This window comes from Vanellus vanellus, assembly GCF_965231255.1.
Source record: "Vanellus vanellus genome assembly, chromosome: 7".
Lineage (NCBI taxonomy): Eukaryota > Metazoa > Chordata > Aves > Charadriiformes > Charadriidae > Vanellus > Vanellus vanellus.
The window spans coordinates 14,035,387-14,157,282 of NC_138912.1; the positions used below are offsets into that span (position 1 = coordinate 14,035,387).

Consider the following 121,896-nt stretch of genomic DNA (forward strand, 5'->3'; position numbering starts at 1 on the left):
CACTAGAAAGAGGTATTTACCTGTGCCTTCAACAAGCAGGGACTTCAGAGGCTGTGGTATTAAAACCAAACACTTGCATATTGAACCTCTCTTCAGTTATGCTACTGAACACTTCTGATTTTGGTAATGGACTAACTCCAGAACAGAGTAGAGACTTGAACCTACCACTCTTATCCCAGCTGGTAGTCAAACCATTTGCCCATGTCTGCAGCAGATGAACCAATCAACCTACACGGAATGGTGAATGATCTGCTAAGCTTTTTACGATTGAAGCATTTCTTTATCACTTGAGTCAAACCAAACCACCTTTTGGAAACCATCCTAAGTCAGCAAGACTGCAGCAGCATCTAATAAGAGTTAATACTTAGAGCTTAAGAACTACCAAAAAAAAAAAAAAAAAAAGACAAAAAGTAAAAACAGTAAAAAAAAAAGTGGCTTTCGAAAGTAATGGGATCAAAAATAGATAATGCACCCCAACTTCCTAATTACTCTGACTTTCTAACTTTTGAACCTGTTAGAATTCCTAATTTCAAGCTTCTCTGTGGATCTGTGATTTGTTTTATTTGGCAAAAATATGATAATAAAAAAAAAGCCCAAACACTTATATAACCAACCGATTCTGAGTGCTTTATGACTCACAGCTAGATAGTAAGAAGCCATAGCACACAACCTATGAAAGAGGATTTTTTTTTGAAATTGTCCAAAATGAGCAAAACACTGAGTTAAATGTACTGCTGTTTTAAAGGCTCTGTAACAAACAGCACTAGGACAATATGTGTTTATGGCTTTATTTTGTGGTTAAGATTATGCAATATTCAAGGTGTTTAAATAGCTAGAAATACAATTTTTACTAACAGGGCAGATCTGTAAATTCTGTTATTTGAAGCAGAGAGTAGAAAAAGATTTCCCCCCCTCACTTTCTGGCAAATGACTTACAAGTTGAAGCAACTCTGGAGGGGAACCAGAAAAAAAGGAAGCTCATAATGTAGACCTTCCAGACCCAAGTCTGAACTGTGTTGTGAATGCTTTCCTGTCACTAGAGTCATTTTGAAAATTATTTGACTCACTAAAAAAATGGAGTACAACACCATCATTCAGCCCTAAGCACACTGCAATAAGAGGTTTTTAAGCATCTCATCTCTCCCATTTTAACATATTTGCTCTCATTAGTAAGGTGTACATCATGCCACCCTTTGTCACTGGTCCAGCATAATCACTTATTGTTTCTACCAAAGAAGGGAACAGCAGATGTTTCTGCTCTGGTGGTAAAAATTCCAGATGTTACATGAACGCTCTTGGGTCTTATACATATAAATACCTAGCTAATAGGTCATATGCTGGTGGATAGTACTTATGAATATATCAAATAGCGCAGGGGGTCATAGGTCCAATAAAAATTATTGTTGTTCTGTATTTGTATTGTTTCCTTCATTTAACTCTGCATCAGTTCTACTGCAAATGCTCACCTCTTAATATCCACCTTTATCTGTTCCTGCTGCTAAACCAGTGGCACCAGTCTTCACCTAAGACCGGCCAAGCTTGTAAATACACCTTCTTTGGGAAAGAAATTTTCACAGAAAGCCAGGAGAGGCCCGACCATAGACACCGTGAGGGAAAGAGACAAATGAGAACTGATGAAGTCTTTTGATTCCCAGAGTTATCTGACCAGGCAGCTCTGCTCTGGAGAAACAAGTAGTATCAGAGGCATCAAACTGTATAGTAAATACATCCTTTGATACAGCATGTTAAGAAGGAGAGGGGAAGACAGCATTCAAAGAAAAGCTGTAACAGGCCAGCATTAGTTTACCAGCGTTTGTATTGGTTCCCAATAATGAGTAGAGATGTTTCACAGTAGCTCAAAGCTCACTGTGAAGGATAAAGCAATTTCTAGGATAGATTTTAAAGGATCCGATGCTGCTTTCACTTACTTGGTCTGTAACTTTGGGGCCTTTCCATACTTAAAACAAGTTTATCGGAAATAAGGCCACGCAGAAAAATTATAGGGAAAACTATACATACACACATTCAAGGGAATAACAACATAGAAAAAGGGAGGGGGTGCTGCCCTTCACGGCAGCCGTGCTTGCTTGAAGCTCAGAGGCAGAAGAAATGACAGTCCCTATTCCAGATCTCTTGCTCTAGAGAAAGTGGGGAGGAGTTTACGATCCAAAGGGAAGCAAGTGGATGAGTCTTTTCCAGGCAAACAGCAGAAATACCACCTTTCTTGGAGGATTTTGGTTACTCAAAACAGTACAGCAGGACACAGAGTCTAAGTTCTTTGTGATGGTGACAAGTCTCTGTTTTAAAAGGTGAAGAAAACCATAGGAAGTAAGCGGGCATTTTAGATTTTATTCCAATAAGGAGAAACTCTTAAGGACTGAAAGGTTGAAGGCAATGCAGGTGGAACTGATCATGAGACAGCAGAAGAAGGGAAAGGAGGCTGGGATAATGAGGACAATGGACTTAAAAAAAAAAAAAAAAGAAGGAACAAAAAACCCAGCCGACTTCAACACATTCAGAACTGTGAGGCATAGCCTCTTGGGAAGATAATCTAAGGTAGAGAGGAACACAGGAGATCTGGTAGTGCTGAAAGGGACTGTATCAAAAGCACAATAGCAGTCTATCCCAGTACAGAGGAAAGATAGTGAACATAGCTTGAAACCAATATGGTTACATTCGGAGCACTTTAAAGACCAAACAATCAAAAAGCAACTGTATAGAAAGTGGGAACAAGGACAGGCAACTAAGGAAAAGTATAAAGAAATAGCATAAGCATGCAGGGATAAATCAGAAAGGCTAAGGCATAAGATGAATTACAACTAACAAGGACATAAATGCAACAAAGAAGGCTCTATAAATACATTAAAAGTAAGAGGAGAGCAAAGAAAAGCATAAGCCCATCAGTTAATGGAGAAGAACAAATCTGATGATGCTGAGAATGCAATATTACCTCTGCCACAGCCTCCAGAAAAAAAGGTTAGTTGTGACCCAATACTTAACACAATTAATTCTAATAAGGAGATGAGAGAGCTGGCCAGCATAGGGAACAAGTCAAAGACTGTTTAGATGAGTTTGGGCTTGCTTGCCCACAGATATAAAAACGCAGTAAATTCAGGTGTGAATTTACCCCTGTGACCCCACACCAGCCCACACCTTCTTTTAAAGTGATACACATCTGTATTCACAGAATACTTGGGAGGGGTGTTGTATTGTTCCAGAAGGTGGTTGGTATCTGACCTTTACAAGGAGGTGGTGGTGACAGATCCAGGATAACTCTGGAACTAAGAGAAGGAATATATTCCCAAAGGTAAATTTCAGCTCTTTTAAGAAATAAGGTTGGGGGGGTGTTGTTTTTTGTTTGTTTGTTTGTTTTATTTGACCAATTCCTTTAATCTGTTCAGCTCAGAAGTTCACAAAGGACCTAGGTCAGGGCCCTCAGCTACCAGATCTTGTGCAAATGGGCAATGTCAGCTTTGGTCTGCCATCTTCCATGGAGGCTGGCCCTGGAAAAAAATAAAAGCAAGAGTTCCTACAGTCAGAAACAACCCCTTGGTGTTATGGGATGTGTTACCCAACAGTTTGTACCTGCTCATTCAAGGTACAGCAACCTCTTCTGCTCCAAGACACTGTCATCTCTCTCCTGGCTGACCAGGATTTGTCCCTGCCTACTGTCCTCCATAAGGCACAGACCAGATGAAGTGTGTGTTCTCAGGACACCAAGTTTTAACTGTCCTCTATTAATAACACAGATTCTTCTTTCTGCAACACAAAGTGACTCTGCAGCATTTTCTGGTAAGGGAAATTATATCTTGGCATCTGTTCTTTTCACTGCCAGAACCAGATTGCTCATCTTATTATATCTTACAAAATTGCTCAAGACCTGCAAGGAGAAAATTGATTTTCAATATGGCCTTTTTTTTGTTTTAATAGGCACACTTAAGATCATGAAAAGCACCGTGCCAGTTCCAAACATACCACAGCTCTTTTGCAGGGACAGCCATCGTAAGGGCATTAGGAAATAAAACTGAGGAGCTTCAAAACATAACATTCCAACACTGATTGATACCAAGACCGGCTTGATCAAGAAGCTCCATGCGATACTGTCCCATTTCAACTCAGCTGGGAACAAGTCTACCACTTAACCCTGGATGGTGAGTGACCACAGCAGAGAGCATCCTCATATCACAAAAAGTGGAAGACATTTCACAGCTATTCCCTTCTCCTGCAATCTCTCCATTTACAGGTGGACTAACTCCCAAAGCTGGGATTTCTGGTACTGAGCCAACACAGTACCAGAGACACTAAAGAACAGTCTTCACACTTTTTAAAACATAGCGTAATGTCATAGATTCAAAAGAGGAAGCACCCTGACAGCTAGGATTAATATTCCTATTCACTATCACCCATGTTAAGGGGTGATAGGACCACACAGCCAGGAAGAGCTGTATATCTGCATTTAACTGTGTGCTCTACTAAACAGAAGTTATTGTAAATCAATAGAGAAGATCACTCCTGAACTTTTATCCTGTTGCCACACCTTGCCAGCAAGGCAAAACTGACAACTGCCTGCTGGGTTATACATGGCTTTTCTAAGCCTCACACTATGAATCAACAACAGAAATAAAACTGTAAGAGGTAAGGATCTGTGGAAAACAGCACATCCTTGCAGGTAATGTGCCTTCTACAAAAAGTTCACAGAGAAAGTGAATGTCTCCATTCCTAGGAGTCATTTGAATTTCTTTACAGGGCAGTCCAGCTGTTGTGTTTGCCAAACGTCAGTCAGAGAATAGGTATTATTAATAAATAGCTATTACCCATATGGTACTCGTACCATTTACTGGCATCTCATGTACTATTGCCCCTACAGCACAAACCTACGCAGGCTGAATACACAGCCTACAGTTGGCTATGCCCCAGAAGCATTTCCAAGAGGCAGCACCTGCACACAGACCCAGGAGCTGTAGACAAGCTCAGAACAGAGTCCTGCTCCAGAATACAATGATCAGCCTTCAGCTGCTGCTGAGAGCACCAAAATACAAAAGCCAGGAGAAGGAAAATGATCTGAATTCTGAGTTAAACTGTCCCACCCCTCTTAGGCTTACAGTTCTGATTTAGTCTCTTTACATGTCCCCTTTCCCCATTTGTGCTCAGTCAGGCCTTAGCAGAATCCATAAGGGCGAATCACAAACCTAGTACAAGCTTCTAAAAGAAAACATTAACCCCAAAATTGATATATTCCCATCACTGAGGAACTGACTGCAACAGACCTGCCTAGAGATACTCTTTCTGTTACCCCCCTGCACCCCCACTCCAGCACCTACATTCAGCTCAGTGACACCCGTGATTAAAAAGTGTTGCACCCTCGTTGTTGTACAGCAGCTGAGCACAGAGTTTTCCTCCCTGTGCTCAAGTATCACAGCGACAGCACAGAGGATGGTTTCACCTCCAAAGATCGGGGAAGGAACAACTAGAACAACCTCAGTAAAGCAGATGGGTCAGGGCGAGAAGCGCTTTAGCCTATGGAGATGTAGTCTCTATTCAACAGGCACATCGTGCAGCTTAGCCAGTTAATGTTACTGTGCTTGTTTGATACATAAATCATGCATTAGCACTTTTGTTCTCTGTCCGCAGGGCACACATAACTAACCGACACGGTGCACAATTTGCTTTGGCTCAGTAGCAGAGCTGCTATTCTAAGGGCATTCATTAAGTGGAAGTGGCCAAGGGAAACAGACACAGCACAGTGGATATTTCCCTTCTAATTGCCAATGAATATCTGTTGAGAGCCTTCCTACGTTTTTCCTCAGTTTTAGCAGCTGGAGAAAGGACTGCTTACGGACGCTGAATAACTGGGTGTTCAGAACCTTTCCAGATTTAAAGAAGCTTTTTTCATTCCTCATGGGGACCTCTTTTCTTCAATTTCCCTCCCACTTATTTGAAAATAACAAGGACTGGGATTGCTGCCCGCAGCCAGGGCTGTGTACCATTCCCCTCCAAGCAACTCTGGTCCATTATTTTTTTTTTCAGAAGACATTGTTATTTTTCTAATCTTCCAGCATTTGATATTAGCAGATCACTCATTCACCAGTTTCATATTACTCCATCAATGGTCTTCACTGGCTAAAATCCCCTTCTCTCAAAGGACTCCAAGACCTGCACTAGTCTTCACAAGTGCAACCACATTCCTTCCCATAATACATAAATCCTGCTTTGCACTGAACAAGCTAGGGATGCAGTCTGCAGAGATCTCCTTTAAGCATAAAGTCTGTGCTCGATGTGCCAATGAACCTAAGTTTAGCCTGAACTATAGACAGAAGAACAGTGGTCCTACTCCACTGCTGTTTCCTTCTGGTAATTTTACAACTGGGTAATACTGAACAGAACACGTAAGCACTGAAATAATGAAAGTTAAAACACAAGGGGAGTCACAGGAGCTGCAGCTTCAAGTGACATTTGTCAAGGTTGTGCTGGCCAAGTTAAAGGCAGTAAATGTAGTGTGCAAAGAAGCTTCACCGAACAGAAACCTGTAGGCAGTTTGAGAAGAGAAGCCACTGAAAATAAGGTAAGACAAAGACTGGGGCTGAGCCGAGTTCAGGCACACAGAAAATACTGGGACCGATTCCAACCAAGGCTCAGCCTATCTAACCCCACCCAAGGCTACAGGGACTGATGATGCTCAGCACTTCACAGGGACCGGGTCTGAAGACTGAAAAGAAATCATGAAATCCAGAGATCACTTCTGTCAGTTAAGGAAGTTTTCATGGGACCCCCACCATTTAAATCAGAAAAAAACCCAACCCTACAGTGATTAAAATTGTTTTAAAAAGTCAACTATTTGATTGCAGGAGGGTAATCTGGAACCAGTCTTTGAGTCTGAATTAAGATCGATCATATATATTTTATTTCCTTCTTCAAATGCAAATGCACGTCTAATGTATTTAAAGTTTCATCTATTGCCAGGCTGCTTTACCAGCAGATGTACAAAGGGAAAGGGATGAGAAGGAAACTACAGCAAGGCAGCTTTCTCAGCACTTGAAATCCTGAGTATAGCAGCACAGTAGATCACCTCTTTCTGTACCGTTTAGGATATGTGGAAAGGAGGGGAAAACAGTCAAGGAGAATGGGAAGAAAAAAAGGATGCCCTTTGTCATTACTGGGATGAAATGACACACGTACAAGACTCAGCTGTATTTGTGTCTTGCTATGTTTACCTCCAACCAACTCGACATTCTCTCAGTACAGGGCACATTCTGGTTTCTTGAGTATCTTCAGCATCCTGAAGTTTCCGCCAATCCATAGAAAGTATTTTCCAGGTACCAAAAATACCAAAAGACAGCCATCGTGCCCCTTCCTCTTTCCCAGACCATGTGCCCTGTGTTCCTCGGTGGGGCATTTGGGAAGTAAAGCAGCACAGGAAACTCAGTAGATGGAAAGTATGTGGGGAGGGAAGAAGGAGGATCACAAAGCTTTCCGTCTGTTTTGCATCACCAGATAGCCCAACACCATGAGATCTGATGTGAAAACAATCTGTCTGCCTATTTGTGCCTTAAAAAAGCCCCGAGGAGCATACAGAAAGAGCAGTTTGGCACAACCCAGCCAATAGATGTAGGAGTGACAATGAATTACCATAGCTTTGTAAGAATAGCTTTCTTCGGGACAGGTCTCAGAAGAATATCCTACCTGAGAGAGAAACAACTCAAGGCATCACAGGGAAAGCGGAAAGCAAGTTTCAGTTTGGGACCCTCCGAGACCCATACTCATTCTATCTGCTACAACACCAAAGCTTTCTCATGGCCAAGAGGTCTGGAAGATCAAATCACTGGAAGTAAATGAGTATTTTCAGTATCACTACTCCTTTCAACTAGTCTTTTTCCTAATGACTAGAAGCTGCTGCTTACAGAACAGTAGGCATGAGAGATGGAAGGAAACCAAAGGACCAATTAGGTCATTAATCCATCAAGTTGACAGAATATTAGTCCTTAGAGCATATTTCTTACTGTTTACTTTTCAAACAACCTCAGCAATGGAGTCTATCACTTCCCTTGAGGAAAGTACACACAGCTTGTTAAAGATCTCTCACCAGGACAATTTCAATTCTTTCCAGCCTAGAGTTTCCCCTCCTTTCCTTAATTTTATGTTACTGCTCTCAGCATCCTTTTGTGGCCTGCTTTGTAGGCCATTCCTCAGCATGCATTCTGCATGCGTGCATGCATCCTTCCTTATCCTCTCGCCATGTTAACTACAATCAATTTTCACCCTTTCCTAATGCCCTTTAGATTTGGGGAAAAGCAGTAACTCCTGGGATATTTTTTCCCTGAACTTCCCTCCCACTTTTCTCTGTGTTCTGCTGTCCCACTCTATTTGAAAAGCTTAAACTGGCACACTGATCTGCTGAAAGAAATAGGACAAAAAGACACCACAGACTATGGAATGATATCAATTGCACCAAATTCCTTCCAGAGCGGAAAATATAGCACAGACATATTTCTTCTCTGGTGGAGCTGTAGGATGGGCGATTTGCTGGCTGTTCACTACTCCATGAGTAAAAGCCGTCCTTTGAATGCACCTTTACCTGCCTAGCAGAAGGATCAGGCTAACCTCTGTTACAGAGAAAAAAAGTAAGCATGAGCACAGAAAACACACTTCCAGGAAATGACATTCCATATTCACACCATTACTACATCCAGCCACAGCAGAGGGTTGGATCTCAAAGCACCACTCCTGTCTCTGGGTCAAGTCTCAACCTCCCCATGTGCTGAAATGGAGAGCAGCTGCAGTAATTGCTTGTAGGATAGCTGATGGCAGTCAGGGTCTGGGCTGCCCTACGCTAGGTGCCAAAAAGCACAGCCAAAGATGGCTACACACTGGAGGAACTGACGGAAACAGAGTCCCTTCCAATCTGAGGGCTGGAGAGGAACTGAAGAGAGGGATCACACACCACAAAGCCCCAAAATGGAATAAACAGTTTGTACAAGATGTTTTTGCTTAAGTGGAATATAAAGACTAATCTCAGTGCGGCATCTAACGGAGTTGCCATGTGCAATTATAGGCAGAGGAGTGCCACAGACAACACAGCACAGCCGCTGGACATCCCCAGGCAGAGATTCCTAAGGTAGCCAGCTCTTCTCAAGGCAATTGCCTGCTGACTTGCCCAAGTAGAAACACTGCAAAACACACTACAAATTACTGCAAAACGCACAACAAATTACTTCAGCCTTACTGAAGCCAGAAGCTTGTGCAGATTTATACCTAATGAAGTTCTGGTCAGGAGAACACAGTCACACAGCTTATTCCCACAACCCCATTGACTTCAGAGAGATTGGTGTGCACCAGTCAGGGCACATCTGGGCAAGGAAGAGCAGGATAACAGACTCATGCTGTTGTGTCTGTCCACTGCACACCACTTTGTTCAACTAGAAGGGAAAAGAAGACAGAGGCACATTTCATGTGACAGGAGAGCCACAGGCTACCAGGAAACTCCAGGGGTGCTTCAGCCTCAGGTAGTGACCGAGCTTTCTACAGCTGCCTCGTTCTCTGCTCCTAGTTAAACAGGAGTGTGGGATCATGAGTAACAGAAATCTGCTCCTGACTACGCCAGTTCTGTTTCTTCCTCCAGCGGATGGAAGAGTTCTCAGTAATACATTTTTACACCACACCATCATAATCTCTCTTGACTTTCAATGGCTCTGAGCTACAATCACACACCTTGAAGAGCTGAGCTGTTTGCATGCCTGATAAACTCAACTTTAAACTGATTATTGAAATATCCAAGCTGTTAATGCAATGACTGCCAGCTGAAGCCTCACTTTCTTCACTGCTTAATCTTCACTTACAGTGTCAGAATTCATTTGTTCTTTCCCACTGCGCTCCCTTTTCCCAATTGTGCGTTGCCACGTCCCCGCACACACCCCTCTTCCCACCCTCGCTGAGCACGCTGTTTACAGGATTTCTAGAAATGGATAATTTAAGGGAGAGCTTACTTGTTTCAAGCAATAAACCAAAGCAAGCAAAAGGAACAACTCAATTACTGTTTACCTGAGGACAATACTAAAGCATCTTAGGTACCTTTGTGTGCAGCAGAAGGCGAATTTCCTGTTTAATTCTTCTTTGCATTCTCTTCTGGATTCCTAAGCAATAGTAAGTAGTAATCAACTCTCTACTCTGTCAGAACCAATTGCATTTTAGAAGCAAGCTGTCCCAAAAAAAGTTTAAGTAGAAAGCATAAATATCAAGATGCAGCTACCGTGCCCAGCAAGAGGGATGGAGCTTTTTCACCACGTCACTACCATCTATGGCTTCAAGCAGCACGTGGGCTTACCTGAGCTGTGAGCCCAGCATCTGAGCGAGACATCCCCACACCTCTGCCATGCTGGACAAGCCCTTCCTCCAAGCTGCCTCCAGCTCCTTTCGTTCTCAGCCCAACCAAGAAACAAGAGGGAAAAGTAACTCGGAGCTGGCAGCTGAGAAGCATCCTCCACCACATTGCTAACCCCTTGCTCCTCCTCCACGTTACAAATTTGAAGGATCTTTTCTTTTGCAGCCGTTTCCGCCCTCTCCCAAGGGCCAGGGAAGCTAGGGCAGACAGCTGCGGCCTTTCTGCAGAAAAGGGCATTTGCTGCTTGCTTGTCAGCTGAGGGACAGTGTCCAGCCCCCTGAGCAGGCAGATAGCATCTCCTCTGTGTGACATTTGCACAGTGCTTTGGAACGCAGCTATGTAAATGTAAGACAATCGGGGGACATTGTTCAAATCCTGTAAACCTATCTGAAGCCAAGAGGGTAATGCCAGTTTATACCATCCAAGTATCTAAGTCTGTGTAATTAACAATTAGAGATGAAGCACAGGGGCTGTAAGCAATAAGGCCAGGTTTACTCAGGTCTATGGCCAGCACGTAAGCAATTTTACTGTGCACAGTAAAAAACAGTGAAAAGCAGTGCACAGTGAAAAGCAAAATTCTGTAAGTAGTTTTACTGAAAAGCAAAATTCTCTCCGAAGAAAGCAAAATTCAAACCAGTTGAAGGAACTATCCGACACCACATTTGTCATTGCAATGGCTGGAAAACTATCCAACCCGTAGAACAGCATGTATGATCTTTGCAGGTGGGTCAGAAAAGGCCTAAGGCTCAAAACAGCAGGTACAGTAGAGGTCAAACAGCACTATGGTGCAGGCACTGAGGCCAGCAGAAGCTGTGAGCACACATGGGTTTGAGGACACCACTTGGCAAAGTGGTGTTTTCTACTTTTCTTCCACTGAAGCCATGGGAACATTAACACTGCATCGCACACACCCCCTTCCCTGCCCCATTTAAGCCCCAGTTAAAAGAGTTGGCAGAGGTGACTTCCCCAACCCTCATGTGCAACACAATCAGATGGTTAGAAACACTCTGACTGCTGAATTCTTACTATTTATCTTCCTATACTTTTCCCTGACAGATGAGAGCTTCTTTCACACATTTCCTCTTATGCAACACAATCCCCTGGCCTAAGACATTTTCCTTTATTAATAAATATGGCAACAATACCCTGAAAGTCACAGGTAAAAAGTGCTGGTGCTCCACAGAGCAATGCATGTGAAATATTCCAGTACTTTTGTCCAGGGCTTTCCATGCAGCTCCCTGTTTAATGAGTCCATCACCAGGTTTAATGACCTGCCAGAGCTTTAGAAACACTCTGCCCTCCTCATCAATGATTCACACACAGTCTTAAAACTGTGCACAGATTAAAGAGGCTGCTGCTCCCCCACCTCGCTTCAACCCAAAGCGGTTTTAAATATTTCATCTCACCACAGAATTCTTCTGTACACATCCCAAAGGCGCTCTGAGAAGCTCTTGCTGGGAGTTCGGCTGTACCTGGCAGAGGGCCTGCTGGCACCACGAGAAAGCTGTCACTGCCAGGCCTGCCCACATCCTTTATTTACTTTCTTTAATGAGTCCTGCATGACCCTGGCTGTCAAAAGTGGGAACAGGGGTTTCTGAGGTAGTTAGTGCTTTCTATTTATGGAAAAGCAGATGGATTGCACGGACAGAACAAAGAAGTACCTGATCCACAATTACTGGGGTCAGCAGGAGCCTTCTTTCAGCTTCAAGGGAAATACAGTCATGACCCTCTTTTCCTGCTAGCTCTGGGGGAATTTAAAGGGGACCAAAAACGCAGAAATGTAGGCAGGATTTTGCACTTCCTAGATGAGCACAAGGATGACCAGTCTTCTAGGTTATGCAGAACAACCCTGATGTGAGAGATCTCATGGTCCAGACAGCCACAGACTTCCCTCCCTGCACAAAGTAAAACTGTGCCCCGTTATATAGTCCTCATGAACACATTTTTGGTCCCTGGGGAAGGAGAGCAAAGTTGCCCAGGGGAAAGGCAAAAAGACCTAGAGCTGCTCCTCAGCTTTGCCACCAATGGCAGGATGCTGCCAATACTAGTCTCAGCCACCGCTTTGCCAACTCCCAGATGGGAATGCTACCAGTAGAGCTCACTGCCCGAGGCATTTTGGGATTTACAGATCCCTGGTAGAGTACAAGCTATTACATTACTAGGAAGAGCCATATTGATGTGATACTGTGGCCATGCATGCCACATGCTTCTAGCAGGCAGAGGTCTGCCCAACATGCTGGATTTTGTTCCAGGTGCAATTTCTCCACAATTTCTCTAGGCAGATTCCTGCAGGTTAATGTTGTTTCTCCAAGTATTCATTTATATATACCTGGTACCTTAGGATTATATGCCAAATACAGAGATCATTATAAAGATCAGGAAACATAATAGTGAGACAATCACTTAAGCACATCAGCATATACCTTCTCACCTTTTTTTTTTTTTTTTTTTACTTTCCTCTTACCCTGCTTTCATCAGCAGTGCACAACAGCTTGCCTGCTGGCACTCATGTAGTGTCCCCCTGCTGTTTAGACTGTTGATAGGTCACTAATTTAACAGGAAATCCATTTTTCAGCAATTTGGCTGGCTCCGCAAAGAGACGAATAACATTCTCTAGATAAATAATTTGTAATTTTTGATTGGCAAATCATTTATGCACTTTTTTTTTTTTTAAAGTTAGTCAATCAGCTCTGAACACAGAAAGAGAAGGACAAATCCAGGGAAACAGACATGCAGACACATAAATGCACACAGGCACAGACATAATTTCCTTTGTAACAAGGGAACAGAAGGAAGAGGCAGGGAGCATGTTGCAGCCACTTGAACACCCGTGCCCATATCTTTGCTTTCCTTTACAGAGGAGTCAGTTTGGTTTCACAGCCTGTAGGAAGTGGCAACCAGCCTGCATTTCCCTAGTGTTTCACAAAGGGAATTTATTGGCAGTGGAAGGTGCCTGCTTAAAGCACGAGGAATCAATCCCTGTCCTCACAACAGGGGTACAGGACCACCTTTGTCCATGCTGCCCATCCACCCTGACCAATGGGGACAACCTCAATTTCCACATCCATTCAACCTCAGGAGTGTTTGGAAAGGAGACCTTCAACACAAGGAGTTGACTTGAGACCATATAGATCACAGAAAGGCTTTGAACCACAGTGAATTTTGCTCCTGAATGCATGAGATCCAGCAGCACAGGGCCACAAGATCTATCTGCTCAACACAACCAGACAGTTCATTTTCTCAATTTTTTTTTCATTTTTATCTATCTCTGAATTGATAGGAAAAGGGAAGGTCTCAAAAACTTTCCATTTTTCACCCACCTGAGTATTAATGAGAGTCTAAAAACCTGAGAACCCAAATTCCCAGTCCCTCTGTCAGTCCATCTCCCCTGGTTTCTGGATCTCCAGCAGTCCAGCCGTTACCCGCTAGGTGGTCCATGGCTAACAGCCACACTCAGTCTCCACATGCCTGTGGTCACTCATGACACAGGAAACGTTCCTCAGCAGATCATCCCAGGGCCCTCTGGAGAATTTCTGACCTTTGGATTTTCATTAAAACCAACTTAAATGTTTAGGGCCTCCATGGTGCAGAACAGCTTGCACCCGTACAGATCCCTTTGCAGCACCCACCCATGGTCAGAATTGTGGGTGAGGGACCAGACAATCCCCCTCCACTGTGAGTGATATTACAGCTGGTAGCATTTGGTCACATGATTTCCTTGTCCTCATTTCTTCTCTCATCCCATAAAGGGAAATGAGGGCCAAAATCCTCAACAGGTGAAGTGGATCACATCAGTCCACAGCAGATACAGCCAAATAATTACAATTTTTGTTTGTTGGTGTACTCAGAAAATGAAGCCTTGGCTTTTCCTTTGTATTTCAGGTTTTCCTATATGAGGAAAGAGCGATGAGCTCTGTGGGCCTGCAAAGGGTAGCCCTGCCTGAGAGAGAAGACAAAGATCCCTTTATTTAGTGCAAAACTAAACAAACGTGAGCAATAAAGTACTGCAGAAAATGAGCAGGTAAGTACTTGCATTTTATCTTCAGTCGATATCTTTTCAGCATGGCTGATCACTGAAATCTGATTTTGTGTTGTACTGCAAATCCATACCCCCTGGGATGTTTGCATCCCTCTTGCTGAGCGTTAGCTCTCACTTCATTTGTCCACACAATCTCTACACAGCTGTCATCTCGACATCCAAGCAAGCTTAAACAAAAACATAATCTCTCCATAAAGCACACTTCTGTACTCAAATAGCTGTTGCTCTCAGGTGTCCCATTCCATGAAATCCATCACCAAACCACTTTGCCTTCCTCTGTGAAGGAAGGATGTTCAGGGAAGAGAGCTCCATAGTGCATCACAGGCTCGATTAACTGGGGCTCATTACCTCTCCCTAGCTCACTCTAACCTTTTCTGGGGGTGAGAGCGCCATGGCATGGGTCATTGGCCAGAGTCACTGCAGCAGCCATGGAAGGATTTGTTGTACATCCTCACTGTACAAAAAAGCCATCACACTAGGATGTGGCAAGAGGGAGCTTTCAGCTACAGGGCTGTATGATGAACGACCAGACCCTGAGGAAGATGCAGGAACCGAATGATAAGGCAATAAAGAAGCTATTGCAATAATGTCGATTTACTCTTTCTTTCATATCCCTTCCCTGTCTGGTGACTCAAGGCATTACAGAAAAGTGAAATGATCAATGCAGTTCAGCTGCTGTTCAAGCTGAATCCAGAAAACATTGTGTTTTCCCATTACCCTCTGTTAGCTCCAGGTATCTACTATGATCCGTGCTGGGTGAATAACTACACTTCTGTATATCCCCTGTTCAGAAATCCCTTGCAGTTTAACCACAGCAGCAAAACGTTACACCAAAGGAAAAGATGCAGGTACTAAGGCTGTTTCCAAGCCACCTTCCACTTAGCTGACTCCAATACAGCTCAGCTGGAGACCCATCACCATGGTCCTCCCTAGGGATTCTCACTGGAGTAACGGAGCTAAAGCCTGGGTAGCACACTAAACAACCTGTGGCATCAGGGCTCCTAAAGCAAAGAGACGTCAGGTGTCCACAGTGTTACTAAAAACCTTATGCACTCAGACAGTTTGAGTCATATGAAAATCATGCTTGACAAACCATGAGGTTGAGCATCTCTATCCCTAACAGAAGCAGGGTGACCTTTAAAAAGTGTGATTAGGGTTGAATTTATCCCAGGTTATATAAAATCATCACAGTATTCTCAAAGATGTGAAACATGGGTATGAGAGGGCAATTATGTTAGTCAATTACATTGAGGAGTTAAGGTTAGTGGAACCAAACCCAAGCGGGTGTGAACCATCGCAGTTCCATTGGAGAGAACAGTTACATTACTTACTCCAGATGAAAACCTTTCTCAGTAAGTTGAACGGAACAAGGAAGGCCTATAAGCGGGAATCAAACTTATAAAACACTAAAACACTGTTTTCTGTCCTTAAAGTAAATGCCTCTCCCACACTGGATTTCAAATCTGAGGGCCACATAAGGTGAAAAGCAAAGCCTACTATTTGCTGACTTACAACAAAAAGGATGCAGCCTGATGTCAGATGTAATCCACTTGCTGCCTAAGGAAGCACAGCTCATAGATTGATGGGCCCAGCCTCCCAGTCACCTCAGCCCACCATTTCAGTCCTTTCTCTGGATGCAAAGCCAGCTCCAAGCCCTGCAGCACAGGTACAGGATTTCAGAGCCCTGGGGTCCATCCTTGCTCCTACTATAGTCACTCCTCAGCAAGGTTTTTAGGCTGTGTCTTGACCAGTCAGCCTTCAGGACTACTTTGCACTTACACCAATGAAGATCTGTGGAAAAAAACATCCTTGGTTGAGGTCCAAGGACTGGACACCATAACACTGGGTGCTTCCCTCCTGGCCACCCCTCTCTCATCTTCCTGCTCTGCCTCTCTTCATTGCATTGCTGGAAACCCCCTGCCCTGAAGTGTCTGCCACAGGGAATCAGGGTCAAGACCAGACCTGCAACTCCTTATTCCCAATACCCAGGTCTGCCATATTCTGCTTCCTCCTGCAGCCCAGGAGGAGGAAACTTCTGGAAACCAACACTGCAGGCAGCTTGACGCACTGCATGATGTGGTACAGATGGGGCAACGCCAGCAGACAGAGGTGCTCTGCCACATTAAGTCGTCTGGGGTGTAGGGTGGGGGGAACAGACAAACTTTTGAACACGTTAACCCTTGTCACATCACTCCACCTACAAAAGGCATATACTGTTCCAGCCACCAGAACATTGCTGCTACAACACAGCCAACTGAGAACTACAGAACAAGGACAAGCACTTTGACTTTACAGTCCCCTGTAATGCCAGAAATTCACATTGACCTGAAGTGGTGACCCACAACAACGTTCAGCATCAACCCCACCAGAGACCGGGTAATGCGCAGCTCCCCTCCAGCCTCCATCCCCTACAACAGGGTCAGGCTTTGCACATTGGGGCGTTAAATCAGCAATCTGCTACTTCTCTGATGTTGTCACGGGACTCTACTGCTCAGGTTTCCCTGCCACAGGAGTGTGATTCACAACACTGGGCTCTTCAGCTATGGCTGTTGAGCTGATCTGCATATTAATCCAATAACTCTTTGCAATTAAATAAGATAAGAAAGGGGGGGGGGGGGGGAAGAGAAAGAAAAGATGAAGCCCTCCACAGATGTTGTCCTCACATATGGTCTCCCATATGGCTGTGTGTCACTGTTGCTTCGCTTTATAAGATCTCTGTCTTCAGAGAGTAACTCCAGCCCCTTCCATACTGCAATCAAGAGATTGATTAAGAAACAGGTAACTCGGCAGGCCACTTTGTCATTGCCGATAGAAGTGCTGAACAGCCACTGCTAAATTACAGCTATCAATCTCCCAGGCTGTACATAGATACATTAATTATTTCTTCCATTCCCCACAGAGACAGATGCTTCCTGTTTTCTTGACATAAGCTGTGTGGATCACTTGCCCATCTGGTTTCTCTATGTTGTTATAATGGTATCTTTCCCTCAGATGTCATCTTTCAATTTCTAATAGTCTCCACAGGGAGACAATATTATTACTTAACATTTCTAAAGGATATGTCTCTAATACTCCAGAATTTGTTAATTCATCCTAAAATTACTGTATTGTGTTGGGAGGTACTATTAGCCCAGATTTACAGGGTGTGTGTAAGGCCAGGAGTCTGGTAGCAATGACATGACTTGTCAAACATCACAGTGATGACCAGTGACAAAATAGATACACGAGCAGAGATTTTAAAGTTGGATTTCACACCAGTAGGTAAGGATAAGAAAGAATGAGAGACAGCAGTACATGACCTGCTTGCTTAGGGAAAACAGAGTCCATATGCACAAAATGGTGTGGCTTCAGCTATATTCAGGCCCAAGGAAGATGCTGTTTCTTTACAATCGTGTAGGACAGCCACGGGGATCCTGGCGGATGAGAAGCAGCAGCACCACAAGGTGAAGCCACAACCACACAGGCGGGGGCACCAGCAGTAGCATGCCAGATTCGACAAGATTCGACAAATGCCCCACAGACACAGAAAGCTCCAGGGTTTCTGCAGGGGGAGAAAGCCCCTCAGCACGAATTTCATCAAAAAAAAACGGAGCTCCCTCCAACTAGCATTATAAAGAAAGGAGCTGGTTCAGGGGATTTCCATTTCAAGTTCACACCATGGTCCATAATCCTTGAGGGGAAGATAGCCATAGATGTGACATTAGAGCAATTCTACAAATGATCTCTCCTAAGCATCGGTTTCTCCAGGCAAAGAGGAATGGGCAGTTTTTATAGCAGTTCCTTTTTTATGACTCACTTCCATGTCATTATACCAATAAGATCCTGTCTCTCCAGGGTATCTTTCTCTGGTGATTAAAGCTGTGAGCCTTCGACCTTGTGCCTTATCAACACTACACAACACACACTATAACCACCTAGAAACTTGCTGCCTTTCATCCCTTATTGCTTAATAAACTTGCCAGCGGACCTATTGCAACAAAATAATGAAGCTAAGCAATTGCATTCAGCTCAGTAAATCTGGAAGCAGAGCCTGTTAAAAATAAATAAAATTAAATTAAAAAAAAAAAAAACAACAACTAATTGCAGAAACATGGAGTGTTATGAAGAGATCCTGTCAGTTCAGCTAGAGTTCACAAACCACTCACTCCTGCTATTTCAGCTGCTGCGAGGAGCAGCAGTGTGAGAGGAGATGAGGGTAGGGAGTTGCATCAAGCCAGAAGAGCAGCAAGAGGAGGTGTCAGGACAGATCCACGTGCAGTCTGCAGCTTAGGGAGCTGCCGTAGGGGTTGCAGACAGCATGGCCTTTGGCACGAGGTGCTGGGGAAGGGAAGAGAAACAGGTGCTTTGGCAGAGGGATGTGAAGAAGGCAGCCCAGCACCTGGCTCCCGAAGTTTCAAATTTGGTGAAATTGCAGCCAGCTGATATTAATAACCTGCCTTTTATGTTGTGTTAGTGCTGTAATTGGGCATTTCCTGACATGAAGCACAAGACGGGTCCTCTTCCAAAGCAAGGCATGGGCAAGACATAACAGTAAGGCACAGGGTAAGCACTGCATTTGCAGGAATGTCTGACACTCTGCTATACTGCACAGTCACATGATGGCTCTTCATGTCCAGACGCCTGACCAAGGCACCCAAGATAAGGCCCTTTCCCACCATCACCTATGTATTGAGACTGTGGTGACCGCTTTTCCATCTCTGGGTGCCTTGTTTGGGTCTTACAGAGAGGCCCACAGAACATCTAGTCTGCAAGATCACACACAGACATCCCACAGGGCCCATGACGCTGCCCATCACATGCTAGGCAGACTGACACGTTTTGCCCGCAAGACTAAAAGCCACAGAAATGTATTCAGTCCCCAGAAGACAGTAGGAGAAAGCAAGAGCCATGCTCACTCCTATGTCCAATTCCTTCCAACAACAAGAAGGTCATTAGTGAAAATGCCCAAGTCATCCCAGGATTACCTACAACTACACTAAATCTCTTTTGCCTGTACAACTCCCTGGCCCACTCTTTTACCAGCATATATCCTTCCCTTCTCCTCAGGCAATAGCATTGCACTGCAAGGCCTCCTTATTGCTCCATTTCTGCAGTGAGCAAAGGGGATCAGAACGGGAAGCACTAACTTTGCTATTCATGGAAGGGCCTTCTTGACCAGACAATTTGTCAGGACCACAAAGCATCATGAATGCAACAAGGAGAGCACATTGTTTTTCATGCAATGCCAAGGGCAGGTCCAGAGGGTCGACTCATCCCAATAAAAAGATGAGTGGTCTCCAGGATCTGGGACCATCTCAAGGCTCCGGTGGTTCCCACCACCACGACCATCACCCCAAAGTACTTTCTCCAGCTAGCGAGTCACTTGTAACTGAAGCTAGAGCAGTGTCTGGCTTCCTGGGAGAAATTTCTGCTGCAGGTGTAAGCTGCTGCTGGGCCTTTCCACCAAACTATACAATACATCTCCCAGATAGACAGGGAACGAGAAAAGGGAGTTCTGTCACCACAGTGCACTTCACAGTAAGCACTACAATTTATAGCACATAAATACTGTATATATACTGAAGCTTTTTGCAGACAACATTATCATCTCAAAGGGTAGGTAGGAGGTGGGAATAACAGCTTGTAACAACTGTAGCATAGACAGCTGCTTTCTTTGCCGTGTCTAATGCTGTTTGGGGAGGTAAAATAGGTCTACCAGCAGTGCCTCTTCTTCTGCGAGCTTACACTGCAGCTCCACGTGGGGCTTCTGCTGAATAATTAGGTTAAAGAAGGTGCAATCATGTAAACAATCTTGTAGGAGCTTTCTGGGATAAATTTCAGACAAAATCATTCATAACTCCAAGTACATCCATTTCCCAGAAAGCAGAGATGTTGCCCTCACACTGTGCTTTTGCACTGCATTTAACACAGGCTGCCTAAGCCAATCACTGCGGCTGAAAAATCTGTGGACAGGATTAATCTCTCATAATGCTAGGTGTCACAGCTAATGGCATGTTTCAGCTGCACAGCACAGAAGATTATTTAAGAGTTTTCTGCTACCAGAAAAGTCAGTCCTAGTCTGCCTACCCTTTCTCCTCCCTTTTCCCAACCTGATTATCAGCCATATGGTCCCACTATCTCCCATGTTCTTGTGTCAGACCCTTCACAGAGCCAGTTCAGCTCACTAATCTGACAGAAAGTGCTTCCTTTATTCTATCCTGGGGAAAAGTTTTGCCCAAGTTTATTTTTCTGCCAACTTAGTGAGTTGAATCATCTCTGCAGGAGCAGACTAACAAAACCAAAATCAAAGCTGACAATAGCTGGACCACCAAAGACATACAAATGGGAAGTAAAAGTGTTCAGGATCAGGATGGATCAGCTGCACTACTGAACTGCACCCTCCATTAAACATGGAGCATCTCATTTTAGACTTCCTTGTATTAGACAAATAGGCGATTTCTCTCCTATAGCCCACAGGATATAAGAAATTATATTTTCACTGGTCTAGTTTCTTCTAGTTGCTGGATAGCTTGGCTCTACTGGTTGAAAAAGTAGCTTTTTCTCATTTGTGCTTGGAGTTCGCCCTGAGGAAGTTTGGCAGAATGCAGCTATGACATCTGTAATGGTAGCAGCATGGGAAAGGACAGCCAAGGTTATCCTGTTTTAGTAAGTGGAATCACACTGGACTTATGCAGCCTGAAAGAAACCATAAGCTGGCCCAGGATTTTAGCATATAGATAAATGCAGGCTTGAAGCATTTGTCAAAGCTTTTACAAACTGGCTGTAGCTGGAATGGGACTTAGCCCATATTGTAGGGCTATTGCACACAAGAGATACCATGTCTGGTTCTTGAAGCCTCCAAGATCATCACAAGCACAGAGGTGAGGAGAGCAGATCACTCTTTGCTCGCCCTGTTTTTGCACAGGTGTTTGCTCTGGTCACTTCTGGTGGCAGCACAACATCCTCACAGATCTCTGCTCTCACCCACCAGGGCTGTCTTCATGTCTAGCCTGGACACTGCAGCCACTGCCAAACAGTGGCCAGAAGCCTTTCTTGACTCCTTCCTTCTCTTCTGCTTTGAGCTCTCAGAGCAAAGAAAGCTCTGCTTTTCCCTTTAAGGCTGTCAGACCGAGAGTCTTCCACATTGATGGTTTGTCTGAGCAGCAACAGAAGAGAATTGCCATGGTTACAGCCTCATTTGTGGACTTAGGGAGAACAGCAGGATTCATGGAGCCAAACTCAAAAGCTCACTTGTACATCAGACAGCCGCAACTGGAGATGAGTCAACATCAGAAGGAAAAGCAATTGCTTCTCCCACCACACCAAATGCCAAAAGGGACAGGCAGGGAACCCAGCATCAAATTAGAGCTTTGAGAAAGGTGAGCACAATTACTCTTATTAAAAGGCTTAGGGAAATATCTAGCCATCATCAGAGCTGGCAGGCAGTTGCAATCCAGTGAATTTCCTCCTTGAGGTCAAAGTCTGATTATTCTTTTAGAAGTGCAAACTCCCTCAAGCAGTTCTCTTTGCTCCTTATTTTTCTTCAGCCAGAAGTTGTGAGGTTGTAAAGGCCACAGCTGCCTCCTGGCATCTTTGCTTGCAGCAGTACCGAAAGAGGCTGCAAGAGGAGCTCAAGGTAGAGCTCAGCCTGGGATACACAGCTCACCTGCGTCAGCCTCCTACTCACAAGTGTGACATGACACAGTCACAGCACAACCCTGCATGTGCTGCGTGACCACGTACAAGGTGCAGCAGCTGAGAAGGGCAACCATGGCCTGGCTGCCCCTTTGGGTAGTGCTTCCCTCTCAACAGCAGCTGGTGGCTCTGTTCATTCTTCCTTGCAAGGTCACTGCCACCAGCCCAGGCTGATATACCTGTAGGGTTAGATACTCCCTGAGGCTGGAGTCTGTAGATGTGCTCCCTCCACACAGCAGTATGAGCAGGTACCACGAGGTCCCCAGCCATGGAACACCCTTGCTTCTGGTGGTAACTCCCACGGTGATGCACTTTGCCTGCAAAGCAGCCAGACACGCACCATACTCCAGCTGTACAGCACCGTCAAAGCTCCTCAGCACCAAATATCACAGCAGCAAAGCTTTTCCAGTGGCCCCATTGCTGGAAAGCTGGCCACATTCTTGGGGGCAGTGCAAAATGCTATTATGGTGATATTGCAATTCAGGGCATCGAGGGATGCTCCCCGCCAGGCGCAGACATACACTGGGATGCAGCTGGTGTTGCCCTGTGGGGCTGTGAGCCACGTTCAGGCAGCGCTCCACAAGCCTCTCTATTTGCATTGGGATGGAAACCCCAGTCAGAGCTCTTGGAAAGCATCTAGAAAGCAACAGGAATCCACTACGCTCACTTCTAGGGGTTGCTGTCCACATGGACTGCTTTTCCAGGCTTCTTCCAGCACAAGGTGACAAAATACGGCCTCATCTCACATTTCGCTGGGCAGCTAAGCAGTCTAAGCATGCAGAGGAGCAAGGGAAGACCGTTCCCTGGTGCAATCTGCCTGACCTCTGCCGTGCTGCTGATGTGCCTGTGTGATCAGCACTGCCCATTTGAAACCTGCTTCCCCCCCACCAAGGTGGTATAACAGCTGACAAGCTCAGAGAGAGCATTTCTGCCAGTGTACAACCCCCTACTTCCCAGGAAATTAACGTGTTTACAGACCCAATTTAAATTGCTATAAGCACTATCTTAGTAAAAGCATATATGTGTTATTATCGTTGCACTGTGCAGTTAATTGGTATACAAATATTTGTGTTGTCCACATTCATCACAAAGCTGCTGCTGCCTCGGGCTGAACTTACTCAAAATCTGATGTGTTTTCCCAAGACTGGAAATCCTAAAGTGTGTCTGTTTTGCACATTCAGAGAAACACTGCACCCTGCCCCAAAATTCCCTTCCACTGAAGTCCCATGTGAAATCCAGAGCAACAGGGACCATTCGCTTCAGAGGAAAAGTATGTTGGGGCAAGATGACATCCAGACTTCCCAGGCTTTTTGGACCAAGAAGCGAGGCTGCATTTACCTTTCCTCTTGTCAGCTTATTGTGATTTGTTTAGATTTATCACCAGTCTTTCCTGCGACCCTCTCTCTTTCTCCTTTCTTTTTTAATTAGGCTATTGAGGCCTTGTTTTCAAAAACTGTCTGGATCCCAACAGAAGCTTTCAAGTCTCAGACATCAAATGGCAGGCAGTTTACTTTAGTTAATTATGGTAATTTTTGCTTAGTGGTAGCTTCCCTCTGAAGAGTCAAAACTACTTAGAAAAAGCCCCAGCCTCAGGCATGAATTTCTAAGAACATATTTTTTTGCCATTTATTATTTTACAAAGCTAAGCAGCAGCAGAAATTTAAAACCCAGAGGGGAAAAAAAGAACTGGCAAAAAGAATAAGCTTTCCTGGGCTGTACACCATTGCGCGATACACAACCAGACCATGTATGCCTTTTGCAGGTACCAGGTACAACTCTGCTGAGCTGCAGTACAGGGACTGGGTCACCTACTGTAGCCCAGTGTCCTACCACCACTATCATCCACTATTGAGGTTGCTCTGAACCGCACAGAAGGGCAGACAGCCCTCCAGCCCACCCCAGGACAGAGAAGGCACAAAGGTATCCTGAAACCACAAACGCGTGGGGACCAGGTGGGTCACCATGTGCAAAGCGTTGGTATCTGGCCGTCCCAAGCAGCCAGCCCCACAGGGATACTGGCCCCCCTGGATGCACACCGTTACCTGACCCACTGCATTCAACCCCTGCTGCATGCAGCCAGGTCATCCTATGCAGCTAGAGATCAGTAAGATCATAAAAATAACAGAAAACCACTCCCAAACACTTCTACAGGAAGACTGTATGCAGCAACAGGGCTTTCAAAATGCCCTGACTAAAGCAGACTCTGCCTCTTCACAAGAATTAAGCCTGTGGGTGAGACCATATTGCATGTTAAAGATGACAGGTCTTGTGACACAAATGCCAAATTACACATCCCCTCTTGGTTACTCCAAATAAATCCCCCGCACAGCCCAGACTTTCCCCCAGCCCCTCAGTGGCAGCACTCTCACACGCTGTTGGGTCTCCTACATCTGCAGCTCCTTTACCTAAACTTTCAACCCAAGCTTGTAGCCCGGTATGAACCAAAATGAACACAACTATGGTGCTCGCAAAAACGATCCATTACAAAGAGGGATGGAGTTGATTTATTCAGAGAGTCAAGCTCTCACGTGTCACCTCGCAAGCCAAATAGTGAGGAATTAAGAGTTACTTTCCCAATGTCTGGGCAAACCCATTACCCTGCTGCCTACAGAATACTCAGCCTTGCACGAGTTAAATATGTTGCCTTCTGCTCTCACTTTTTCTGTTGCAAATCAAGCATAATAACCTTTACCTGTTTTCCAGGATTTCCTTCTAGGTTCCCATAGAAAAAAAATTCCTTTTGAAGAGAAGTTCACCACCTGGAAAGGAGAGGAAAACAGAGGGAGAACTGACAGTTTGCCTTTGATTTCTGTGGCTACGGAGTCTGCCCAGATAATCTGGGGCTTTAGTATACAGATTCTTTTACGAAAGGTCTGAAAAGAAGGCACTATTATCAATTACTGAAATATGTAATCTTCAGGTCTGCTTTGCTACTGTAGAGATTGTTTGATCTTCAGGCTCCTCTTTCAGGCAACTTAGCTTTTCATCTGGGAATCTAGAAACCATTTGGAGCAGTTTAAGTCAAACTTTCAAATATTTATTACAAGATGGGTCCAGGGGTAGGCACAAGAATGTAAAATACAAGTTCAGATCCTCCTGCATAACCCTTCTCAGAGCTGGAGGAATGGAGGGGAGAAGAAAAAAAAATAAATCTCTGTTTCTAATTTAATCAAAGACAAGTATCTAAGCGATCACTATGGTCCTTTCCCAAAGTTCTCATTCTCTGGATGTTGCAGCTGTTTGTTTGCCAAGTGGTTTGAACAGCTTAATCATTGTTTAGTGTAAAAGAAAGTAATTGATTTTTGAAGTTACACTAACTGAGACATTGCACAACATTGAGAAAATTGCCTGAATTTTCAAGAACATCTTTTTAAATACAGTTTGCTTTTTTCAGCAAAGTAGATCTGGGTCTCTGCCTACTTTCAGACAATGAAATTCTGGCTCTCAGCAAGCTTTCTATGCAAACGTGACTTGGTTTCAGTTCAAATACAGCTGGTGCTTTAAGTCAAACTGATCCTGTACAGGAAATGTTAGATGACCCCAAGGCCCCTTCCAGCCCTATTCTGTACAATTCTGGAATAAACATCAGGCTTGTTTCTCCTCTCACCACCCCCTCCTTGAACGCTACAGTCAAGCTAGAGAGCTGCCAAGCAGCGGACCAGAATTTGGCATTTGGGACTCACAGCTCTGTCAAAGCTCTTCAGCACACGTGTGGCTTCACACCCTCAAGTCTCACCAGGCTGCACGTACCGCTTTGAGCGTGCATGTCAGTCATTAGAGGCTGTGGGACAACAGACGTGTTTTGTGGGTTTGATGCACTAAAAAGAAAATGGAGCAGTGGAAAAAATGCAAACTGGCAGGGATAAAGCCAAAGAGCTCCATTTCCCAGGCCACGCAACTTCGCTGCCTGAGCTGAAAACTTTTCTTTCAGCAGTCATAGGCTGTGCCATTTCCCGCCTGTGCCAATTAGAGACACCAGCCAGCCCCTTCAAGAAAACATAAGGACAACTCCTGCAACAGTGTCAGTGGTAGTATCAGCTGAGGCAGAAAGAAAACAACCATTTCTCCATGACAGACTGCAAAATCCATCTAACTCCCAGGAGGAATGCCCAAGGATTGCACGTGCACCATCCCTTATGCCTCAGAGCCAGCTCTGCTTTCCCAGCACAGAGCCTGTCTCCTGTCACACTCCTTTACTGCAGGTTTTTGGAGTCTTACCCCCTCGACCCTGCCCCAAGCCTCACAGGGAAGCACAATGATCAGAACTGCAAGGAAAGACTCAGCTTCACTGCATTAATCATGCAGTGAACAAGGGAGTCCAACAAGGGAATGGTGGGAAAACCTCAGATAGCCTAAAAGTCCCCCTTGGAGAAGCCCACAGGGCTCAGCTGTCCAGATATGCTCTTGTCTGCAAATCCGGACATGTTAAGAGTAATTCCTGCGGTACCACTTCTTATGTCACGCTTCAAATCTTCCACTTGAGTACTAGAAGATTAAAGCACATAAAAAAAAGCCCACATCATGCTAATACTTAATTTTAAATAGCGTTTTTCAGCCATAGATCAAGGTACTTTACACAGAACAGCTCAAGGAGAGTTATTACAAGGTCCAGGGCTGTGTTAATAGTCAATGAAGAAATCTCAAAGCACTGTGTAGACATGCTTATGCTGTGGGGTCAGCATGGACACTCGGGAAATTCAGTTACTTTTCCCAGTTATTGTTTCCCAAATTCCACAGTATGTGTTCAAGAGCAGCTGGTGCAACATCTGATGCAAACTCTCTTCCCAGATGTTCACCCTCCTCATAATCTGCCCCACATGGCTTTAATAACCAAAATACAAAAGATGACATGAGTCAGCAGTTGCCTTCTGAGTTGCCATCAAAAAGCCCTCCTCTCTCATCACCCCTCCTCTATGTCACTGCCAACCAGACCACAAATAGTACATTAGAGAGATGCAGAGCATGACTTTCTTCTCACAGATTAGCCCAGACTAAAAGGACTGCCTTATGTCCCTTGTAGCTGAGACAACACGTACGGCAAGTCAGAGAAAGATTTCCCTTTCCCCATGCTTTCAGCAATGCCATTACATTCTTCTTGGCCAAAACATGCCCCTTGGATCCAGGAAAAAGGCTTTCCATGTGTCCCAGCTCATAACACCCATTTGGGCTGGAGTCATAAAGATCCAGGGAAAAATCACTGCACTGGTGAAATCAGTGGCTTGGTTGGTTGTGTTTGCCTGTCCCTACATCCCACAGTTCTGAAAGGCCTTGGTAATGGCCACATGAAAGTCCCTGGGTTTGAATCCAGCTGAAGATTTGTTGACTGAGCAAGGGAGAGCCCTCTTCTGAAAAAAAAACAAAAACAAACAAAAAAAAAAAAACACAAACAGAAGGAAACGGAGGAAGATTTAAATTCTTGGAAAAGTGAACTATATAATTCAGCTCTCCCAGCTCAGAATCAGTTCAATCTGAGCCTCCAGACCACCCTCACAGGTACAAAGGGGTCACCTGCTCCTCTGCCCAACAGCAGCTAAAATCTTGCCCAGTGCTGGGCCTCAGCACAACACCCCTGGACCAGCCAGCAGCTCACACCATCACACAGCTCCGTCCCAGGAGATGAGCCTGTGATGGGAAACTATTAATTTGCCAAACACCAGTGGACTACAACCACCAATTTCACCGTCTATTTTAGTATTGCTGACTTTTTATGAACCGCCTTAGCTTTGTTCAGGGTTGGGCTCCCCCCACCCCGCCCCTTGGTAATAGGGTTGCTTTTATGGCCAGACCTGAATGATTGCTGTTCATATGGCAGCCCCAAGGACAGTTTGGTCAATCAACAGCACTTGCCCAATGCTGTGCTCTCCTTTGGCTTGTTAAGAATTTAAGTTCAAAAGAGTTTCCGGCTGCCAAGAAATCAATTGCAGTGGTTATAGGAGATACAGAGGGGAAAGATACAGGTGCTCTCTGCAGGCAGGCATGCTGATTAAGAAGGTTCCCATCCCATGTTGCTGCCTGTCAGCTCTCCTGCCTACACAATACTGCCAGTGGAGGGGTCTCTGAAGTCTTCTTTAGTCCAATTGATGGAAAATCAGCCTGAGGATTTTCAAGCCCATTTTAGGGCTGCATTTGCTCAGGCTGGAATACTTCCCATGCAGGAGACCAGGGAGAGCTCAAGTGACCCCTTCCATCAGCAGGGCTGGGGCAGTCACATCCCTCTGAAGGGCAGACAACAGGGTAGTAGACACAAAGGAAAGCAATTCCCTGTCCAGAGGGCACTTCGAACTCTTCAAACTGTTTGCAAAATAGTGACTCAGACCCTCCTCAGACTACTGGCTGCAATGAAACCCATTCACTCTCCACTACCTATGACTGTGCCACCAAGCTTCCCCGTAGCCAACATCCCTGTGCAGACCCACAGCAGCAACCTGCATTCCCCACCTCCAACACCAGCAACTACCGCCTGAGGACACCACTTATGTCACCTGGTGCCATATGCCAACTTCTGATGACAACCTGGGGCCGGAGCAGGGTGGACAGCATGGCACCAGCAGGGTCTTCCCTTTGGGAAGACCAGCTCTGTGCTAAACCTTACCCCTCAAAACACACCATTGCAGAGGCCAGGCAAGCAGAGCAGCCAGCCCATCTGCCTGCTCTCCTCAATGCTGCCTGTGAGGGTGTCCCATCTCCTATTCGGTTCCCCAGCTGCCACGGCACGACCTGGCCACCAGAAAAGCCCATCTGCAAAAGGTTCACATTGCTGTTTCAGTTTTTCCTGCTCCAGAAGCAGAGAAAGGTGTTGTGGGATGGCAGCTCTGAACCCAAGTCTGCTGCAAGAGCAAATCAACATTGGTCAAGTCACTTGGTCAAGTCACTTGAACTCTCCGTGTCTCATTCAGTGATCTGTCAAATGAGGTTGATAATATCTCACTTGGTTGCAGTGAGGCTTAGGTAATTATTCTAATGCACTTGAAGATTTCTAGCTATTTGTTGTATGCACACACAGGCAAAACATCGGTAATCCTGCGAGTGCCAGCCCCTGACTGATTACATCAAGAAATCTCTGGCAACAGGCAGGTGGTTATCAAGTAGAAAAGTACCAAAAGTATCTGTGGACAGATGGCAAAGCGCCCCATCCTCCTGTATTTAGGAAGTACTCTGTCCATCTCTAATCAGTGACTGTCCAGCCTACAAGAAAGAGCTTCCTTTATCAAGGCAGCAATATGGCGCTCCTGCATAATCAAAATTAACCAATTATGTTGTGCAACAGATTATTCACTTTGATGTGCATATCTAAATAATTATTGCAGGTGTATGCAAAACAGGTTCTAGCTTAATGGGCTCCCTATTTTGTTTGTTTTGGGCCAGAATGATTGCCTATGAAGAAAAATCAGAGAGCTTTAGGCAGTTGTTATTGTTAAAAAACACAGTTTGCGGGGAGGAAGGAATTTGCAGTGGGGAAAAGAAGTCTCATTTGAATAACAAAACAATTTTTGTTGATGTTGTTGTTGTTCATGAGCTATTTAAGCCCTGGGGTGGGTAGAAACGGGGAAATAAGAGGAATTTATCTGTCAAACATATTTTAAACAGATAATACCAATGATAAAAATCCCATTTTGAGTTTGAGCAATGAGTAGCACATCATACAGTTTCTAGGAAGGAAATTAAAACAAGAGAGAACTTAATGAGCCATGAAAATATTATAAAAAGTGGTATGTATTTTTTAAAATAAACACAAGTAACATTTCAAGCCCCTTTAAGCTCTCAAGTCTTTTAATTTATTCAGCAAACTCACCATCATCACTGTTAGAAAGGTTTGGAAAACAAGATGGCATTTAGCTTCCTCCTTTCAAGTCACAGGGATCAGCGTTTCCAGTGCAGAGCTTGAAGCACACGAGACACCTCTCTGACTCCAGCAAACCTCATCCTCTCGTGCTCTGCGTAGGATGCAGAGGGCGGGTGTTGTGCCTAAGACTCAGTCCTTGCTCCGACTGGCTCTGCAGCCCATGAACAAAATGAGAAATAGTAACCTGCTGCCACAAGCAGATGGGTTGGGGATGCACAGAAAAAAAGGAGGCAGCGAGGACCAGCAGTGGCCGCAGCACAGCAGCTGCCCTCACACCACACTGACTGCAGGGCAGAGATCTCTGTGACTAGGGCATCTGTAATATAACCGAGATAGCTGAGAATAAACAAGGCTCAGACACTGCACACAACATCTCAGGTCAGTTTTCAGCTCTACTGTGAATCTCTTGCTTAAAACCTGTCTTGGTCCCTCACTTCAACCGTTGCTTTCTGCTTCACTGTAAGAGTTCACTAAAGTCATTTCTACTCACTGCACATAAAATAGTTTTGACACCAGCTCTACTTCCACCTTTTGGCTCCATATAAAACATCCATAGTTTAACAGCCCAACATTCATAGCAGGCAACAAGTTGGGCACCCAAAGGTCGCAGGTATCACACCTGAATAGCTCCTGTTTCTCGTAACCACGCAAGAAAGAGAACAGAGTCACTTCTGTCACTTGTACACGCAGCCAGTCAGGAAAGGCAACAGTAAAAAAAGAACAAGACAAAAATCCACGAGTATTATAGTATTTACATGGAAGAGTGCGTGCACAGAGGCACCCAGATTTCAGAAGTTTGTCACTGTTTTAGAAAAATAAAATAGCCCTTTTGTACTCCGAGGAGTTAGTTGCCCTTGCTCCTATAGTTTGGTTTGGTTTCTTAACTATTTTTTTAAACTAGTAAAACCAAGACTTATTGCAGACATTTCACAGGATACGTTCACAACCTTTAAATTACAAAGACCAATCATTCTTGACAGGCATCTTTGACATATTTGGATTTAAAAATTAATAATTCTTAATATAGAAAAGGAAAAACATATTTCAGGTAACTGCTTTGCAAGCAGTGGCTTGTTATAAATGGATCAGTGTTTTCTTCCAGAGAAATACAGAAAGATATTCCTAATTAGCAGTCAGCTAATTACCACAAAACCTCCCGAGTTCAGCAGCGACATGCCAAATCACCCCCGCTTGCCATTTCTATAACTTCACAAAAGCCAGAAGTGGGGAGGAGGAGCAGGGAGAGGAGTCACCTGCTGGCCTGGGAACCAGCTGCAGCTCCCACCTTCCCCGGGAGGCGAGTCCCAGTGGGTCGGTCCCTCGCAGCCTTCCCTCCCAGCCAGCTCCATCCCCTCATCCTCACTCTCACAGCTCTTTCCTTCCACTTATCCGCTGCTGTTTTCACTGTCCTGGTTTGATCCGCTATGAGCCTGGGTATTCCCAACAGCACGAGGTAGCCAGAGCCTTTCTTTAAGGGCTTGTCCAGCCCACCCATCAGCGAGCACAAGCTCCCCACAACTAGACAAGGGCACTGCTTCTTGCACACAGGTATGTGTTACAGCCAGGCCAAAAGAAGAAACAGAGCATTTAGTGTGGAGTATTTGGAAGTTTGGTGGTGGTGGTGGTTTGTTTTTTTTTTTTTTTTTTCCTAAAGACTAACAGAAGTTCCCAAAGGAGCAAACAAAGAAAAAATAAACCCATTTTGTTTCCATTTTCAAAAGCTGAGGTATTTCAGGATATTCCCATCAAACCCTAAGCTAATCTTCACAACCTGGAAGAAACAAAGTGCAGTGAAGAAAAAAGGCAGGAAATGAACCTGAAAAAATTGGAAAAGTCAAAATGTTTGCATTTCAACATTTGCAATGCAATTTTGTTATTTAAATAGAAACAAACTTGTTTTGACTTTGTTAAAGAACAGCAGGAAGTTTTGGGGGAGACGAGAGCTGTGTCGTGACAGTTTCGCTTCACTGCTCAGGATCAGGTTCAGCATTTCTCCCTCTTGTCATCATTTGGCTCTTGAGCTGCTGAGCTCAGGGGAGCGCAGACCATGCAGCTCTGCAGGGGTTTCCCAACTCATAATCCCGCTTTATATCTGGGAGTGGTTATAAGGACATTCCCCAATTCACCAATTTCCTGGGAAATCCCAGATTTCCCAAATCACCAGCAGGCATCACGGAAAACAGCAGTGGAAAGACCTTCCCCACAGGGGAGCAGGTGCCTCCCTTGGGCTGGCCCGGCCCCGTGGACCTGGAGCGCCCCAATACCCGTTTCTCGCAGCCATCTGACCAGCTCTGGGCTTGGAGCTCTGTCCCAGCTGTAGCGCTCGAGGCTGCTGTAGGGATGGGAACTGCAAAACGAGCTGCCCAGGAGGCTGATTTAGAGAAAGAGCTTAATTTAGCCTCTCTGAATCACCCTGCAGAGGAGACGGCTGCTCTCCCACTACAAAAGGAACTTGAAAGATTAGCAGAAAGTTTGCCTCTGTGAATCCCCGTCCCCAGTGTCACACAAAGTCTGCTTCAGGGCTTAATCCACTTGGCCCAAATCTTAAACTGTTGCTGCAAGCACTATCAAGCAAACAAAACAGAAATAGCTAGGACAGAGCAGAGAGTAGCAGGAACCACTTTTGTTACAGTGCTATTCACCATCTGAGTTAAAACATCATTAAAAGCGTCTTTCTGTGCCCCTGAGAGCCACCTGCACTCCCTGCCCCAGGGAAGGGGGAGCCCAGGACTGCATTTGAAGTTCAGGGACAAGCTCAGTGGTGGACACACAGCAGCACCAAGGCTTTCACAGACAGACAGCAACCCAGCAACCAGCCAGTCAGCTCTGTGCCCACTTAAAAACCAATAGAAAGTCAGAGCTCATTTGTCTCACTGTTTTATAGAAAGAATCCTGAGCTATAATTAAATCACAGAGAGAAACTTAGAAGGAAAAAAGGTTCCCACCCAGACTCCAGCTCTCAGGTCAGTCTCTCACATCCAGAATATTTCCTTGCCAGAAAAAAAAAAAAAAAGACTTGATAAGGGGGTTAACATTTGGGGGACAGACCCAGGAGAGCTCTCTGTGTTTTTATTTTTTTTCCTGGAAACCTGCCAAGGGGTTTTCTCAGGCGGATAAGTTTCAGAAACAGGGCTTGCATGCTCATGCTGTCTGTGGGTCAGGCTGTCTGCACCTCTCTTTCCTTGTATCCTCCTCTTCCACAACTTTTTAAGCTTGGCAGTCAGTTTTGAACAAAACCGATGAAGGAAGTCTTCTCTCTGCCCTTACCACAGCTGTACCATTATGACTGCGGTTATCTACACCACACAAAGCCTGCGCTTGGCCACAACAGGCACATCCAGAGGGAAAGGGGCTTTGCTCCGTAGTGATGGGCAGGCTGGTCCACTCAACCCCTCTGCATTTCTAGGGCAGGGGGACTGCAGCCTCATCCTCTATGCAGAGGCAGGAGCAGGGAGAAACACAGGGGCGAGTGTCAGCGCTCTGCGGGGTGCCAAGTTTCTCCACCCATAACAGCATTTGCCCACTCGTAGCACCGAGCGGCAAGTCGGGGCTCTGCTGAGCGATGCGCAGCAAAAGCACGAGGCGGACTCTGACACTGCATCATCTCTGACAGGGTTAGTCCAGGTTTTTACTGGTCTGAGCTGCGTTTGCGGGGTCTGATCCACAGCTGCAAATCCAAGCCCAGGAATTAACGTAATGCTAAGTTTTTTCTCTGGGACCCCCCTCCACGCCTTGTGCCTGTGTGTGCCCTTTGTTGTGCCACACTGAGGCCATCACAATAAATGTCACTGAACTAAACAAACTCTCTTTAGCAGCTGCGCCACATGCGCCACTTATTACATGAAAGAATCTTGTGCATCAAATCCTCTTGTTTTTACCAGCTTTGCTTCTTGCAAATGATTGGAAGTGTAAAGCAATCTGAAAAACTGAATGTTTTGCAGATCAGACGCTGCTCATCACAGAATGTTACAGCTCCTAAATTATTAATAGTAAAAAATGAGGTGTCCCAGAGCTGCTCATTTCTGGGTGAGGGAGAGTAGGAGGAGAGTAAGAAAAAAGGATTGTGCTATTACAGGTTATTTTTATCCAACGTTTCTATGCTTCTGTCATTAGCTAATTGATGACACAGCCTGTTTAATATTATGTCTGCCTTTGGTATTTATAGCTCACCAATTACTCTAGTATCTAGGTGCTACTAACAAGCTGCTCTCAGATGAATTTGGATGCTCATGGCTGGATTCTTTAGTGCAAGGAATTGCAACTCCCTTGAAGTCAGCTGTTTTACACTCGCCAAGGATTTATTGACTAGTCCACTTAATCATGTGTGGTGATGCTGGATCCCAGTTCATCCAGTACCAGGATGCAGCAACAGTAGGAACAAGGCACCATATTGCACAGCACAACATCAGCCGCCCTCAGACACCTCCAACATTTCTCCTGCACTTGCCACCAGAGGATCCAGGGCCAGTTCTGTAGTGGGACACCTCTGAGTATCATCACTGCCCTCAGCAGGGCAAGGAGCAACTCAAACCAAACTCTAAGACATTTGATCCATTGACACCAGTTCCTTGGAGAGAAGATGGGCTGATCTCCAGGCAACTGTTCAGTCAAACACCTCCCAAATACCAATGGTAGCTGAGTTCACAGCACCAAGGTGTGACATTATAAGTTGGTTGAGGTCTTGCACTCATGGCAGATGGCACTGATCTCTGGGCAATGCTGCTCAGTGACAAGCGGTACTATCCACATGCAGAGCAACCTCTGAATGTCAAAACTGGTTTCAGCTGCAACAGACAGACACCAAACAGCTCAATTAGACCTTTGCCCAGAACCTCTCATTCCTACAGTACATTAACAGGAAAAAAATATGCCTCAGTACATATTAATTTCTCTTTCTGCCGCCTACCCTACAGCTTCCATCTGACGATGACAAATGTGCAGTCCCAAGGACACCGTGTTCACAAAGAGCTTGTTGTTTGAGATGCGGGTCCCTTGGGCTGCCAGCCTTCAGCAGGTCCTGTTGGTCTGTGGGACTCAGCAGAGCCCAGCGCAGGGATTTAGCGATTCGAGATCCACCAGGAACAGGACTCACACAAGAGCCTGTCTGCTTCCAAGTGCTATAGGTGGCATGCGCAGGAATGGTTAGCTACAGTAAAATGGCAATTTTCTGCTAATTGTAAACATTGGTGCCCATGTATTTCATTCCTGACTGTACTAAGTAAACCTGAGAAATAATGAAACCTGGGGAGAACATTCAAACTTTTATTGTACAGGGTAAATGCTCTATAACATTAACAAATCAAAAAACATTACTTCCTGAATAGCAAAATGCCAGGCCATTTAGATTAGCCATGCTCAGATTCCTGCTGTGATCAGTGTGTAATTGTCCACCAGCAAAGAACAATCTCTCAAAATTAGTGCTTGTCACAGAGCTCCAACTGCCTAGAGCTGCACTTAACGGGGCTTATAGCTGAAATGCAGAGAAACCTGCTTTTGACCCCGAATCAAAGGATCGCCTTTCTGGTGCCATTCTCTCCGCAGCTGCCCCCTGCCTCCATTTCATCCCTCCTCCACGAGGGAATCCTGTTTGCCCTTAAAAAGCGTCTTTGTTGTACAGAAACTGGCACATTGCAATGCAGCTGCACATGACCCGCTGATTGCTCCCCCTACAAGATCCACTGGGACTCCAGGGACTGACGTATCCTGGTTCACCATTACATTATGACAGACGCTGTGCAGCAGAGACAAGCCATGAGACAAGACTGAGGCTCAGTGGCAGCTGAAGAGGACATTCCTCTCCCACCACCAAGCCAGTTCCTCAAGGCACCCAGAGTTACAGTGGTTGGTCTGGCTGGAGCATCCCCAATCAGAAGCAAACACCCCAGCACCAGAGCATTATTAGCTGCCCTGGCTCCTTCTCCTCCATTTCCAGCCAGAAATTTTGTCATGGAGCCAAGAGCACTTTACCATTGTTTTGTTAAAATAAGTATATGTAGTTGTAGAGTTTCAGTTTCAACAAGTTGGCTTATTCTGCTAAAGAGCTTTGAGTTAGAAAACTCCCAGCTGTAATAGCATTCAACATTTCTATGAAGCTTCTTTTTCATTCATAAAGACTGTCTGTATTTTTAAGTTAGAAAGCGATAGAGAAAAGTTTATATGCCTCCAAGACTGTATTCTTTAGTGGCAGCTCCTCTACGGGAAAAACAATAGCCTTAATTTTAAAAGAGAAGGAGGAGGCTGCAGAAACATCAATGGAGAAGATTAGGTGGGCTGGGGAGAAAAACAGCACAATCAGCTCCTGTCTGTTTCCAAATGCTTTCTGCAGGCCCCTCCAGCTAAGCCGGTAATGAAGCAACACAATCGGGCTGCTTGGAGAAAGCAGCTTTGTCCTTCTTCATATCCAGCACACAGCTTAGTGACAGAGCCTCCTCTCCAGAGTTTGCCCACGTTTGCAGGTTGCTCTGATTCACGCTCCGTTTTCTCTGGCTCTCATTTCCCTTTAAGCTTCCCCAGTCTCTGCAAGCACACAGACATTTAGGGGACTGTCCAAAAACTTAGAAGCCAGGAGTACCCAGAATGAACTCATCCCTAGAAATTAGAATGAGGCATTTTGTTTCCTTCGGTCTGTTGCAGAGGGAAGAAGGGCAGCGGTTTTGCGCTTGTATCACAGAAGCAACAGTTCTCAGCAGAGGCATCAGCACAGCAGATCAAAACAGTGGTTTGAACAGCTGAATAGCCTCTCCCCAGACAGACATTTCAGGCAGAGGAAATCAAAGTAAAGAGCAAGGTCCTGTAGAAGTTATGAAATCACCTGCTTTAGCAGCTCAGTCTTAATCTGCCAACAGCTCCCCTACAAGGCACATAAGAGAATAAAGTTAGAAGAAGATGGGAGCCCTCTTGGAGTTTGCTCTCCCCCCAGACAGACTGAGAAGGTCTCAGCCCTCTGTGCACTTACGGCTGAGCACGGCACAAGGGAGCTCAGAGCACTGCCGCTGCACTGCGTGGCATTGGGGAGCAGCTCCTGAGCCAGACAGCGGAGGGAAAAGCAGCTGCTGCACTGAGAGCAGCTATTTTCTTTCCCAGCACGCAGCCTTCCTCAGCCCTTCCTCGCCTGCCGTGTTTGCAGCACCCAGCCTCTCCAGGATGAGTCCTGTCACATCTTTGACATCAAAAGCACTGCAGGCTCCAATCCTGCTGGAGCAGCAGGATCAGCACCTGCCCTGAGCCTGGAGACAGGCGGATCTGTCATGGCATTAGTTCCCTCTGCTTGTGCAGTGTCACCAGAGGGGAAAAAAACCTGGAGCATATGGGGACAACACGGGTTGTGCCTGTCTGCCTCCCACTCCTGCAGCAGCCCCAGGGTTTGGGATGCTTCAGCAACCCTCCGTGAGCAACTCTCCTGGACGGGCCACCTCTGCAGAGGCCACAGCAAGGAGCTGAGCATCCCCTGTGCTGCAGCCTTTCTGCCATACTGGGCAAAAAGGGATCATGCCAGGGCTCCATTGACCAGTTCACCCAGCATGCACACAGCAGCTTCAGGATAAAGCTCATGATCTGCCTGCACTTAGGGTGCCTTGTTTAGAAAGTGCTGTCCATCACCTCTGTATAAATGCTGCTTTCAGGGACACATACAGGGCAGGACATGAGAAAGGACAGTCCAACTGCATCAAGTCAGGAGAAAGAGGAAAAAAAAAAAAAAGACAGAAGGGAGAGCTACAGGCTTTACTTCAATCTGATAGGGGTTAAATAAGTCCCTTGAGCTAAATTGGGCATTTGGAAGAGCTGGTCAGTGATGTGCTGACACACTTTGGCACTGTTTGATAGAGGATGGAGGAACCCCACCCCCCCAGGTTGTACAAAGGCTGCTCACCACTATTAGTCCCAGCTCCTGGGCTTGGACATGGTCTGACTCAGACAGGACATTGGGCACATTGCACACCCCATGCACTGCAACACCCTCCTCCTTCCCTGCTCTTTGGCCAGCATCCTTCTGCTCTGGAGTTTACACCCACGTAAGTCAGTAGAGCATCCTGCCCTGCCTACAGTCCCAGTGCACCACGTTTTGCACACCCCAGACAAACCAATACAGCAACTGGAACCTGAGCTAGCTAAACAGCCAGGCTATTTCTTTGGATTAATCATCCTTAGATATGTCGTGTTAGACTGCCACAGCCTCCGTGGTTGGTGAGGTATTTGCTGTCTCACCTCATTGGGAGTCAGGAAAATGAAGCAGCTGTGCGACATGTCCCATTACTTAAATGCTTTTTGTACTGAACCTGAAGTACCTCACAGGGAGGCAGCCAAGAATTCGCCCTTCTGTTTCAATAGTCCTGCCCCTTATCATAGCGTAAGGGTCTGAAGCATTACAAAGAAAAAATAAATCCTCTACAAAGACAGGAAAGTGTCTGTTACTGTTCTATGCAAATTCCCTGTTTCCAATGGAAAAGCCCTGAATACATACATCAATAGTTTTTTAAAGGTGCCCTTTGGCTATAAAATAGATTTTTGCCCGGGGTTGTGTCAGCAGCAGGAGATGGTCAATTTCTTGCACAGATCTTCCATTCAGGGGATGCTTAGGGCTGAGGCAGAGGAGGTTTACTCCCTGCTAAATTCATCACACCACAGAAGCTGGAGGAGCCAGGGCTGTAGCAGACAAAGCTCAGAGGATATTCAGTGTGGCAGCTGGATGTCTAGCACAGGGAGACAAATCTGGGTTATGGAAGGGGAGGGCCAGCAAAGCTGCAGGAATGCAGCTCTTTGCAGAGGTCAGCCCCCTTGGCTGCACCCAGGCTCTCTGGGGATGCCGGAGCAGCAGGCGGCAGAGGCGGGGAGATGCCGAGCTCAGTGCGCTCACCCAAACCATTCTAACTTACCCTGGTGCAGATTGCCCTGCTCCAAGCTGGTGAGCTTGGGAGGCAAGAGCTGGGCCAGAGAGGAATCTGCACTTGAGACCAAAAGAGGTTTGATGCAAACTTCAAACAAACATCACCAGCACATCCATCACCCAGTCTGCATTTCATCCACCGGGAGGAAAAAAACATAATCTCAATTTAAGAAAGGCTGCCAGAAACCTCACAAGAAACAACTTCAGTAGGGACCAAATGACAGAACCTCAAGCTGTTGCCTGGCCAGGACCCACCTGGGGAAACCCTTCAGAGCTAGTCTACAGCCGGCTCCCACCAGCCCCCTGCAAGGGGTAGCGATATTCGTCGCCCTACCACAGTGCTGTTGGAGGGCTAGTCTGCTTCGCAGCCCCTCCAGGCAGAATGCGAAGGCACAAAGCAGGCTTCCTGCTCCCTTAACTACACCTTCAAACCCTTCTCTTCCCCTGCTCACTGCTCTCCTATCCCCTGCCCTCCCCTTCCCCACCTTACACCATCTCTTTTCCTCTCCTCATCCTGAGCCCTTCTTTGTGGCAGGTTCCACACAACTAACTATGTTTTGCTATACATTAAGGACAGAAGAGCAGCCAGAAGACAAAGCCGTGGGTCCCGCTTCAAACATAAGAAATAAAACCAGCCTTCCTGCCCATACAGGGAGAGCAGAGAGGTGCGTATGGCCACTGGAAGCGGAGCTTCCCCAACAAGTTACATTGCATAAGAGCATAAAAGTTATATTATTCACTAAAAGCTGTGTTTACTTTTAGCCCAAATGATAACTGCTGCCAGCTACATTTATCTCCCCACAAATGAGATGTTAGTGACAGTACACCAAAGCATCCAGCAGAGCAGTGGCACTTGAATGCCCACCATAACCCCAGTGTCTGGCCCCTATTTAATTACCCTTCAGAAATACCCTCTGGGCTTCACCCAAAGAAAACCCCTTCAGCTGAGCAGGGGGTGGAGAGACCAGCAGAAAGACGCTACCACAACTGCACCCATGTTTCTCTCCATCAGAGAAATGGCACAGGACTGACGGCAATGCACAAAGGCTGTCTCTAGGCACAGGGCTGGGCAACAGCAGCAGAGCCGGGCAGCATAACCTGGTTATGCCTTCACTGCAAATCAGAAAACTGAAGGGAGGCCGAATAATCTGTTGCTACAAGGACTCAGGTCCTGCCTGATGCTGTCCAGATAATGTGCGCTGGAGAACACAGCAAAAAGCCTCAGCCCACCTTGTACAGGAGCATCTCCTTCAATCGGCTCCTCCTGCACCCTCGTGCCCACCCAGGCTTTGACGCTTGTGTCTCACGCTGGTCCAGGCGTCCCAGCCCAGAGGTACCCCATGCCCTGGCTGGCAGGAAAGCAAGGGTCATAACCCATTGCACTTGTAAAGAATGGCAGAGACACAACTGCCTGGGTCTGGAAGGGGGCACAGAAGCCTTGGAGGAGGCTGTGGAGATTATCAGGCAGCAAGCACCATGTGCATGCACATGGGGATGAATCAGATCAAAAGGCTTCTGAGCCAAACCGCTGTTGTCTAGCCAGACCTGCTGCTTCCTTTTGGACTTCAGGATTTGGTTTCTGAACACTTTTAGCTGGGCTTCAGCAAGCCTTCCTACTACCTGGTCGGTTGTCCTCATCAGTTTTGATGCCTAAAGACTCTCCACCCTAAGTCAAATTCCAGTTATGTATTGGAAGAGGAACATGCTGAGCTCCCCGTGCTGAAATACATCACATTCAGTATGGGCACCACGCAGAGACCCTGGCACAAAGGGGCTACACTCTGTACTACACATAGCCTGGGGACAGGTGGGGACCCCTCACATGCATACAGCATCCCTGGGACAGCCTTACAGCCTTGCTGCATGGGAGGTGGCAGTGATGGCAGAGGGGAAGGGGGACAATGGAGGAGAATGCAGGGCACCAAGCACAGGAACCCTCCGTACACATTTTATGGTTGCTCCTGCAGCCCTGCTCCTGCCACAGGCCCTGAATGCCTATCGCTCCTCCTCAGAACTCCCGCAGCTCTGTTCTTCCCATCTCTTCCCCTAAATCCTCCACATCTGGGCCTGAGCTAAACCCTTCTAGCCACCCACACAACCCATTACCATGACAGGATCCAAATACTTTTGCCATGGTGCTTTAAACCTGGCACCAGGCTGACCACAGGTCAAGCACCCAAATCAAGGCTGGAAGATCACAAACCTTCCAGGCTGATGTAGTTACCGCTATACCTCATAGACACCAGGAAATCTTGGCAGCTGAACAATACTAGCCTTGCCATCCTCTTTTAAATATGTGCTGTGCATACGCTACCAGTACGTCCATCACCAACACTATTATCTTTTAAGCATTTATACCATTTGCTGCAGTCCTCCAAAATAAATCAGGCTGCAGTATCAACATCAAATCATAAGGGAAGATCGTTTTATATAGTAAAGCAGTGCTTTAAAATTGCTTATGGCTGCTGTATTAAAAAAAATAATAAAAATAAAACCTGCCCATAGTTCCAAAACAGTAATGACTTTGCCTTTAAAAATGCATTAGATATTAAACAAAAATTATAGGCCCAGAGGGGATAATTGCAAAAATGTAACAAAATAAAATAAAATTAGGAAGAAGGGGAGAAAATACACCTTCAGCTCTGTAAGTCAGAGCAGCTTTCCCATCCTGAAAGCTGCAGTGCTGAGGAGCAGAACACTGGCACAGGTGTGCTTTTTCCTGGAATTCTTAACACCACTTTTGGTTAAATCAGGAAAAGGAACATTCAGAGCAAGGATGTATTGTGTCTCTGCCCAAGTAGCTGGGGAGAAGCAGTCCTGCCAGTGGGAACACAGCACAGTCACTTCTCATCTGAGAACGTATGGTGGTCCTGAGTGCCTTGACATCTTTAGTTTCCAAAGCAGTGAATCCCCTTGTACCACTGCCCCAAGGTGGCAGAGCAGACCCAGGAGGATGCTCCAGAACTCGAAGTCCAACCACCTGCACAGTTCCTCTGTGGGACCAGAGGCCTCCCGGCACAGAAAGAGAGCCAGGACACAATGATGAAGGGCCATGTGGGATGGAGGTATCCAATTCCCACTGAAATCCTGCAAGAGCCTGGTGCTCTCAGAGAGAGGGACAATGATCCTCTTCTCACCCAACTCAAAAAGCAGAGTCCTTGCAGCTCATCCGGACACTTCTTGCTTGTGGCCAGGGAAAGTCTGTCCTGATGGCTTAGTCACTGCCCATGACCCTTTGTTCATTCTCTTTAGCCCATGCTCTCCCAAGCATCGTTTTAAATCTTTGAGACCGTAAGGCCCTTGTGAGCGAGACTACCTCTTGTGCATTTGGCCAGTACATCACAAATGGCATAAGGCTTTGCAGCCCCAGCGCAAAAGAGAGATGCTCCACTCTTTGCACTAGACCTGCTGCATACCTCTTCTGCCCTAAGAAAGTTTGCTGATTAATTTTCCTGTGCAGGATACAATCATTACACTCCCATGTTGCATTATAAAAGAGGAACTCAGTTTTGTACTGGAAACACTCTTAACCAATTCCTCAGAGACTGGCAGCTTGCACCAAAACTTTGATAATAGCCCCATAAGAGCTATTACAAGAAAATACAGGGAGGGGACAGGAGAATGTTGTTACAGCAGCACTCAGAGGAAGAGTTTGTGAAGTTCCCAGGAAGGAGACTTTGGGGATTTGGGCCAAAGGAAGATGTTAAGATTATGCAAATGTTCCTTGTGGGTCTCCCAGGAGTCCCTGGCTTTGCATCCCAAATTATTCCTGCTCCTCATTAGTTTTTCTCTATGCCCTGCTCACCACGCAAGCCAAAATGTCATCCTGTTATCAAAAGCTACCACATATCACAGAGGAAACACATTTGCTCCCTCGTGCTCACTCTCTGTGCCAGAAAGATGGACCCCACCTGTCCTTCTCGTTTGTTAGTTTAGTTTCCCCAATGGACACCATTTGGATTTGGGGGGTTGTTTGTTCTCCATTGTTGCTCCTCCACAGCAGAAACTGACAAAACTCTTTGGCAGACGTGCCAGCCTGGAGGCAAGGTGAGCACTGGGGTGAAGTCCTTTTGGAGGACGGGCAGTTTCTGTCTTCTTTGAACTCTGCAAACAGAACAGGGAAGCCCAGGAAGCTGGGGCCAAGGGGCTTTGGCACCTGACCTACACAGTAAATTAAGTTTAAAGAAGGGAGAAGGCATAAAAGGGCCATAAATGCACCACAGTGATTTATGCACTGCCCCAGCCAGCTGCGTTTATCACCATGACTCTCGCTAAACTCTGCTCTAGTTCTGGGAGCGGTTTCCCTGGAAAACAGCTCATGTTTCTGGGATCACCACATCTTTCACTTTTGGGTTTCTTCTCTCCATGCCTTTGTTTTTTTAATAAGCATCAAACTCTTAGGAAGTCCTAATGTTTGCTCGGGCTCCCAGCCCTTCACACCTCCCATGCTGCCCTTCTCAAGGGGTTTTCGGTCTGTCCCACTCTAAAAATAATTCAAGAGAAATTACAGAGGAGTTATACTCCATCTGTCTCTGGAAATGGTCTTTGTGCTCATATTACTTGCTAGTGACACTCCATCACCACAATTACCTCTGCTATTTTATCTCTCTCGGCGTGTAACGCTGACAAGGGAGCGGCAGACAGTGCTGGTGTTTAAGCTGAGTAAGTCAGTTAAATACATTTATACCCCCAGATCACAACATACAGCATAAATCTAACCATCTATCATGCACCGACTTGATATGAATACTCACCGTGATATCAGGCAAAGCAATCACAAGGAAAAATGCAGGATGATTTGAGCTGCAGCTGCCTGCAAGTCTTTGACAAGGGTATTAGATGAAAAATTTCAAAAAAAGGGACGAAGCATCTCACCCAGACATGGCTTTTGCTGTGCTGACTCCACAGGGAAAGTAGCGACTTGAAAAACTTCTTGGTAGATTTGCAGCTATGCTTGTAATATTGTAAGCCAGCAAGGGATTGCCCGAGGCTTGGCGTTGGAACTGGGCTTTTTTTGTGAGCAAATCAAAGATGAAAAAAATGCCCGGGGCTGTGACACTTGGTATGGGGGGACCTGGCTCAGGTCCTGGCTGCAGAGCATCTCCTAGCTGCCTTCCCCAGCCCCACTCCACTGCCTCATCTGTGCGCCAGGGCTGGGAGGCCCGTCCCCATCGCTGCTCTGCCAGGCAACAGTTAAAAATTAGGAGATGCTTGGACCCTGACACAAAGATCCTGCACGCCTTAAACACTTCTCTGAGGGACTCTGCCATAGACTTGGATGGGAAGAAATCACCTTGCGCTTCCAGCCGCCTGTCTGAGGTACGATGCGGGTATCTCTCCTGAGCAGGGTTGTTATGATAGCCCCGTTCCTTCTAGTCTTTATCTAGAATGTGCTACAGAAACGTGAAATACAGTTCCAGACCTCACCACGTCTGGAGCCAGATGTGCTGTGAAATCCCTCATCCCCACCTGGGGTGGGCAGGTTTCCCCAAGCACCCCAAGGGGCAGATAAAGCTCAGCAGAGCTCAAGTGCTTCCCAACAGCCAAGTGAACAACTTGGTGGCAATGGCATGTTATTATGCTAGGCAAGAGCCATTCTCTGAGCAGGCAATTAACCCAACGCCTTTATTGCCACTTCCCTTCTCCTTCAGCCTCAGCGTGAGCCCGGGGCAAGATCAGGGAAGATGCGAGCCATGGTCTGGAAGCCTTGCACAGTAACACACCTTTGCCTTTCTCTGCCTTGCAGGCACTTGGAGAGGAGAAGCATAGATGTACTACACACTCAAGTTGGGGACAACACTTCAGCCTCTCATCAACCCCAAGGATCTGCTCCCAACACTTCCCTGCTCCCGCATTTGCCCACAGCTCTACGGATTGTGCTTTAAATGGCAGCATTCTCTAGTGGAAACATTGTTCAGCAAACCCAGTCTTCTTGTTTTTCCAAGAGTCCAATAAAACCCATGGAAGGGTTGATTTTTCCAACTAGAATTCCCAATTACTGTCTCTCCCACCAGGCAGCTGCCAAAGCCATTCCTGAGGCAGCCGACCTGCGCTACCATAGCCCTGGGGAAGCCCTTCCCAGCGCTCCGCTTCATGGCATGTTGAATCAAACATTACAGGCTACTCAACAAACCCAGCCTCTCCCAGTAAGCTGAGGGAACTGGGGAGGCAGGGGACACTCTGCAAAGCAGGCCAGCAGCCCTGCTGGGCTCACCTAGGAGCATTTGTCCACGCACGCACCAGGCTGTGGGTGACCGGAGGGAATTGGGCAGGTTACAATGCCACAAGAACAGAAGGCGGCTGTTTTTTTCTGGGGGCAGGGATGTAACACAGCACCTGATACTCCTCTGTGCTGCGCTCAGGCAAATTTTAGCTCAAGATTTGGCATTAAAAGTCTCAGGTTCCCATCCTCAACTCCAGCAAAGAGAGCCTTTGTGACCCATGTGGCCTGCAGAGTACCAGAGGTGGCACATGGCCACCACCTCCTGCTTCTCTTCTGTCCTCAAATTCAGCTTCAACCCGGGCGGTGCAGGTGCCTGGACAAAAGCAGAGGCCAGGCCCTGTGGCACAGCAGCAATGCCACCGCTTTTCCCCCAGGCTGTTTGGATGCAGCTTAGGAGCTAGAGGGAACCAAGGGCAAAGCAGGTACAGCGCTGGGACATGGGATGGTGATGGGGAAACCAGAACTGCCAGTGCATGGATTAAAAGAGAGTGAAGAAAGCAAGGCCCCAGCTGCAAAGCTTTATCAAAAACCAGCAGCAATCTGCACGCTGCCAGCAAAGGAAACAGGCAGGGGAGACGCACCAGGCGGCAGAGGGCTTGGGTAGTTTGCCGCTAGCTTGCACTAAAGCAGACAGGGAAAAAAAAATAATAAAAAAAAAAATAAAAAAAATCAGTTATCCCTCAGCCTGAAGTAAATTACAAGACGCATCCCTCAAGAGCAGAAGGTGAAGCTCTTGATCAGACAAGCGATGCTAGCACGTAATTCCCCTTGATATTGCTTGATTTGAATTTTAGTGCTTGTGAAGGATGCATGACTGACAGCTCTGCAAACCGCAGGTATCTGTTCCCGCGCAGAAGGAGCAGCGCACACAGCCCCAGGCAGGAGCATCCCCACACCGGCTCTGCTGCTGGCTGGAGCCACAGGGAGAGTCTGCACATCTGGGGAAGGACAGAGCTCGTGCCCTGCTCCCTCCAGCCCTTGAACACCCCACCAGAGCTGGGCCTGAACCAGCCAGTGCCTTATGGGGCCAGTCATTTGCCCTGTAGAAGACAGGCAGAAATCAGGTTTGCCACCAGAAATATGAAAACTCCCAGGGTTATAAGTCACATCCTCATCCCCACAGACTCTGCCAGTTTCTGACACCTCCCCACACCCCGGGAGCTGGGCAGAAGCTATGAAGGAAGAGGGTAGTGTGTCTACAAACATTGGCCCAGTACCAAAGAAATAGTCTCTTGGACATCTGTCCTCCACCAGCACCTCACTACTGCAGGGTCCACCATAGGGTCTACCAACAGCTAAACCCACCCGAAACCCCACCACCATCAGAGCCTCTACACTCTTGTAAGAAAGCAGCATCTTATTTTTGAGGAAAAACTCCAATGTATCTATCCAGAGCATCAGGCTGTTTATCTTGTATGGGATACATGGGAAATTGCTGTACCATGGGACAGCAATTGGCCTGGGAATGCTTTGTCTGCCATCAACATTCGATACCAATGGTAAAAGAGAAAAAAAAAAATAATTAAAAAATAAAGTAAAATCAGACATGGATCTAGTAAGCACACATCATATTAAGAGCAAAGAAGCAATTGCACCTGATTAGATGCAAATGGAAATACGCTAAACCCTCAGCTAATGTACTCAAGCAGAGATCTGTTGACTTGTGTAACCAAAGTTCATTTAATTGCTCACTTCTTCCAGTTAATACGCACAGCTCTAACTCGTCTGCTGTGCTGCATGCTAATTGAAACACTCGCTTCTGCAACAAGGACAACAGGATCCACTCCAAAACCAGACCACAATAGAGATTGCTTTAGGAATTTTGAAGGTAACTTTGGCAAGAAAAGCTGACTATTGAAGCTGCTCCAAATTCAGGACCGGTGCAAGAATCAGGATTTAGCAAATAGCTCACCACTAAGCAAATAAAGTAATGCAGGGTTGTTAAAGAAGGCTGGTCTGAGACATTTCAGGTCTGACTGTCTTTTTCCTCTACAGCATCCGAATCAGCAAGAGACTTGGTAATTTCTTGAAGACTTGTGTACACTCAGTTAAAATAAAACTCCAGCGCTGAGTTTTCCTAACCTGCCAAGAGGGAATACATCTGAACGATAACACAGAAATTGCAGGGGATAAGGTAGCTCAAACAGGAACTTGGAAGTGAGAACATTTATTTATCCAGCCGGCCCCCAGAGTTTGCCCTGTCGTTCAGCCATGCCACGTGCCTCTGTGCATCCCTCATCAAACGGGGCTGCAGAGAGCCACAGCTTCTGCAGAGGAAAACTGAGCAATTCTGAGGACGCTCACAAATTTGCAAGTTACCACCCTTTGGGTGAGACACAGTAACTGAGTGTGTGTTTGCTCTTAGCCTGCCCCAATTGCAAAGTAAAACAGGCTTATTTAAACTGCTGCTTCGGGCATCTTTTCATTTGAAGTGACAGAGACGGTTTAGGCAAACACATTTTACTCTGCAGTTGGGGCCATCTAAGAACATACCTGTGGTCAATTCCTGCAGCTCAGCTGCCACGGGGTAGCTTCTAGCATGATCAATTGTGATCACACAAATGTCAAAGCAGTCCTAGAAAATTGTGCTTTCTCACAGGAGATGAGCACAGCACTTGAATTTTTTTATTTTATTTTTTAAACAAAACATGCTTTTTTCTTCCAGAAATGCTCTGTACTCAGGATAAAATTTCAGGGTGGTCCTGAGGAAGGGAGACAGGAGCAGATGTTGGCCAGTGTTTGGTTTGGTTTTTTTTTTTTTTTTTTTGTAAGGATAATAGTTAGCCACCTGCATTCCAGTGCTGATCCCAAATATAACACTCCCTTACTATTTTTGCTTTTATCACCCTACAGCTCTCAATGAGGCCGAGCCATCAGTGTGTTTTGCCACTACACAAACATACCTTGTTTCTACAGGGACACTCAGAAAATTAAGAGGGATCAACAGAAGTTGCAAATACATACTTCACTTGAAGTGCATTCAAACCTCATGTAGAGATTCTCATTTCAGATTAAAATGGCTTTAAATTACTGCTTAGTCTTCTGCCAAGAAAGAGCCCTGAGAAATGGTTCTTGCTGTGAAGAACTGTGAAGTTTAAATAGTCAAAGCTGGCTGAAAGCATAGTTGTTATATCCACTTCACACCTGGGCAGATTAAAGTGCCCACCATCAGAAAGGGAGGCTCCTGGAGCCTTGGAGGGGAACTCAGAACAGCCAAGATCCAGCCTGCAAAAATAACATCCTTCAAAACAACCTTTGCACCCTTTTTTCTCTCTGGATGTTAGGTAAGCTGAAGAGCTCACCAAAAATAATAATAAATAAATAAAGACGGAGAAAATACTGACACCATCTGCAAACTAACAAAGAATAGTAAAAATGAAGAAAATGGCTGGTCTGGGATTCACAGAAAGGGAGCAAGACTTCCCTTAAAGCCAACGTAGGATGTGCAACCTGAAAATTCACTGTTAGGAGAAAGCTTTGCCCAGCCATGACAAGGTCAGCCTGGCCAGCCTTCCACTGTCCGTGGAGGATGGAGTGCCTCCTTGAAAACCATGCAGTCCCCTTGAAAGCACTCAGGCTGTAAGACAAGAAGGATCCCAAACAGAAAATCCTCAGATACACCCTGACTAAGAAACAGTTCTACAGTTTGCCTACGACTTACAGCTTTGGATTCATCATTGCCTCAGAAGAGGCACTAGCTGAAGAAGAGCACAAGAACAAAGCTTACCTTCACCTGTTTCAGAGTAGCCTTGTAGAATCCAGCACTTGATTCCCTCCACCCCCCCCCATAACACCCCCTTTGCTCCAGGAAAAAAAAAAAAAAAAAGAAAGAAAAATCAATACCTCTTTCCTGCTCAGGCAACCTGCTTGTGGTCACTCACTGCCCAATTAACCTCCAGCAGGGATGCCCACTTCCCAAGCTGCACCATGAGATCACCATGGTGTAGCTCCTACCCTGGGAATGGCCACATTACAACTGTTGCTCGATATTTGGAGATCCCTATTCCACCTCCTTACATCAGGGTGAAGCAAGGGCAAGATTGCATCTTCACCTCCATGCTGCCTTGCTCCTGCAACTGCCTGCGCAGACCTGGTTGCTGAAGGCAGAGCAGGCCCCAAGAGAAAGCTCAGTGCCCCACACTCCCCAGAGCAGAGGCAGCACAGGGCAGGGAGCAACTCGGTGGGTTTGGAGCCTTTTCCAGCCCCAGAGCTGCATTACCACAGCCTTACTCATACCAGCTTGTCTGAGGGGCTCTATGCACCTGGGATGAGGTATATGAACCCACTAAGGTCAGCAGAGTTATTAAAAAGTATATTATATGGGTTCAATAAACTTACGTAAGCAAGCTGAAGGGCAAGGCTGAGCAGAGCAACGTGCAGCCCATCCTGTAGATCTGCCCTGCTCCCTCACACCCATAGGCAGAGCTTCGCCTCCGCCTTGGAAAATGAGGTTCCTCAAGCAAGCCCATGGGATAAGATCCTGACATTTTTCTGTACGCTGCACAGCATAAGTAGCTGATCTGTGTGGGGCTGCTTAAAAAGCACGAAAAGTAGGGAACAGAAAGAGCATCAAAATCAAGCTCCTGCTTTTAGAAACACACTAAAAATACACTCTGCTAGAGGAGATGGCACAACAGCTAAACCACCTGCTAGGAAAATAATACTCAATTGCTAAAGTGCCTAAATACACATGTACATGATTTAGAGACTCTAATTTGGGTAACGATAGTTGGGATGGTCCAACTTTCAGGCAGATTCATTAACACTTCAGAGACAGCAGGCGCCAGTTTTGCTGCCTGGCTTGTCATTTTGACTCTCCAGCTAACTTTACCCTGTGGTAACTTCACATGGGAGACAGGGAATAAGTCAACGATCTATTTCTCTCTGCTCTTTCTTGCAACTTATTCAGGACACAACAGCTTCACCATAACACAAGGACACGAAACAGCAGCCAGAGACTTGGTGCTGCGGACTCACAGCCACTGATAACCCACCTGCAGGCAGTGCTCTGGTCACCTGAGCGCCTCCATAGCAGCTCTTCCTCTGCAGCAGCTGGGCGGGAAACCTTCCCTCTTGTTCATCTGAGCTTTCAACATCCTGAGCCCCCTTTCCTGTACAATCCATTCCTCTTCATGCTGTGGCAGCTTGCTCTTTGGAAGTACTTCAAAGATGGCATTAATGCTGTTTTTCAGTCCTGCTGTCAGGGTGCAGCAGGAGCCAGCTGCTCCCCAAAGGACAGGAGACCACAAGAAGCCCTCCTGCCAAGCTGAGCTTGTTAAATGGAGCCCCGGGGCCCAGGTGGAGCTGATCAGGGCCGTTAAGGTCTATTAGTGCCTCAGGGCCGTTAAGGCTTATTAGTGCCCCAGGGCACAGCACCTGTGGCTCCGTTCACAGCATAGCCTCTGCTGTGCCGCACTCTGGTCTGTGGGTGCTGAGCACTCGCCCTTCCCGCCTCTCTCCCCGTCCTGCCCTGGCGTTTGTCACTCCTGACACAACAAACCTGAGCTCTGACCTGGTTTGCACTGCTCTTCACTCAAAGGGTTCCCGGATTTACAGCAGCAGGACATGTTGCTGCATGTGCAGTGCGTGCTTGCAAAGTGAGTGTAAATTAAGGACTGGGTTCTTGTGCCATGTGCTTGGGTAGCGGACAGGCGATCCCAGAAGGGTCATGCTCCTGCCTGTGAACTTGATAGTTCAGTGTACAGTGTCTTGTTTGTGTCCTGCTTATACAATACACTGAGTACAGACCTGACAGGCGTGATCAGAGCTTAAGTTAGATGGGAAGTTACTTAAAATATTATCTACATATTGAAAGAGCTCTGAAAATGAGCAATATTACATACTTTGCTCGCTGACAAAGACTCCAGGATAGATTTACTGTGCAAGCTACTACAGCTCCAATCCAAACCAATTAAAGTGAAGAAAGATTTCTTCTAACAAGTGCCATGGATCATAGCCCTTCGCCTCCATCTTTTCTCCTATCTTTACAGGAACAAGAAGTTAAAGATATGCCTGCTACTTCTAGGCTTGCATCTTGCACAGACTGGAATTCAATTAACATTATTCTGCACCAAAACTTGGAGAAGCACTTCAGAGCTGCTGCTCACAATGCAGAAGCAACGGAACAAATGATACCCTCATTAACGCTCTGCCTTTCCCTGCTGTGCAAGCCAAATCCTTGAACACTAAAAGCACCTCAGCATCAGCTGGGTTCACAGACATCCAGAGCAATTTTTCAAGCTCCCTGACTTTTATAGACCAGGGGGGAAGGGATTTGGTGTGCTTTAATCCATTCTATTATATGAACTCAGAAATGGTTTTGACTCTCTAGCACTATAAATTAAGCTGGCTGCAGTTATTCTATTCCTGATTATGCTGAAAGTTACTGGCAATAATTTGATGACTATATTTTCTTGCCCTTTTTTTTTCTTCTTTTCCAAATTAACCTGTGAATTTAGTTTCCCCAGTAGTAAGTAAATAATGCAGTAAAACTGGAGATAATAGCCAACACATTCACATCTGGATGCCTGAAATTGGGGATGAAGACAGTAAAACCTCCTGTACTTTGTAGGTGGAATTTACTGCACTGACTTCTCAGCCCTTCACGCTGGAAGAACATGTTATATGAGAAAATCACAATTTTTTTGCACTCCTCTATGTCTTTTTAATCTAGAAGACTAATCACTTTTTAGACATAAGTGAATTCAGCTTTGCAAGTCATTAGACAAATACCATCCCACCCATTTTAGCGATGGGAAAACTTGGGTCAAGAATCTTTTAGAGATGGAGCTTCTTACCCTGAAAATACTCCAATCTGTGCAATGCAAGCTACTATTAAGTACATCTAAATATGGAAAAGAATCTGTTTTATTAGTGTGTTCACAAAAATATAGGCAATTAGGGAAACGATTCCATCTGTGTGGCTCCCCTTCCTTTGCTCTGACCACTGTAAACACCTTGTCTCCTGAAGCCTGATAACAAACAGAGGGAAAGATGCACACAGACTTGGATTACCTCTGGGTAAGTTAGGTAGTACGCTGTACAGTTCAGAGTGTAATAAATAAGTTGCTTCTCTACAGTGTGATGGTATTCTGGGAGTCTAACTGTGCCTCTCATTCATGTGAATTAATAAATGTGACTTTGATGATTTATTTCAGTACAAATGATTTTGCAGTATCGGTAATCATAGCAGAGTCCAGCTCCCGGCTGGATACTCAGGACCTACCAAATACCGGCTTCTAAAAGCTTCAGTAAAACCTACTTGGGGTCCCATCAAACTCAAGTGTCCGTGTCAGTTATTCTCAATAACTCTATCTATAAGGACATGTCAGGTACACAAAAGACATGATTCAAACAGCACGACTGCCCTAAAATGATAACTTTAGTATAATGCACTTGACAGTGAATAAGCAATAATAGCTATTTTGTGAACAAAAGAAAAATACAATGGATCTGATGACTAAGTGTTCTGGTCCCCTGTGTAAAAGCAAAGTAGATCCCTGTCGTATTTAACTTGATTCCTTTGAATTAAACACTTCCATTAAAAGTTTCCCACAGTAGCTTTAATATTTAATTATGTATTCCACCAAAGGAAAGAACAAAATCTTTGCAAAGGTTTTTTTTTGTGCCTGTGAAATATTTATCAGCATATCTCTTTGGACAAGTATTTTTATCCCCCAGGCTGGGAAAAAGCTTCCATGTACAAATCAGTTTCAAAACATTTTATTTTACAGCTTGAAAGTTTTCTATACTTCAGCACCTCATGCCGCGACTTTGTTATTTCACTTGTTAATGAATGGTAATTAAATCTCTTTTGGCTGAAAAGGTTGGAGGGCTCCCGCTGTATTACAGAAACAATTTCTGAAAGTTACAAAAATGCCCAAGTGTCTAGAAATTAAAGAGTAAAGTTTGCCATGTTTTGAGTCCAAGTTTGAATCGGTTGGAAGGATTTATGTGGTAGAACAGCATGTCCCAGTCAGTGTGTACAGTCTCCCCAGTTGAACAGACATAATTATGTCACTTTGTGTCAACCAGAGTAAACAGAATCACATTCTTAATAATGTACATTATGGCCACAAACTTCCTTGATCTTGCTAACTGTAGCAAACACTGCATAAACTCTATTATATACTACTTGCACAAAGAACTGCTAAGTGTGTACATCTAAGTAAAGACTTGTTAATTTTGCACTTGCTCAGTAGGGCTTGAAACAGCAGCCTATTAATTTTTCTTCTTTTCTGTTTTCTCATTTCTTTCAGGTGCTTTGAGTCAGAAGAGCTTACAACAGAGGTAGATAAAGGGAAAATAACTACACATTAAGGCATTTTGTGGTGTTACAGTGCTAAATAGAGACACAGTATTGAAGAAGAAATATCTGCACGGTCTCCACTATGTGATTACACCAGTGCAAACTTCTGCTGGCATCATATTGGCAGATTTGGTCCACAGTTTGTAAACCAACACTACATTAATTCTACTACAAAATGCCTTTTCCTGAAGGCATTACAGTGATTTCAGAGGGCAAGTTGATTCTGAATTTCTTTTAAAATTACAGTTTCTCAAAAAAACCCAGCACAAATAATAGACTTTAGCAAGAAACCGGGAATGGGAATGTGATGAGTCCATTCCTAAGCTGTAACTTTGGGAAGGGGTCTGCTGAGAGCAAAGCCCCCTCCAGTGAAGCGAGGAACATCAGACCTGTGGCGTGGAAACTCAGGCTCCATGTCAGTCAAGAATCGCTCCTTCTCCCTTTAAATAGAAACAAAGAAAAGGAAAATACATATTTCATTCTGCAGCTCAGTGATGTTTACAAACTAAGGAAATGTGTGTCCTCCAAAGTTTCTTTGATGCTATCACGTACCAAGAGATCATTAAAAAAATGTTGATTAAAGCCTGTTAGGCTAAACCTCCAAGACTAGGTGTCTGTTTGGATCTAATTACAAGCCTACTGATGGTTTTTGGAATTATTAAAAATTAGAAATAAATGAGCTTTCTTCATGCTACTCCCCAAAATGGTCAGAGCACCTCATTAGAGCAAGTTTGTACATGAGCTCTGTGACTTCAGATTTCTAATCACCATCCCATTCTAGCAAGTATATGCCTGTTTTCAAACAAACAGCTACATTCATCAAAGGCACAATGGGGAGATATTTTTTCTTTGTTGAATTTTAATGAACAAATAGTGTTACCTGTCTTCACATTTTACCAAAGTTCTAGCGATAATTACCCTGCCTGTGACATTTGCAGAAAACTAACAGTGTGCTGTGGGTGTACTCGTAGCCCCAGGAAGTTGCTCCATCTGAGGATCCAGGAGGGCTTGAATTTGATGGCCTTAAGAGGAGGGAACAAGGGTTAGCTGGTTGCACACTTATGAGGCTGGGGAGGTAAGCACAGCAGAACAAATACACAGGGCAGTATTTCAAACTCACTGTGATATACCTGGATGTTTCAGAGAAAGGTCCTGAGATATTTAAAATTAACCAAGCGGACCTTTATGAAGTACTAGTTTATCATAACAGCAGAGGTCTCAAGGCTTTTCAAAGACAGTCAGTGCATTACTTTTATTTTACAGTCATTGAGACTAAGACACAAAAATTAGTGCAACCGTGCTTTTGCAAAAGCTAGCCTTGTCACAGTAGTACGTTTTCTCAGTCCCCAATACAGGAAAAGAAAACACTTCCTGGAATTAATACTTTACACTTTGTCCCTAAATAACTGTGTTGGGAGAAGAGAAAGTTCAGAGAAACTCTGTAGGATGACTAGTTACGCTTCCTTTTCCAAATTTAACCCATATGGAGGTGGGAGAATAGGCAAAAGATGGCACAGATGAACTTAACCATTAAAACCATTTATAACTGTTTTTAATTGTATCAATGTGGCACTAACGGATGTGTCAGCTGGCAGCACTGAAAACTAACACGCTATACTTAGATGGCTCATCCAATCTCAGTATTGGGCTTCCAACTTTGGGGAGATAAAATGATCCAGAGTCTATGTTCATTCCTTCTCCATACTCCCATGGAGACAGCCAACAGATGTGCTCATCAGTATGGAAAATTCTATGCAGCCAAATACTGTAATATGTTATGCAGAATTAATGTGCAAGCAGCCACGTGCAAAAGCTCCCAGGTACTACTGACATCCCTCAGTGCGGTTATTTACATATATAGGACTGCAGGATCAGGTCTCTGGTGTGGATTTAAGCCCCATATTTTCTCACTGATCCTTATCAAGATCAAACTGGAACCCTGGTGCTAGAAGCAACTAGGAAAAGTAGTGAAGCAGAAAGAGTGAAAGAAACAGAGGAAGAGAATGGAGACAGTGAGAAAAAGAAAGCCTAAGACATCTGGGAGAGACAATATTTAGAATCAGACAGCAGAAAAAGAGGATTTCAAATTCATAACCAAAATCTTAAACATTGGATTTTCAGCTTGAACACAAAACAAAGCTAAATTCCTATTGTCACTCATTATATTCCTGCAGCATCCCATGGAAAGCTGCATTAGTTCAGTATCAAGACTTTAAATCACAAACCAGAACTGTGTTGTGCAAATCAATAAAAGCTTTAGATGATACCTCTGTGTAAGGTTATCTCAGAGTACTAATTCTCTTTCATACCATGGTAGTCAATAATACTATTAATGCTATTGTCCTGACAGGATCCTCTTTTTATTAGCAAAACCAGCCACATTTATTTCAGACATGATGTTAACATTAACCAGCACGATAGAGATCAAGTCAGTGGTTTTGTGTCTGTTGGGATTTAGAGCAACCTGAGATTGTATGAATCAAATGGCCATGGCTCTTTGGCTGGTACCTACACACCAGGCAGTGCCTGTCCAGCCCAGTCTGAGTGTGGAATGGCTGTATATCAGGGGTGAAGGGCTCCTTGGGGAAGTATCTGGCTGCACAACAGGTTCTATCTACAGCAGAAAAGACACGGCACACACAGTTGGCAATTTGGAGAAGGAAGACTGCACAAGCAGTCTAGAGATTACGGAAACTGCAGTTATCCAGGACTGATGTACCCAGTTATGTTTTGGGATGTGCGTATCCTTCTAAGCAGGATGTGGTCCAACAGGTTTGACTGGGGAACAAAACAATGAGGGACAGAGGACAGCAAAGCCCAGCATCTGTCCACAAAGACAAGACAAGTGCGAGTCAGGGCTGACAGCACAGTACTGGTGGCTTCTGAGCCTGAGGTGGCAGCAATGAGACACCATCATCCTACAGAAGCACCACTAACAGCAGCTGAATGTACTTCCAAAACACAGATGTCACAAAGACACCATGCTCATCAGACTACAGTCACGCCTGCCCATAAGAACAACCTGACAAGCTGCAGATATCTATCCTGAATCAATAAACAGTGTAATGAGTCTGGCACTAGTTGAATTGCACCATGAAATTCCATTCACTGTGCACAATTAACAAACCCAAGTTCAGACACCATCACCTTGCACAATATTTTTGCTTTCTCTAAAGCAGTTATGCCCCTAACAATTTGGGTTTTTTCAATAGTTATGACAGGAATTAATTCTAGGTACAATATAAGAGCAGAACATGGGTGAATTTCTTCTCATCTGATGAACAGAAAGAAACATGATGCCAAGGTCCAAAATGGAAACATTAGAACTATTGTGAAGAGGATACTTAGCTGCTGGAAATGGATTATAAGGCACTATAGTAGCCTCACATATTGATCCTAAAGCTCCAGGAAGGCCATTAGCACTGCACAATTGTTACTAATTCCAAACATTAAGGTAACATTATGCAATTTGCAGATGGACAAAAGTCACTGTTTATCACTGGCTATTTTGTTAATTTAGTAATCAAAACTGTTTGCTGGCTGAAATATGATTAAGGAAGAAATAGACACAGGCAGCTTTGAATTATATCTGGCAACACAAGAATTGTTGGCTTTAGTGTGTGCGGAAAGGACAGGCTGAGGATGGAAAGGGGTGGAAAGACAAAAGGCATACACAGGAAAACTTGGTAACAGATCATGTCATCTGACTGCAGAAATCTAAGAAAATTCTTTTTAAAAGGAAAATCCAATAACTCCATTTTCAGAAATGAGTAATAGTTTTGGTGTCCCAGTTTGGAGATTCATTATCAGAATAGTGTCATCTCTCAGCCTCTGCAAATTAGGTCATTTTAATGGGCCAGAAATCAGGCAACTAAGATCCTAGTAATTTTCTTTTAATCAAGAGGAGCAGCTGAATCATAGAATCACAGAATCATCTAGGTTGGAAGGGACCTTTAAGATCATTGAGTCCAAACATTAACCTAACATTGCCAAAACCACCACTAAACCATGTCTCAAAGCACCACGTCTACCTGTCCTTTAAATACTTCCAGGGATGGTGATTCCACCACTTCCCTGGGCAGCCCATTCCAATGCTTGACAACCCTTTTGGTGAAGAAATTTTTCCTAATATCCATCCTAAACCTCCCCCGGTGCAACTTGAGGCCGTTTCCTCTTGTCCTACCACTTGTTACTTGGGAGAAGAGACCGACCCCCACCTCTCTACAACCTCCTTGCAGGTAGCTGTAGAGAGCGATAAGGCCCTCCCTCAGCTTCCTCTTCTCCAGACTAAACAACCCCAGTTCCCTCAGGTGCTCTTCATAAGACTTGTGCTCCAGACCCCTCACCAGCTTTGTTACCCTTCTCTGGACACACTCCAGAATCTCGCTGTCTTTCTTGTAGTAAGGGGCCCAAAACTGGACACTGTATTTGAGGTGGGACCTCGCCAGTGCCAAGTACAGAGGGACAATCACTCCCCTAGTCCTGCTCGCCACACTATTCCTGAATGCTCGCTTGTGTACTGAGAGTAGCAGGGAGGTGCCATCAAACTGCTATTGGTTAAAGAGAGACAACAACTACCTACAGGAAAGCTCTTGGGCTCTACTGTCAAAATGGTAAGACATCTGACAAAGCCAGACTGAGCTCACTTTCCTTAATCTGGATGTAGGAAGGGAACAAGAAGTGGATGGGCAATGCTCTTCTTTGCAACCATCAGCAATGGTATTTGCCACCAGAAGGGGATAGACAGACACAACTACCACATTTTGGAAACAACAATGACATTGTTCTTACACCAGGATTATGTAGTTGCCACTTGAAGAAAGGTTGTCCCCCGTATCAGATGCTGTTTCATTATAAGTTGTAAAATGCATTGAGGTCCTCATAATGCTTGAGGATCTCGTTTGACATGAGAGATCAGACACTAATCTGTGTCCTCTGGGCACCATCTCATTGGTATGAATTATTTAACTGTACTGCAGAACATGTCAGCAACATCTCTGCTGGATGTTCTTGTCCTGGCCATAGATCACGGTGAACCTAGACCAGACTGAAGTAATATGAAGGACAACATTCAGGAAAATTAGGCAACAATATTGTATCTCCTCAGTCAAATTTGGCCATGTTCTGATCAACAGGGTAAAGCAGGGTCTAAGAAAATTCTGGTTTATGCAGAAAGTTGTGTAGACAAAACTGTTATGTTCCCATACTTGGCCTGTTGTTCCTTGCGTTTCTGAGCCAGATATTTCTTTTTCACATTCAGAAGCTCATTGGCAAGTCTTTCAATTTCATATTTGTATTCTTGACTCTGTGATTCATACATATTCAATTCTGAGGACAAAACCTAACAAACAAAAGGCAAAAAGCAGAAACAGGAGATGTTAGTTTCACTTACATGTAAGTTAGTACTTTTACAAGCACTTTTTCCTTTGACACTTGACAATATAAGACATCACCATTTTCCACCACATCTCATTTTCTATCAAGATGTTTCTTTTGATCACCTCTGCTCACCTAAGTACAATTTACAAAATTAAGGCAACGCCATTTAACCACTATAAAACACGTAAAATATGCCCCAAGTATCATGTGAATGGTATTAATATATAGAATCATAGAATGGTTTAGGTTGGAAGGGACCTTGAAGATCATCAAGTAATACATATTACAATGTACTTGAAGATCATGGAGTAATATACATTAGCTATTAATGTTCTGGGACACAAATCTGGGTGGAAACCCAAAACGAGGGTCTAAAAAAATAATAAAGCAGGGATTTATTTAATACTAATGGGTTTTATTAACAGGGATCCACTTTGTTATGTGAAGTAATTAAATCCACACAGGCAAAGTAGTACCAGGCAGTGTAAATATGAATACAATGCTGCTTCCCACGTGAATCAATAAACTTTTAAAAAAAGTAGGAGCATGTATAGTGTGTTTTCCTTCTTTAAGAAGGAGAATAGCTTGACCTGGCACCACAAAATGGCATGCACTCCAGTACGCTACAGCATACTGTGCCTGAAATACACAGTAGCAATTGACTGCATTAAGGACAAATGGGAACCGTATGGAAAACTTCAAATCACATTCAGTTTAGCTAAACTTTGGCTTCTATTTTACATTTCCTACATTGTTTTTCTTCTCTGTGGAAATCTAAGATTTGCATAACAGCCTCTTTGTTTCCTAAGGGCCCATCTGCTCCTGCATTTTTTTCCTCATGGTTAGTATAGACGTGATTATGATGCAGTGAACAGGAGATGATGACTTCAACAGACAGAGGAGCTGTAGAAGTAGATGAACTCCTGGGGAGACTGATCTTTTATGCAGGCAAGAACAAGGGAAGATCAGCTTATTCTATCAAAGAATCACTTTTTAATATCATGCTTTCAAAATTTCCCACAAGATTCCTTCAGAACCAGAAAATCCTCCCTTCTAGTGACAAGAGGTTAGGACAGGTTACTCCTGTCATCCCTATAAAAGTTGCAAGTCTAATATATGTGTACACATTGCAAGAGAAATAACAAGAATTTAAGACTGGATTCTCAATATATTCCCACTAGTTTGTTAAAAGAAACAAAATGGCTTCAATTTGCTTATTAAAGATCTTACCAGTTCAAGAAAAGGGAAGGAGAATAAGCTTAATGGAAAACTGATAGTGTCCCAGAATGCCTGTGCACAAACAGCCGTTACAGCATGGTGCTGCACACTCATATTCTAACAAGACTTTTCCTCTATTTTAATGAAACAAAATAGCACAAAAAAAGTTCTTCTACTGCTATTGGTTCTCCCTTGGGGAGATGCAGTATTAACCTCATTTTCCTGATCTAATATACTAAGGCATGCACACTGTTCATCAAAAATCTTCCTGAAGCCTTGCTCTCCAGGATCACTGGTGAAGTCGTTCTGCACGCCTGGTAGCCCCTCCACCAGAGACAGAGGGCATCTCTTACTTTCAGCTGTTTAGTCTTCTCTCGGAGAGTGTGCCGGTAGAGCTGCAACTGTTCTGCGGCTTCAGGCCCAGGCTGCCGGGCCAAGACATGCTTCAATTCCACATATAGTTTCTCCTTTTCCTAAGAAAAAGACAAGAGGAAGAGCTCTTATAAAACTACTGTAGCAGCAGCACAACCTGTGATGAAATCAACCTCACTGAAAAACAGAACTCAGTCAGGAAGATATTTGCAGAAACAAATCTGCCTGTGTGTCAGTCTTTCCTCACTAGCCATAAGGTATTTAAAGTTGTTGTGATAGCAGTGGGAAAGCTCATTAAAAGAAACATCCAGCTACTTCGAACCACGAATGAAATACTCTTAAACACTGTCATCAGTGAGCACGCTCTACCACAGAGAATATAAAACAGTCACTAGAAGAGTATCCAGGGGTGGGAAATTAATTACTAGTAACTGTGCTTATTGCAATCTTTCTTCTTTGGAGCCACATTGCCTCACATTAAGGATCATAGCTTCACCCAACAGGATGTGAGCGGGCTATAGAAACATCAGGGAATGATTGTACGAAAGAATAACTTCTTCCAAAGAAAATCCTGCAAAGCACATGTACACACACACACACATACATATATATATATATATATAACCTTTCAACTTAACTGCAGGGACCCTGCAAAGGGGAAGAAAGCATAAACAGCAACAACTATGATTAACACAATTACCACCAAGTAATTTTTCTTTGTCATGTGTCTTCTCTGTGTTCATGTTGGAACAGTACATTTGTCAGAACTGGATATAGCCATGCCCGAATGGAAATCACACCACAGACCCACTTACAGCTTTCTGTACTGAAATGCTGCTTCTGCTTTCAGTTATGTTTTGAGGCTGTACTTGTTTTCAGTCTGAGGAATAAAGCTCTGAACAAAGCCACCTTCATAGCTTTGCACATTACAGTATTTTTAGTATATACACTGTCAGACTAAGATTATTATTATTTAACATTATTTAGCAAGATGGTACCTGGAGAGCTGGTACCTGGAGAGCTGGAATTAAAAAGGAGGGTTATTTGACTGGAAGCCAGAACAGCAGACAAAATAATTAACTGAAGATGACAAAAATGCCAAGTAGGAGGTAGGATAGGTGATTATTTACATTGGCTTTGACAAAATCCCTTTTTACTGTCTTTTCTATAAGCTCTGTCTACAACTCTTACCACAAAATTATTCCATCGATGTGGGAAACAGTGCCATCTCATTACCTAGAAATGCTACATTTGGCCTGGCTCAGTGGTTGAGCCAGGATTTTCAAAAGCAGCTTGTTATTTTGAAGATGTAAAATTCTAGGTGTTCAGTCTTCAAGAGCATAAGGAGTCCGGAGTTTTTAGATCTCTGAATTTTCCGAAAACCATGCACTATAATGGTCACAAGTTGGGACCCAAAAATGGAAGCACTTCAAATCATAAATTACTTTTGCAAACATTGCCCTAAAATTTTAAATGTTACTGAGGAAGAGCTCCTTATGAATGAAGTTGTTCACAGTTTATCTCTTGAAAATTCAAAACCTCCTGAGACTCAGGCTGGAGTTTGTATAGTGGCAAAATTAAACTGAGAATTAATTCTCAGTAGAGAGTTGTTATGTCACTACAAGTGGTTTCCAGTACCACCTTTTCTTCCTGAGGAAGCAAGATTTTACTGCAAGTTAAAAACAACAGCAAAAGAAAAATCTGTCTTGTCAAAATCTGGCTGGTCAGTATTAACATTCCACCCCTGAATGTATCACAGATTTGTATTTTGAAAGAGTGTAACGGTAATTTGGATAAATATGGAGCAGTTGATGGATTGAAGGTCTTATGTGCAATTGTTTTCCAATTTATTTCTCTCCTAACCCTCTACAAGGGCCAACCAAGCCCTTCAAACATTGTGCAATGGTGTGTATAATAACCCCATTTAGAGACAAAGCGTGCAATTCTATTATAAGGAGAATCTATCTTATGCAACAGAGACTCGTTAGCTGTCCAAAGTATATTGTCTCCATAATCCAACAGAGGCAGAACCAGCTGTCTTATAATGCATATCCTGTCCTTTCTTGTCCATCTCTTTTACATCTAGTCAATTAATTTGTCACTGGGTTAGAAACACCATATGTCAGCAAAACATTAAAAGAAATTCCTGGATACATCTTTCCTCATCAGCAAAAGTTTATATTCACAGGTTGGCATTTCTATAATTTCTGACATTTTACCCCAGGATGAATAAATAAATAAATTAATTTTAAAACAGCAACCACCAGAGTAAATCTAAGTCAGTCACAAGGTACATGTAATGCCACCACCAAAAATGCATCGCTTACAGCAGGTACTTTTATCTCTACATGTAAGAAATAAGGAATGCCCAGGAAAAAAAAAATGGCACAAAATAATAAAGAAAAATTTTGGCTGCTACAATACTCTAGTTATATTCAAAGGACAGACAAGCTACGTAATGTGTATTACATGCAGATATCTTATCAATAGCCAGCTATCAGATACAGACAGCACAGAACATGTAGAAAGACCTGTAGGGTTGTCTGAAGTGTGAGTTGTATTCAAAGCAGCTTTCAGTTGTAGTGCACAAATTAATACCCCCGCAAGATGGAACTATGTTGCTTTTTTGTTTTGGAAACAAGTAAAATGCACGCACATTCTTTAGAATGTCTGAGAACCCAATGGGGCCAGAGGGAGAGAAGGTATCCTGACACAGGCAAGAAAATCATAAGTCAGCAATGATAATCAGCTGGTGTAGCAGTAATTCAAAAATAAGAAGGTAAGCTGACCTCTTTGGTGCTTATTGGAAGTCATTTAACACCATTTTGTCCAAAGCAGAAGTCAGTAAACTCCATTTATTTCTGTTGGTGACTGCACAGATGATGTTGGAGAAAAAGCTACCTGAAATCCTACACCCATTGGGCAGCAATAAGTCAATCCTTTATAGCATGTGTAAGATGGGTTTCTTCGGCTTGTCCCAAACTGCCTCCCCTCACACTCCCCTCCGTCCTCATGCCAGTCTGCAATCACAACATGCATCTTGCCGGAGTTACGCATTCTTGAGGTGAAAAGAACTTAAAGTCACAAACATGCTGCAAGGCACTACTCTTCTTCTTGAGGTGGTAAAGGAAGATCCATGAGATCTCTCTGTAACTCCATGCTGTTAAGCCTTCATCAGTGAGAATATTGTACACATCTTCAGATCAGGTCCAGGCTAGAACCAAGGCTTTTTATGTGATCCTTCCCATGGAATTTAGCAGGTGTTTGACTGTAGGACTGAGCCCATAATGTCAACCAGCTTCATTGGTTTATGGCATGAACTAAGCCATGCCGATGGTGGAGAGATGACGGCACATTCATTTTGCATATGTAGGGCACACTGGGAGACTCAGATTGAGGGTTACAGTCAAATTTCAGGCATTCTAAAGAGAATTTCGCACCTCTGTGAATACCTGCTGTAAAAATTATGCAAATAAAACTCCACATTATTTTTAGAACAGCCCTTCCTGTCTTTGATTTGTTTTCCAGGGAAGATCCAAGGACCTCATAGGTCTGCCTTTAGGCTCGGCCACGACAGTACATTTCTGCATCCCTAAGTCTCTCGCCTATTAATTCAGAGGGTGGGGGAACTGTTGCTTTCCCCTAAATTTAACTAGCTGCTGTCTCAGCCAGAATCTAGTGCTCTCCTGGCCTGCCTGCTCTACAACGAATTGAGAAAAAATAATTTTCTTCTGCAGAGGACTGGCAGATGTTTGGGAAACTTCAATTGATTCCTCAGGACTTGGTGGTCACAAGTTGGCTCAGTCTACAGCAAAAAGAATCACTTTTGCCAGCACACTCCTACTTCAAAAGAAGCTATTGCTGCTGACCAGCACAGCCCAATTTGCTCGTTGTTCCCTGCCAGAGGGGCCATCATCTCCATCAGACATATTCCCAAGATGACACCAAGGCATTTCACTGCTTTGACAAGGAGTGGGAGGCACTCAGCAATGCTGGGATAGGCCAATGCACCTGGTACTAGCTCTAAAGATGAGAGTCCGTTTTATATCATCTTCTCCCTCAACACGTCACTAGGAAACTCCTGAAATGACCCATCTTGTTAGTTAGCCCAGGGTATCATTCTGAGCCACAGACGATGGATGACCGTACATTTAATGAAGATGTATTCACAACAGAAATAGGCCATGAAGTCCCAGCTTCCTCGTTTTTATCAGCTTGTCTTTCCAAGTAGATAATTCAACAAATTTACCTGGCATAGCAGCTCACCAACAGCCTTCTCCATCAGACCTGCAAAAATCCTATTTTGCACCAAAAGCTTTCTATCACACAAATTATTAAAAAAACGTACACACAAAAAATCCCAAACCCTTTGACTCAGAGTAAGTTTCATTTATGTTAGCTCCAATCTCCAGCAATTAAGCTAAAGAAAAAAAAAACCAACAAGCTAAAGATGTAGAGCAAAAGTGTGTAATGTAGTGTGGTACATGTAGCGTAGTGTATGGTGGCAAACCCCAAAACATTTAACCTAGCTAAAAATCCTTATTTTAATTAGTAAGGTGAAGAAAGCGACACAGTAACTCTGTAAGCACGCTACAGTTCCTCATGGCTTTGGTGAGGAAAACAAGTCAGCCAATGTGCCCCAGGGGGTTTCTTGTTTATTGGCATTATAACCAAAATGTCAGCGCTATGCTGAACTCCAGCGCCATTTTGTTTATGACGCCATGCAGCAGTAGATCATCCTTAAAGGGTTGAGATCCCTTTTCAGAAGTGTTAAACAGGACTCTGAAATCTGAATTAAATACATACATAGACATACACATCTAGTCATAGTCGTTTTACCTGTGTAAGCTGCACACTTATTTGTGTGTTTGTGTATACCTAATAGAGTAGCTGTTGGCTCAGGACATCTATGATTAAAAGTTTTATGAGGTGTAGAAAAAATTAGCATACAGTAACCTTCACGAATTTATAACAATAGAAGAAAGTTGCCTCCAGCACTGTGAGAAATGTGCAGTATAAACTTTCTTAATAAACACTTTTCAAAAGCTCCTGCTCTTTCTTGTCTATTCCACATCCATCCACCTTTGCAAGCACACAGTACCCTAGAACAGCTTGTATTTTCATCATCATCCAGACCCTCCTTTAACTGTCCAATGTGAGTTCTTTTGTTGGGTAAATTAATTCAGGTTTGAAACAGGACACTGAAGTCGTTTCACAGTGTGGCAACTGTAATACTGCATGATACACTTGGGGTTTCCTTGTTAAATGCTGCCACCAATTTGAAGGAAAGGCTGGGATCATATCCCTGTCTTTGGTGAAATTTGCACCTCTCTAGATGGAGTTAAATTAAACCTGTCTTATGACTTAGCCCTCCAGTTGATAATAGTGCTTCTCAAGAGCAACTCTGTTTCCTTTGGCACAGAGCAGACTGCACTAAATTGACTGGCATTTTCAAAACAGCTTAATGAGAGAGGAAAATAACGCCTTGGAGCATCTTCTAAGGTCTTCACCCTTGACTCTTTTTTCTAACAGTAAGAGATGAATGCTGCATTATTACCATCTTCCAGGAACAACAAAGTACAAACAATTCCAGATAAAGTGCAATTACAACTTCTTATTATTTTTATCATTATTGCTAGGTACTGGTACTGTTGTATCTTTCTTAGGAAGTACGTGGGAAAACTGGTTTTTTTTTCCAATGGAAAAACAAATAGGTTACCTATCCTCCTCCCCTTTCAACTTCTGAACTCTGAGATGCAAGGATAACAACCTATCAGAAGAAACTGGCACAGATGCCTCTTGCTGAAATAACAGCTGCACTTCCATTTTTACTATTGACATGACACAAGCATTTATAAAATCATTAATCAGAGTAGCTATTTAATCACGCTGTTTATACTTTACATTGCAGAAGATGATCCATTAATTATCCCCTGTTCTTCTATATGTGTGAACAGGAACACACATGCACATATATACACACAAAAGAAAAGTGAGCTGTTCCTTGAAGGTGAGAATTACCTCTGACATGGCATGGAATGATGTAAATATTCCAGCTATTTCCACAGTGCCTGCAGCTTGACAGTTGAGCTGAAGAGAGCTCTAAACAAACCTTTGTTTCACATTCTAGTAGCAGCTTGTCTTAAAGTGTCCTGGAGGAGATTCAGAGGTTGATACAAATCTTATCACCAAGGAATCTAAAAATTCTAAGTGAATAACTCAACAAGGCAAACAGCAGGAAACCTTTTACTGGCTAATAATTACTACATACAGGGTTTCAACTCAAAAAAAAATAATATTATCTTCTTCAAATGTAGAAAATTTTACTTAAAACCTCTGTATTTTAATGTCAGTGTAACAGCATGTATTTTATCTATTCAATAGCCATTTAGATTTTTAAATTATCAGATGAATCAAAGAAGAATTATCACAGCTCTGCTCTTAAGGATTAGCTGTTCCTGCAGGTGGAGGCTTGGGATGGGGATTCCCAGCAGACAGACCCAGCTTCTGCTCTTACTTCTGACTGATCTGACAGATGACCTCGAAGGGTCAGAGAAACTGCAGAGCTGCTTCTAGAAATGCCTATCTGTAAGTTAGGCACCCACATCTCTTTAATCACCTGCTTGACTTAGATCCTTAGATTTCCCTGAAAGATGAGAGCACTTAGCTTCAAGTCCTTCGGTGTTCTGGATTGCCACCTCTGAATAGCTGTCTCAAAGTCAAGCCACCACTTAAACCTACAAATACTTGTCTATCAAGGCAGTAAAGCCTACATACATCTTTGTGACAAGACAGTGGAGTTTCCCTGCATATGCCAAGTACCTCAGGGAAGAAAGAATGGTCTCCTGTTACACTTTGGAACCTATTAAGAAATAATAGTACATCTAAGAAACACACACGGCAATTCTGAAATCATGAATGTTTTAATATATGGCTTCCTTCAGATTTGCTGTAATTAGAGCTGACCCTCCGCTGTCCCTCGGGGAGTTCTGTTTCAGCTCCCCCTTCCTGCTTCTTAAAATTCAAAGAAACAGAAAGAGGACTAAAGGAAGGGGAAAGAGAGCGAATCCTAATGTTCATGTAAAGGCAACTGCTGTGCCCAAGTGTGCCATCCCCTGTTTAAGATTACAGCTATATCTACTAAGACAGGCATGGGAAGACTTGAGCTCTGAGCCTAGAGGATGTGGAGCAGCTGGCTGACTGATGCACCCTACTTGGCAGAGAGTCTCCCTACGCGGAATTCATGGCTCCCGTGTACTCAGCAGCTTGTGTCTGGCAGTCTCAGAGTGAAGAATGGAGGAACGGGGTTCTTTCTACACCTGTTTGTGTCCTCATCTGTCCAATTTTAAGCTACCTTTGAAAAAAAAACCACCAACACAGTGACTCTAACTGCCTGCCCGTAACAGCCCTGAAACAGCCTTAGCGCTGCTGCATCTTACTGCATGTGTTTCCTCAACAACAGCACCCTTCACACTCCTCTAAGAATGAAAATAAGTGATGTGAAACAGATAAAATCTAGTCTGTCCCTGTGCAATGCCTTTTTTTTTGTTGGAGTTTGTTGTTGTTGTTATAACTATCATAGAAAATAATAATCCATCACTGAATGGGATGCTGTAGATTGCCCATACCTTGCTTGCTGAGGGAGGAGCAGCATACCTTTGCCTTAATGGAAGAACACCTGCCAAAGGGTACACCTGAATAATAAAGATTTGCAGCTGGCTCTGGGCCACGCTATATAATATGGGCTCGAGAATGTATTGCTACACTGCTGTTGTGTTCCTCCAGTATTTTAACTTCTCTAGCAGCTTCTTAATGGCCAACAGTCAGTATTGGATTGCTAACAGGACTGCAAAGTTTCTGCATTGCAATGTATTCAGTCAGCACAGCGAATCATTTACTTTCCTTTAACAAGATAACTGGTTGATTAATATACTTTACCCTGGGGTGCGCAGCAGATTTATTTCCTTCCCAGATACATGCTGAATACAGGAATGAGGAGTAAACAAGTTTGTTTTCAGTCATTTGTTATTTACTAAAAAAACTTCTGAACTTTTTACTCAAGCTTTATTCTCACAAACTATGGTTGAAGCTAATGACGATTTTGTCTAAAAACTTTAGGAATGGGTCATTATACAAAATATTTTAAGTTTTATGACACAAGGTATCCATGCTCAGGATTTCTGGGTTCAAATCAGATGCAAGACATTTGAATAAAATACTTTGGTGATCACTGTTTCTGCTTTTCTGATGGAGATTACAAATAACAATGATGTACCTTGGGTACATATATTGCCTCCTTTCAGTCTCTGAACACTGTTAAATCTTTAACGTACTTATGCCAAAGTAGTGCTTCCAGCCAGGGACGTGATTCTCTTCTCATTCTACAAAAGGATCTGGACACAAAGAATTGCTACATGAATTGCCAAAATTCACTAAAACCCCTGGAAGATACACAGAAGTGAAACTCGGTCTCTGAAGTTTCCAGGACTACCACGCTGAGTAAACCAATACATCTGCTCCTTGCATTTCAGAAACACCAGGGCTAGACTTAAAAGCGTGGGAGATAAGTCACAACCATAAACCACAGTATACTTCAAGCCAACGATTTCTCTCATGCATGCTAAAATTCATGGTCTGGGAGTACATGTATTAGAACACAGGAGACAAATCTATACTTGACATACAACTATCAAGGATGGTTAGTACTTGCATAATTAAATCAATCTTGCATGATGTGGAAGGATGACATCTGATGAACCACTAGAGTTCTCTTTCAAGCTCAAACTCAATTATACATATAAATTCTTCTAAAAAACTTTAAAAACAGATTATGCATTCATGTACATTTGCCACCCATAAACCTTAAGAGATTTTTACTTCACCTGCAACTTCTTCATCCTTGTAAATGGCATCTGAATATTTCTGACTAAAACACCATTAGATCAGCTAAAAATGGTGCAGAACCCCCAGAAGTTATTTTGATCTGTCTTCTTCTAGTTTCTTAAATAAAGTTGCAACTTGCTTCTGTCTGAAACCAGTTATCATGGGAAATCTGTTTTGTTTATGAGGGCAATGTAGTTCCACAAAGATTCAGTAAAAATTAAACTTTTCTACTAAGAAAATTCACCACAAAAAATGTTTTGTTTGATCAATAAGTAATCTGCTCTGTTTCTCATTTGCCAGTGCCAGAAATATTTGTACTATTTTTATTGGAAAATTAGTTTCTTACTCCAAAGAGAAGTTGATTATCTTCACCTGATGACATTAAAGTGATCAGCACCTTTCCTACCTGTTTTTTCAAAAACCTGTTTAAACAAACATACCCTAAAAAAAAAAAAAAAAAAACAACCAAAAGGCTATTTTCCTGGGAAGACTTTATTCTCTTCCATTTGAATTGCAACATATGTGGGAGGAGGGAAAGAATGTAAATGTCAGTGTGTTTTTAAGAGCAGTTTATCATGCTGTAAGTTTCTATAGCATAGAACATCTTCTAATTCTAGATGGACTGAGATTAGAAGGGCTAAAATAAACTAATGCGCCAAGAAGCATATTCAAAATATGCAGAAATAGAAATCAACTCCTTTCTGAGGAGAGCTAGGGCAAGAACTGAACATCCCTCAAATCCCTATTGAATTCTTAAGGCTTACACAAAACTTTCAGGTAGATATGTAGACCCTCAATAGACCTTCACGCAGCTGACTATTACCCTTCCTGTCTATGGGATGTGATCACTTATTACATCATCACAGGATTGCATATGAGACCAGGTAAGTTGCACCAAGAATTAACACAATGATCCTACAATTTGCTCAGCATAAGTGTTTTATACAGAACCCTACTGAATACACAATCAGGGTTTGTTGGTTTTTTTTTTTTTTTTAATAATTAATTTACTTGGAAAAATAACATCAGTGGCAGAACAAAAGGCACTAAAGAAATTCTAATTGTATGAAAGAGTCATCATTGCCAGGCATAGAATCACTAAAAGACACCAATCCTTCAACTTAACACCAATACTAAAACCCAAAAATTTCCACTTGGAGTCAAAGTCAAAATCCCCAGCCAAAGCCCTCGCTCAGCAATGAACATTTCAAGCACAACAAAAGGAAAATAAAAGCATGGCAGAAGAAGAAAAGACCCTGAAAAAATAGTCCTGAAGGATGACTCGATGCATTAAGCACCTCCATATGTCACTTCATACTGCACTGGAGACTCCAGTTCAAAACAGATTCAAGGCAATGGACTGAAATTAATTTGATGGGACTAACTCAGTAGACTGTTGTGCATCAAAATATTGTGCCAATAATTAGATATTTTGTTCATCACTAGTTAGAATGCGGTTACAGCCAGAGTTCATGGGAATACATTATTTTTTCATTTGACAAAAGAACAGAGATTCTCTTCAGAGTCCAATTCTAAATCAAGGCAGTTCTTACAGTGTGCCTTTGACACACCAGTGCCTCTTTCTGCACGGCACTGGGGAAGTAAACTGTTTTGCTTTTTTAATGATTCATACCCAGTTGAAAGCCAAAAATTAAATGTTGGGCCTGAGTCTTTACTGTATTTCTCATTTCTATATTCCAATATAAATCCCTTTAAATTCTGGCCACCAACTTAGAACTAGAGTCATACACTCAAAACCCACACTCCACCAGGTACTGCTTTCTCTCTCTACTCTTCCTTAAGATACATATCAATGCTTAGGTTTTTATAAGGACAGAAATGCATTTTTCTGCCTTTTTTTTTTTTTCCATGTCAGGGACCACTTGATAAATGGGTAGAAGTTTTGCCAGCTTAGCTTTATCAGTTAGTGGTGCAATGTCTTTGTGCTGACATGGCTATGCCAGCTACTGGCTATGTGATTAGATGCAATTATACTAGCAAGAAAGTCTTTTGCCATTCAAGAGCTGGTATAAGCTAAATCAGAAAAGCAACATTTTGCCAGTAGGAATGGTACTTTTAAGCATAGAAAAGGCCTAAAGCTCAATATACTCACCCCTTTAATTGAGGGCTGAGAGAAACGCTAGCTTCAGCCACAAGATAGGCATTAATCCAGTGCTTCCAGAGGAAGTCAAATCCTCCAGGAAATAGAGACAGAAAAGAGACAAGTCCTAGTAAAGTATAAAAAGCCAAAAAGAACATTTCCCTTTTCAATTTTGGATAGAAAAATCCCTTCAAAAGGCTAACTTTATATATAAATGATAAAGGAGCAGTAAAGAAAGGATTGTATTTTGGCAGTGGATTTTGCAGTTCACCTGTAAGTTTCAACGCTCACAAAGCACTCTTCCAAACTACCTCTGCTAAAATCTCTCTAAAGGCAAGATGACAGAGAAACAATAATGGGCAGGTCAAAAGAGACTCTTAGGGATTCTACAGTCATTAGTTTCCTGAAGTGAATTGCAGTTATTTTTATGAAAATAGACAATTCTGCCAAAAAAAATCCCCAACTCAGACTATCTAGCCTGCATGTAACATATAAGTAGGTTATACTCTCAAATCCAAGTAGAATCTATACTTGGCACTGAAAAAATATAAATGCCAAATTTGAGAGGGTAAAGTAAATCTCAGCCATTTTGAAGATGTACAGATAATACCTAAAATAAAACTGAACTGGGACTTAAAAATACCAAAGTAAGGGCAGGTAAAAGTACTGCATTCTCCTATTTTCCCTAGCAGGCTGTCCAATGAGAAAATCTCTTACTCAGCATCAGAGCACACATTTCTGCATTACCTGCTGAATAACGGAAGCTACGTGAGCACTGTGAGAGCAATGAAGAACCCAGCAGAAGCACACTTCATGAAACTGCCAAGCTAGGAAAATAAACGATTTTCAAGAGGACTAGGTTCTCATACACGGAGCTGAAAAAATGATACAACATTGAAAAAAAATCCTGTATTTTAGTTAATAAATGGGCAGAAAAATTTTGTCTAACAAATACATGGAAGCAAATCCCAAAGCTCCTCCATTAGCTGGGAGAAAAGTTTGATTTCAGTAGCTGCCAGCCTGCATAAGCTCACGTGGTAACACACTGTTCTAAAGCAGATTTCTTTATGAAACCATAGTACCAGCTCTGAGAAATAAAGATGGTTATGTATATGTTCAGACACTATAGCAACAAGAACCTCAAATTCGATAGAGCAGCTCTACTACCAAGTTAGCACAAATGAAATAAAACATCTGCCTATTTTGAGTGTTTAGCTAGCTATTGTTACAACTGAATTCAGTCATGTCTAATATATTCGTTCACATACCACTATAAGAGTGGAAATTATTTTATTCCCTTTTTACTCGATGCAAGGCATGCAAAAGCTAAGTAACCTGCCCAAGGTCACAGACAAAGTCCTTTTCACCTTCTCCTCCCTGTATCTTACAATACCTGAAATGAAACTCTCCTGATTTATTCTGGAGACAACAGCATTCGCTCTGCTCCTCCTACTCTCTGTCAGTGGGACCATCAGTTCTTTTGGGGGACTGAAACTTAGCTCAGAACTTGGCTCAATTCAAGGACATGTGGGTGTTATCTGGCTGTAATCTCTGAGTCAGATATATGAGCTAATCATGCCTTTTGCCCTTGCACTCTTTGAAACTATGAGCTCAAGATGCTAACAGCCTGGAAGCATCACATTCTGACTGCCCAATCCTGGTCTTTGATTGTTGACAACTTAAAACAATACTGATTAAAAATATATATGTACAGAAGAACAATACTTCCACTACTACATGCAAGGCTTAAATGAGACACATTTGCCTTTGTCTCCCTCCACAAATAATCTTGGTTGCACATCTCTCTTTTACATTTATAAACAATCTTCTGAGATGACTGACAATGCAGATAACTGACATACAATGTGAATCTTCCCACTGTTATACATTCCAAGACATGCAGCTGAATAAAATTCCACTCAGTCAGACATAAAATCAAATCAGAGGAGTTCACTCTGAAGAGAAAGAACTAAATTTGAAACAAATAAAGCAGTGCATAATTCACTTTTAATGGTATAAATTCCTAAAACCACACTAATCATAATCCTAACAAGATAATGCATTACCTTGCAAGCTTACCACATCACTGTTCAGTACACAGTAGAGCAGTAGAGCTTTGGTCACATGAGGGATTTGCCCCACATACAAAGTGAGTAAGTATTTTTTTTGCAGTGGGGATTTGTTCAGCGGAGCACTTCTGTTTATTAATAATTTTACCTATGGCTATACAACGCATTTTGCTCATACCATGTGTGTTCACAAAGACCTTCACTCATCATTGAAATCCCTTGGTTAATACGCAACGTATTTCTCCACAAAGCCTTGCAGTATTACTCAATGGTTCAGAAAAGAAATAAAAAATGCTGCATCTTTCAAGTGCACAAATTCAGAGGGAAGGTAATGTCTCAAACATGGAAGTTGGCTAACCCTGAAGTAACATTTCCTATGTTTGGCAAAAATGCCACTGGATTTTTATTGACCATAAGTATTCAAGACCTTGGGTTTGGATCTGATTTTTAAGACAGCATTTTTCATCAGTACAGCAGCTTACAACTGTGAGAATGCCTGAGTTAAGGAGTTTGCAGATACTCTTCAAAGTCTCAGGATATCCATACTTATTTGGTGTATGAGAACTGATAGGTTATAATCCAAGATGCTGTGGCTACAGGGAACAGATAAATCAGAAACAAGAAGAGTTTAATAATTTCTATAACACAGGACATCTTTTTACATCTTTATTAAAGTGCTTAACTCTGAAAAGTCATTCTAAAAAAAACAACATTCATCATCTTGCATATTCAATACCTCTCGGTAAATGTACAATACAAAAAATGTGCCCTGCTGGCAAGTTAAGAAAGATATTTTCATATGGGATTTTAGAGTCAAGCTGGGTTCTTCCTGTACTGTCAGCAATCAAGATTTTCTGACTGAAATGTAGCGAATCATTCTAATAATCACATAGCATGGATTGTAGCGTGCTTTTACAGCTGCATCATTTTTAAAGAACTAACAGGTGAGAAATATTGAAAAAGCTAATAAAAAGGATGTGATCAAATACACATCAGGAGCAGGTAAAGTAAGCAGATGCTTTTCTACATGAATCTATACACTGTTGTCCTTACTTAGCAAAAATTTATATATCCAGCTCATCCCGAAACATTGTTCCCTGCATAAACCAGCTTTTATTTAAAATACCATTTGCAAAAAAAAAAAAAAAAAAAAAGTAATGATCAGGACAGAACTAGAGTTCATACAAATGGAATTATTTTTTCCTTATACAAACATTGTGGTGCTGCACGAGGATGCAGCAAGGTGAATACTCTACAAATCAAACTGCAGGTTGCTGACACAGGGCTCAGCCATTTCCAGACATGGGTTATTTCTAAATTCCGAAGGCATGCTTAACACTCAATATTCAATCCATATAGTTTTTTGCACTCCATTGTATTACTATGTTTTGATGTGAGGGTATTTACGTTACATAATATGCATACACAGAAATCATAGGCACAGACACTCGCAAGCTTCACCTTCAACAAATATCCTATCTGCCAGCATGATGGCCACACACACATAAAAATGGTTATGTACGGCAAGCAAGTGATTAAGATAGTTTTAAAGCAGATACACACAATGGCTGTGCCCTTGTCACAGGGCAAGGGAGGTTGTGGAGTCTCCTTCTCTGGAGACATTCAAAACTCGCCTGGACACCTTCCTGTGCAACCTCGTCTAGGTGTTCCTGCTCTGACAGGGGGATTGGACTAGATGATCTTTTGAGGTCCCTTCCAATCCCTAGCATACTGTGATACTGTGATACTGTGATACTGTGACAATGACTGGGGGTGAGGAGGTGTGACATGCAAGCAAACACAACATGGGGAAAACGAGTAAGTTTGGATCCCTCAGCTCCCGCAGTCTCTGACACTGAAGACGGGGGATTTTATGCCAACTAGGCACAGGCCAAGTCATCAGCAATTCCCCCGATCTGCAAATGAGCAGAGACTGACTGAACTGAACTGAGCTGACTTCCAGGAGAAACCCATAAAAAAAAAAATGTTGAATGCCTTTAAGCATGACGGAATTCACCAGGATTTTACGAAAGGAAAAAAAAAAAAGAAAAAGGAATGATCAGACCTTATAGGGGAGCAGAGCCTTATACACTGGCTGTTATATTGACCAGACAGCAAACTCACTAAGCAAGACAAATTATATCGAGGGGACAAAAATCAAAATTTCCAGAAATGGGAGCTAAATTGCTGCAGTTTCTCATAACGGTAAATTTCAGTCAGGATCAAGCCCATCCTCTCTATTTAATAAGGACACACTACCGAGAAGGGGGCCTGGTAAAGCAACCCTCCCACTGCATACAGCTCAGCTCCCAGCGGAAAGGTAGCATTACTGCTCTCCGTTCATTTCCTTCTGCTGGAGTTGTTCCTCAGGCTCCCTCCTTCGCCAGAGGAGTATGGAACATGATAGCATCAGTTTTGTAAGTTATTAGTGAGCGTTTTGCTTTAGTGAGTATCAGAGCACTTCACAAAACAGGTATCATCATCATACCATATTACATGTATATAGGAAAACCAGTCCAAAGAATAATGAAATGACTTGTACAAGGTTATCCAGACACTCAGCAGAAGCTCAGCTAGTACTCTTAGGTTGCAAGCCCTACACCAATGACATACAGTAGGACATACAGCCCTTTGAGGAAACAAGCTGGGGGACGTCCTCCATCCCTAACCTACACCCTGCTATGAATAAAGAGCCCCATTTCGGTCATGGTGGAGGACTCAAAAACACTGTGGCAAACCAGAGAAGAGCTCAGAAATGTTGATGGTGAAGCCCCAAATAGAATGTGGAGTGTGGTATTTTTGGCCTTTTCTTTACCATCAGTCTCCTGAGGAAAACCTTCATTTCAGCACTGTTGCACAGGAAATTGGTGCCTGAATTAACGATTCTATATATAAATAAGTTTCATATAGCTGAACGCTGACTTAAATCTAGGAAAATAATTTTAAAAAATTAGAGTTGCCACAGAAAGACTGCTGCATAGACAGAAAGATTGTGCCAATAGCTAGTATAGTAATGTAGGCTCAAAGATAGACAACTTAGTACCTCTATATCTCAGTTCTTCAGTTCTAAATAATGATAATAGCTAAATGGGAGCACACTAAAGATGAGGTAAGATACACAGAATCACAGAATCACAGAATTTTCAGAGTTGGAAGGGACCTCTAGAGATCATCTAGTCCAACTCCCCTGCTAAAGCAGGATTGCCCAGAGCACATTACTCAGGACTGCATCCAGGCGGGTCTTGAAAATCTCCAGAGAAGGGGACTCCACAACCTCCCTGGGCAGCCTGTGCCACTGCTCTGTCACCCTCACTGTAAAGAAGTTTTTCCGTGTATTTGAACGGAACTTCCTGTGTTCTAACTTGTGCCCATTACCCCTCATCCTGTCACTGGGAACCATTGAAAAGAGCCTGGCTCCATCCTCCTTCAACCCACCCTTTAGATACTTGCACGCCATAATAAGGTCTCCCCTCAGCCTTCTCTTCTCCAGGCTAAAGAGTCCCAGCTCTCTCAGCCTTTCCTCATAAGGGAGATGCTCCAAGCCCTTAATCAGCTTAGTTGCCCTTCGCTGGACTCGCTCCAGCAGTTCCCTGTCCCTCTTGAACTGGGGAGCCCAAAACTGGACACAGTATTCCAGTTGTGGCCTCACCAGTGCAGAGTAGAGGGGGAGAATGACCTCCCTCGACCTACTGGCCACACTCTTCCCTATGCAGCCCAGGATTCCATTGGCCTTTTTGGCATCAAGGGCACATTGCTGGGCCATGGATAATTTACTGTCTACCACGACCCCCAGATCCTTCTCCTCTGAGCTACTTCCCAGCAGGTCTGCCCCTAACCTATACTGGTGCCTAGCATTCTTCCTCCCCAGGTGCAGGACACAATAGAGTCTATGGCAAAATCCAACAGAATTGGCTTTGTGCATGGGTAAAGCACAGCAAATTTGAAGCTATTTTTGCTACATTTTGTTTAAGCTAACAAACTATTTCACTGATAGCATTTTGGTGGTATGTAACAAAGATTACATTTTTCCAAGCAAAGGTGTAGTACACCATACCTACATTACCTTCAAATGAAATGCAGATCTATTTTTTCCTATGAAACAATAAAGAGAGACAAACCCTACCTTGTTAACATCTGCTGAGTTTCTTCTCAAGATAGATGGAGCTACAAGTCACATTCTACTCTCCATCAAGTGATACCCAACATAGGTATCAAGACTATTAGGGTATTTAAGACCAAGATGTTAAAAATCATACCTAGAACCGGCAAATTGTAGCTATCCTTACAATCACCAGAGAGAAAGAGACAGATTTCCCAGTTTTACACCTATGGTTGAAGCCCAAAGACAGTCCTTTTTTGTTAAAGGAATATAGTCTCTCCTTGATTCTACAACATAAATCTTGTTGGTATCACTCGAGTTAAGGGACATCGGATACAGTTAAAAAAAAATAAGCTACCACAAAAATTACTTTTGGGCAAAGTTTAGCACAAAGACCTTGAAGCCAAACATGGCCCAGACAGCAACATATCTAAATCACACAAACTCTGTAGGATTCCTCCTGTCAAAAGCTAAGCTAATCACGAATGGAATCAAAAAAGGATTTTCCTTCATGTCCTGGTCATAACAGGCATGTTTAAAAGGACAAAAGAGCCTTTCCAAAAGTCTAACACTGGCTTGAAGACTAATCTATGAAATGAATAAACTAAAGCAAATCTTTAATTTTGTTTTCCAGAGTTGTCCAGGTATCGGTAGCCAGGACATAAAAATCAACTAATCAGATGCCATTTGTTCTCTTTCAGTGAGTCAGTGCTGCCATCTAAAGTTATCTAAGGGGCATGCAAAAGAAATTCAAAGTCATGCATCCAAATAACATCCAGGAAGCACATCTGAGGAGACAGAGAATGCAGGGTAAGTCAAATATGTTAATCAGATACAACAAAATAATGATGCCACAGTACCTGAAGGAGCAATTCTTTCTCTATCACTTCACCTGTCTTGCTGATAAGTTGCTTCTGTAGTCTCTGTATTTTCTGAATCAGCTCATAGGTACTTGGGTCACTGGCCTAGACAAGAGCAAAGCAGTCTCAAAAATTATAGATTACAAGTTAGTGTTTCTTGCTTGCAAATGAAAACCATATCTAACTGTCCAAAAGTGACAAACATAAAACGGGGGAGAGGAAGGGGGTGGGCTGTTGGGTTTTTTTTTTTAGATGGCATTTATACAAGCAGTCCTGAAACTGGAATCTCTGCCTCTTGAAGGAGCATGTTGGAGTGTGTTCATGCTTAATACTTTTACCCTCATCAGTCCTCCTCAAAACAACTAGTATAAATAGGAGCCCCCCTTCAGATCTAACCCCCAAACCAGCAAAGATTGGTAGAACCATGTGGCAGGGAAAGAAAAGGAGATTAGTACATCACTTTTAGTAGAAACTGAAACTGCCCACTGACATACGAGGAGCAGTGCAAGTACTTCCCACTGTTTCAAGAACTTCAAACAGTGTCAACTGAGTTTTAAGGAGAGGAAGATTTTTCTTTTGAACAAAAGAAAGTGTAACTACAATATAGTCTTGAAACAGGTTGAGAAGTTAAGACCAGGAGCTAGTAGATATCTCTCCTTCTTCCCTTTTCATTCTTTTGTCACAGATTGCATCTGGAGGAAACAAATAATTCTGTGAGGAGCAACCAGCAAAGCTTACTTTCCTACCACTTTGTATCTTGTTGGATCCTTTAATGAGGAGCAAACTGACTGAAGCTTCTCACCACTCAGGGATTCACACCACCTCTCTCCCACGTGTTTTCTCCTCTCTCAAGTGGTGTCTCTGGTGGCTCATAAGGATTAAACTCATGCTGGCTGCAGTAAAGACTCCAATAAAGTCTCACTCTGTGCATATTTGCTTCAGCTTATAAGGAACTTGGTATCTCATGGCTCTTAATCTTTTGTCTGATTTTATCTAAATTGACTAATCTATTCAAGTCTAACTGGGACACTAACACAGATATGTATGCAGCACTCACAACACAACATAATTTCCTGAGAAACCAGGCTAAAAAGTAGTTCAGTCCCCATGACCCACTCAGTCCTTCGTTTTTTTATGGCACTGCCCAAACATGGTGCCAATTTGTGATAAGTGTAGTGATATGAGGTTGTTTGTTCATTAGGAATTGAACCAAAACCCATCAGGATTATTTCATATGGATCTAGCCATCTGCTGGCCTTTCTGCGTTCCAAATACAAACCAGTGACCCAGAATGGAAAGATATCATTTCCCATTATCAGTCCATTTGTACATTCATTTTCCCAACTCTGGATGTTTTGACTGTCTTGATTTTCCTTTGTTACAAGGTGCTGCTGGAGATTGTACCTAGATGTCTTTAACCTAGTTCAGCATCGTGCATTTTATCTCCCTTCCACAAGAAAAGCTAAACACTCCGTTCAGCTTTAAGCTCAGCATGGAAAGATCAGAAATTAACTAGCATGCTAGTAAGCACAGCCAAAATATTCAGCTCTGTTTCTGTAGGGACTAGCATGTTACCACTCATATTAGAGCAGCCAAGCAACCTAGGCTGGCATCAGATCAGAGATCCATGCAACAGAGAAATCTCACCTGGCTCTGACTTACTTCAAAAATATCCAGCGATGCCAACTGATGTTCATATATTTGGTCTGTGCTTGACAGATTTTTAGTTTCCCCCTTTGTTTTGCAGGTTCCAAGAATGTGAAAATTCAGATTTGCTGTTTACATAATAGTTGAACTCACATTACCTGGAATCGTTATCTTTGGGAGCCCAACACTGTTTATGTGGAGGCCTCTTCCTTTTCTCACAGATGCAATTTACCTTCTGTCCGTGTCTATCCATTCCCCAGTCTAACTGTTCCATGACCTTTTCTAATTCTGGCTTTCTTCCCATATACATCTCTCTAACTGGTGAGGGTAGGATTGTATCTTTCCCAAATCATCTTCTTTCTCATCATCCATATTAAGGACTCACCTCCTTCTAAATTCACCTTATGCATGCTTTATTCCCTTTAGCATTTGACTGGCTCTTCACAAATCCCTCTGCAATTTTTCATTGAAAAAGTGACACAAAAATAACACTGATTGCATTGTGCAAGGAAACCATTCAGTAGTTAACCATTCCACTGGCACTATGGAAATTTCAGTCTGCCTGCCCCTCCACGTAATTTGCATAACAGTAAACTAAATAGGCTTTGTGCTGTGTCACTGATTTGGTAATATGGGCTTTGAGAACTTGAAATGCTGAGACATCACCTCTAATTTTCTCCATCTGTGAACATTCAAGGGATTCTCCAGTTCTTCTTCCAAAACTTTGCAGCGAGTCTGTTCCCTTAATAGTTCCTTCCGCATGTGATGAACCTCCTGTCTTAAGACCAGCATAAAACAACAAGAAAAATACCACACCAAAACACATAAATGTGACCAAGGTACTACTGAACATTAACATTAACAAACCATTCTCCCAGGCACTACAGCACTGGCAAAGTGACTTCTGTGATTAACAGTCGACACCAATACCACTATACAGATGGAATCATAATACAGTTAGACCTCTTTATTCATTTAGTAAGAATGGCTCAAAAAAGGGACTTTTCATCAGGTCCTGGGGCATCTACTCCACAGCCTACTGGATCTTCCTGCCCACATCTTCCCAAGTACATTAAAGCCAGAAGGACAGCTAACTAATCTAGAGTAACCTACAAATCAGTTATGGAGTCATACTCAGGTACCCCTGTATTGAAGGTCATATAGGAAGAGGCAGTTGACTCCACGCCTCAAGACTGCCTCTGATAAAAAAGAATGAAGGGTAATTGTAGTAGGCAATTCCCTTCTGAGAGGGACAGAGGGCCCGATATGCAGAGCTGACCCTCACCACAGGGAAGTGTGTAGTCTACCCGGAGCCCGGATCAGGGACATCACCAGGGTACTTCCCACCCTGGTGCACCCGACGGACTACTATCCACTGCTGATATTCCAGATGGATGGGCAGGAAGCCGCATCCCGCAGCCTGAGGGGAATGAAGGAAGATTTCAATGCCTTGGGGCGGATGGTGAAGGACTCTGGGGCTCAAGTTATTTTTTCTTCTCTCCTTCCATCTTCACGTGATGATGTGGGATGGAATGGAAAAATTAAGTCAGTAAATGATTGGCTTCAAGACTGGTGCTACAGGCAGGGCTTTGGTTTCTTTGATAACGGCTGGTTTTATAAGACACCGGTCTGGACAGTGACACGTGGGAAAGGTTTATCTCACAGGGGCAAAAGGATGCTGGGGCAGGAGCTAGCAGGGCTCATTTGGAGAGCTTTAAACTAGATTTGAAGGGGGATGGGGTTGTTACTGAGCTTGCATTGGTGGGGCAGCACTCCAGAATTGATAAAGACCGGGAGGCCTCCCATACCCATAGGGTGAAATCGGTGTGCTCAGCTCGCTCCCTGAAATGCCTGTACACCAATGCACGCAGCATGGGGAATAAGCAGGAAGAGTTAGAAAGTTTTGTTCGGTCAGGAGATTATGATCTGGTGGCAATTACAGAGACATGGTGGGACAGCTCACATGACTGGAATGTGGTCATGAGTGGCTATGTCCTTTTCAGGAAAGACAGGCCAGCCAGGCGAGGTGGTGGAGTTGCCCTTTACGTGAGAGAGCAACTACAATGTACCAAGTACTGTCCACGTGCAGTTGAGGAGCAAGTTGAGAGTCTGTGGGAGAGGATTAAGGGACAGGCTGGCAGGGGTGACACTGTTGTGGGTGTCTATTACAGGCCACCAGATCAGGGGGAGGAAGTTGATGAGGCCTTCTATGGGCAGCTGAGAGTGGCCTCACAGTCACAGGCCCTGGTTGTCGTGGGGGATTTTAACTTTCCGGATGTTTGCTGGAAGGACTACTCAGCCAGCCAGCCTCAGTCTAGGAGGTTCCTCCAATGCATTGATGACAACTTTCTGATGCAAATGGTGGAGGAGCCGACTAGGAGAGGTGCACTGCTGGATCTCGTCCTCACTAACAAGGAGGGTCTGGTGCAAGGAGTAAAGGTTGAAGGCTGCCTTGGCTGCAGCGACCATGAGATGGTGGAGTTCATGATCTCGGCTGGTGGAAGCAGAATAGCAAGCAGAATTGCAACCCTGGATTTCAGCAGGGCAAACTTTGGCCTTTTCAAACAATTACTAGGGGAAATCCCGTGGACAAAGCTGTTTGAAGGTAAAGGTGCCCAGGATAGCTGGTCAGCATTCAGGGACTGCTTCTACCAAGCTCAAGATCAGAGCATCCCGACACGTAGGAAGTCAAGGAAGGGAGCCAGGAGACCTGTGTGGCTAAACAGGGAACTGCTTGGCAAGCTCAAGTGGAAGAAGAGAGTTTATAGATCATGGAAGGAGGGGCTGACCACTTGGGAAGAGTACAGGGCTGCTGTCAGGGGATGTAGAGAGGCAACTAGGAAAGCTAAGGCCTCCTTAGAGTTAAACCTGGCAAGAGGGGTCAAGGACAACAGGAAGAGCTTTTTCAAATACATGGCAGATAAAACTAACACCAGAGGCAATGTAGGCCCACTACTGAATGGGGTGGGTGCCCTGGTGACAGAAGATACAGAGAAGGCAGAACTACTGAATGCCTTCTTTGTCTGTCTACTCTGTCGGGGGCTGTCCTGAGGAGTCCTGTTCCGCTGAGACCCCAGATGAAGATGAAGTCAAGTCAATGGACGAGTTTGCCTTAGTCGATGAGGACTGGGTCAGAGACCAGTTAAGCAACCTGGACATCCATAAATCCATGGGTCCAGATGGGATGCACCCGCGGGTGCTGAAGGAGCTGTCTGAAGTCATTGCTGGACCACTCTCCACCATCTTTACCAAGTCTTGGGAAACGGGCAAGGTGCCTGAGGACTGGAGGAAAGCAAATGTCACTCCAGTCTTCAAAAAGGGCAAGAAGGAGGACCCGGGTAACTATAGACCGGTCAGCCTCACCTCCATCCCTGGGAAACTGATGGAACAGCTTATCCTTGGTGCCCTCTCAAGGCATATCAAGGATAAGAGGGTTATTAGGGGCAGTCAGCATGGCTTTTCCAAGGGGAAGTCATGCTTGACCAACCTCATAGCCTTTTATGAGGAAATAACGAGGTGGATGGATGATGGCAGAGCGGTAGATGTGGTCTACCTTGACTTCAGTAAAGCATTTGACACGGTCTCCCACAGCATCCTCATGGCTAAACTGAGGAAGTGTGGACTGGATGATCGGATAGTTAGGTGGACTGCGAACTGGCTGAAGGAGAGAAGCCAGAGAGTCATAGTCAATGGGGCAGAGTCCAGTTGGAGGCCGGTAACCAGTGGAGTGCCTCAAGGGTCAGTACTGGGGCCCATATTATTCAATATATTCATCAATGATTTAGACAAGGGAATTGAGTGTACTATCAGCAAGTTTGCTGATGACACTAAGCTAGGAGGAGTGGCTGACACGCCAGAGGGCTGTGCTGCCATCCAGAGAGACTTGGACAGGCTAGAGATTTGGGCAGGGAATAACTTAATGAAATACAACAAGGGAAAGTGTAGGGTCCTACATCTGGGCAGAAACAACCCCAGGTTCCAGTATAGGATGGGGAGCTACCTGTTAGAGAGCAGTGTAGAAGAAAGGGACCTGGGGGTCCTGGTGGACAGCAGGATGACCATGAGCCAGCACTGTGCCCTTGTGGCCAAGAAGGCCAATGGCATCCTGGGCTGTATTAGAAGGGGGTTGGTTAGTAGATCGAGAGAGGTCCTCCTTCCCCTCTACTCTGCCCTGGTAAGACCGCATCTGGAATATTGTGTCCAGTTCTGGGCCCCTCAGTTCAAGAAGGACAGAGAGCTGCTGGAGAGAGTCCAGCGTAGGGCAACTAAGATGATTAAGGGAGTGGAGCATCTCCCTTATGAGGAAAGACTGAGGAGCTGGGTCTCTTTAGTTTGGAGAAGAGGAGACTGAGGGGTGATCTTATTAGCGTTTATAAATATATAAAGGGGGAATGTCATGAGGATGGAGCCAGGCTCTTCTCAGTAGCAACCAATGATAGGACAAGGGGTAATGGATTCAAGCTGGAACACAAGAGGTTCCACTTAAATTTGAGAAGAAACTTCTTCTCAGTGAGGGTGACAGAGCACTGGAACAGGCTGCCCAGGGAGGTTGTGGAGGAGACATTCAAAACTCACCTGGACACCTTCCTGTGCAACCTCATCTAGGTGTTCCTGCTCCGACAGGGGGATTGGACTAGATGATCTTTTGAGGTCCCTTCCAATCCCTAGCATACTGTGATACTGTGATACTGTGATACTGTGTGAATCTGACAGCTTGTGTTTGAAAGAAGGTTTTAAATCTACATGGTTCACACAATCCAATAAATAAAACACACTCTAGGACCTAAGTATGATGGACACTGTTCTTTAGAGAACCTAAGTTTGATTTCTTTTACTACGTCTCCTCAAGGAATTTCAGGGGTGATTTGTTGCTGAATTTAAAATTAATTGAGTACTCCCGAGATGCCTTGACAACTGTGCTCCTATGGTGGGGATGGGAGGTTCGAGGGACAGAAAAAGAAAGGCACGTTCTGCAATGATCCAAACCTTATCACTTTGGTGGGTGGATCCTGTAAGTTCTCCAAGGGGAAAGGGGTTGAGGATCACCACGTGTCTACTCCCCCACTGAATTTTTTCCTGCTAAGCTCAGAGTTGGCTTTAGCTTACTAGAGAGAAAAAGGCCTTTTTTTAACTGTGAGGTTGGACAAGGTTATAGAAGAGGAAAAAACCCACATCTCCAATTGGCAAATCAAGAAAGCTAATTAGCAGCACAAGTGATAAATGGAGTCTTTCGACAGGCAGTTTTCATGATGGTTTTGGACTTCATTAAAGTATGTGATTGCTGCTGCAGTTAGCAAGAATTGATCCACCCATCATGGCATGCGTCGCACTACACTTCAATACCGTCACTGAGTTTCAATACAGTAACAGACTTTCAGCTGAATGCATTTGGGCAGCAAGTTCAAATCCTATTCCTGTCTGCAGTCAGTCGATGAAAACTGCAATTGCTAATGTTTTGTGCCCAGTTCTCTTTTGTGTTACACCAAATCAAACTGGCATAATTCCGCTGGAGTCAATGGGATTGACCACAGACTGAAGTCAATTTGCTCCAGTGAAAGCCATGGAATTATACTGATACAGTTAAGCTAAAGATCTCACCTAAAACTGTGGTAGCTACATAGAATTAGTATGATGGTTATCTGCTAAAAACACATCTGCCTCTCCTTACAGTACTATAGAATTCTGATTTTATAGAAAATTACAATAGTTTCGCATAAGGAAGGAATACACCTCAAACGCAGGAGGGTTAAAAAAACAGAAGGGAAGCATTAAGCCAGAGAAGGAGGAGATAAATCAGGATGGGGCTATTAAAATTCTGTTTTAAAGAAACACAACCTTCAACAAAAATTTAACTAAATCCTTCTCAGAGAGCAAGTCTGCATATAAATCTGCAAGGAGAGAGCTCTGAAAATGTGCAGGGGTTTGTTATAAATATGTCAAGTGTTCCCCATCCTTTGTGGGTTGCCTCATAAAAAGCAGTTCCCCTAATTTGGGCCTTGGGTACCACTAAGTAGCTCACTGAACTATGAACACCTTTTCTGCTGCTGTCTGTCAAGTTTATTCTGTAGGCAGTAACTCACAGTACAAGGGGAAATATAGAAACTATTTCAACTTTGTCCAAGATGTCTTTTTTCCTCCTTTCCTCCTTCTTGTATTTTAATTTTCTTAATTGCTAATAAGTTGTTTTGTGAATTTAATCCAGTCTGTGTTTGAGGTCAAACCAAACAACCCCCTTCTCCAAGGTATAATGTTTGTTGATACAAATCTTTACCATGGATAACATGTATTTTCTGTCTCAAACACTATCAGTCACTATCAAAATGTATTCAATCAGTTTTTCTACCTGAGCTCCTCCACATTAGCCACACTCTTGCCAAGTATTCCCTTCTCACGCCGAAGTTTTTTGATCTCCAGCTTGAGAAGTCGGATGTCTTCCATTCTCTGTCGGTATTGGGTTTCACCCTTGTTTAAGACGGACTGCTGAATTTTTATCTTTTCATAGAGCAGAGCCACTTCATCATTGCGCCGAACAAGCTGGGACCCTAGGATATCTCTCTCATTGATAACCTAAGGATGCAGGACAACGCAATAATCTCAGTTACAGCTCCTCAGTACATCCCAAAGAATCATGACTATATTTGCATCAGTCAAAATCCTGTGAATTAAGACGTTTCAGTGTTATTAGTGAAAGAAATACGGCAACAGCCTAATAGTTTCCTCTATTCAGTCACCTGAATAGTATAAACTACATATTTCATTCACTTCAGTATCTTAACATTTTTGTTTCACTGGCACTATAAAGCTTTAGTAGTACCACATTTACAGTAGCTGAGGATCTTGATCTTAAAAATACACTGGACAAATGAGGGAACAGAATGCAGTGTGTTTGAAAAGCCAAATTACAGATTCCTACCTGGTCAAATTCCTTCTTCTGCTTCAACCTCTCAGCATCAGCTTCAGCAATGATTTTTAGGAGTTTTCTCTCTTCTGCCTCCTGATTTTCTATAAATTGTTTTGTTTCCAGGGCCTGTTTTTTCATGTTAAGCAGTTCAGCCTGATGGAGTCAAAGAATATAGGTAAACTGTGCTTAGCTTCCTAAGAGGTACATATTTTGTTAGTTTTTGAGAAAAAAATTGGTAAGGCAAGCAAGCATGAAGACCTATAAAGAAATGTTGTAAACAGTATTTTAACATCGTTGTGTGATGCACAATAGAAATCTGAATGGATTTTTATCTATGACAATGGTTCAAGTTGTAATTCAGGAACATCTCATTTAATAAAAATTTTTAAAAAATTAAATAGGCCATATTTGGAAAGCTTTTCAATGGAGTTGTTATTCAAAGTTCAAAGTCAATGTGGGATGTGAGAAAGGATAGTTCACCTTGCTGGAAAGGGCAACAATCTATGCTATGTAATACAAATCAGCATCAACTCACAACAGGTTTCAGACTGGAATAACAGAATTGGTGAAGAAGATGGCAACCAGGCACGGAACAGCAAAATTAAAGAGCTTTAGCACATTTTTAGTGGATGTATAAATGAGGAAGACTGGGAAAAGAGGGGCTATCCCTAAGCGCAAGAGTGTTAGTGCACTGTTACAGTGACTGCACACCACTAAGGTAAACTTAGATTGGAATGTGCCCAATAATTCTATCCCACTGTCATGAACTCCATAATTCAAGGCATACATGTAGATAAAAACTAATAAGGTCTTCTTAGATTATTGGAAATTTCTATCATTGCTACGCAATCAGTTAGAGCCAAGATGGAACTAGCTGTTTACAGTCCATTTTCACAGATGTGAAAACTTTCAAGCATTGACTCAAAGACTTTGCCACAACTGTGACCCTTATGAAGGATGACGTTCAAGCTGCCTTTTGGGAAAGAGGATCATCCAATGCTGAAAGAATGAGGCTGTGATGAAGGCTGCACCTGCAAAACCATTGATTTAAGACAGAAACAGTTCCATCGTCATAATAAAATAGCTTGTTCCATTCTTATTTTCTTTAATAAAATTCTCATTTTCCCATATGTGCAACACTCATATCTCTCTTACTCAGTGTTAGATGCTCATCAGAATCCATCAGCCGAATAAAAATGCAAGCCACTTCATATTGAAATGCAATCAACAGTGAGCAAAAGCTGTCTACAAATGTAAAACTGCTCATGCGTTTGGCATTGCTGGATAATATTTTTTTAATATATCAAAATTCTATGTTCTCCTTATGTCAGAAAAAATATGAGTTGTAAACAAGAAATGGCATTAGATGTTGGCAGCAAACATTCATATAAACAAATCTCCTCACTGGAATGCACTAAGTTAAAATAAATCTGAACTGCCTTGTATAGTAAGAACATAAATACTTTAAGCCACACAAAGGGCCCCACAAGCTAACAGGACTTTCAGTGAGATTAAATATGCTAAAAACTACAGTATGAGGGTCTGTGTACACTAGGTAAGAGAAAAGTAAATGAATAAACACAGTCACTATGCAAGCAGAGAAATGGTCAGGTCTGAAACTGCTGTAAATCAGCACAGCTCAATTGAAGTTGGTTCAGAGAGTTTATAAGAACTCAAGAACAGTGAGCAAGAAAGAAGAATTTATATGGGACCTATGCCAATATCTCAAACCAAATTATTGTTTAGATTCTGAAATATTAGCATAAGCAAAGAGTTTTTTTTATTTTTTCTAGAGGTTGGAGAAAAATATGAGTTTTATAAAAGGTATAACTGGGACTGGCCACAGAATGCTTAAATAACAAGTCGGAGGGTTTACATCTAGATTTCTAGAAAATGCTAAAAAAAAAAAAAAAACAAAAAAAAAGACATGCATGAACATCTACAAAAATATACAAAAGCATTTGACAGCAGCTCAGACCTGAAGGGCCACAGTTCTCACATCTTTCAGATATATATTTTTCAACATTCGGATGCTTTGTCAAACCAGTCTGACTCGCAAGCCTGTGTGAAGGCCAACTGAAACCAAAAGATGGCATTGTACTGGCTTTAATGCAGCTTGGATCAAGTGTCCTCTGTTTCATTTACCATGATTACACATTTTTAAGACCTCTGTGTCAGCTGAGGCAAGCATAAATCCAACATCTGTATAATCTCATTCCTATGAACCACAGTTCTCCATGATTTAGCGCATTCTTTAAACTGATTTCCCAGGAACAGCTTGCTTGTTTCCTTCACATGAGTGCAAACAGGACAAATTGAAGCTGGCTTGCTACACAAATAATTGGGTTCTTTTGTGTCTGTGTCAATCTGCTCCTTCTTTGAATTCTCTTCTGCTTTAGTATTCAGCAGAGACACTCAGGTAGAAGACTACAATGCCCTGAAGCTAATCAGTAATGTGATGTCAGTGTATGGACATACTTGCTAGTGAATAATTGAGTGGGTAAACCATGTAGCAATCATATGTTTGTCAAACGGATGGCAGACAGTTTGGAGGTGATGAGACAGAATTGGGGACTAGTGAAGGCAGAAAGCTGCACACAGGAAATGAGACGCTGCTTGACTTCTCCATCACTGACAGGACAATTCTGAGACAGATCAGGTATAAGAACACAAATTCATCACCTTTTTACAAAGCTCTATTGACATCTTGTCATAACTGTAATGTGCTGAGCGGGGCTGAAAACTCAAGGAGTCATTGCAGCATAGCAATAAACTGACAAAAGAAAAACATTGTGGGAAGTGGCAGGGGACTATTGTTTTTTGGGGGTGGTGTTTCTTTCCTGCTTTTGTTTTTTTTTCTAGTGCTTATTGAAGAGAAAAAATAAGCTGATGCAGACACTAACTCCTTAAATCTTTTGAGAGCGCAGCAAACTGGGTTGAGATATCATCACAAATCTAATAGCTTATCTATGGATGGGCTGCAGCCAGTGCTAAGAAGAACCAGAGCTTCAAGCTCAGATTTCCTTTGATTTAAAACAGATTCTTCCTGCATTATTCCACAATATTAAAATAACTTTCTGTGCAGAGGGACCTACTAAAAGGCACTGCCTAACTCCCAGAAGATTATAGCTTGCTAGTCACACAGGAATGCAAGATTGTGAAGTGTAATATAATGGGGTTTGCACTTGAAAACAGCAGAGAAAAAAAGTTTTTAGAAAGAAAAACTTGAATTATAAGGGTCTATATTAAAAAGTTAGTTAGAATCAGGCTATCCCCAAAATCCAACTTTCTTCAAGCAAAATGGAACTTTTTAGTAAAAATGTTCAGTCATCAAGAGATTTAAAGCTTCCAACAGACAATCCAGGACCTTTCTGATTACAATTATAGGCAGAGATTAAATTTGTCAGACACACGGAAGATTTGTGTGACTAATACCTCTAAAGGGTACTGAGATCTTGTGCTTCAATTACAGAATAGTTTCTTGAAATACAGAAGAACAACCACCACAGACTAGGAATATAATGAAGCCTGTGCAATCTCAGAAACCATCCTTTGTAAGAAGGTGAATGCATAAAGGCTCTTACTTTCAATGATTCCTTCTCCTTGTCTGTTCGCTGATGTTCTAGGTGTGCTTTCACAAGGGCTGCTTCTTTGTCTGCGATCTCCTCTTTCAGCTGATCCACCTGATGTGTCACAGTTTTCAGTTTCTTCTTCATTTCTGCTATCTCATCCTAATAGGACAGGAAGTGTGATCACAGAGAGGGATCAAAAAAAACCCCAAACATAGCCCCAGTGCTTGAGAGGAGATCTGTTGTACATATCACAAGACATTACTTCATTACTTTTTAATGCAACAGACAGTTTCATTAAATGATGGTTGTTTGTTTATGGCAGCATAACATTGCAGTTATAAAAAGCCTTTAAAAGATACATTGACAAAAATAATGACCATCAGTTATGAGTATAATAAGCCGTTTAATTTAAAGTGCTGGACACACAATAAGAAGTAGCAGTCAATACAAATTAATAAGATTCTGATCTTATCCATCTGTTTTCATGCTGCTAGCGACATGTTTTTCAATAAGGTTGTATGCAGTTGGCCACAAATGTTTGGAGAGAAGCTGGTTTTTTGAAAATGAACATACCCATGAGATACCTCTATGCCTGCAAGGTAGTACAGGAAATGCTCATCTCCATTTTGCCTATGTGCTAGCCTGCACATAGGGGCAAGGGGGAAAAGAGTGTGCTCAGAGATTGAGAAGTCCCTGGCATAAGAATATTTAGCATATATTTTAAACTCAAAACACAGAGCAAAAAGCCTGGTAGCCCTGCAGGGACTAGGTAACTAGAAATACTTCTACTCACAGCACAGAGGTGCCTGCCCGTACAAAATTAAGAAACTGTTTCAACTCATTGCAGTGATGGCACATGTTGTGACATGAGATGGAAGCTAATAAATTTAATGCGTAGACAGACATGCTCTTCTGAATCTAATGAAAGTAGCTTTAGATTTTCTTAAAAAAAAAAAAAACTCCTATTTTACTATTACTCCTACGTTACCCCTCTGCCAGAGGCTGCCACCTCACAGAGTAGACATCAAAACCTTTCATGTGAATACATTCTGTTCAGTACAAAACCAGGGCAGCTTAGAGCTCTTTCAGCTCTGTCCACCATAGGTGTGGATTTACTTGACAAATGAGTGATGTTTTCTTGCATGAAATGGTTAACATAGTTAAGCAAGATGTTGAGTCATGGCAGTCTTCACAAACAGTACAGAGAAACTGGAGAAACTGTGGATTCCTTGCTTGTTTCGCAAATCAAATGCACCAGAAATAAACGTAGCCATTAGGCCCACCTGTTTGCATCTTCAGTCACTCCAGTGAATGCAAAAGTCATATTAATAGCTGTATTTGCTAAATAGCCCATAAATCTCTACAATATTGTAAAACATGAGAGACTTTTAATATATGGTGCCCAGACATATACCCAAATACGTTCCTAATTCTGTATTTAATGAAGAACTGTAAGAACACACGAATTTTGCAAACAGGTCTCCTAATCAACTTGCTTAAACAAATCAGCTCTTAACACCAAAAGAAACCCCAAGGATGAAAGCATCAGATATTTACCTCATATTAACAGCCTGCCAGCATGTGCTTTTTGATTTTACTGAGCTGAACATTATGGTACTCTGCAGACCACTAGCAAGGTGGGCAACGACACATTAAGTGTCCACAATAAGTATTCCACATTAAGTAATCCAAAAATACTGACATCTAGCTTTATCTAAACAAGCTTGTGCAAATTTGTTTTACTTCCCAAAAGGAAAAAGAATTAACCATAATTTTTAACACAACCCTCTTTTTTTTTTTTATTTCTCTTTCATGGCTGGCTGACCTCTTACTGAACTATGAATGGCTATTTTTTCACTGCTATACATAATATTGCCTTGCCTTTTGGGGTCAGCTATCTTCTCACATAGGATTTGCTAAAAAAGTTTTATGGTAAGCCAAGTAAGCTCTTTAAGTCTAAACACCAGCATCTAACAACTGGAACCATGAACAGCATTGTGTATACCACCATAAAACATTCAAAACCTGAAAAGGCTGTAGACTTCATTGCTTCATTTTGTAACTCAGGACATAGATGCTAGTTCTTTATAAGTAAGCAAATTTATGCTATATATTTTAAAAAAATAATTAAAAAATATCAGCAGTGTTGCAATTTTTCACCCTCGTTTCTCCTGGGAGATTGTTTGGGAGCAGTGAGAATCCCAAAACAGTTTCCACTGATGAGAGGCAGACAAAGGTCAAGTAAAGCATCCCGCAAAAATGGCAAAATGGTTCATTCCTAATCAAATTCAGCCACAGTTGGATAAAAACTTGGACCATTCATTCCCATCTGCTTCTCAAGGAAAACACCTACCTATTGAAACCACAATATAAATTTGTAATTTACTATAGATGTTTATGTTATAAATCCTTATTCTGAAATAACCCAAGGCTGCAAATCACAGCTATCCAAGATCCCAATCTCTGCAATTGCAATAGGATTTGTGTAGTATTTTAGATATTGACATCAGAATAACAGAATGTATCCTTAAGTGATCTGTTCTCTCCCTCTAGTATTGTTAGTGAGATCCCCAAGGAAGAGATATGAATGGAGAAAATAATTATCTGAGGAAAATGACACTTCCTGAAAGGAACAAGCAAGCTGGGAGCATTAAGTTCTGTCAGAACACTCCACTTTGGCTGGAAAAGTGTTTCCTCTGCTTTCTAAATTGTGATTCACAGTAATGTGCATACACATTCAGGGCTAGGAGGCAATCTTATTCCCCTTATATCCTATTTCCCCTACATGCAGACAACTCCCAAAGGGATAAAACAGAGTGGAGCCAGGATGGAAAGGAAAGTTTCTCCTCTGACAAGGTTTTATGGTTCGGTAGCTCCAGTGTGCCGCGATTTTATGCGTGGTTTGAAGCAGGGATATTGCCACATGGTGACTGTGGACTCCTACTTCCAGTTCAAATACAAACTGTCCAGATAAAATGCCAAGGACCTAAAACATTAATTTCCCCAAAACACACAGGAATGAAGAAACCACTTTTGCCATTTTTCCAGCGAGCTTTCCTTTTAAGAAATTAAAATTAGATCAGGAAAAAGCCCAAAAGAGCAGAGAGAGAAACACAAGGAAAAATGCATCTTTATACCTTAGCTTCAATCAGATTTTTACTGTACAGGTTCCTCTCTGTTCTCACAGCTTCACAGCGATTTTGTTGCTGTTTTAATTTAATAGCCGACTCTTCTATTTTCTTCTCATAGTCACAAATCTGCATTTCCTGTATTTCAATATCTTTCAGGTGCTGGAGGACCTGGAGCGGAAAGAAGGAAGTGAAGACGATTAAACCATCATCACAAGATTATAAGGATGGGGCAGAGTCTGTGATTTTTTCTAAGATGGCAAGTTCAAATCCCTGTGATAAGAAGTTTTAGCTACAGCTAAAGATCACTTCAGTCCAAATACAAGTTTAATGTTTCTGGATTGCTTATGCGGGACAATATTTTATTTTAGTCTGATACCTAGGTTTTGTTTAAGACTAAAACTTATAAATGTGCACATATTTAATTTAAAAACAAGCTACTGAAAATATTGCCACTGGGCAGGTTCAGTAAAATGAGCATAAAGAGCTTTCATCAAGAATAGCCTTAGGTTATTTGTAGAGAAAAGCTAGACTTTGTTGTTTTGGATGTCAGCTGTATGATAAGATGAATAAAAACACATGTTTTTCCAAGCCCTGCATGTATTCCTATATCGTAAAAAGCCAACTTTTTTTTAATGAACACATGATCACAAATTGTTTATATACAATTACAACAACAAGAGAGTTAGTTAATGTAACTTACACTTCTTGATCTAAATAAACCGGTAATTGCTATTAGTTGCTTCTATGAAGGATTAGAAATAATGATGTGAAGGTTACCTAAAGAGAATGGAGTATTATAGACTGTAGAATGAAGATGATCACATGCAGTATCAATAAACAAAAATACAAAATTTTATAGACACCTTAATTAAACAGTTAACAGTGTAACAATACATAAGAATTACTACGTTAAAGGAGCAAAACCACAAATAGCTGCTAATCATTATGATGGGCTTTCAAACTATTTTTTTAAAACTTAAGAACCTTCCTCCTGCTGTACAAAGTTGAAAACCAAGAAGCACAAACAAGCAGTTTTCAAACAGAATCCAGCATTACAAAAAAGAAGATTAAAAGAAATAAAAAGAAAACTAAGGAGTACACACATCAAGAACATAATTTTTCAGGCTCACTGCATGGGGGAGAAAACAATGCCACCCTTAAAGCTGGGAAAAAGATCAAGCATTTAAGAAAAAGCTGAGGAATCACATGGACAAAATCAAGGAGAGAAGTCCATTTACAACTGCATTACATACCCAGTTCTCCTGAATGTTTTTGAAGGTAGCAGTTTGAGCTAAGATTTATGTTCATATGTCAAAGCAGAATTATTAAAAAAAAATGTTTATATCAAATAGCCAATAACTGCAAAGTTTGTGGTCGACAATGTTGTCCCTTGCTTAGCAGTAAAGCATTGTCAGGTCTAACTATGGGGCAGGAGCTTAATTAATTGATCACTCTACCAGGTACCTCCAACCAACTTTGAAGACAGGGGATAGCTAAATATAGAAAATTTTATTACAGCAGAAGGAATATAATTCCAGCACATTTGTAGCTGACTGCAGAGGATCCCAGGAACTGCTTATAGTGCAATACAAAAACACAGTCCCAGTTTATAACCTACTCCTGCTTTTTCCTTTTCTGTTAAAACAACCTGCCAATAGTAATAGCAGGGAGAAGAAATCAATAAAGCATGTTTTCTATCCGCACTATGGTGATCATAGGTTGGAGTAAGATTTGAAAGTAGGTCACTGCATTTGTGTTTTACTTGGTTTTGATACAATGTAAGTGCAATAAGCCTGTGGACGAAGTTTTCTGAGTTGTGCTCACAGGCTGGATGCTGACTCTGCTGTTTCAGGAATGATTAAACACAAATAATTCTGCTTTATAAATACAGAAAAGATACACACAATGTTTCCCAACAGACCCCTGTGGGAGGTTGAGCATCCTCAATTCTGATTTAGTTGATAGCACGCTACATCTCTCAGATTTGGCAATGAGGAGCCAAAGCTACGCAGAAAGTATTAGATATTCATAGTTTTCTTCTATATTCTCACAGCGTTTTTTTATCTTTACACTTAACCGTCATCTACTGTTGGTTACCTGTTTAGTTCAGTGAACCTACTGCCATCTCAGTAATGGTGCCATCCTTGTTTGCTTACCATTATTTAACCACTTGGAGAAGTGCTGCCATGGTCTGCTGGTGAGCATAAGGTTTTCCAAAAGATTATGTGAATTTAAAAAAGGAAATATGTTTTTTAATTTTCCTCGATATGTTGTTAAACTGTAAACTTAACATTGTAAATGGTGTCTTTTGAAAAAACAATGTATTAGAGACTGGTTTTGTGACCTCTCATAAGGCGCAGTCAGGGAACGCTTCAGGTGAGACTGAACAGTGTATTTCACTGCTTCCTTTTCAGCAGCTTTCCACAGGGAAACTAAGATTTCATAATCTAAGAATTTCAATTAAAAAAAGAAATATTCTACTAATATTTGTAGCTCAGTAATATAGGCTGCACCACAAGGAACAAAGAGCCAGATTTTTCTTCTCATTTGCGCTGGCTAATCTAAAAGTAAGACAGTTCAACAAGTAACACTGGCTTAAAAATGGTACAAAGGAGCAGTCAGCCAGGCCAATAATTAGAAGAGCAAGTCTAGCATGAATTCTTACACTAAAATCTTTTACGGTTGTGGACATAACTTTGCTGACTCTGTTCACTCGTTACTCAGTAGTAAATGATGATTTCGAAAGAGGAATTCTGCAGCTCTGTAGATTCTGTCCTGCTGTAAATAACCAGACACCTTTCAGAGCCAGCATGACTGCTTGCAGGAGTTCCAAGAGGTCTCTGGAGTTAGATGGGTTTGCCTCTTTACCAGCTCTTACGCAATTCAGAAGGTGTGCGGTGACCTCCTTCAGAGCCAGCTTGATGATAAAAGGTGATGGAAGAGCATTAACTGGCCATGTGATTACTGCCCATCAGTAGCTCATTCCCCACCAGTTGTGAAATGGCTTTTGTAGTTTTGCCACAGTTTCTCAAGTCTGAATACATCAAACAGTGAACCTAAGTATTACCTAGTGGATATAATAATCCTGATCCTGTGTCCTCCTTCTACCCTGTGTTTTGACCTGTCCTATCCTTCCAAACAATGAGTAATTTCACATAGGGAACCTCTGCTGGGACAAGACTGTTGTCTCACGTACTCCTGTGCCTCAGAACTGCTCCTGCTGCTCTTCACCTGCAAGCTGAGTCAGGAATTATGCCTCTAATGAACCACAGAAGTGTGCAAGTCCTTCAGAAACTCTCGATCACAATGCAGGCATCATTATAGAAACAGCTCAAGTGTCATAACCCATTTACTGAGGCTCTGCCTTATAAGATGTGACAGAAAATTTGCACTCAAAGTGGCAGGGGAAAAAAAAAGAAAAAAAAAAAACCAAGCAAATATTTGTCATTTTCACCCTCAAAATATCATGACCAACCCTAATCAGAATTGAAAGCAAGAGCCTTGTAGTTCTGAGTGTTACGAATTACTCCCTGGCCCTAGTTTACAATGTTCTTAACTCACATCTATACTGTTAGAAATACACTATGAGGGAAAGATGTAAAATACGACTTTGCAACAAAGACAAATCTCACTTTTGTGGAATATTATTCCAAGGAAATGACAAAAGGTGTTCCAGACAAAGGAGCGCATACCATTCAAAAAATTATTTAAAAGCCCCTGGTCACATGAAGTTGGAAAGGATAGTTTTAAAGTGAAATGACAGCAAATAACTTGGAGTTGAAACAGCTTGAAAGCTAATCCCAGTAAATCAATGAGCTTCTTGGAGGGCCCTTCAATGTGATCTTCAGCAATTAATGGAACATGTTACAACCATGTTCCTGAGTATACTGTCAGGAATAAAGTTGTATATAATAATGGGCAGCAGGCAAGACAAATTTTATGCAGTGTTTTCTGCAGCTATTCCTGGAAGGCTTTTATTTTGCAGACTAGCTGGAACACATTCAGATGTTTTCATATACTGGGAGTAATCCTTCAAAATGTTAAGTCTCTTACAAAGATGTTGAGCACCATCAGCTCTCATTGGCCTCAAATTGAGGACACCAGTAGTATGCAAGATAAGGTCCTTTGCAGATAAGACAGAACAATCAAAGTGAAATTTCCAACCACGTATGAGAGGTTCAACTGTGGGACTTGGGTATAAGAAGTCAGAGGCCTTGGTTTGAACTCCAGCCCGAGTTTTGTTACCCAAATGATCGCGGAATAAGAGAAATACATGGCTGTACTCCAAGTCTCTCATAGAATACACACCCATTGATGAGGTTCCCTCAGAGAGACCTGAAACAGTATCAAGCAATATGCACTGACCAGAAGAAATCTTTGTAAACTGTGTGAAGACCACTGATCTAAGCTTCCTCCCACCGGCACATTAGGAAATTAATAGATCATCTTTACAATTTTGAGAGTAAGACAGGAAAGAACCACTTGCACAAAAGCTGTTCCTACCTTCTGTTTGAGCTCACTGGTTTCATTGATGAAACAATCTCTCTCCTTCTCCAATTGGTAAATAATCTTCCTTTGTTTCTGAGCTTCATTCTTATAACTCTGGATTTCTTCTTCCAAGTTTTTTTTTGACTGTTCATGCAGCTTCACCAAATTTATCTGCTTCTGAGTGGCACTGGTAGCCTTGACCAGGTTCTATAGGGAACACAAAATAATGACTCTTGAGCTGAAAAGGAAACTCCACCACCACTATGATAAAAACATGCCATTGTCTAAGCGGATTATGCACTTCCCAATGTTATTACCCCTTACCTAATTTGTTCAGTCGAAATACTTGAGTCTCAAATCTGACTTTAAAAAACATCTCTAACAGAGCTGATAAATATTGCTGTTTATGATTTGAAGTTAAAACACTAGTGTCTGCATTACAAAAAAAAAAAAAAAAAAAGGATAGGATTGTTTACAAATGACTGGAAAAACCTTACTAGCTTTAAGGCACTTAGATTGTAAAGCATGCCAATAGCCACTAAAATAAATAATAAAGCCAAATACCCTACTTTCTCATGTTCTAAATAGCAAGTTCAAACTGGAAATCAACCAAGTTTGGTTTAAGATTATGTATAAGGATTAAACAGAAAAGACCAAGATATCATCTTTACAAAATCAGCCCTCTGGTCCCACTTTGAAATTTCTTTCCCTACACAAAACAGATATTTGTTACCTGCCAAATCTGAGCCTCTGCTGAGTCAAGACATAGAACAGTGAATCTACACCAAGTAAAGCACCTTAGAAATCATCTTTTAGCATTGAATTTACTAGATTACACTTCAGAAATGCCCATAAACATGAGATGCTATCCTGCAGTACAGGAACCTTGGGCTGATAGAAAATGATCGGTATGAGAAATGGACCTAAAAGCAAGGATTAGTATTAACACAACCTGCCAAGCTGCTACATGGTGCCTCAACATTCTGGTTTGTTCTTTCACTAGCAAAGACTTAGTTTGCCTAGATTAATATTAAACTTCACATGCTACAGAGTGTAAAAGCATAGATGTAGCGAACTCTTTGGATATCAAATAATGGGTTTGCAATAAAGGTGAACATACGTAGCATTTTTTAAGTCCCTGACAGTTTATATGTTAAAACTTAGAAATCTGTATTTATGGGTACTATTTCAATGCACAGAAAAGAAGCAGTGTGAGCATCTGCTTAAGGAAATCTGAATGCTTTACTTAATGCTATTTATTCTACAACATTTCTGTTTCACTCTGAGTGTTTAAACTACAGACATTTCATTCTCAAGCTGTGAGATTTGTTTATCATTATTACCAATGCAAGCTCACCTTGCTAAGCATATCCCTTTCCCTCACAAGCTCATCTATAGCTTTCTTGTCAATTTCCGCCTGCTTTTTGGCAGCCTCCAACTCTAGAGAAAAGGAGGAAAGAGAATAAATCCTGCATTCAAACTGTACAGCTGTTAAAAAGCCTTAACATAACATGAACAGTTCAATTAGCTATGATCAAGTTTTGCAACCTCAGATATCAGCTAATGATGTTAACACTTATTTGGGTACTTAGAAGAACTTAGAAGAACTCAAGCACAGTAATTAATGGTATAAGGACTTAATACATTTGGGTGTTCAAACCAAGATACCACAAAGAAGTTGTATTTTCAGAAATCACGGAGCACACAGGAAATCAGAGCCTTTTAAGAAGCTTCAACGTGAGCATTCAATTGAGGCACTTTCAAAAACAGGGACTTCCAGAATTATTCTAATCCCTCTATGTGAAATCCAGTTTTTCTTTGAAGCAGTGAAATTATATTGGCTTCAGTGTAGTTAACGCTACTTGCTATGGGTCAAGATTAACACTGGACATATGCTATTAAAAAGATTAAAATTGGAGACATGTTCTCACTATATTTTGAAGTTAATTAAAACCTGCTACACTAACTGCTACTCATGAAATGCAATACATTGGAGTGCTAAGATGTGTCAAATATTGTGAAAAGATGTGTTGTTAGTAACCATTCCCAGGCATTCCAGTAAAGATTATAATTTCCAAAGTTCCTCTCTCCTTTCTAGGACAGAGCATGTCCTTAAGCAGTACTAGCAAAACTCTTGTGGGAAAACTCTTCCACCCTCACAGAGGTGCATGAGAAACAGAGAAAACTTTCCATAAATACAGTTATATGGAAGGTTTCATACCTTATTCATGCAGTCTCTTCAGGACACAAGCTAGAAACAAGTGAGAGCAGGGAGAGGTGTTTACGCCAGCGTATATCAATTTAAATAGGATGACGTTTATAGCAAAGGGTTTTTTTCTGCCCCAAAAAGCAAAGTCTCATCAACTCAAATAGTTTGCCAACTTCATCATATCATTTTAGAAAAAAAACTGAATCATAAACACATTTGTTTTCTGAAAATCACTTTGAAAATGTGTCTATTTTTATTTCAAAGCATATTTGGTTTTGAAATTTATTTACATTTTAAAGTTAAAAAAAAGTGGGTTTAAATGCTCAAAAATACCCCAAAAGTTGTTTTTTAAAGATAAACAAAAGATTTTGTTAGACCCAAGGCATTTCCTTCCAAAATTTCCATTTGGCAAAAACGTTGAAAGCTCCTTCTTAAAGTTTTCCAGATCTGCTAGCAAGTCAAAGTCAATACTTGGACAGCTTTAGTATCCACACTAAACAACTAAAGTCCTAAACATACCAGAACTAAGTTTATCAGCTCACTTCACATATTCATTTCCAGGCTGTACCCATTCAGCAGAATCAAGGCAGGAAAAAAAGTGTGTCCTAACCACGTCTGATTTCAGTAAGCTCTGAGATTCCTTCTCTCTCACAGGTCAGTGCAGGAGTAATGAAGGTTCACTGGGCATGACTCTCTGTGTGACATGGCACAAATTGGCCTACCACAAATTTCGGTTATGTCTGTTGTATTTTCACCCTACATATGCTATATTGTGAAAATTCTGTAATCCTACAAGGTTTTCATAATGCTGCTCTAGATTCCAACTGTCATTTCTACAGTCTCATACTAGACACTAAAGGAGAATGATTCTAACAGGAAGATGTACTCTGATGAATAGATTATGAATCAGAAGACAGATATATATATCAGTTAGACACCTACCTCTCTCCAGTCCAGATATTTGATTTTTCAGGGTGTTTCTCTCATGTCCTGCATCAACTTTTTGCTCCTCTGCAACATGCAGTTTATTCTGGAGAATATCTCTTACTTTGTTCAGCTTTGAAATTTCAAGGCGCATCTGAGTCACTTCATCATCTCTGGCCTACAGAACAGCAATAAGAAGAGGGGAGAGAATATACACAGAAAGAAAACGCCTCTGTACTTGGTATATACTTAGTCTGTGAAATTCAGGAAGCAAAAGTATAAGTGCTGCAGGTCCCCTGAGAGAAGATAATTAGCTAATTGAACAGCATTAAAAATAATTTAAACAAAGCCAGCTAGGGCAAGGAAAATTATAATCAAATTTTATGCTTTAAGGCTGAAGATGATCAATAAGGAATCCCCAGCTGCAAACCTCACAAAGCACTACCCAATTAGTCCTGCAGATTAAACATGGGCACTCTAATTTCCTTTGAAGTATTAAGGACAGTGACTGTGATGAGAAAGATATCTGTAGCGTGGTCTGGTTGTATGTCCTTAATAGGAGGTTCCTCTCATTTGCTATACAATCAGAGGAGAAAATAATCAATCAAAACACTGCATAAAAATTAAGGAACTGGTTACCAGGAAACACAACCAATAATTACAACAGAAATTTGCCTCTCTCCTTTGAAGAAGTAAATATAACTTCCTCATATAATTCAGTGCCACTGTTAGGTTTTACAGCCATTATAGACTACAGTGTTCCACTTAACAGCCTCAGATACTGGTTCTGTAAGATGGTGAATCCTGGTATGTGAGTATCCTCAAGTATCCTGAGGATGTGAATCTCCTCAATTCTTACTGACAATAACCTTCAAGAGACTTATGAACACTTTCACAGTTTGGATTGCCCAACACCATAGTGGAGGCACTCAGTACAATGCAGGATGAAACTGCAAGCACAGTGCCTGCAAAAAAGGCATCTCAGATCATGACTGGGTCTCTTAGAAGCATTAGCAATTGGCTTAATTACTAACTGGGCAGTATCTTCTATTTTTTTGTTTCCAGCAGTCCGTGTGTGTGACTCTACAAGTTCCAACTTTTCTTCAAGTTAGAATAAGATCATAGAATCAAAATCCTCCTTTTGACACTCTAGAGCCCCAAATGTAAGTCACATTTGAGCACATTGTTTCTAAAGTTTTAAACAATGATGGTATTGCTAGAAGTAATGATAAAAACAGATAACCTGGAAAAGACAGTAATTTGTTTCTCAAACGGGTAAGAAAAATATCCTCCAGTCTGCCTAACAAAATACAACAGAAAACAAGCTCCTACCATACAGCCCATTAAGGATCCAAATTGGAATCTTCTGTGTTATACTAGTTATGAACTGAGCTTTTAATCTGTCAGTGGTTAGTTTTTATCATTCTGACTAACCGTTCCCTTTTTTTTTTTTTAAAAAAAAGCTTTCTATTGGCAAACAACTTTTTTATTTCGGTGAATTGGTTATACTTTAAACCTTGATAAGATAATGACTTTCTACCTGAATTCTCTAATGTTTAGTATTTTAACCCCAATGATGATACAAAATGCAAGATATGGTAGACAGAATAATAACATCGAACACTTACACATTACCCTTTATCACAAATGCTCTCAAAGTACCCTAAAAAGCATTTGCATGAATCATTTAATCCCTCCCCAACTGAAACTTACCTGCTTTTGAGTGGTACAGAACAACTGTTAAACAATGTAAAGTCAGGCAAGAAAACCATTTTGATCAGAAAGTAAACACCATCTTGGTTACTTATATTTAGCTTCCCCAAATGATACTGTGGGGGCAAAATTTTAGCGTTGGAAGCAACCCCCTTCAGCGGAAGCTATCCAGGACACTGTCATTATAATTTATTAACATTTTTCAATGGGTTTTGGCAACATTCAGATTATGTTAATCACTCTAAGAAAGAAAGTCGTTGCTCTTATTCGAAGATCTCACCATCAAAAAAAAGACCTTATGCTTGTCAAAAGTACCATGCATCCTTTATGAACACAATGAGCATTTTGATTCATGTGTTTTATGAAACACGGTTGTCCTCCAGCAGGACAGGTGCTACTCTGCCAGGTGAGAGAGTTGGAGACTGCACCATGGTACTGCCACAGAAAGAATGGCATCCAGTGACAGCCAGATCCATTCCTAAAAGCTTCTCAGATTTCTCACAAAACTACCCACAGGGAACTATCACTACAAGAACTGAGGTCACCTCTGTCCCAGGTGGCAAGACTGCCATCAGAGTGACACAGGTGACAGGATGCATGCACCTTCTGGTACTTACTTTCAGTTCTGCTGTCTTCTTCTGGATGTCCTGCATCACCTCTTCAAACATCACACTGTGCTGCTCACTCTCTTGCATGAGCTTATTATTTCTCATCTGAAATTGCTCAAGTTCCTTACCAGCTCTTTCATTCAAGATCTGTTAGATTAAAGAACAATCCTATTAAATCTTTTTAATCTTATTACAATATCTACATATACATGAAGACAGAACCTTCCATCTCCCCAGGAGATAAAAGCTGCTACAGATTGTTGTCTGCTTAAAAACCACTCTTCGTTGCTGATGAAATTACTTATGTGAAATATGATACATGTTCATATTGACTAGGGGAAATGATAATTTCTAATGAATAAAACAGCCAGTCTCATTTTTTTCTGGGACCTTAGCAGGTCTCTCTTGCAGGTGGTAGATAAATATTTTACTTCTTGTTAGGCATTTGGCAAGCATCACATAACACAACAACTTGCTACATATAATTACTGAAAATTAGTATGAGATTTAAATTACTTCAATCAGCAGAGGGCAGGGAGCTCTGTTTCTTAGCAAGCAAATCCTACATTAATATGCTGATAACATTTCTCTGGGTACATGGTTTCCTGAGACCAGGACACAACCATTTTCCTCTCTAATTTGTCTTCAGTCAAAAGCCTGGAACAGTAGTTTCATGGTTTCCATGGAGAACACACACTTCAATACTGGAGATGTCAGTCTTCTGCTTGATGGGACTTCCCCTAACAGATATTACACCATAGTGAGGAAAAACAATCATGTTTTTCACTTCAAGCATTAACGTGTAATAAACTGATTAAAGGAAGAGAAGTGGAATCTCCCTCTTCTGGGTACACGCAGAAGCAAAGACAATGTAAACATAAGGAATACTGTTTCTTGTGTTGCAACTGCTAGGATAACATGGTGTTTCAGGTGATTCTTTGTTGAGACTTGGACATGGGTGAGATGAAGCCTATAGCAGCTGTGTCAAACGATCTTCACTGCCATGTAAGCAAGAATATTTTATTAGAAATTTCAGTGGAATAAGAGCAGGCACCACAGCCAACTACAATTCAGTTGAGAAACAATAATCCAATGACATTGCAATAGCTGAGTCACCTTCTCTTGCAGATCTCTACCCTGACTCTTGCACAGTAGGATAGCCTGTGTTTTGGACAGACTTTTTGCAAAAGACAACGCAGGCCCTCCACAGACACCTTCAAGCCAGCACAGGCAACAAAGACAGTGCAGTAGTGTCATCATTTAACCCCAGCCAGCAACTAGGACCATGCAGCTGCCTGCTCGCTCCCCACCACCCCCCAGTAGGGTAGGGAGAAGAGAGAGAAAAGGAGGGGAAAAAAGTAATCCCGTGAGTTGAGATGAAGACAGTTTAATGGAACAGTAACAGAAGAGGATAACAACAATAACAGCAATTATTATTATAGTAACAGAATATACAAAATAAAGTAATACAACACAAGTCACTCTCACCACCCGACGATCAGTTTCCCAGCCCATCCTGAGCAGTGATCATGGATCCCTGCCCCAAAGCCAAGCCTCATTTATATACTGAGCATGGCGTCTATGGTCATAGACATCAAAGCCAGCTTGTCCTGTCTATGCTCCCTCTCAGTTTCTACACAAAGTTGAAAAAGTCCTTGACTAAGGTAAATATCACTTAGCAACAACTAAAACAATATGTATTATCAATGTTCCTCTCATACCAAATCCAAAACACAGCAGCCACTATAAAGAAAATTAACTCTATCCCAGCTGAAACCAGGACAAGTAGTCTGGTTAATTAGCCTAGGCACAGCACTTTATATGAACTATTGGTCTCCAGGATAGTTTGGGTGATTGAATGCCCCTAAAATCTGCACTTAGAAAGGTTGAAAAGGGCTGTAGAAAGGAGGAGGAAGAATGGAGCAGAACCAGGAACTGTAGCTATCCTATTTAAAAACAATGTGATTGTCCTAGCAGATCATGGATCTGCCTTCAACAGCTGCACCAAATCAGTGACATTCAGAGAAATAATCAAGTCCTCTCTGTATCTCTGTATGTGAAGCATTTTACTAAGACTCTATATTGACAAAAAATTGTCACAGACCTCTACCTTCACAAATTCAGGGACCTGAAGAGAAGAAAAGGCCACAAAAGTCATAAATTTACAAGACACACACAACTTCCAAACAAATTTCCCTTGAGGTAGGATTATTTTACAGTGACGAGATCTCCCCTGCTATTTACTGAAATTGCTTCTCTGAGAGTTTCTCAAAGTCAGGGGAAATGGACTGAAAACCTGAAAATTCAAACACTTGCAGAACACTATGTTAGGACATTTCCAGATAAAGTTTTTAGAAACAAAATGGGGAAAATCAATCAAAAAGGTTTACAAAGACAGTTCTATGCCCTTTCACAGAAATTCTTCCACAAACTTGAGGGGTAGACAAAAATTATTGTGACAGAAAAGAAAGAAGGGGGTGGAGATAAAATAACTTTACCAATGCCACTACAGTAAATCAGTGGCAAAACTGGCAATACACATCAGAAGTCCAACCTGGTGGTCTCCCATTACTATCATCCATGCTCTTCACAGATTTTGTCTCATTTGCTGTGATCTTTTCAAGATGATCTCCAACAATATCATTGTGATCCACTACTGATTTATGTGAGGAATTGTGTCTGAAATCTGACAGCAAGCTTTACATATTTATTTATTAGCAAAGTAATATTTGTATTAAAACAAATATTTATTAAAATTTATTAACTTAAAATAATCTCCCTTCCTCTCCATTCAGGAAAATCCATTTTCTTCCTATTTTGACATCTGATCCTAATCTTAGACCTGACGAAAACAGCGTGCCATATACCCTACCTTCTGCTCTTTTAGATGCTGTTCCATTTTCAGTTGTTCCTCTTTGTTCCTCTGTATATGTTGCTGTAAATTCTTGATCTCAGCTTGCTTGCTATCCATTTCAGCTAGAAGATTTTTCAGCTCCTTCTCCATTTTTTCCTTCTTTCGAGCCTCTCGTGATGCCTCATTCTGGTGCAGCTGGATTTCTTGCTGAAGCTATAATAATAGAGAAGAAAAAAGCTTAACTTCTGCTGCCTTTTATTCAGGACAACAAGGCCTCTCACTTCTCCTTCTACTATTCCTGATTTTGAAAACAACAGCTTCTATACTACTGTACACTCTACTACAAGGACTATGTCAGATCTTCTCAGAAGTAAATAAGTTCTTCAGTGGCTGAACAAAAAAATCCTGCATGAGGGAACCTATTTATTGATGACGAGAATTTGTTAAGCACCAGTCAGTTCACCCACACAGAAGGGTCTGATACAGTTCAGACACAAAAGAATTCCTCTGGAGATGCAGTGGCACAAATGTATTTTCAGTTGTAAGTTACTTGTAAAGTGGTACTTTGTGAATGCAGCGTTAAAACTAGTTTGGGCTTGACATTGTAGTGCAAGGATTTTTATTTTGATTCTTCTATCTCACCAGCAGAAACACTTATTACACTGATAGTAAAGGAAAGTGAGAGATGTCAGACCAGTGTTCATTTCCACAACTGCTCTCAATCTTTCTGCTCTCAAAGTTCCTCTGCGGGAGCTTTGAAAGAGGAGCTTTCTCTCATATTTAATAGACTGTCTTGTGACTCCTGCTCTCTCCCTCCCCAAAAATGTGATAGAGCAGAATCAGCAGAGGGGAGACACAGGGGGTTGATCCACATGGAAACATTCAGTTCAGCCAGGGACCAGCAATTGAAAGATGTTCTTCACTTAAAGATTCCTCTCCCTCTGAGCCCAGAGATGAAAAGTTGCCAGAACTGACAGGGTCTTCAACAGGATCTTCAAAAAGACGTTGTCATTTAAGCAGTCTGAAGTAGAGAATAATTTCATACTGGGAGAATGGGAGGTGGTTACAAATGCTGTAACAATCCCGTAAATTTAAGGGCTGATGAAGTGAGTATCAGAAGATTAAGGCTGGCAAGATTCAATGAGTTTTGACAGGAGTTCCAATCCTCTCTCTTTTCTCCCTTGCCCACAGTGCTGTCAGAAAAGCAAAGATTTATATTCTCTTGTAATACATTCCCAACCATCTGCTTTAGAAACAGAAACGAGTTCTATGCACAAGACCTAGAGTGATCGTTACTTTCCTATTTGTGATTAATAAAAAAATGTAAGCTAAATACTGCTTCCGTCTCTTCTGTTCTTCGTTTGCGTTCTTTTCTGCTTTTCCTTTCTCCTGTTGTCTTGCTCCAACCCCTATTTATATTCTGATTTAAATTCTTTTATCCCTCATTATAATGTTTTTATATTTGATGTATCAGAGTTCTGTATCCCATCTTACATCCCTTTCTACTTTATCTCCATTCAGTGGGTATCCTATTGATCCTCAGTCTTATGTATGTCTAGCTGCTATACACATTTAAAGGAAACTATACATATTGATCGGTAAAGAACTGTCTACTCAGTTAGAAAAACAGGGAAATTAATGAGGAGACAAAAAAAGTAAAGCTGAGAGGGAATATGACTGCTCTCTACAGACACCGGTGAGGTGAAAAATTATTTAAGCTGAAAGACAGTATGTAGGAATCAGTGTGAAGAAGGAAGTAGTCTCTAACCATTAGAAAAGTGAGGTTCTGGAAAAGCTTCCCATAAGCACTAGGTGACAAAATAGCCTAATTAGCTTTTAAGTCAGAATTTGATACATTCTTACAAATGATGGTATGGCATCATATGACAACCACTGCCAACAGCAAGGGACGTAGGATCTCCATTCCAGGTCTATGTTCTAAGTGGTTCTTTGGAGGCGTAAGGCTTTACAATGCAGAAAAAAAAAACTTATCTCCAGTATGAAAGATAACTATGATTCAGGCAAAGGGGCTTTGGCCTCATTCAGGGTATTGGGAAGCTATGGAAGTAGCAGGTACATGACAATTCACTTTGCAAAGGACATGGCCTAGAAGTAGAGAAAAATATAAAAATCATTCACAACAGACTACTTTCTGAGCACTCCTGAAAATGATTGAGATGTGAAAGAACAGGCAGTACCATACTAGTCAACGGAGATCAATTGCAAGAGCGGAGAATAGTTCAGGACAAAGCCTAAAATCACCACCTGGTGATCTGTACAGACCTGCATAACAGATTGATCTGCCTCGTTTTTTGCCCTCTCTGTAGCCTGCTGCTGCTCTGTGGCTTGAGTTAGACTTTGACGTAACTTCACAACCTCTGACAAGAGTTGGTCTCGCTCCTTTGTTATCTCTTCTTTAAATTTTAGCAAATCCTGGATACTGGAAACAAGGAAATAATAGTCAACCAGTGTCACAGGCCCTTTCTGTTCTTCCTCCTATGCCAGAGCAAGATCTTTTGTGAGAAACAGGAGTTAAGAAGTCATTTGTTTCATTTTAAATTCCTCTTGGACTAAGGCTCTGCTGATCAACTGAATTATATGCTCTGTCTACTGTGATTGCAGTCACCATCAACATAGGCACCTTTAAAAGTTAACCTAGTCCAATAAATTGCTCTTTCTTGTTATATCACATCCTCATGGGTCTGAAGAAACCTTCAGTTTCCCAAAAATGTAACAGGGAACAGAATTCCTTCTTCTCCGCCCATTGCAAAATTATCCAGGGACCAAAAATTTTACATTGTTGTAACTATTCTCTCTGCAGCTTACCTGACTGGGCACCTAACTGGGTTATGTCTTAACAGTCATCTAATTTAAGAATAAAACAGGCTCCCTCTTTGGATACATTTACAATCTGAAAGAAAGTCCAAGCAGTATGGGTTCAAGCTCAACCTTAAAAAACAGCCCTACATTTCTAAAAGAACATTTCAGGGCCAAAAGGTGAAGTGGTGGATTTCTGATACATCCAGCTGGTTTACATGCTGGCATACTCCTTGGAGGAGAAATGTTTGAGCACACTAAAGGCCTTGCTTACAGACACAAGTCTTGTTTATGCAGCCTGGATACACCGTGCATGGGGAGATGAGCATGCCCCATACATATCCTGAATGCATAACAAAAATAAATACCTTACTCAGTGTGAAAATTTCAAGCCAGAACCAGCTGGGCCAACCATCAGCAATCTTGACAGAAGGTGCACAGGTCATAGGGTCAATATACTATACTCTTATCTTTGAGTTTACACTTAACCTTACTGCATAAGCACAGCCTGATACTAGAAACATTACCTTTTGGAGGGCTTTTGAGCAGCTCCTGAGGATCATTATTATTTACACACTGTAGCAGCTAGAGGCTCCACCTGACACTAGGTCCTTCTATGCTAGTGGCTGCATAAGTGTTCAGTAAAAAAAACCCCATAGTCTTGAAAATTTATAAATATAAAATACAAACCAGAATACAGACAGTGATAATGCTTTATAACAAAGCTGTGAACAGAAGAGAAATCAAGCCTTCTGCTTCCTTGACTTGTCTACTTGACCCCGCTGCCATCATATGTAAAAATGTTGACAGGATCCTATTCTCAAAGACAGAGTATGTTGAAATGCCAGTCAGATAAAACAATATGACAAATACTGAGAAAGTGCATAATATTGATTTTTTATTTGATCTCTCAGCTTAATCTAATGCTGAATGAACTCACTCTGAGTCTGATTCTGTACTTGCTCACTGCACAAACGCATAGACCAATAAATGTTCATGAGAAAAGTAAAAGGCAGAAAAGACTTCTCCCTCTGTTTTCCAGTGCCTTTGTAGTGTCTAAATGGCTAAAATGGTGTAGAATGATGGAAAATCAGATCTGGCTTTCCTCCTCCTTGGGAAAAACTTACTTGTGCTCCTGTCCTAGGGATACTCCAGATCCTTGCTCAACTAAGTTAGTTAGATGAGCAATTTCCTCTTGCAGTGAATTAATCGTTTCCTTCGCTTTCTGTTCCTTTTCATAGGCTGTATCCACCATTTTCCAGGCCTTTTCAAGCTCCTAGGAACAAAATGGAAAACAATTACATAAATTAAATTGGGTTGAAAATGAACAACAAATTAAAAATTAATTGCCTTGCATTTTGGTTATTTAAGAAAATAGATTTTCATGCCTTTTCATGCTTAGATTGACAACAGTTTTCTTCACTAGTTGCCTTGCCCTCGTTCTATTTTGGATGAGGGCATAGCAAACACTTTGAGCCATTCAGGCTATGTCAATTTACACCACAAAAGCTCTAATACATTTTCTTTAACACATGGATCTCAACATTATCAAATCTCATTCTATGAGGTTTCGGTCTTGTGAGTCCCACTAATATCTAAAAAACTTACTGAAAAATCAGTGCCCACAAAGGTACCATCTACTTAAATAGCTCACTTATGTCTGTAAAAATCTTATTAGCTGTTATGACAATGAACATCCAAATCACAGATTTGGATGAGAAAAAAAGATGTTAATCTGGGCTTTTCTCCCTCTTTGCTCATTTTCATCTGTAAGGTTGTAGTGTATTTTTACTTTAACCATATATTTAGACAAGCCACAATTCTCATGCCAAATTTCAGCACATGGAATTACTTGAATGACAGACCGTGCGCCTCTCACAAGCCCAGGGTTTGATATCCACAAACAGGATAGGGGAGGAGGGTTCACTTGTTTTTTTAACTTCCTTTGCATCTCTTTCCCTTGAATCAGACCCTTAAGAATCACACAGCAGGCTTATTCTTTGCCAGGTTCAAACCAAGCTCCTACTAGTTCTGGAATCCAGTGCTAAAAAAATGTGTAGATTCAGAAAGCAACTGGACTGAAAGAAAAATTCCAATAGACTCAGTAAATAACAAATACACTACTTTTGACACTAGAAGTCCCTGCCCTGCAGATCACAGCATGATGTCCTCTCTCTCATGCTCTTTTCTCGGCTGGCTCATGGTGGAGTTCTGGACTTGATGGACTTGTACAGATTTAGACTCCAATTGTGGCTGTGCAGCTCTACATTAGCTTTAGGGTCTCCCCAAGCAGAGCCAGATAGAAACATCATTACATCAGGCCATAATATCCCTTTCAACTCCTACTTGCATCATATGAAAATGGGGCAGGGGAAAAAAAGTCAAAAAAACCCTCCATGATGAAGAATATAAGATAATTTAATTTATATTAAATTGTTCACAGCAGTTCTTTATTGAAATTTAACATATCTGGTTCTAAAAAAGCCTTTTTAACATTAAACTCAAAATGATAACACCTATATTATGGTATATTGTTAATATATTTGTTGAACTCTTTTAAATCAAATAAATGTAGTACTTAGCTGTTTACTGCCTAAATTAAAAATTCAAGCTATCGAACTAGCAGAAGTAACAGGCTACCAGAACTTACTCTAAGCTAACACAAAATATAACATCTGTAGCCTCTTCAAACTGGAGAGGGAATACATTTTCATTTTATTTATTCAACTAGTTCAGAATATCCAAATTTGAGAAACCATCTGGAGCTTAAAGATCAGGAATGTTCACTCTTTTTTTTTTTTTTCCCCAACCTATTAATAAAGAGTTAATCCATGGGCTTTAGTTGTTCAGAAATTCTGAAGGAGACTATAGTGAATTAAATTCACTACCTATAAACAGTATTTTCATTACTTAATAAACTACTTGGTTCAAAATTTATCTTAAAAAATGTGCTTTTCACTTATGTATCAAGCATACTTAAACAGTTTTAAATATTAAAGTCAGTTTTTACATTTTACACATTTTGAGTTCTAATTTTTATTCAAATGCAGCAATGATGACACATAAAGTATTAAGTATCATCTGATAAATAATAAATTTTTCATTATTATCTTAGATTAAAATGTTCAATTATGAAATTTAAATAAATGCATAATAGTCTGAAATAATGGCATGAAGACATAGTGTATCAGCCTGACTGGCAGAAAAGCATAAAATATAGCTGTAAATAAACATGTTTCAGATTTGCCAACCAGTAAGAGGCAACCAACCTTTCTCTAGAAAAATGTAAATGGAAAATAAGATTAAAGCTGATTACTTAAATCAAAGCTTCCTGCTGGCTGATTAGACTGTGATTAAAATTGGTGAATTAAATCATTAAGATTGGAGTTTTGGGGGATAGAACTGGTGAATAAAATCAATATGCCTTCTGAGAGGTCTTACTGGCTTCAGTGAGTATTTGGTTCTGTTGAGTATTCGCAAGAGTGATCCCCTGAAGTCAATGAGACCATTCAGATAAGCAGTGATTTCAAGTCACCCTAAGCTGTGCTTTTTGAAATTTATCTTATTTTCAATATGTAAAAACAATTTTATTGAATTTCTATTGATAAAACCAATTTTCATTAATAAGGTTAGCAAGCACAGGTGATGGCCCTATTAATAACAGACCAGCAACAGCAAAACTGGGCATCACTGTAGTTGTTTCTTGGTTGTGTTTTTTGCTCTGAGTAGTGGATCAACAGATTACTTCCTTTAAATTCAAAAGTAAAGAGGAGGAAATTTTTGACAGTGGAAGCCTTCATTGAGAAAATATTCACATTTTTACTCAGTGGAGAGGGGAACTGAAATAATGCAGAGTATGTCAGTATCACTGGGTGATTGCAGTACATGGTTAGGTAGGTAACGTGCATTGCAGTCTATTGTATAATTAAAGATGGAAGTACGCTGGATGTTTGTAGTTAGAATCATTCAAAAATTTTTGGAGAGGTACTGGAACTCTGGAAATTGTGAAGCAGAATTCATAAAGTGTGACTACCTTACTTTATTGTGGTTAAAAAACCCAAAAGATCACAGCAGTTTCACTGCTCAGAAACTTGGAATTACTGAAATGCTTTCTTAGGATATTGGACTGATACCCCCGGAAATTGAAAACTTGGTAATTCCAAGCAGGGCAGTACAAGCTCCTATAAATTCCCTTCCTAGGGTTCTTCCAGTGCAGCCTTGTGGATTAGTATCCTTATCAATGAAAGAGAATTGTATTCCCTTGGTGTACATCTTGGCACTTCGCTCCTTTGGTACGACTGTAAACAGCAGACTATTATGTCCTGTTTATTAAAACTACAAAACAGAGCACTGAACAACTATCAGAGAGTTAACGACTGTTGATTATTATTCACTTGGGTCCTACCAGCGACTGATCTGTGTAGCTAACCCCTGCCCCCAAACAAATCCTACTGATTAAAAAGAGGCTTCACATAGAGAAAAAATTTGCTTCTGCAACTTTTATTTGTATATGAAACAATGACCTAGAAGAGGAAGGCTGTGCACCTGTTACTCTGATGACCCATCAAGTCACCAAGATTTAGGGCCTTAATTTGAAGCAACTATACCATTTTTACAGGAACAGCCCCACCAGGATACTCCTAACTTTTGTAAAAAATTAAACAGTGGAACAGATTGTTTGTTTAATTTAGCGCTGAAGAATATAATCTTTGCTATTTTAGCACTTGAACTTTCCTCAACGCTTGCCTTGGGCACTTGCAAAACATTTTTTGAATGTTAGTAAGGCAGTAGTGAAATACTACAGCTGTAATGGAACTTACCTTCAGAAAGGAAAATAACATGAAATATGAAGGGTATACCAAACAAAACACCAAAACATAACATTAACATTTTAAACAATATCCGAATAGTTCCTGAACATTTAAGGGAAAGACTAATTCCCATACCCAAATTGAGAAAGTATTGGTGCTGTTTACCTGTCCCACAGTACACCACTAGAATTGAAATGTCCCATGTTGTGCATTGCACATCATTTCTAATAGGATCATATTGTCAAGCAGCTTTTTCACTCCAAAATCTCTTAGCTGGTTCAATAGTAGGTGGTATCATTAAGCCATACCTTGCCTGAGCTTCAAATTAGCCGCTGAAATTGGAAAGGTTCTTATTTTTCCTACTCTCCCGCTCCACAGTTTTATGACATTACTAAGACAATGTCTCCTCAGCTTGGGAACACCATGATGGATTGCCTCTGCTACTGTTCACACTCAGAGTATTGCCGTGTAATAGCAGAAAAAAAATTATAAAGATCATTGCAGTTCCTGACACCCACCTACCAGGTTTTGATTAGCAGTAGTGAAAATCAACAAGATTTTCTATGCGTTTTTCCTCATCCTTGAGGACTCTTTGAGCAGTACCATGGACTTGCAAACTGCAGCCACAAAATGACAGTGTATTTTCTTCATATTTCTAAGGACAAGAAACTTCATTTCAAAGAACTTCTGTTTCTGTAGTGCCCATAGATCACTCTGGATTGTTACACTGAATTTATTTTACTGGAAGAAAACACTTTATTGTAAGGCATGGAGGTTTCTCAACTAAACACTAAATTAAAGCCTATCTAGGTACCACAGCCTAAGTTTTTAAATCATCAGAAGGAAAAAAAGTTCAAAATACAGTCTTCTGATCAATTGGCACCTTTACATTTCTCGTCACCAAACATCACTGTAAGGCTAAAAGCACTGACTGCTTTTAGCACGTCAAGCAATTTGATTTGACAGAGTTCAAATCAATAATAACAAAGAACACATCAGAGTAAATTGGTAAAATCATATTGAAATGCTATATAGGATTCCTTTTCAGAAACACCGTGAAACATTTATTTATATGAGTTTATGACACTTCCCTGGTCTACAATCCATATTTCAGCAAGTAAGTAGATTTTTTTTATGTTCTGGCAATAGTAAATATCCAAGCAGCCCTTCAAAAATATTAACAAATCAAAAACTGCATATTAAGTTGAAAATACGCTATTTTACAGAGGGAAAGCTTAAACAAAAGCTATTAGTGAGTACTTGAAAGCTGATGGACTTGGTTTAGAGCAAATAAACACAGAATTTGACTGGGACCTGTAAAAATATCAGGCTGAGGAAACAAAGCAATCAATAGCAAAGCAGAGGTTAAAGAACAGGAGATGCCAGCTTTGTACTTAGTCCTCTGGCTAGTTGTCTACATAAAATAAAGTGGGTTTGTAGATACTTTCCTTAGTGCCAAGTTTTTCATTAACAATTTCACATCATATTTAATTCTAGTAAAAACCTTACCGTCTTCATTGATGATATAGTTCCCCGATCATCTTTAGAGAGTTTTGTGAGCGCAGCTACTTTAGATGAATTCACCACAAGCTCAGCATTCAGCTCCCTGCATTTCTCCATGAGACGCTTTTCATTTTCATGAGACTTCTTCATAACAGCATGGAGCTTCTCATATTCTATTCGGAATTTTTCCAGAGTTTTATCTCCCTTAAGTAGATTGATGACTTCTTGGAAGTCTTTTTCCAGTGCTTCAAATGCACTTTCTTCTAGATATGGTTTGCTAGACTTTTCCTGAACGAAATGAGATAGATAATCAACAAGGAGGAATTCAAAACCTCATTTATGACCCCAGAATATAAAAAAGCAATATACTGAGTGCATAACAGCTACTAAGAAATCATGACAAAATTTTCTGAAATAACAGTTCTCTTACTAGCATATGATATGCACATTGCAGGCCATTTTTCAAACAGATCTCCCCCGATTTTACTGAAATAACTTGTGCTTTAACAGTCAGAGTTCCTGTAATTGAGTACCACAACTACTTTAAAGATAGGTCTATGAAATATCATCATTTTGATAGTGTTTAAATAATACATCAACTATTCAGGAAGCCCAGTATTTTAGCCTCAGTTCTTCCCAGTTCTCTACACTCTAAAGTCTGATTAGTTTATGCTTTCTATGGAGATAGTGCAAGCAAATCGCCTGCAGATAAGGGTGTCTGAAAGCTCCAGTAATGCCGATGCAAGCCAATCCTTCCTCCACAGGAAATACTACTGTTTTAAACCTTTCACAAGGGACATTTTTGATCTAGCTCAGTTCTGACGCTAAATTTTGCCACTTCAGTTGTTGGACACCAAATTCTGCAAACATTTTTCAAAACAGCTTAAAATAACCCTCCATTATACCCTTCAACAGAACACAATAGTACCAAGGGGAGGCAGTATGGCCACTTCTCGGGAGTTAGCAAGATAAATCAGCCCACAGGATGCTTCATGCTGTCACAAATACATTGCTGCCATTACTCACGCTTGCTCAAAACTGACTGGAATGTCTCTATGCTGCAATCTGAAGCCTAGGTATATCCTTATAATTGCATCTCAGAGGTGGACTCACTTGGATAGGAAAGCAGCTCTCATGTTAGCACCGGCCATGGATATATGGTGAGCCCCCCTCACAGAGGAGAGGCAATGAGATGCACAGCTCCCACAACCTGAAAAATTTGCCCTCCTATCGCCCCCTTCAAACCAATAGATTGCTATTTCAAAAATGGTCTGGCTCCTACTCACCATTTGAACACAAATAGTTTAAAGGTGAGAATTTTCCAAATTCTAAAAAAAAAATAAATTCTGAGACTAAAATGGCATTTCATTTGTTTCATTGTTGGTTTGGTTTTGTTGGGTTTTGTTATTTGGGTTTTGGTTGGTTTGGTTTGTTTTTTTTTTGGGGGGGGGGGGGGGGGGAGTACATAAGTTCACACTACCTGGAAAACCTGAAATTAAAAAGGTAAAAACAGACCCTTACAACTTGAAAGAAAGGTCAGGCCGTGAGATGTGCTGAGGCAGAGGCATCGGCTTCAAATTCCCCCTCCCTGCCAAGACTCTGATTTGAGGTGGTTTTGTGTGTCAGAAACTTCAATGGGAAAAGAGGAAAGGCAACTCGAATACTAAAACCCAGGCTCCTGTTGGCTGGAAGGGCGGTCAGGGCAGCATGGCCCAAGTTTGGTGTTTAATCCCTTCAAACCTCCTCTGGCTCTCACGGCAACAAATTTGGGGTTCTTCTTGTTTCATCCTCCTCTCCAACATCAAACCTTTAGTTTGGATCTCGTTTACATTTGTGATCATAAACAGAGTTAAAAGAAGAGCAGTAACAGCATATAGGGGCAGAGGGGGGGAGAATCAGATCCATGATCATAAAAGAGCAGGTGTTCCTAAAATTTAAGTGTTCTTACTGCCTACGTACAAGTAGCCTGATCGCTCCTACTTCCAACAGAGGAACTAACTGAGCTCTGCTCACAAAAGTAACTCGCCGCATAGACCCGGTGTATAGATACAGATGATACATAGATGATGTCGTTGGGCTTATTCTGAGGTAGAGCGTTCGTCCTGTCCAAAAAACAGGCGGGGAAAGGAGGTGGGGGCTCACCTCAGCCATGCTGCCGGCGGGCTAGGGGCCGCAGGGTCCGGGCGGGGGCCGGTGGCGGTGGCGGTGCTGTGGCGACCTCAGGCCGCGGCGGTGCGGAGGCCGCCGCGCCGTATCGTAGCAACGGCGGCGGGCGGAGCCGGGCGGGCGGCTGGGGCCGCGGGGACGCGGTGGCGGCCGGTGGGACGGGGAGGGCGGGTTTGCCTGCGGGGCCCTGCGGGCTCCGTGTGCCCCGCAGCGCTGTGGGCCCACGGCCCAGGGTGTACTCCAAGAGGCCCGTCGGGGCCCTGCACAAGACCCTGGTCACACACACACACACCACCCGCCCCGCGTCCCTTCGGCCTCCGGGGAAGTCATAGCTGTTCTTGTTGCAGCTGACCACGTACGTCATCTCCTTTCTCCACAAATTAATTAAAAACTGAAGTAGCTTTCTGTTTCAGGAATAGTGTGGCTAGCAGGACCAGGGAAGTGATCGTCCCCCCGTAGTCAGCACTGGTGAGGCCCCACCTCCAATACTGTGTTCAGTTTTGGGTCCCTCACTACAAGACATTGAGATTCTGGACCGTGTCCAGAGAAGGGCAACAAAGCTGGCGAGGGGTCTGGAGCACAAGACTCATGAGGAGCAGCTGAGGGAACTGGGGTTGTTTAGTCTGGAGAAGAGGAGGCTGAGGGGGGGCCTTATCGCTCTCTACAGCTACCTGCAAGGAGGTTGTAGAGAGGTGGGGGTCGGTCTCTTCTCCCAAGTAACAAGTGGTAGGACAAGAGGAAATGGCCTCAAGTTGTACCAGGGGAGGCTTAGGATGGATATTAGGAAAAATGTCTTCACCAAAAAGATTATCAAACATTGGAATGGGCTGCCCAGGGAAGTGGTGGAATCACCATCCCCTGGAGGTGTGCAGAAAATCTCATTGCCAGAGGTTGGTGTTCACAAAGGAGACAGAGGAGTCCTGGAAATAGTTTACTTCATTTGAATAAAGGGAAAGTCCACTAGGGCATACCCCTGTGGTGTCTCTCAAAATTGCCAGAGGATGCAGCCTCCTTTTATCCTAACGCCCCGACTGCATATGACCCTCTTCTTTTCCCCATTGGCTGAGGTACTTGGAAGTTACAGACTTCCTGATCCACCTACTACTTATTTTTCCCTAACATGTACCTCCCCTCACATCATACATATCATATGTCACATGTATCATTAACTCTAACTTTATGCCGCCCAGAGATGGAGAGGTTAATATTCATAAGCTTATTAAGCATGCGCACTAAACTCAAAAGGTGAAAAGTTCAATTTTTTGCTTTTTTCAGTTATCTAACTTCAGCAGTTTCAGCTAACTTCTTTATTTGTAAAGACACTCCGATTCCTATCTTATCAGAGGTATTTAAAAGACATGTAGGTGTAACGCTGAGGAACGTGGTTTAGTGGTGGTTTTGGCAGTGTTAGGTTAATGGTTGGACTCGATGATCTTAAAGGTCCCTTCCAACCTAGACAATTCTGTGGTTCTGTGATCTTGCTGTTGAAATTCAGCCATCAGGGATTTTAATCGACGACACTGAGGAATATTTCCCCTTTGACGTGAAAGGCCAGGAGCTGTCCCCTGGGCAGAGCATTGGGGTCGGTAAGGTGCAGCAGCTCCCTCAGACGTCCCCTTAAGGCATGGAAGGACAGGGTTGGTCCTCTGGACTGAGATAAAAGGGGATTTGTGCAGTTTTGGGGCACAAATTACATTTGGAGCCTGGCTTCTGTCATTTCATTACACCTGACAATTCACATTAGCTTGCCTGTGCGTGTGAATAATTTTGTACAAACCATGGTGTAGAACAAGGGAACACAGGATGGTGGCTCTGCACTTGGAGAGCTGTGACATAGAATTGTTTTGGTTGGAAGAGACTTTTAAGATCATCAAGTCCAACTGTTAACCTAACACTGCCAAGTTACCACTAAACTGCATCCCTCAGCACCATGTCTACACACCTTTTAAATGTCTCTGGGGATGGCGACTCCACCACTTCCCGGGGAAGCCTGTTCCAATGCTTGACAGTGCTCAAGTGCTCAAGTACCCAAGTACCAGATGCTGCTGTTTGCTCCACTCCCAGCTAACCCTTGAAATAGTTGTTTTTATCTCTATGGGGTCACAAATTGTTTCATCTGATAGCTTTTTAGGGCAGGGAATGTATTGTACAATGTGTACATTCCCTAGCAGAATGGATGTTGGTTATGACCTTAAAGTACCACTTGAAACTAATCATGATGATGGAAAACTTTTTCTCTTCCTGGTTTAATGAAGCCTGAATTGTAGTGCTTCATTTTACTGATTACATGGCAAAATAGGCAATTTATGGATGCTTTCAAATGGTCTGAATTTACCATTAGAACCGGAGAATAATACACATTTTATAACCTATTCTTGATATGTATGACTTAATTTACAAAATATCCTACATGCTGAAACAGTTTCACTCATTTCAAAGCACACTTCTAACAAAAAAATAAAGTTCCTTTCTAAGTTTTGTGCACTTCTTTTTCCTCATTTTCTTTTGTAAATGTTTCTTACATAATAAAATTACCAGGAGGATGGTCATGATAAATTCCCTGATTCTAGAATTTCATATTCTCAAAAGGACCAAACTTGCAGACCTTTAAAATGAAACAGCCACATATCAAAAGACATGATTTTCATTTTACTAGTAAAATACTGCTGGAGGAAGGGGCTATGTTCAGAAATAAAAAAAAAAAAAAAGAAAAAACCAAAGACATTATATGATATAACAAAATAAACATGTTCAAACTTACAAATTTACAAATATACCAAGAGTATATTTATTATACTCTTTCTTATGGCTTTAACAACAAAGCAGGAGTGGAAACATATGAAGGAAGGTAATTACCTTTGTGCTCTAGGTTCATGTTTACACTTTACACTTTTGGGTAACAGCATAAATGTGTCCAAAAATAATAACCGTTTATTGAGGCATTCCAATGAGCTTCTGTTTTCCAAACTCCTGGTGATTTGTGTCCTGTGAGACCCTCTAAGGGTGACTGTATAGGCTGGGCTTCATGACAAGTGCTATTTGAGCTAAATTCATTCAAATTTGATGAGTTCACCATCATGGTAGCTGCACCTCTAGCTGCAGTGCAGATATAGTAGGGTGACCGTGTTAGGAATCCGTGATAACTCACACTAAAGCTCATGTTTGATAAGCCAGCCACCATGCCTTAAAACACCACAACTCTCAGTGCATAGTTTTAAGTGCAAACAGAACACAAATCTGTGACAAGACTCAAATATTTACTTTGGATTAATTTTACAAGGAACATACAGAATGCCTTGACAGGTTCGTGACCAAGGAGCTGGAATGACACTCAAGAGGACATCTGGGTTTCTGACCTCCGCAAGAATTTCCTGTAGCTTAGGACCAGCCACTTAAAATTCCCTGTGCTTTATATTCATCAGTAAAGTGGAAATAACCACATCTGCCATCCTGCAATGGTGGTGTGACTGTCATGGCTATAAATGATGTGCTCATGTCATAGAGTGAACTTCTAGACAAGATGGAGCTCTTGAAGCGGGATCACTTCTTAATGCTCCCTTTTAAGCTGAGCCTATGTTCCCAGCTCTGTTGGTAAGAGTAAAAAACTCCCACAGCCACAGAAGAATAAATAAATAAATAAATCACCTTAAATAAAAAGAAATAAATCTCCATTAACAGCAGGGACAAGCAAGACCCAGAAAGTTTCAATTCATTGAAAAGATTGTTATTTATTTTTTTGAATATCTGACTCCGTTCAAGAGATACCCATACTTTATGGTAAATAAGCAGAATCACCTGTTTCAAGAGAGGTTCACATCAGTGGAGTGTGTTTGTGTGTGTGTAGAAAGGGTTACTAGAGAAGAAGTATTTGCTCACTGATTTATTTGAGGTCACAACCCTCAGGCAGTTAATTTAATGCATGTTTTAAACTGTAGTGGCATGAAAATTATAAGCCATCGCTTCCTGAGTGTAAGGATTTATGGGCTACTGCAGAGATATAAATAAATAGAGTAAAATCCCATCATAACGTCACCCAGGAGAATGTAAGCAATTTGGGGCAGCGACCATGACAGTACATGTCTTCTGGGAAGTGTAAAATGAACCTTGTGGAGACTGGAAAGTAACGATAAGAAGAATTGATAAAGGAAAGCCCGAAAGTGGGGGGGTTGAAATGTGTTCCCTTTCACACCATGCTGTTGTAAGGAAGAACATCACTAGGTGGCAC

General features: G+C 42.3%; 1 protein-coding gene across 1 annotated transcript; it reads right to left on the reverse strand.

Moving 5' to 3' along the window:
- Positions 1–53,665: 53,665 nt before the first annotated feature.
- Positions 53,666–117,536, reverse strand: CFAP58 (cilia and flagella associated protein 58; the record flags this gene model as incomplete). Its single annotated transcript, XM_082486406.1, has 18 exons — positions 53,666–53,786; positions 58,554–58,687; positions 60,297–60,416; positions 78,328–78,432; positions 80,641–80,752; positions 86,318–86,541; positions 86,888–87,028; positions 90,460–90,606; positions 93,585–93,746; positions 98,082–98,273; positions 99,424–99,506; positions 101,218–101,377; positions 103,530–103,667; positions 106,393–106,587; positions 108,658–108,814; positions 110,319–110,467; positions 115,512–115,793; positions 117,465–117,536. 18 exons carry the CDS (start codon positions 117,534–117,536, stop codon positions 53,666–53,668), a joined length of 2,694 nt encoding a protein of 897 aa, XP_082342532.1.
- Positions 117,537–121,896: the final 4,360 nt, after the last annotated feature.